Below are 144179 nucleotides of genomic sequence, written 5' to 3' on the forward strand. Positions count from 1 at the left end.
TATTTTATTATAAATTTTGTATTATTGTATTGAATATAGACATGAAGTCAGTATTAGCACTGAGTCTTTTGGTTTTGGTTGTGGTGGCCATAGTTGTGGCCGAAAAAGAGCCGCCGAGATTCTGTGGCGGTAATCCCGACTGTAAACACACCGATAAAGACAATCCGGCCGAATGTTGTATGCCATCGAAAAAGGTTGAACTCAATGGATATAATGAATGCCAGCCCAACCCCAACAAATCGGGACAGTGCCCGGAATGGCATCCCGTCAATCACTTTAAATAAAACCACTTGTCTAAGTCATATATATATATATAATGTAATGTAATTTGTTTATTTTTTATGTATTTACACGATTACTTGTTTTACTGTATATTTATTATTATTATTACCTTTCATTAATCTGTAACTATTAGTTTAAAAATAAAAATAATTTTAAAACAAACTTTAGTGAAGTTAATAAATTACTATAATTATTAAATAATAAGAATAATAATTTTTATTTTTATTGTGAAAAGTTGAACATAATTAATGCTAAAAATTATAGCCTATAATACATACATCTATATGAATGGTGAAAATTATTGTATTAACTATATTTATAATGTTATATTATATTAATATCGATATATAATATATATATAACTATTAATATCTAACATTAAGTAAAAATAATTATAAAACAAAATGATCAAAAATAATATTTTATTTGTATTATCAAAAATGATTAGACAATGTACTAGAAAATGGAAATTTTAAATTGTTTTTTTAATCTGGATATAAATCATAAAAAACKAATATAACTTTTAAAGTATTATACATTTTAAAATAAATACTTATACAGTATAATAMTGGTATAGAGTACATTAAATCATGCTTAATTATTCCATATCTAAAACGTACATGATCAATTTATAAATGGAAAATTTTGAACAAATATATTGACAATTGACATTAGTTGCTTTTTATGACAAACACAACTTTAAGCTAACTGATAATATAATAATATTATTATTATTATTTATATCTCATAGTCTAACCTATTGTATAGTAAATTTATTTATATAACAAAAATTATTTATAGTTTTTAAAACAAATCATTTGYATATATCACATAATATAAATAATTATTAATCAATTATTAGTATTATTTAAATAATTATAATATAAAATTAAATATAGTTTAGTATCAGTAAATAGAAGACAATGTTTATAAGTTATAAATTAGAGAATGTTTACTTGTATTTAACATACTGTACTTAATTTTAATAACTGAACTTTGCAACATGGTAAAATAACAAATTGTTGAAAAATTGATAATAGTAATTGTCTTTTAGTTTTATCATACAATACAATCAATTTTAATCACAAGAATATTTAATTTCTAACTGATTTTAAAGTATAAGTAAATAACTCTTTTATTATTTGTATGTAGTGTTGGTTTCAATTCTAGAAAGTTTCCAAAATTATGTTAATTTTTTCTAAATATTTCATATCTTTTAAAAATACATTATAATTATAAATAATAATTAAGCACTATTGTTAGTATTAGAATTAATGTATTAAAARTATACTTAAATTATAAATAAAATTTTACAAAAAAGTAAGTATAATTTGATAATTATCTTATTATATATATATATATATATATATAGGGATCCCATTTGTATAATAATGTAGTGTCTATTAACTATTACAATATMTATAAATATGGGGATCCCAATGTATAATAATTAAGTAAAATATTTATAAAATTTTATTACTGAGAAATTTTCTTAGAGAAATTTATTAGAAATTTCTATTTGCCCATCTCTAATAGATAAAATGATTTAACTATAATATTAAATCAATAAAATAATTATGAAATTTATTGGCACACAAAAACCCTAAGTTTTTAAACTAATTGTTATAAAAAAATATCCATAAAATAATGAATTTAATCATTTTTTTGTACGATAAATAAAATAATGTTTTGATAAACTTCAATTTTTATAACATTGACTTTACGGTAATTAATCTCATCATTTATAATGTGAAAAATTGTTTTTAAAAATATTTAATTGACAATTTATTATAAATATTACAGGTTAACAAACATATTTGTCTGAATCTTAAGCTTATTTATAGTATATATATATATATATATATATATATTGTATATTTTTATTAATATAATTTATTTCAAACAAAAAATTTAAAATAAAATTCAAGGTAATAGAGAGTCGTCGCCTACTTATAATCAATGAATTCTGTATATATTGTTTTATTTAGTGATGTTTACTATTATTACTCTTTGTGTATATAARTTTTTGGTTTATTTGTCAGCATATTTTGTAGTAGTTTTTATTTAAACTTTATTTACCTGAGCCAGCAATCAGTCAGTTGACTCTGTGATTATGTGAACAAAAAATTGTGATTTAATTAAATAATTTACAAATTAATTTAAATAACTATTGTTTTATTTTACATATTCTCTGTATTTATTGTATATTCGTGTATAATATTATAATGAAGTTAAAAWTTTCTGTAATTAAATATTATTTTCAATTAATTTTGTGTATATTCTGTTATGTAAGATATCTGTCCGCTGAAGCTTTACATGGATTCACAATAAGGGTATGACTTTAATAAAKCAAATTTATTAAATGTTTAAAAATAAAATTACAATCTTTTATACTATTTAATACTACATTTGACATTTTAATTTATTAAACAATTATTMTTATCTTAAAACTTATTTGATAAAATTTATATTTTATAAATAGTGATAAATTGAAAATAATATTATGAAACAATTGTTGATAGAAAATGTTGTATAAAGCAAATTTTTTATCAGCTATTAATTCAATATTTTTATAATTAGTATTACATATATTTTATTATGTTATCTATATAATTTATTACAGTAATACAGTATTACTAGTAATTATTTTAATATTAATAAAAATTATATATTAATATGTTAAAATACTTAAAAAATATCTGATAAAGATATTTTATAAATGAAATTAATAAAAAAAATAATTTACATAAATCTCATGTCTATATTAGATCTATTTTTTATATTTAATTATCTATTAAATTACAATATCTTGTATATAATTGCTTATCACTTTCATAAATCATACAACAATATGAATGAGTAGGTGAGTATCGGGACCTTCAATTTAAACATCAATTTCATTGAATGCTTGAAATTATAAATTACACGATATATAGTTTTAATAATAATAAAATCCACAATTAGTAATGTTATTTATAGTTGAAATAAAAATAATTGYTGACTTTTTAAAAAATTCAACATTAAATTATTTGTAAACTATATTGAAKGAAWAAATGCTAATGATAAAATGATTTATATAGAATTGGCCCTATGCTAACCAACTGGAAAACGGCCAGTTTGAGGGATTTGTAGTCGATATACTAAACGAGGTGGCACGGTTAGCTCATTTAACATATACATTGAAACTATCAAATGAGACGGACTACGGGGGCTGGTCTATCAATGGCTCTATAACTGGTGTTATCGGTCAGATCTATCATAATGTATGTAACATTTAAATAGTTGTACTAATTTTTTTCTAGAGTATATAAAACRATTTGTTTARTCATATTATAATTTATAATATGCTATAAATTTATATAAGGTAATTGTTATTATAGCATAATTTTTGTTTTAAATTATACAACAAAAATTGATTGATTCATGTTATCTGGGGTATTCTCCGAAACAGGCCGTTCCTCAATAGGGTTGTTTTCAAGTGACTACTGTCACCTTTTGAATTCACGTATCAATTTATTAAAATAACAAAATATTTGTAATTATTATTATACTTATAATAATAATAATAATGAAAATGCAAATCAAATGTATACAATGAAATTATGAAGAGTAATTATTAAAATAACAAAATATTTGTAATTATTATTATACTTATAATAATAATAATAATAAATGATAACCAATGAAATTATGACAAAACAAATTTTATMATTTTTAATAATTAGTATTAAACAAAGAAAAATGAAATTAAAAAAATAAAATTATCAAATTATAAATGCTATGTCAGYATAATGTCAACGATTAGTAACTATAGTAGTGTTGAAGTGTTTAACTTGTTTTTTGCATTCAAGATAATTGTGTGGTTCATAATACAGGTGTTGGTTATCCCACATAAAAATAATTTTCTAATAACATGACCTTAATTTCTAGTTAGTGCTCACATCCCAACCAAATATGGTTTTAATAAACACTATTTATATAATAAGTTAAATAAATTCATGATTTTTTTTGTTAAACTGGATTTCATTYATTATTAAACTATAATATTTAAGAATCAATACATATATAATATATATATTTATTTATTATACTCCTATCATAACTCATGTTTCCTTTATTTAGTTATTTATTTATTCAAAAAAAATATTTAAAAAAATACAAATCAAACAAATAATTTCTATTTATTATTGTATTTGATATTCAATTCATAGGAAATATAATACAGTAATTATGAAATATTAAAAACATAATAACAATAAAATAATTATAAACTATTTAAATAATAACTAAACAAACCATTTATAGTAAAAATCTATAGAAAACACTGTAAATAGTTTAGTAACTAATTGTGAAAAATAACTCATTGTTTATTATATTTTTTGAAAAATAATATTTTTATATTTAATATTAAAACAAACAATAAAACAATGAATATCTTTATATATGATCGTAAAGGAGGCSGACTTTGCCATCGGAGACATCACAAGACTGCGAACAAGAGACCGATACGTAGAGTTTAGTCACCCGTTCCTTAAGTTCGGCTTAAGTGCACTCATCCGTAAAGATCTGGTGGGAAGTATGTCGTCGTTCAAAGATCTGGCCGACCAGTCCTTCGTTGACTACGGAGTCAAGAAATTAGGAGCAAATTTACCGCTTTTTCACAGCAGTCCTGTGATTACCAAAATGTATAACTATATGGACGCCAATCCATCGACATTTGTKTCSGGAGAGAAAGAGGGTATACAACGGACCAAAACCAGTCGTTACGCATTCATAACAGAGTCGACATTCAACGAGTATATCGCACAACGAGAGTGTGACCTCACGGTTATCGACGACAGGCGCCAAAACTTTCAGTTTGAGTACGCAATAGCTATGAGAAGAGGTTTATCGCAAAGAAATGCTATCAATGATGCCATTAGAGAGATGCAAAAGTCTGGCAAATTGGAGGCATTGAAGGAAAAGTACTGGAAGTCCGACAAATGTGTCGAAAAGACTAATGTTGTTGAAGTGAATCCCAAGGTTGTCAGCGCCAGACTTGAAGATCATGAAAGAGAAGAACACGAAACTAGCGATGAAAATAGCAATCGAGAAGAAGGCAAAGTTGATGAACATCACGGAAAGGGAGGACGACATCATCGACATCATCACAGACACGGCGATCATCCGCATTGGTTTGATTTTGGACGGGCACATACAGCACATGTACATTATGCAGCACTGGCTATAGCTATATTAATTGTCATTTTAAATAGTTTTCATCATTAAAACCATTATATAATTAATTTTTTAGAAATCATATTAAATTTGTAATAAAAATAACATTATTTTCTTTTTGTTTTATAAAATTAAGCCATAAAATATAAATGCATCCAGTAAATWTTATCKTTAATTTAATGTAAWTTTAAGACTAATATTATTATTTAAATAAATATCAAATATAAGTATTTTTCAATTATAMAGTATTTTTCTASAAATTTCAATAAAACCTATTTAGCAAAACATTTTTAAAWATGAGATGAAGTAATGAACACTTATCAAAAAAACATCATTAACTTAAACATTGACTAAAACTTTTGAATTGACCGATCAAACCAATGAACTACAGTATATGAGGATATTTTTATCAACAATTTTTTTCAAACTCAAATAAACAGCTTTTATTGTAATGCATTGATTTAAATTGATAAATTTAACAAGGTTGTCTCTAAAACTAAATAAAACAAAATAAGAAAAGCAGTAAAAAACAATTTRTAAAAGTTAAAAATAATTGCAACTAATAGTTGCAAAAAAATTCAATGCTAAATAGTTTTTTCAAAAAATAGTATGTAAAATATGATAAAAATMTAATTATCTATATAATAACTATTCATAAAAATAAACTTAATAACATTTCATATAATTTAAATATTTGTTTTTAATAATAATTAATATGTTTACTGTATGTACAGTATCTTTTAAAACTATWACTACTAGTARTACTATAATAACTAACTTGTGATATATAATTTAATATAAATATAAAAATTAAAATATGGTTTAAAATATAAAAACTTAATTATGATGAAAGTMTTAAATGTTTTGCAATTGGTATAAAATTACCAAATATATTATTTTTATATTGAAATATAATATTTAAATTTAAATAAAATATCGTATTAATAATACACAGACGTTAAAGTTTTTATTATMTTATAATTTATAAATTAATTCATATTTATTGTTAATTCATAATTTTATGATATATAGTATATTATATACGATTTTGCTTTTTCATAATAAAAACATTATTATTATGAATATATAAAATAAATTATATTAATATTATTTATAATAAAAAATAATTTTGAATAAAAAAATTGGCAAAAATTGTGAATATTGTGAAAATTAATTAATTATTATTATTTTATATTTAATGTGTTTTCCTCATAAATATCCCCAATCTATGTCTTACTGTATGAAATACTATGTATACTGTAGATAGACTTTACTTAAAGGACGTCCACTTTTTAAAGTAAAAATTGTTACACTTTGTCGACAGATAAAAGGGCGTAACTCATTGATTGTAAAATGTATTGATTGTGACCTTTTTTATAAATATATTTGTTTGTGTACTGTATTATTCAAATACATTCAATATTAGAGTCCATATGTTTGGACATACATTAGTGATGACTCTCTCATAATAGCACTGATAGTTTTGACACGAGAGGCGCCAAACATAACATAACATATCATAAGTAAACACAACACACGACACGTGTTTCGACCTTCACCTGACCTCATGTCACGCAAACTGTTGGCCAAAGCGTGGGCCGATCTATCAGTAGGACTGCCGTTGGGGACACTGAAAGGGGTCAGTAGTGAAGTGATAGTTGTCTGATACGACCCGAAACCGAGTTTGCAATAAAAAATGAAAGTTTGTTTGTCTCGTAGGCCGTCCTCGCGTATGACATCATAACATATCCCGTGTATCTCGCGCTGCACCGGCCGTGGAATCGACTACAGCTAAGTTCTCGACCGAAGGCCCGATTGATTGACCGGCAACAGCCGAGTGGTCCGTGGATTCGCGCAATTGGCAGTGATTTGCCGAACGATCACTATGCCTACGATTGTCACACATTAGATCAGTTATTTTCGCGGGCCGTCAGTGTCTTTAAAGATCGCCAGTGTTTCGGCTGTCGCCAGATATTAGCCGACCAATTGGTGCCACAGAAAGGAGTTGCAAAGCCGTTCCGCAAATTACAACTTTCCGATTACAGGTTCTATACCTACGATGAAATCGATGCCCGCGTTCAGGCCGTTGCACGCGGTTTGCAGTCTCTGGGAGTCCGACATAATCAACGTGTAATACTTTTTGCCGAAACACGACTAGAATGGATGGTCACATGTCAGGCGCTGTTCCGATTGGGCGCAACACTGGCCACACTATACTCAACCCTTGGCATCGACGGTATAGTTCATGGACTTAATGAGACTGAAGTGACACATGTGATCACATCCGATGAATTGTTGCCAAATTTGGCCTTAATTGCCGATCGTGTGCCACACTTGAACACTGTTATATACTTTGAAGGCTTAAGGCCGCCGCCAATCAATACATTATTTCCTGAAACTCTACGCCAACGCATCCGTTTTGAGCCATTTTCAAGCGTTGAATCTCTCGGAAAGTCATCAACTAATACCCAACCTTTTGAATCACCGAAACCTGAATCGCCTGCAGTTCTTATGTATACTTCGGGTTCAACGGGTGTCCCGAAAGCTGTGATAATTTCCCACAAAAATATTGTTCACGCCGTCCGTTCATTTTATAGTATTTACAGCATATTAGCCTCTGATGACGTTTATTGTGCATTCTTACCGCTGGCCCACGTATTAGAACTGATAGCCGAAGTGGCGTTTATTACTATTGGTATGTCCGTCGGATACGCCACTACACTCACACTGACTGATAAGTCGACGGGACTTATGAATGGAGTTAAAGGTGACAGTACTTTGTTGAGACCAACCATTGTCTGTGCCGTACCTCTTGTTTTAGAGCGAATACGCAAAGAAATTGCCGACGAAATAAACTCAAAAGGACGGTTAGTTCGGGCGATATTTGATTTTATTATTCAATATAAGTTATATTGGACTCAAAAAGGATTTCAAACTGTAAGACCATTTTTTTAATGTTTAAAATATTTAAGTTAAGTAACACTTAATTTTATCTTTTTTTTAATAGCCACTTATTGATCATTTTGTTTGTCGACAAATCCGTCAAATATTAGGAGGAAATGTACGTCTTGTAGCCATTGGCTCCGCCCCGTTAGCACCTGAAACGCATGACTTTATACGTGCTTGTCTTAACGTGATTGTACTCCAAGGCTACGGTTTGACTGAAACAGCTGCTTCGGCCACACTTATGGATCCAATGGATTTAAGTACTGGAACTGTTGGTCCACCACTTGAAGGAATGTATATTAAACTGGTTGATTGGGCCGAAGGTAACTATCGTGTGACTGATGAACCGAACCCGAGAGGAGAATTGCTTATTGGCGGCAATTCGGTAACTGACGGCTACTACAAGAAACCAGAGTTGACGGCAAAGACATTTTTTGAGAAAGACGGCATTCGATGGATGCATACGGGAGATATCGGCGAAATACAATCCGATGGTAACATATTAATCATTGACCGCATGGAAGGTCTTATTAAATTACAACAGGGAGAATATGTGTCTCTGGGAAAGGTATGTCTATTATTTTAATTGAAATATACTTTATATTTATTGTTTTATTAATGTTAAGATTGAAACTGAACTCAAGTCGTGTTCGTTTGTCGACAATATCTGCATTTTCGCCTCTTCCCGTCACTCGCATGTTATGGCATTAGTAGTACCCAATCGTAAACGTATACAACGTTTAGCTAAAAAGTTGCAAAAACCTAATGACATGTCGTTTGTTGACTTATGTCGAGATACGGATATTGTTGAGAGTGTGTTGTCCTCATTACAATCTACCGGTGAACGCGCGGGTCTTACAAAATATGAGATACCGATGAAACTTAAACTTTGCGCCGAAGAATGGATTCCTGACAGCGGACTCGTGACGGCTGCTCTCAAACTGAAACGAAAACAGATTTATCACTTTTATAGCATTGAAATCGACAGAATGTACTCTAAATCTGCCACCAGATCCTGATTTTTAATATTTAATTATTGCTTTTTATTAATTGTTTGTTTTTATTTAATTTTATTTAAATTTATTATTTTATATACTTTTTAAAAATGTAGAAATTTTAATAAATTTTATATTTGCTATTTGCACTATTGGCACTGTTATATAATACAATAGTTTATATAGTAATTACAAATAGTCATTTTCTAATTCAATATAGACTTCAATTGTGATTACGGTATGTCTAACGTTTTTTTATACTAAATTTTAGTCATAAATTTAAATTTGTAAATAAATAATTTATGACATGATTTTTTAGTAAATTAATACCAATTGATTTAATTATTTTAAAATGCTTACATTTTAGCCAATAATTTTACCACCAGTACTCTTAAATCTCTTGGACCAACAATTTAATACAAAATATATTTATGTTAATTATGGGAACAGTATGTAAATTACCAGTATGTTAAACGTTTCGGGTGAGTGTATGTTGGCCTACAGGGCTTGAGAGTTAATGTTATTTTATTTATAAAATTCTAAAACAATTACCGCTACTCATCCAATACTATGTAATAATTATATTTTTTAATTTAATAGCAATTTTTGGGTAAGTTAAAATTCTAATATTATATATATATATATATTCTCTATAAATACAATAATATTAAATATTCTGTTATTATTAATAATATATAATTTAATGTACAATATATTATCAAATTTATAAATTGCTAAGTAATTGATAAAAAGAATTTTCTGAATTAATGTTTATATTAAATATGTATGCATTATATTATGATTTCAAATGAATATTTAAAAATTATTATTTTTCTTAATCTTTATAATGATTTGCTCTTATGTTTTGACCAAATATTTATATATTGAGTTCCTTTACGTAAAATCTATTACAAAATATAAATACATAAATGAAAATTAAAATAATTTTCAATATTAATATTATATATATTTTTATTAAGGTTATCATACCGTTTGTTTTTCAAGCCATTCACCTACTGTTTTCAAATTTTTCTGAATCCAATTGATATTTGAATCAATTGTCTCTAAGGCTCGCTGTCTTTCTTTTTGGGTGACCGTTACGTCGGCATTATTGGCCAAAAAGTCTCGGACCTGAAACATACACAAACATGCAATTACCCTAAATTTAAAAAAGTTTTGAATTAGTTATTGGCTAACCTCTTGTTTGCGGACGTCATCGTTAAAATAGATGCACATATTGTTTAAAACGGTTCCCAATTGAGCAGCACTAAGACGTTTGGTTAGTTGTGAATAATTGGTTCGGTAGTAATCCCACATCACTTGCAAACCATCGGGATTTGTGATCACATAATTCAATACTGAGAGGTAGTCTTGTTTGCGTACGTTTTTGTCGTCCATTGATAACTCTAAAAGTCTAATAATAGATATATTACCGGTTAATGCCGTATAAATATAAATCAAAATTATTGAAAAAGTTAGTTATTTTTAACAAACTTTTTTATTAGTTCAGCGTTTGAGGTAAATGCCAGTGCATTCAAGTATTGAAGTTTTAATACTGTTGAAGTCTTTTTTATATGTTTTCCACATCTCTTCCCAGTCTAAATCAACACCATTTCTGATGGCATACTTGAGTGATGGGGACAGTATGTTTGGCGGTACGCTTTTGTCGTCGACTGTCCACTTATAGTACTCAAGTCGAGCATTGGTGAGACAGTCATAATAATTGTTGGCACAGATAAACTCAATAATACTGGAGCGCAATCTTTTTTCCACATGAGTACCCGTGTCCAACCATCCCAATCTATCATAAGTAGGTTTAGCCAAATCAACCAAATAGTTTTGCCAGTCTTGTTTACTATCAGTTGATGATAGATATCTTGTAATCGGTGAAAATAAACTGATGGCTACACTCCACGGAGTTAAGTGTGTCTCCTGTTTAAGGTATTTGGATAACTCTAATGGTGTTAAATAGGTTAACAGTCCGGCTCTCGATAAATATAATGAGTCTATTATGAAATTTGCCCGATCACTGGGGGTCAACGTATTGGTAACATTGTGTTGATTTTCGGTCAACGCTTTGATCCACTTTTGCCAATCGCTTTGCGGGTAATTTACAAAATAATATCCGTCGCTATTGGTGTTGATTTTCAACAGACCATCAGTGGCCGTCTCTAATGATATCTCGATATCTAATTCTTTGTCTTCAATTAATTCAATTGTTCGCTTGTTTGTAGATAATTGTGAATAGTATGTGAAAGGGATAGTCCATACAATGCTGTTATTAATGTTAATAAATAAATAAATAAATTGCAAAATAATTAGATTAATTAAAGTCAATACTCGTCATCTGATTTCTGTCCATTTGCCAAAAACCTGTCTTGAATTATATGCAATTTATTTGGTATCAAATTATCGTCAGAATGGGTAACATTTATGTAGGGAAACCCAGATTTGGTTGTCCACGAGTCCATTAGGTCGGCAACAGTTATCTTATACTATTTGAATAAGTAATTGTCGGTATATATTGAATATTTGTTAAATAAAATTTATGAGATTAATGTTATTTGTTTACATTAGTAGGAAACTTAGTTTGCAGTTCATCCCAAAGATTTTTAGTCTCAACAGTTTTGTGTTCATATTTTTTGAGATATGACTTCAAAGCTGTCTCCCAATTGATACTTTCCATTACCGATTCAAGCATTCGCAAAACTGAAGCTCCCTATAAAACATAAATTAAATCAAATAAAAATTATCGGTAATTGTTTTATTATTTTATGAAAATATAATACTTTATTATAGACTATAGCACTGGTATAAGCCCTCTCTTCCGGTGAATTTACAGGTCTGACAATTGGATGAGAAGTGGCCGACGAATCAGCCGATAGAGCCGGCAATGTATCGGTCATTAGGAATAAGTCATTCTTTAAAAAAGAGACATAAATGTGACTAAATTATTGCAAATTTAATTTATTAAATATATCATTACATAACTCCAATCCTGTTTAAGCTTATTGATGGCTGTATACTCCAAATATGAAGCAAAAGCTTCGTTAAGCCATAGGTCAGACCACCACTTGCAGGTCAATAGGTTACCGAACCACTAATTAAATACAATTTTAATATATTTTGATTTTTATATAATTAGATATTAGTTATTATTTTAAGATACTGTCTTACCATATGAACAATTTCGTGTGTAATGGTCGCCAAAACACTCATTTTATTGGTCGAAGTTGACTCAGTTGGGCTCCAGAGCATAGCTGTCTCGCGGAAAGTTATTAGACCCCAGTTTTCCATAGCACCGGCAGAAAAGTCAGGTATGGCTATAAAATGTGCTTTTGATAATTGATAGGCTGAATCAAGATAGGTCTCAAAATACTTGAGCACTTGAGGTGCTTCTTTCAATGAAAAGTCCAATTTTCCCAAATCTTTCTCAACAGGAGAAGCACATACGTATACGGGATAAGAATTGTTATTGTCTTCAAGACATTCAAAATCACTGACTACCAGTGCAGCCAAGTAGGTAACCATTTCAGGCGTTTCTTTATATTTAATTGTTTGTTTATCACCTTCAATAACCGCATCTCCATCTTGTGCCTCATTAGATATTGTTGTCTTCATATTTTTATCCGATGTTATCTTTATTTTGAATGTCGACTTAAACGAAGGCTCATCAAAACTAGGGAACGCCTTTCTGGCACTTGTGGCCTGAAATTGTGTGGCTGCCAGTGGTATCGGTTTTTCATCTTTATAATACTGGCTTCGGTAAAGTCCGTCCATATTTTCGTTCAACTTTGAGTTGAACTGAAATGATAGCTGATATGTATCAGGATTTAGTTTTGTCTTCATTTGTATGACAAAGAACTCGTACGGCAGGTAACGGAAAGTTTTATCAATTTCTTGAACCACACCATTGAGTAAAACCTTTTGTGATGTGATATTCAATTCCTTAGACGCGTGTACTATAAAATAGTTGACATCTTCCTGAGCGTCCACATCAATAGTTGCCGTTCCCGTGAATTGACTGTTAATCAAATCGATGTCAAACCATAAGTCATAGCTTTTGGGTACTATTTTTTCGTTAAGTCTGTATGTAGTCCACAGACACGATTCAAGTCCACACTAATAGATCAATCAATTAATGAAAAATTAGTTTATTTTGTTTAAAAAAATATATTAAAATAAAATTGTGAAAAATTACTTCTAAAAAGTTTGCAATTTTTTGTTTATTAGCCGAAAGCCAATCAATATTTGATTGAATTGAATTCAAGGCCCGATTTTTGTCAAAAGAGGTTCCGACAAGTGATTGCTCACTACTAAAGAAGTTCTCGACCTATAATTAACGGTAAAAATATTATTTAATATATTTATTCATATAATAAAAATATTGTAAACAATACCTCTTGTTTTTTCGTTGTATTTGCAAATTGTTGACAAATGTTGTTCAATACAACTCCCATTTGAATGGTCGACAACTTTGAGGCAAACTTTTTATGATTTTGTTTGAAGAACTCCCAAGTAATCTGTAAGGCATCCCAATTGGCCCCTAAATTACCTATTAGTGTCGGTATGTCCGATGTCTTAATATCGGTCGAGTCGACAGCTCGTTGCAAAAGTCTGTCATACGTAAAGATAAGTAAATATTATTACATTAGGTATATATATATAACTACTGTATATCTTACGTATTAATAAGCATTGGATTGGTTGTAAAGGTTAGTGCATTCAGATAAGTCTGTTTTTCAATAACCGGTCTATTAGTGTTGATATATTTAGACCATAGAAAATCCCAATCGGATCTATCGGTGCTCTTTCTCATAGCGTATCTCAATATAGAAGTCTTGAGATTAGGTCTCAAAATGTCTACCAAACCGTTCTTCCATTTTGTGAACTCTTTGAGCGCCGAAGTCAGACAATTGTCATCATAGAGACCGCAAACAAAGTCAATGATTGTGGCTCTCAATCTTTTTTCAGTATCCGTTCCTTTATTGTCATCCCATTCCAGTTCATTATAAATATTTTTTGCCAATTCTTTTAGATAATCAATAAATTTTTGTCGATAATCAATAGTTGTTAACATATATTTTTTAATATTGTTTAATGCATCCAATGCTATAGTCCAGGGAGTCAAGTGTTTCTCATGTTTCAAATATTTAGCCAATTGTAGATTACGAACAATAGAGATTATGTTAGCTCTGGACAGGTAGTTGGCGTCCAACAATAGATTTGCTCTATCGCCTGGTGTTAGCTTATCCACTAAATTGTTTTCATTATTATCGAGTGCTTCAATCCATTTATCCCAATCTTCTGGCGGATAATTTACAAAATACATGCCTTTATAGTCGACATTAAATTTGATTAAATCTTTGACACTATCGTCCAATTCAACAGTTATTTCGTCATCTTTTTTAGTTATAAAGTAAAGTTTCGATGTTTTATCGGCAAATGATTTATAATAAGTTAGAGGTATATTCCAKACAGTGCTAATTCAAACATAATTAATATCATTTAATCAATTATTTAAAAAACAATTTTTAGTAATAATAATAATAATAAAGTTTGTATTTTCAAAAAACCTACTCATTTTCTGGTGTTTTGCCGTTAATTAGAAATCTTTGTTGTGATATCTTAAACTTGTTGTTATCAACGCGGGTAACATTAATATATGGAAAGCCAGCTTTTGTTGTCCAAACATCCATAAATGTGTGAATGTCAACCGATAGTTCCTTTAAAACACATTATTATATTATTAAAATAAATATACAGATAATCATAAAATATAAATAATGTGATACAAACCGACGGAAATGATGGTTTGAGAGCATCCAACAGGTTTTCGGTGATAACATTGCCATAACTATTGTTGTTTAAGTAGTTTCTGATACCAGCCTTGAAATTTGTTTCACCCATAACTGATTCTAACATACGAACCACTGTTGATCCCTAAAACACACACACATTAATTGTTAATAAAGATAAACATTTGGTTTAAATTAATAAATTAGATGAAAACAACCTTAGAGTAAACAATTAGACTACTGTAGGCCTGAACATCGTGAGCACTGTCCACTGTACGGACTAATGGATGCGATGTTTCCGATGAATCAGCTTTTACAGCAGCGGTCAAGTCTCTCATCACAAAAAGATCGGCCTATTTATTATAATGTTTAACAAAACAATTATTGTTTAAAAAAATTGAAATAAAACGCCCAAAAGTTTCCAAATAGACATACATATCCCCAATCGGGTTGACTACTGATAACTGCTTTGTACTCAAAAAATGTAGCGAAACCTTCATTGAGCCAAAAGTGTGACCACCACTGACAGGTCACTAGATTACCGAACCACTGAAACATCAAGTGATGGAAATTTAATATTTTTTTCAACAATTATTTTTAATTTAATTAATAACTAACAAAGTGTGCCAATTCGTGACCAATAACTGCAAGAATCGACATCTTAGTTGCCGACGTGTCCTCATTTATATCCCAGAGAAGTCCAGTCTCGCGAAATGTCACTAAACCCCAGTTTTCCATCGCTCCGTAATAGAAGTCAGGAATGGCTATCATATCGACTTTAGGCAATGGATACGATATGTTTGTGTACTCTTTGGCCAAATATGTTATACAATCTTTCGTTGATTTCATAGCAAACTCATGCTTATGCTCCCAAACATGTGCCGCACAGATACCCACTTTGGGTATATGTTTGTCATCATTAGAGCACACAAAGTCACTGACAGTCATAGCGACAAGATATGTTACCATTGGAACCGGTGTTTTTTCAAATTTAGTGGTCACCCAACCGTTTTCATCAGCTTCGCTACTCTTTCCCGGCATATTTGACAGTGTGGTCGACATATGTTTATCGTGAATAATAGTGATCTCAAATGTCGACTTAAACGATGGTTCATCAAAACAAGGGAACGCCTTTCGGGCGTCAGTAAACTCAAACTGAGTGGACGCCAGACCAACAGTTTCATTGTTTTTGTTGATATATTTGCTTCGGTAGAGTCCGGACAGTCCACCCAATAATAGATTACCTTCATATTGGTATTGTAATCGATAAATGCCTTTTTCTGTTTCTTTATCCAATTGAATGATCCAAAAGTCATTGGGTGTGTATTGGAAAGTCTTTACTATATTTAACTCCTTTTGCAATCTAGAAGTTTTGCTTTGGCTAACAGCAAATGCCTTACTATTGGTTACATTCAATATAGACGATGCGTGTAATATGAAATATAAAACGGGAACTTCCGTTTCGACATCAATGGTAACGATTCCTTTGTAGATATTAGTGGTAACATTGATCTGAATGTTGAGCTCATAGTTAAGTGGTTTTACTTTTGGATTGAGTCGGAATTCACTCCACGGACAGACAATGTCTCCACACTAATCAATAGATTAATTGATGTAAAAAATCAGTATTTTAATAATTTTAGTAATCAAAACTGACCGCATTAGAGGCCAACCACTGGCCAATGGTATCACTGTTTTGGGAAATCCATTCGTGATTTTGTCGGATCAGATTAAGACCGCTCTCGCGTGAATTGTTGGACAGACCGATGTTTGGATATTGTTTCAATAAGTTTTCGATCTATACATAAACTCTCATTAATTTATGGACAGTTAGGTTTATTTATAGAGCATACATACCTCACTCCTATGCGATATATCACCGAACTTATCGCATATACTTCTAAATAGACTAATGAGCTGACTCTCTGATAATTTTCTGCTAAGCATTGCATAATTTGTTTGAAAAAAATCCCAAACAACTGGAAGTCCTTCAGTATTTGACGCCATATTCTCCAATAAACTGGCAAAATCGGAAACCGGTACTTTACGATCATCCAGTGCTGTGTCAATCAATCTATTTTTAAATTGAACAAAAAAAATTAAATCAAATTAAACCATAATTTTTCTTTTAAAAAATGATTCAAAATATTGCCGACCCTTTCAATAAAATTTTATCCTTAGACTGTGTGAGTGCCGATAAATATACTGATTTCATGTCATCCTTAGTTTCGATATATTTATTGAAAACAAATTCAAAATCTGATGAATTATCACTTTGTCTGATACCATACTTGAGTACAGATGATCTCAGATTAGGTGACAGTTTAATGGTATTGTTGGCATTCTTCCATTTACTGAACTCTCTATAAGCATCCAAAAGACATTTTTGGTTATCATTACGACAACTCAAATCAACTATCAATGCTCTCAATCGTTTGTCAGGCATTTCCCCATTACTGTCATCCCATCCCAATCTATCGTACTGTTTGCTCGTTAAACGATTCAAATACAAATTCATGCTTTCCTTATATGGACTCATAGACAGTCTGTTGATTGCATTTTCGGCGCTAAACATAGTGTTAAACACAGACCACGGACTCCAATGCGGTTCATTCAGAAGATATTTAGTCAGATCCAGTGCTTTAAGTAGTGGTATAAAATTAGCCCTGGCCAAATAAAATACATCCAAAATAAAACCGGCCCTATCATTAGGTGTTAGTTTGTTAATAATGTTGTTGGTATTTTTGGTTAATGCATTGATCCATTTGGTCCAATCATCAATCGGATAATTGACAAAATAAAACCCGGTATTATCAACATTAAACTTAATCAGATTATCCACTGATAGGTCAGGCATTTCTATTGTAATGGGCTGTTCGTGCACTTTATCTTTGAAAACAAATAATTTTGATACTTTTTCAGTCATATTTGCATAATAGGACACTGGTATTGACCATATTGTACTAAATTTCAATGAATATTAAAAACAAAAATAATTGTAAAATAATTTTATATAATATTATATTTTCAAATAAATCTTTCTGTACTCTTCTTTAGGTTTTTGTCCATTTGCAAGAAAGCGTTGTTGTTTTATTTCAATTACATTTGGTCTCTGAGGATCAGGTCGAGTGATATTAATGTATGGAAAGCCTGCTTTTTGTACCCAATTACCCATCAATTCATGTATACTTTTAACATCTAAATTCTTTTATATATATATTAATAGAAATAATAATATATTTATTATCTAAAATCAAATTGTCTTTAATTATAATTACATCTGGAAATGTGGTATTCAATGCCGTCCATAAGTTATCAGTGACTACAGTTGAATATTGATAATCGGTTAGATATTTTTGAATGCCTTTCCAAAAGTTTTTCTCTTCCATAGCAAACTCCATCATCCGTATTATACATGAGCCCTAAAATAATAGTATTAAGGCTATTAAATGTAAAAAACAAAAATCTTTTTTACTAAATACCTTATTATAGACAATAGCACTCGAATACGACATATCTGCCGGTTTGTCTATTTTGCGTACTATGGGTGCCGAAGATTCTGTGACATCGGCAGCAATTGCACCCACCATATCAGTGCTTACAAATAAATCATTCTAATAGAGTGTATAAGCATATACACAAAAAAGACATTAAATTATTTAATTTATACATTAATGATAATACATACGTAATGCCATTTAGGTTCAGCGTATGCAGTGGACGGCCATTCCATATATGATGCGAAACCTTCATTAAGCCATAGGTCGCCCCAAAATTCACAGGTTAGCATATTTCCAAACCACTAATAAAATGTTATATTTAGTAATTAAAACAAATAGAAAATTAGATAATTTATACCATATGTGCCAATTCGTGTGCAATGATAGACGCGACACCCATTTGACTGGCACTGGTATCCTCATCCTTTGTCCACAATAGTGCGCTCTCTCTAAACTTAACGAGTCCCCAGTTTTCCATAGCTCCGGCAGCAAAGTGAGGTATGGCTACCAAATCGGATTTTGGCAATTGATAAGGAAATTCCAACAATTTTTCAAAAGATTTGAATATTTCAGGTGTTGTTTTCAATGCATAGTCCAGTTTGTATGACTTTGGAGGAGTAGAGCAAACACGGATAGTGTAGTTCAAAGGAGGAACTGGATTTGCTTTCTCACATGCAAAATTACTGACCAAAATGGCCACTAAATAGGTGACCATTGGTTTAGTTCTATCATATACTGTTGTTGTCCAGCCAGACATGGGATAGTCGACTTTTGGAGTATCTTTTATAGGCATATTAGTGATGGTTACATTGTTGAAGTTTTGATGAATGATTGTTATGTCAAACGTAGGCCTAAACGACGGTTCGTCAAATGATGGGAATGCCTTTCTGGCCGAAGTCGACTGGAACTGCGAGGCGGCAATACCTATGGTTTTGCCGTCTGATTCGTAAAAACTTCGGTAAAGTCCGGAAAGTCCGCCCAATTCGAGGTTTGAATTGTACTCAAATGTCAACTGATATTTAGCTTCTCTAGACTTCTGTTTTAATTGGATGACAAAGAACTGGAGCGGAGAGTATCGAAATGTCTGTTTTATGTCCAGTCCATTGAGTTTACTGTTTTTTGGCGTCAATTGTGTTGACATGAGTTGCCGTAATATTGAGTATATTCGCCGCGTGAACAATGAAATACTCAATTTCTTTGTTGTTTTTGATATCTACATCAATATTAACGCTTCCATTGAAAACATTGGTTTCGGTGTCCACTTGTAAGTTAAGATAATAGTGTTTGGGAACGACATCTCTATTTAAACGAAACACAATCCACGGACAAACTTCTTTGGGACAAAAGTTAGTCAACCATTCAGTGACAATGTCTTTATAACTATCTATCCATTTAATATTAGTATCCAAAACTTCTAATGCTTTTTCTCTGTCCAGTTTGCCGGCACCTGAGTTGGGATACTGTTTGAACAGTTCCAACACCTGTTCCTTTTGGTGCTGTTCTGTGAATTGAGTGCTTATTGTATAGACAATGCGTCCAAGATTTGAGTTATTTATTGTGAATCTATGAACAAAATTAATTGTTTTAAAATATATTAATTAATTATTCAAATAATCCAAATCTACGTACCGTTTCTCAATTTCCTGGTATTTATCTCTGAAGTAATCCCAAACCATTAGACAACCGGTACGACTGTTAAGTGCTATATTAGTAAGGAATGTGAAGAAGTCGTGTTTACGAACAAAAGTCTCATCCAATGCACTGTCCAATAGTCTGTATAAAACATTGACAACAATTATGTACTATAAATATAAGCAAATTATAACAATTATATGGTTTTACTGTTTAATAAGTTGGATGTCAACTGTTGATGTCAGCCCCTGTAGATAAAGTAGTCTCTCTTGAGGTGACTTACTGGTCATATATTTGTTCTTCAAAAAATCAAAATTACTTTTATCAGTGCTTTGTCTGATACCGTACTTTAAAACCAGAGACAAAAGGTTTGGTTCAATTGGCTGATCCAATAGCCAACCGGCAAACTTTTCAGATGCAGTCTTAAGGCAATCGGCCAATTGATAGCCACAAGCCATGTCTATTACAACTGTCCTTAATCTGCGTGTCTGTGCATCACCTACCGAGTCATCCCAACCAAAATCCTTGTAGTGTTTGCCAATTAAATCATTTATATAATAATTGAATGCAATCTCTGTGTCCGTATAGATCAATGTCTTGATGTACGCAAACATTGTCTGAGCTGTTGTCCACGGAATCAGTGATGTCTCGTATTTAAGAAATTTAGACAAATCCAGTGCTATATTATAGTCAAGACGTCCACTACGAGCCAAATAGAATGCATCGTTGATTAGTTCCGATTTGTCCACTGATGACAACTTTTTGCGGACATCACTTGTTTCTGTAGATAACTCTTTGGCCCAGTTTTTCCAGTCATCGCTCGGATAGTTAACTATATAAAGACCTGTTTGGTCGACATTAAACTTGATAAACTTGGCACTAGTTTTAAGCTCAAGTGACCGTTCCTTGTCCTCTAACCACTCGTTATAAACATTTTTATCTGCCGGTGCCTTATATGTAATTGGGATCTTCCAGACATAACTGTAATTCAAATACAGTATAGTGTAAACAATATGTTTTGAAAATAAACCACAAAAAAACAATTACTCTGTTTTTGACTCTTTTGTGTCTTTGAGAAACAATTCTTGTTTTATTTTGATCTTTTTGGCTGAAGTATTATCGCGAGAGATGGTTACCACTGGATAGCCTTTTCTTGTGACCCAAGTGTCCATTATTTGGGAAACATTTCGTTTCTAAAAATTGAAAAATTGATTAAATTTTCTGTTTAATAAAGTTATCTAATTTACCTCTGGATTTGCAGCTGTCAATTCCTCCCACAGTTCACCAGTAAGTGTATTGGTATATTTGTATTTGATCAGATAGTTTTTAATACCGGAGCGGAAGTAGTCCTCACCTAAGGCCGACTCTAACATTCTTAAGATTGAAGCTCCCTTTAAAAGTTTATATAAAAAAACAAATTTTATTATTAGAAAAGTGACATAAAATAAAATTATACGGTATTTAAAATTTAGACATACCTTTCCATAAGTGATGGCATCAAATACAGATGAGATATCGTCGGCATTTTGTACGGATGCCAGTATTGGATGAGTATTAGGAGTGGAGTCGGCCTCAAAAACTCGAGCCAACTCATCCAATACAAAGATATCGTCCTGTATTTGAACATTAGTTGATAAATAAATTGATAAAACAATAAAAACAATTAATATCTTACATAATGCCAGTCTTTCTCGACCTGACCCACGGCTTTATAAGACATAAACGTTGCGAAACCTTCATTGAGCCACAAGTCATCCCACCATTTAGTGGTCACCAGATTACCGAACCACTTGATATTTTTTAAATATAAAAATACATTTTTATTTTAATAATTATAGTATAAATTTATGTAACATTTTTAAAAACCAAAGTTAGCTATCAAAACATATTTTTATTATTTATTTTTAATATTTTAAAAATAATTTTGCTATTAACTATATTTCTATGTTTAGGGTTATATTATAATAACTATATTTATAAATTTATTATTATTTAGTTTTTAAAAACAAAATTATCAATGATTTGCTTACCATATGTGCCAATTCGTGAGCAATAATCATACAAATTCTCATCTGATCTTTAGTTGTCGACTCTTTTTCATCATAAAACAGATAAACCTCTCTATAAGTGACTAATCCCCAGTTTTCCATAGCACCGGCACTAAAATCTGGTATAGCTATATTGTCCAGTTTAGGTAAAGGGTATTGTATATCAAAGTATTGTTTTTCATAAAATTTCAAAATTTCTGGTGTTTTAATTTTTGCGTAATCAAGTTTATCCTTATTTCCCGGTGCACCGCATACCTGAACACGAATGTCACTATTGCTTGTAATGCATTCAAACTCGCTGACTACCAGTGCAACTAAATAAGTGACCATTTTTACCGATTTATCAAATTTGGTCACAGCTTTATCGCCATTAATAGTGGTTTGGCCGGGCATATTAGACAGGGCCATGTAGTTTTTATTGTGATTTACTGTTATCTCAAATGTTGATTTGAATTGTGGTTCATCAAAACAGGGGAACGCCTGTCGAGCGTATGTCGACTGGAACTGAGTTGTGGCCAATTTCTTTTGCTGATTAGTAGTGTCAGTATACAAACTCTTGTAAAGTCCGTATAGTCCAGTGCTTAGATTACCTTTGAACTCTAGTAGTAGACTATAGACACCCGGTCTTCTCGTTGAATCGATAGGTATGATCCAGAAGTCATTGGGTTTGTATTCAAACGAAATGCTATTTTTATTTAATTGATTACTTTTTGATGTGACCCCACTAACAGCACCGGTATATACTTCAGATTTTGTAATATTCAGTCCTTTTGAGTGCAATATAAATTTGTTGATTGATTTGTTGACGTCGACCACTATCTGGACAGTGCCACTGAATGTGTCGCTAATAAGATCTATGTCCCAGTTTAGTTTATAAGCAGAAGGCACCACCTTATCATCTAATCTCCAGTTAAGCCACGGATTAGCTAATTGTGTACTATTGTCGATACATTCAACTAAATGACTTTCATATGTCTTAAGCCAATCTAAATTATTTTTAACTCTTTCGATAGACTGTTCTCTGGCTTTTTGTGTGGCGCCGGCGTCRGGATATTTAGCAAAAAAGTCATACATTTCTTGTAACTGAATCTGAGTACTGAAACCACTGCATACCGACAATATGTATGTTCCGAGTCGACGATCGTTAAGCTTAAACCTGGACACCAAATACTCCCAGTTCTCTCTCATATAATTCCAGACCAATTGTTGGCCAACACTATTGGCGGCAATACTTTGTTGAATAGCGAAGAAATCCTGATCATTGGATGAATCATTGCTGTACGCAATCAGCTTAGAAAGTGACTGTCCGTTTTGGACATTTGTCAGTGCACTCAACAGTTTGCTTCGTTCGCTGGCAATGGTCTCTGTTCGCCATAAGCTAAACACCTGATCCCAGTCTTCATGATTGTTGCTTTGCTGCAAACCATACTTATAGCCGTATTCACGAATATCGGCAGCAATTTGTTGGCCATTATTTAAAAAGTCGTGAAAGAGGTTCGAAGCCTCTGCAAGACATTCCTGATTACCGCTAATACACGACAACGATATTATCTGACGTCTCAATAATCTATTAAATTAATTACATTTGCAATTATTAATTTTTAATTTTTAAAAATAAAATTAATGTTATTAATCACATATAYAATAGGCTAATATAGTGTTCAAATTAAAAATATTATGTCAATTAATAATTCAATATTAATCTACTGTATATAAAAATATTAATAAAAACATTAAATTTAATGTGCATTTTTTGACATATMTAWATTTASACATATATATATTTAATTATAAATTACTGAAACTAGATTTTTCAAGATAATAATTAAACTAATTTCTACTGTTATTGTATTATTGTCTASRTATATATATATAATATAAATAAGAAAATAATAGCAAATATGACTTATCATTATAACAGCAATAATAATAGCAATTATMATATGACTTAATAATTTGAATCATATAATTACTTATATTATGTAATATTGTACATTCATTGGTATAAATRATTTATTTCATATATTTTCTAACTTATAACAATCCAAAGGAATTAATTAATTTTAATTGACATAAAAAAATTTAGTAAATTCCGCATAAAATATATTATCTAAATAACTAATTTAATAATTAGATAAAATAACAATAACTTAATATTATATTAATAACTATAACTTACTTTTGTTGAAAATTTTGTTCAYTATTTCTAACATTTGATTGCCAACCGAGCGATGAGTATATTTTTTCAGTGGATTCCTTCATATATTGTTTTATCGATAATCCGCCGACAGTTGAGCTCAGTTTGCTTTTTAATCGGCTGAGCGCCGAGTTTGCGACCGTCCATGGGATCAGACTGTCCTCATTGCGTATATAGCTAATCAAMTCGAGAAACAAATCATAAGTAATGATYCCGCTTTCGGCAAGCATTGAGGCATCAAATATAAGGTTTGCCCGATTTGTTGGCGACAGTGCCTCGCGATTGTTCTTCAATAATGTGGCCAACATTTTCCAATCTCTTTCATCATAATTAACAATATAGTAACCATATTGTTGATCATTTAATTTAATCCACGATTCAATTGATATCTCTCTATCCAATGTTATATTTTGTTCATTTTGTTTCATTAGTAACGAACTGCTTATGCCATCACCTGAACTGTATGTTACATATATTTGCCACGGATTTGATTCGTCTTTAATCTTAAGTTTTTGTTTGTTTGAGTCTAACAGAAATGTTTGTTGTTTGAGCTCCAGTAGGTTTGGTGATAGTCTCTTAACGTTAATCACTGGATATCCTTTAACTGTTGTCCACTTATTCATAAAATCGGTTACACTTGTGATGAGTCCTGGTTTCTGCAAAAATATTATTATATATTAGTTTATAACTATTGAATATTAAAAAAATTTGATCAAAAACCTTATCGACCACTGTTTGTATGGCATCCCATAAGTTTTGTGTTTTTGCATTATCATAAATATTYAATTTAATATATTCAATCACACCTTCCCTAAAGGTATCGGTACCTATAGAGTGCTCAAGCATTCTCAGAACAGCTGATCCCTTATTATAACTAATGGAGTCAAATATCTCTGTAATTTGATCGGGATTTGTCACCGACTGTATGATGGGATGAGAGCTGTCCAGTGCATCGGTTCGCATAACTCCGTGCAGATCATCGGTCAGAAAAAATCATTTATATGCCAATCGGGATGAGTATCATTGACTCCTCGATATTCAATATATGAAGCAAAACCCTCGTTAAGCCACAAGTCATCCCACCATTTCATTGTCACTAAGTTTCCGAACCACTAATAATATTTATATTTATATATAATTATATTATAAATCAAAATCTTATTTGTTTATAAAAACTAATAGTAAATAATTTTAAAATAAAAATATCACACCATATGTGCCAATTCGTGTCCTATAACTGCGGCCACACTTTTTTGATCCTGAGTGCTGGACTTAGTTGTGTCATAAAGCAACCTGTCCTCTCTAAATGTAATAATACCCCAATTTTCCATAGCACCCGATACAAACACTGGCAGTGCTACTAAATCTATTTATTAAAAAATTATTATTTATTAAAAATATTAAATAAAGTGTCAAATGTTTTTATTTCAAATTTATAGTCTTTATTACCTAATTTTTCCATAGGATAGTCAATTTGAAAATATTTTTCATAGTATTCAAGTATATTTATAGCAGTATCCAGGGCATATTTGGTGTTTTCTAATTGTTCAGGTTGGCTAAATACACGAACCTAAAAGTAATTAATAAATAACAAAAATATTTTTAGTAATTAATTTCTAACAGTAATATAGTATTATTATCTAACTTTTAAACTAATAATAATAATAATAATAATAATAATAATATCTAATTATTAATTGTTAACCTGTTTGCCTCTTTGTGTTGAACTTTTAGTGTGTTYAAAGTCACTGATAACATAGGCCACCAAATAAGTGGACATTTTGACAGTTTTGTTGAATACTGTTTTATATTTGTTGCTRTCATAGGATAACTTATCAATTTGCTGACCATTGGATATAGCAGTTARTTTTTTGTCATGTATTATTGATATACTATAAGTGGCCTTAAAGTTTGGTTCATCAAAACAGGGAAACGCCTGTCTAGCATAGGTGGGCTCAAATTTTGTAGCGTAAAATTGTCTATAAAACATATATAAAACTTGTAAAATTAATAAATACAATTTATRTAGATGAATATAAATCTTAAAATAATTTCATTTTACACTAAATAGGTTATTACATAACATTATATAATATTAATTACATTGTGTTAATTATATTATAAGAATATTCTTATATTAAATAAATTTAATTAAATAGTTATAATGTTTGTTATACTGCAAAAAAATTATTGGAATAGCAAGTAATTAGTTTATTAAATATAACAAGCGTTTGTTTGCTGTAAATTAAATAATCCACTTAATCAATTAGCTTAGATAATTAGCTATAGCCTAACATAATTTAATTATTTACTAATAAAACAAATTGTAAGTACAGTACAGTATAATGCTATGTATTATAGTATATATGATGTTCACCTTTTTTGGTTATTACTATCGGTGTAATTGCTTTTATGAAATCCAATTAACTTTCCGACGAGTGAACCGCTAAATGACATCGTAATGATATATTGACCATCTTTGGCCAGTTGTCTGTCCAATTGAATGGTATGATACTGTCTATTCTCATCGTAAACTACACTCTTAACAGTTAGTTGATCGTTATTACTGTCGACTAGTTTATCAACTTTAACCTCTAACTTATAGGAGTGTATTTTAATGACATTGGTGGCCACATCGACCTTCAATGAGATGCTAACTGTGCCATTGAACCGGTCCGGCTCGTGGTCGGGCTCTACCATCAACTCATAATGTGTTGGTTTTACTGCATTTGGCAACAATAGGTTTGGATCATCAGTTGGTGTGGGCGTTGATGTGGGCGATGGTGTGGTAGTCTCTACACTCGACTCTATTATATAATTGTTTAGAAAACAAATTATATACTAATTATTATGTATGATGTATATGGACTTATGTAGCACTTATATGTGTAACATATATAATAAAAAAGTTTTACCGTAAGTATAATTTTGGAAATATATATATATATWTTTCATTGTTTGTACTCAATATGAAAATAATTTCATAAAACATAATTATCATTTTGTTTTTATAAATGAGATTAAGAGATTTTTTAAATAAAAAAATATGATTATGTGCTAAATATGTTGGTGACAGTACCTGTTGATGTCGATAGTTTAGGTTTGGTGGTAACGATTACATTAAACACTGATATGATTCACCACAAAAAACATACAAAAGTTAAAGCAATAGTAAACATACAAAAATTAAAACAAACATAAAATAAATTTTTTTAAATATTTAAAATTGTAATTTTTATGTACAAAATTTATAAAATTTGCAAACATAAATAATAAATCGATCAACATAAAAGATATTWGTTTCAATATAAAAAACTATAGAAAAATTAAATTTATAAATAAATAATATATAACAATAAATCTTAATTTTTRTARTAATTAATTTTTTTTAAAATAAATAGTATTACATACCATTGTCATCGTTTTTAGTTTTATTTCTTTCAACTAAAAAAGCGACAAAAAATCCAATGGTTAGGGCCAACAATATTATAATTGTTATTATATAACAAATGGTACACTTTTTGCTTGATTTTAATTTTCCCATTTTTATAATTTATTGGGACGTATGTGTGGCATATAAAACCACATAAATAATCTATAAATTATAATCTTTAGCACTTTTTGTTTATACAAAAATATATATATATATATACGGTATATGTATGCTTAATTTTAAATGTCTATTTACATAACATTAGCTTAATTGGAATAATTGTAAACTTTGGCGGTTTTGTTGTGTTTAATAATGAAAAATTGATGTTATTTTAAATGTGATATTATAATAAATTACATTAAATAAAATATAATATTATTTATATACATTAAACTTGATAATTATATATATATTTAAAAAATAMTATAAAATTATTAATAACAACTTTATGTAGTACACTTAAAAATTATATAAACAATAATTAATTATTAATTTTTTTAAAAAACAATAATAGTAATAATGACTATATTTGCAAAAATCACAATTTTTTATATATAAAAAATTTTACCTAAATAAATTTACAAGATAAATATATTTATCTATACAGGTATAAACTAATATAAACTAATATAATCTTTGATAATTATATAATTTCACTGTAATAAAAATCACACAACTTTTTTTAGTGCTATCATGAAAAGCACAGTTAGTTTATTAATAAGATGTTAGTTTAAGACATAGTTTTAAGTAAAATACATATTGTTGTACATATTGTTCACAAAAAAACAATAATTGTTATCAATGTATTCTAAAAATTAAAAGTCATCGATGAAAATTAATTTTTTACAAAAATGACAAATTTATATATATTTTTTAAAAAGTTTATGCCATATCAAGAGGCATATAATTGTCTCACATTTTATTTATTAATTATCATTTTTATAATCACATTTTTATAATTTACATTTAATTTTTTACTGACACAATAAACATTTTATAACTATAATATTATTAATATTGTCTTTTTCATTAATTATTATATTATTAATGATATTATTTAACAAATATTTGATGAGATTTATTGTACATTATATACAGTATGCTATCAATATGCGAAAGTACTGTATATTAAGCACTATTACTCTATAAGAAATTTAGGCCAAACTGTACCGGAGTGTTGAGTTTTACAGCACTTTCAGACTACTCTCCATGACATCCCAATCCCTCTATGCTATGTATCATAATGTATGTGCATTTGTATGTAAGTGTGTGTATGTATGTATGTGTGTGTGTGTGTGTGTGTGTGTGTGTGTGTGTGTGTGTGTGTGTGTGTGTGTGTGTGTGTGTGTGTGTGTGTGTGTGTGTGTGTGTGTSTGTTCTTACAATTTTGACAGWCAATTYTACTCCTGGTTTTATTATGTATATCTATTAATACAATTAAAATATTTCAGTATTTTTAATCACAATTTATTGCCCCAATCTATTAAAAAAATGATAATRTTTAATTTTTAAGTATACAATTTTAGTATTATATTTACTTCAAAAGCCGTTAAACGAAATTGTTATTATAATTACAATATAAAACAATTATTTTTTATTAATCTACCAAATAATGAGTGCATTTAGTATTAAAAAATAATTTCACTTTAATTGTACTTTTAGTTTAACAACGAAAAGATGAGCACAAAGTTTGTTTAGAGATAACATTATAGAAAACAAAACTTTCAATTGTATGAAAAATATAGTAAAAATAAAGGACATACAATTAAATTAGTGGTTTTTAGTCTTTTTTAATTGTTATGTATTTACCTAATTATATATAAAATTAATTTTCATTTCTATAATTTTCAAAGTCAACTTTAATTGTGRATTAGTTTTATACATAAAATTTTAATAATATATTAAATGTACAAAAAATACATTATGTTTATAAAACTATTACTCAGTAGTCATTAATTAGTTAGTGCTTATAAAAAATGCTTTCATATATAATTCAATATCACTAGAATACTAATAACTTTTTATTTTAATTAGTTAGCAGTAATTAAATTAAATTATTTTTTATAAATTCAAATAAAATTATTATATGATGATTAAATTAGTTGATCAAACTATTATTTGATAAAATTAAAAATCAATTAATTAATTATTTTATTATAATTATAGATATTTAATACACTAAACATCTATTAATAAAAAAATTAAACTAAATAATATAATTTAAATATATTTTATTATATATTTATATTGGACTTATTATCAAGTATTAATATAATATAATTTTTAAAATTATAGTTTTATTGTGTTATTATTTTTACTGATAAAAATTGCTATTAATATGACATTTATTATAATTATAAAACAAACTTATCATCAAAACAGTGGCACAAAATTATATTATTATTTTATTATGTTTAAATTATCAGTTTTTTATAAATATTAAACAAAATAATATATTTTTATTTAATATTATAAAAATCATAAACTATATTAATAAAACAATAATATTAACAAACATTTAAATATTAGTTATTTTTAATTAGTTATTATAATTATTAATAGTAATTTTAATTTTATTAAATCACGATTTGCAATTTATATTTTTTACAATTACAATATGGCACTGATTTTACAAAGATCATGATATGTCATTTTTAATTTTATATAGAAATTTTACAAATTAAAATATTAATATTTAAAAATAAAATAATTAATTTACATCACATAATTAAGTTTAGGTAATAACAAAAWATTTAAATAAGAATATTTTAATATTATAATAATATTTTTGCAAAATTATAAACTTACAATAACTACAACATATACTAAACTTGTTTTATGCTTTTAATTTAATTTAATAATAAAGTTTTAGCAAAATTCATACCCGTTTCGTCACAACACTTGAATTAACATAATAAGAGAGTTGTAATTCAATGAACACATACTTTGTGACAATCAAATGAGTTAATACTAAACTTTTAAAAATAAAAGTTTCATCAAAATTGGTTTTTTACTATTTTTTAAATATCTAATTAAATTTGAAAGATAAGAGGCTACTCTCTCTCTCTCTCTCTCTCTCTCTCTCTCTCTCTCTCTCTCACTCACTCACTCACTCACTCACTCACTCACTCACTCACTCACTCACTCACTCACTCACTCACTCACTCACTCACTCACTCACTCACTCACTCACTCACTCACTCACTCACTCACTCATATTAATAGACTAAATACAAATTCAATTTCTATGATCATAAATTGTTTCAATTATAAACATCTCATTATTAATTTTGACAACATTTTAACAATGTTTATGTCAAAAAATATAGTGTCATATTTTTATTAATTATTTTTAATAAATACAGTATCAGTGCTATTGTAGAGTACATAATAGCAATGTGTRTGTAATTCAAATGTACAGATTTGACATTTTTGTAATCTGCATATAATTGGCATTAATTTTATGCTATGATTTGTATGTTAGCCTAAAGTCAACTGTCAAACAAAACATCACTCACTTAACCTTTTTATCTTTATATGGCAGTGAAATTCATAGCTATTATTTAATAATTTTGTTAAAATGCCGTATAAATGATATTAATTTTTTTAAATTATTTATTTTCAACTTTGGTTGACTATATATTATATTCATAAAAAATTTACAACATATAATACACAAGCATATCACTATTGTATTATTTATTATATATTTTTAAATTATTGTATTATTTTTAAAAATTAATTATTTATTCAATGTGGATTCTGTTTTTTTTTAATTTTTTTTTKTTTTTTTTTTGTTTTCATTATTACAATAGTGTGGAAATTTTTAACCAACATTTTTAATTACTTGTATTCATATTGTTTTAAATATATTATTAAATGTTTTTATTTTTAAAAATGAGTTGTCCCTCATATATTGTTTGTATTTATCAAAATATTAATAAAATATTGTCAAATAATACTCTCTAATTTATTTTTCTTTTAAATATTTAAAATAACTTGCAATTATATTATAATTATTTTTAAAATAAAATTTTTATAATAAATTAGGTTTATCTGACAATAAAATTTAATATTATATAATTGCATTGATTGTAGACAAAAAAAAACAAATATTTTATATTTTGTATAATATAATCACATATTTCAAACCCATTAGTTTATAAATACATATCAACACCAATTATTAATTTTAAAAAATAAAATTTATAATTATTTTTATTTACAATGTTATATTTTAAATTTAAAATCAAGTTTCACAAAAAATTAATTACATTAAAAAAATAATTTTGGCACAAAACACAATAAAATTAATTCATTATACATTAATTTTAATGATTTATATGATTAATAAAATCACTTTTCGGATTCTATTATATTGTATTAAATTATAAAATATATTATAAAGTATCATAGTTTGCATAATACATACTATTCATAATATACTAAACTGTATATATAATGTAATTATTGCCAAATTGTTAATTAAATAATTAATACAATTTATAACAAAAGTATAACATTTTAGAAAAATGTGATTAATTTCTATCAAAATAATTTTTAAATAATATCAAATACTATTATAATTTTTTTTAATCAGTTTAGTTTATTAAGGAATTTTATTATTTTTGGCTAATAATTAYATTTTAATAATTAACTTAATTTAAAAAACAAAAATTTGCATTATTATCAAAACTTTTTCTTTATTATCATATTGATTAAAAATCACAATAATCTACACACAAAAAAACTAAATAATTTATCATGAATATTTCATTAGTTTAATGCCCATATAAAGCTATATTAATGTCATCGAAATGCTTTCATATTATATAAAGTTATATAAAAATTAAATATTATAAGTAATTTACATAATTAACAATTTGGTTTTTCATACTATTACTACTATATGTTAAATAATTGTCTCRRATWTAATAAATATAATATATTGTTAAATATATATACATATATATATATATATATAAACCAGTTTATCAAATGAAGCAATTTATTATGTAAAATCATTTATTAAATTATATAATAATCAAATCACTATACAGTCTAATAATAATATAAATATATAATTTAATTATACAATTATACATGTACAATTGACTACTGTATATACAGTACAATACCATAGTTGTATTGCCATCAATTGGTTGCTAAGAGCACTATAAAATAATAATATAAACTTCAAGGACTACTCTAATACTATTGGTTTGAGTTAAAGCATAACAATGTATATTACAATTTGTCAAAACATAAAATAGTTATTTGTTTGTTCTATATAATAGTGTAATTAGTTATACGTCCTTAACATTTAGTATAATGACTCATATGTTATGTTGAATGAGTGAATGCAATACAATGTTATGTAAAGTAATATACAGTATATTTAAAGCCATTTATGAAAACATTTAATGAATTGACGGTTCATTTATTGTTTATATTTGACTCAAACTGATTGTCATAACAAACCCAATGGTCATCACAACTGATATCAATAACAACGACAACAATAGACTATAAATTGTTATTTAATTGTTATTATAATTGACTGTAAATTATATGACAAGTGATGGGTTTGTTCGGCAAAGACCCGTCAAAGTCACCGAAAGAACAGGTATTGTGTTTGCAAAAGAAATAATACTAATTATTATAATTATTATTAATAATTGATGGTTAGGTACGCGAGTGGACATCGAAGTTACGTAAACAACAGTTCCTATTAGACCGACAGATACGGGGAATACAGCGGGAAGAAGAAAAGGTCAAACTCGAGCTCAAGAAAGCGGCCAAAAGGGGTGACAAAGACGTGTGTCTAGTATTGGCCAAAGAGATTGTCAACTCGAGAAAAGCGGTAATTAATGTCAATTCATTCATTCTCACTGTCTTTTATTGGATCCAATTGTGATCTTTTTCATTATGAATAAATTTCCGATTACCGGTATTTGTCTTTTTTTAATCATATGATATATCCTATCCTATGTCTGCCAATTAATCTACAGATCAATCGCATTCACACATCGAAAGCACAGCTAAACTCAGTGATGATGAATATGACACAACAGTTGTCGACATTACGAGTGGCCAACGCCATGGAAAAGTCGGGAGCAGTCATGAAATCGATGCAACAATTGGTAAGAGTTCAGGAAATATCACATGTCATGCAAGAGATGTCGCGTGAAATGATGAAAGCAGGCATTATTGAAGAGATGTTAGAAGAGACACTCGATGACCAGTTAGAGAGAGACGACAACCTTGAAGAGGAGGCACAAAAAGAAGTGGACAAAGTGTTGTGGGATTTGACAGCGGGTCAGTTGGGTGGAGCACCTGCTGCTGTATCCGACACATTACCTACAATTGGAGAGCCATCTACCAAAGTCCAGGCATCATCTGTATCCCCATTGGCCGATGATGACGACGATATCAGCGAAATGCAACAGAGATTGCAAGCTCTCAGGAGTTAGAAGTGAAATCATCTGATTGTTGGCACCTAATTGTTACCATCATTTGCATCGTTATATTTATAAACAGATTTTTTAAAGACATTATTGATATTACACTATAAAATCGGTATTTTGTTAAATGATTTATTATGTATTCTTTGAAGAAAATCTAGCTTTTGTTAAATTATTAGTTAAATTTTATTTAACTATTTGTTTTATATGTTTAATTAGCTAATTATTTTGTTATGCACTTAAAGTAATCTTCTTATTTAAATATTATCAAAAAAGTAATGTTAATTAATTCATTAGCAATTAACTATAATTTATTAATGCTATATAATTTATGTTGACGACTAACAATTAAATTAATGAAATTTATTTAATAATAATTAAAAAAATGATTAGCATTAATATAACTATAAAATATCTATTTTTATAATATGACAAAATATATTTATTAAGAATTTAAACGATTATCTGCTAATTAAATATCAACATATTTTTTGAAATTAATATTTGGTTTATTTATTATTACCGGTATATTATTTATTTAGTTATTATTGTATAATTTTCAAATTATTTTAGTAATAGCTATAGTCTATAGTATATAAGCTGTAAATTAAATTAAATAGTAATGCTAATATTTATATAATATAATAACTTATTGCTTACTAAACAAATTATGTAAATAACCAAAAATACAATATTATTTATTTTTATTAATTTAGTATATATTATAAAAATAAAAAATATTAATACCAGTATTTATAATATCGTATTTTAATAAACAATACATTATATATTGTTTATATTTTATATTTATGTTAAATTTTTTTATTTTATAAAATTAATATATATCTATAAATTTTTATTTTATTAACTTAATTAACTTAAAAAAATATTTATAAATTTATAAAACAAAATAGTTCACATAATAATTAGTTATGTTTTATAATAAAAACATTTATTGCATGTATGTGTTATATTGTTTTTTATTAATGTTGAGTAATTTTAAAATATGATGTTTATAAAAGTTTAACAACAAAAATGTTTGTAAGTATATCATTATAAAGTTATATTAATATTTAGTATAAATGAGTATTGCCTATAAAAGTTGGTACCTGTCTTAATTAATAAATATATTTTCAATAATAACAAAGTGACTCACTAAAAAAAGTAATATCTAATTATAAATATTAAATATATTGATTGAAAATAGATTTAAACATAATAGTTGTCAATAATAATCTCATATTAAATAATCCAAAACATGTTTAAATAGATTATTAGTTTTCATGTTTTAAAATATTAGTGATAATAATTATTATAGAAAAAGACATATTTTTAATTTCAATTAAATATTGTAAAAATTGTAAACATATTAACAATTATTGTAAATAACTAAGAAATGTCATATTTATGTGTAAACCAATTTGAAGATATGGACAATCAGTAATGGTATACAAAAGACGGCAACACCGCCGACCCATTCGTACATTGAATGAACCAAACCTCGGATTTCACGTTTGTCTTCGAGTTTAGCACTTCGTTGTTGTTTGCGTTCAATCACTTCTCTGGAAACCACTTTCCTATCGTAAGCCCAACCAATCATTGCAAAAAAGTCGATGAAAGCTGTGGCCGGATTGAACACATCGAAAGCACCCAATTCTGAGGCCGAGTAGTCCCACGGAAATCTAATATCAATTTTAATACTAGTAATATTAATCTAGAAATCTTAAACTAATAATTTAATTTAATATTCAATACTATTTTTCACAATTTAGAAACTATTATGAAATTTTCATAAATTTCTTACGTGTGATGATAGTTATGAAAGCCTTCGCCCATAAGCAGATGGCGTACGGTTGCCTCTCGGGCCTCAATGTTTTTGTCATAGGGTCGACTGCCCCACATATGGGCAGCACTGTTGACTAACCAGGTTAGGTTAAGAGTGAGACAATGTCGGAACATTACACACACAAACCAGGAGTTCCACAGACTTTCCGACCATAACATGTGTGGAATTACCGTTGGTATGACACCCCATATGAGCAACAGTAATGGTATGTAAAATTTGCGCTGAAATCTGACAACTGGATCTGCCATTAAGTCGCTTAGGTCTACATTTTTGCCTCTATTTTTTATGTCCGGATGTTTCTTAACCAATAGCCAGCCCACGTGCGAGAAAAAGAAACCGCGTTTAGCGTTATGCGGATCGGCATTAGTTTCCGTATACTTGTGGTGCACCCGATGGTCGCGACACCATTCATATATGTCATTTTGAAAGGCCATAATGTGGAAATAGGCCAGAATTAAACGTAAAGGCAGTTTTGCTTTGTATGCCCGATGCGACCACAGACGGTGAGCACCGGCCTATAAATATATTAAATAATCTAATAGTTGACTAATTATATAATATATTGAATAGTATACTAGAATACTGTAATAATGTATATACTATATAGTATAGTAAGAATTTAAAAACATAATAATATTTTTATAAAAAGATTAAAAAATAGTGAAAGTTTATAAAAAATAATTTTGTTAATCAAATTATAATGCGTGATATTAATGACTTACCTGAACACCCATTGAAGACATTATGGCAATGCAGTGGACAAACACAATAGTTGTCAATTTGGCTTTAAAAATGGCAATATTGATACCATAAAGTGCTGCCATATGAAGCAATGCCATTAGTATGACATTACGCCAAACTAACTCCACTTTGTACGGTCTGTCCACTGGTTTGTTGGCTTCGGATTTGCCATTAAGTGTGTGGACATTGCTTTCAATGCAATCCTTCGACATAGTGTTGGGAGCCATAGCCCTGTTTAAAAATTATGACATAAATCATAATTAAAAATAAAATAAAAAGTTTTATAAACAACTAGAAAAAAGTTTATAATTAGCAAGTTTTTGACACCAATTATTTATTTGTGAAAAATGTTGTAAAAACACTTAGTATTACTTACACAATAAGATTAAAAGCCTTTTTATGATTATTACTACTTATTATTTATTATCAAATACGGAATAAATTTAGAAAAAAATATAAATATTTTTTAAAACAATCAATAGAAAGGGACAATCGATAAATAAAATAATAATAATAATAAATTTAGTGTAAAATTTTGATAACACACATAAAAACAATTTGATAAAACACAAAACAAACAAATTATAATTACGATTTTCAAACCCAGTGAAGCATAGTTAGCATAACAGCTAACAATTGTTTACACATTGTTAGCAATTGGAGTTTAGTTAGCAATTAGGGGGCAGTGATAGAGACAATTAGACAAACAAACATAAAACAATCACAAGTAGTGATACTTACCTTATGATTATTAAATTATAAATTAATTAATTAAATACAATAAAATATTATTATTATTTTTTAAATAAATAAATTAAGTGGACATGAATTGATGGGGTGGTGATGATATTTCATAAAAAGTTTTTATGATCTTATGCTATGGCTATCTTAAACTATAAGATTTTAGTCATTGAGAAAATATAAAATAGTCAAAAAATATTTAGATAGTGTTTAGTCTGAGTGGTATCACTCAAACACTCGCTGCAGAGGTTGCGACTGACTTTAGATAAATGACTGACTGACCGTTAAGGGAAGTCATATTTAATATGGGTGTAAATGCATTATGTTTGGATAAAGTTTATTGAATAACAATTTTTGGTATTTGGGAACACAAAATGTGAGACTTATTTTGTTTGTTTTCGGGAAGAGATACAGTTCAACATGTATATCAACTTAGAGAGAGAGAGAGAGAGAGAGAGAGAGAGAGAGAGAGAGAGAGAGAGAGAGAGAGAGAGAGAGAGAGAGAGAGAGAAAAGGCGAAAGTAGAAAGTGAGAGTCAGTATTATGAAAATTGAAGGGAAAGGGAGGAGAGAGAGAGAGTCGGGGTCTCCGGTATTCTGCCTTTTTTGTCATGAACTAGATTATCACCCAATTTAATGGGCACAACTCTATTCACTATCATACTTATACATACAAATCCAATTGGCTTTACATAATATAAAACACATGCAAACATATAAAAACATTAGCCCTCCGGTTAATAATTAGTAATTTAAATCATATACTTTTTTTGAAAACAAGTATTACTAATACATACCGTATGTTTGTGTTATATAATAACTGTTCAATAATTATTCATGCAATTAGACGTACAACTTTTACTATTGTAGGTTAATTGAAACAAAAAACAAAATTTTATGTTAATAAATTTGGTATCAAATATTAAACATAATGAGAGAGAAATAGAGTGAAAGCGAAAAAAGTTATTTTTATATAAAAATTTTGGTATTTATATATTATTTTAATTTCAATGTTAATGTTATTATCAATACTGTATATAACATTGATTTTAAAATGTAAAATATTTAATAACTTAAATTACAAAGTTATAAACTTTAATACAATATTATATATATAATTATATAATTTATTATTTATAAAAATACAATTTTAAAATATAATAATATTAGTAATGATTTATACTTACTTATTAATAGCCATTAATATTTCAATTGTTTGGCCGTCTGGATTGAAAAATTTAGTTATTGTATCTCTAATTTCAAATAAAGTTTTCATCTTTTATGTAAAACTTTTTTTCTTAAATAAATTCAATGAAATAATTATTATGATAGCGAATATTTATTTTTTTATTTTGTAAATATTATAATTATTATATTTTAAAATAAAGTTGATTTTGTTAACGATTTGCAAATAGTAGGGGAAAAACAAACAACAAAAATCATATATAAATTATTATTATAAATAACTAAACTTACGATAAATAATAAAAAATAAATATATTTTTTTAATATACAGTACAATCACAATATTTAATCATAAAAACATAATTAATTGTATTGTGGCCAACATTAACAATAAAAAATAGCAATGATAAATTTATCACGAATATGTAAACATTTTTGACAATAATAATAATAATAATGAGAAAACTTTGTTAATTTAATAAAATTTAGATGAATAGCTGTCTATTGTCATAAAATTTTTTAAAAATAAATTGTTAGTTAACTTTCTACTACATTAACAACAAGGGTTTTACAATTTTATTTAACGCATACAACTCAATAGTTAGTAAATTAAATTTTGTAATCGATGTTATTATTATTATTAATGTTGTTGTTGTTGTAGTAGTTGCTGCCAATGAACAATAAAATTAGGTAAAAGTTAAAATTTTTTATTTCTAAATTTTTAATTTTTTTACTGTAAAAAACATCATAATAAACAAGAAAAATAAAAGTAAAGTAAACCTCAAAAAAATAAATAATTGCCTCCCTCTCYCTCTCTCTCTCTCTCTCTCTCTCTCTCTCTTCTATAACTATGCAACGCACCAACACTTAGGTGTAATAATCATAAAATCTAGTGAAATGCAAATATTATGTGCCATAGTATGAAACTTTGCAAATATGTATTAAAAAGTTATAGGTAATACACACACACACATACACACACACACACACACAGTCAGTCACATGTGTTTGACTTTCAGTTTTTTGGGCAGTCATTAGTAGTTTCCGTGTTTAGGGGTCAACACTTAAGAGGAAAAATCTATTGGATCGGTGGCTCTCATTGACAACTAGATTGCAAACATTTGTTTGATAGCACTTTAAAAAATTTAAGTTGTATAGTTTAAATGATTTAAAATTACAGAAAAAATTATTAAATATTAATAAATTTAAAATTAAATTTAAAAAACTAATTAATTTTTCTAATATTAATTAAATATATTTTGAAAAATGCATATACTATTTTAAATATAGAAACTATAAGATAATAGTTAATTTTATTGTTGTTATCTATAATTAGTTGTAAACAATGTAAAATAGATGTTATCTTTAATTATTGAATATTTTTCAGGGTTTAATAATATATTTTAATTATATACTATTGTCGGATAATTATTTTGTATTTTACAGATAAAAAAATAGACAAACAATTTAATTTGTAATATATACTATTATAAGCAAATCATATGTTAACTTTGATACGTTAACTAAGATTTATTGTAATACAATCAGACTAATTATTTAACATATATTTAGGTTAATTTGTCATCTATGATAATAATTTTACTGTAACAATTGAATAATTAGTTTAGTTATTAGTTTATTGCTATAATCAATAAATATTATAATAAAAATATAGGAAATGATTTAAAAACTAAAAAATGTAAATTTTGCTTAAATAGACACACAAAACACTTTAAAGTTGAATTATTTTTAAAATTGGTTTAATAAACTTAATGAAGTATATTATAAAAGTAAAAATAAATTAAGCGTAACTTTTAACAATAGATCAAATAGACTGCTAATTATGATATTATATAAACGTTGATATTGAAATAAAACATCAAATATAACATGTATATATATAATGTTTATATATATATTAATTCGTAATAACTTGTAATCACTTTTTCACTAATATATTAACTTATGAAAAATCGATAATAAATTATAAATAAATAATAAAATTAATCAACAAATAATTGTATAAACAGAATATAATATTATATTAATATAATTAAATTTTAAAATTATTTACTTTAATTATTGAATATATTTAATTTTGATATTTARTAATCTAAATATTTTATTTTATTTAAATAATATAATTGATCTAGTTAAAATAAATAGTCACCCTAGATTAGTGTGACATAAAATAAATATTATTACTAATAATCAATATCATATATGTTAATCAAATCAGTTGTCGGAAATAAACTTAAAATTAAGAATAATATAAATTAAAGAATTATATACTAATTAATTAAAAACAATTATATGACAAAAATAAAATTAATTTTAAAAGATTTATAAAATTTTATGTCAATATTATGTTTTATATAGTATTAAGAATAAATAAAATAAATAATATTTTTATAAAAAATACTAATTTGACAATAGGTTTATAAATAAATAAATTTTTAATTTAAAATAAATCTTGTTATTGTGAATTACTATTAATAATATTGTAGTATTAGACTGTATACTAACTTATGTATTACAATACTAATATACTATTTAATGTAATATCCTATATATTACAACAACTTTTGCTATTAGGTTTACAGTTTAAAATTACATATAATTAGTTATCTCTATGATTATCTTAATATCGATAAAAGTAATTTTGAGTAAAACATTAAAAACATAGATATTGTTTTGTTTAAGATTTAATCCATTTATCACACAAAGTAATAGATTTATATAAAAACAATTTGTTAGGTTTATCTCAATTTGTGAGTTTGATTGCATTTCCTGTAATTTTTAATTGAACTCTAAACTCGTTTTTTGCTCTCTCTCTCTCTCTCTCTCTCTCTCTCTCTCTCTCTCTCTTCTCAAATTGAGACTCAATAGTAAAATTATTATTTTAATGAACAATCTGTGATTTAATTTACTTTCATTTAAATAATTTGTTTTTTTCAAAACATTATCATTTTTATTGATATTGTTTTTAAGGTCACAATTAAATCTTATAACGTGATGTGTGTTTGTGTGTATGTTTGAGATATATAATGAAACCAAATCATTAAACTTAGCATTTCTATTATCTCATTATATGTGAAACTTAAACCTGAAATACAAATTAACACAAATTGTATTTTAACTTTAAGGCATAATAATTGTTTTTAAAAAATAATTTCAATAACCTTATAACCTATGGATTTGTTGGCTTATGTTTTAATTAAAAGTTTRATAGTTTTTTATTAAAATATAATTTTACTAATTTAAATATCTCATGTATTGTTTTTTTTTGTGTATATATCATAACATATTTTCCGGTAAWTTTTTTGTTATATTGATTTAGTACAGTATGTATATTGATATATAATTTATTAAAATTATTTATAAAAAATATATAAATTATACAATTTGAATTTGATTAAAATTTGATATAATATTATATAATTTATGTAACTTTATCATTGATATTTTATTATTTTTTATTAAAGTTATTAATGCATTTTTTAAAGCTATCATAATTTATTAGTTCAAATATTTACTAAATAATTAAATATATATTTTGTTATATTATAAAAATATGTTAAAGTATTTGATATATTTGCTATTTTATAGTCAATTAAAAAATATTGTTTAATTTAATTTTGTATTATTATACATTGTATAAAAATACATAATATATTACATAATAAATTAATTTAAGCTATGTTCAATATATTGTACAATTACAGATTAAAAATTTGTAAAAATTTATTTTAAAGTTTTATTATTGTAATTTATAATTATTTGATTAAAAATAAATTTTATAAACTATATTTTGAAATTATATTTTGAATTGTTTTTCTGAAACAATACAATTAGTAATATTAATATTAATAATGAATTTATAGATTTAATTATAATATTAATTTAATGACCAAATAATACTGTATAAGAATGGCCTGATTTATTGCTTCCCTATCGTCTCCTAACCTAATGATTATTGCTATCATATAAAACAGTAAATCTGGGAACTGTTGGCTTTACAATCTATACAATTATGATGAGCGCCGGGAGCTTAACGTAAACTTGAACTCAAATGTGTGTCAAACAAATCTGGAGTTATGAGTTCATATGAATATTTAAATATTTTATGTTTATATATATATTACTTTTATTTTCAATTTGGCATTTATTATTATTATTTGAAATTAAATTCAATCAAATTTGTAAAAAATTAAAAACATTAATTATTGTCTTCTTTAAGATAAAGTATTAATTAATAAAAAATATTTACATAGTATTGATAAATGTTTGTTATTTATAGAATTTATAAATATTATTTTCAAACATCAATATTAAAATACTATAGTAAATCGTAATTAAATATTATTTATGAAAATGAATTTAAACTTTTATTACTTGTTTAAATCTAATTTTTAAAATTTTTTAATTAAAAAATAATTATTTAATTATAAATTATTTAGACATTAATTATAATAATAGTCACTGAATAAATATAAATTATATTATTTTTAATGCTTGTTGTTTAATAAACTTCAAAAATATTTTTTTTAATCATAATTGTTTATATTGATGGAATAATAAATAATTTATTTATATTAATTTATTAATAAATTAATAAAAGTATTTATATAAAGTTTTTAAAAATATCATATAAAATATTCATAGTATACCGATAAATATGAATTTCGAGATTGAATTAATTAAATTATATATAAATGCATTGAAAAAATATTTTGTTATTAATAAATATGTCTATAAATTAGATTAAATAAACATAAATAAGTCATTCATAGCATTCAAATAGAGGGACAGGATTTAAACCGGTGGCAAAAAGTTAAATATCTCATTGGATGCGCTCAACGGTGACTTTGCTATCTTATTGATCCTAACTGTAGTGAACACCTCTTTGTATCGATTGATAAGATTATCACATCTATCGCTATTTTCTTGATAATCGCCGCAAAGATATTGTATGATATCGTACATTGAATCGTTGACATAGCCCTCCAGCTCTCTCACTGATTTACTATTGCATGGTTCAGCACCGTTGGATTTAGACCAGGCATCCACTGAACAGTCGTGAAATCGATGGTATGCACTATTAATATTTATTTTCAGATATAAAGATAAAATTATTAAAAATCATTACAAAAATAAAAGCATAAATCTCAAAAAAAAATTCTTTGTTAAATAGGACAGGTATGCCCTCTATCATACCAGCAAATCAATGGCAATAAGTGCTTATCATTTTTGATGATAGTTCCCTTTGCTTTATTCACTTGTTGTGTATCAATAATATACTTATTCCAGCACTTAATAGTGTCGTCTTTCAAAGAGTTGGCACACTTTCCTGCTTTGATAAACACGGCACGGGATGTCTCGGATCGACATCTCTTATTCATAACCTTTTTCATTGAAAACATCAATAGATTGGTTACGTGATGACTCATCTCCTCTTTTCTGTTGATGAGACAGGTTTTAGTGTAGTTTTTACCCCAAGATATCATAACACTGTCGGCTCTGTTATTGTAAATAAATTAATAATTATTAAAAAATATATTTTTAGTAATCAAAATTATAATAAATTCAATTGTATATCATAAGTTAGAATTTGCTATAAATACAATTAGATTATTTTTAAATATAACATTTTAAAAATATTAATAGTAATATAATTGTTATATATTAAATAAAGTATAATGTATTTTAATACACTAATAACAAAATGTAGATTTTAAACTTTATTAATTTAATTCAATAAACTGTAAATAAATTACTATCATTGTATGCTTTAGTTATTTAATAATTTACAGAATTTTTTTGAAGTATTTACTATACACTGTATATATTATAATATTGTTCATATAAATACGGAATTATAATTATTTTTTCTAATGTTAAATAATTTTTTAAATAATATATTCATGATAATAGATATGTATTATTTTATTATTATCTAATTAATAATTATTAACTAATTATTAATGTAATAAAATTGAAAACTTACTGGCAATGAGCCATAACATCCTTTTCATTGGGCAAATTTCTGTTGGGATCACCAAATGTTGTCAATTTTAATACATTATCATCGAGTTTGTCAATAGACTGTTGATTGCAAGGTATTTCAGCGCATTGTGATTGTAATATTAATGTCACAAACAATAGCAATGTAATTAATAATAACATTTTAAGCTATAATTTATAGTTATTTTTCCCTTAAAATTATAAGTTATTAACCGATTGCTCAGTTGTTACTATGAACTTGAAAAAGTGTTATCTAACACCGTATATATATATATATAAATATATATATAAAGCATATTCAGTACAATATTTTAATTAAACCGGACATTAATCTGAAGACAAGTTTCAATGCTATACTGGTTTCTCGTGTTTATTAATTTTTTTTCTTATTTTAGAAATATTTCTGGTTTATTAAAATTATTATTTATTAATATCATCATTATTTAATTGCATATTAATATCATATATATTATATTTTCCTTAAAAATGTCTACGAAGTTTATTACTACAGGTTTTATTAGAAAAAATTATATATATATTTATATCATAATTAATAATAATAATAATAAGATGATTTAAAGGTTAAGTATAATAATTCTGTAAATTTTTATTTTTTTTAAATATCATTATTATAATAATTTATTTATTTATTATTTATAATTGTATTATAGTAATGGAAAAATAATAATATTTATTAATAATTTATAATATTGTAATTTATATATAATAATATTTATAATTATTGTTAAATGTATGCTCAATGTTGTTGTTTAGTTTAAGATTTGATCTAATATTTAGCAAAATCATTAAATACTTTAATACAATAAATGAATTGTTAAAATCATTGTCAATAACTTAAATATTATGTATTTGACTCTAATATTTAATTCCAATAAATTTTTATTCACTGCACTATTAATAATAGCAGTCAAATAACTAGTCTATAAGTCAAACAGTCTATTATATATAAATTATTTTATACTATTTTATATTAAATATTAACTACTTTAGTAACTACTATACTTCTAACACTTTGATTGTCAAAAGTAGAAATATTATATTAAGATTATTAACATTTATTTTATGACAACTTTAATACTACATAAAACTATTAGTTAGAGATATTAGTTAATAATTATTGGCAGTTTCATAAAAATATTTTTTTATTAAAATATTTTATTGATTAAAATATTTTATTGATTGATAAAATAAAACGTATGTACTGTAATTTATAACTAAAATCTACAAGTTTATGAAAAAATGTTCAGTAAAAAATTTCATGGATTACATCATTTAATAAAAATTAGACAACATTTGTATTGTGTAAATGATAAATATAATAATTATATAAGTGATACTAATAATATAAATGTAAATTTATTACATTATATGAAAATAAACTATGATAGAGACTATTTGAAAATTGAAGATATTTTAGTTTCATATTCATATAATCAATTTGATAACTATTTTATTAAGAAAAATGTTTTATAATTTAAATAATAGTTAATTATAACAGTTTCAACAAAATGATTTACATAAGTTATAAAAATAATAATAATAATTTTTTATAGTCAATGTTGTTATTATTAATTTATAAATATTTTATATAAATTATACAATATTTTTATCACATTTTATCAAATTATTAATAATTATATTATTGCGACCATTTCGGTAAAATAACATTAAGAATACTGGAAATAACTTTATAGACAACACCTTTTCGTTCACATTTTCGATGGTCAACACAATTGCCATCTTTAGTGCGCATATATCCATCAATACAGAAACATCCCGGTTCACAACGAGTACACGACAACACCCGACCAAACGAATCCTTAACCGATGGACACATCTCTTTGCATCGATCGGAGCACTCTTCAAATACCTCACCAAATGGACATTGTTTTTGTTTTTTGATGTCATCAACCCATTTGTCTTTACTATCATATCCTTCACATTCTTGCATAAGAACACACTTTCCTTCTCTACTCCTGAGTCGTGATCCCTTACAAAAGCAGCCCTCATCGCACTTAATAGGACAGGCGATCGGATCTTTCTGTCTGTCGCAATGTTCAAGGCATCTGCTGGAACAGTTGTCGTATATTTCATTAACRGGACAAACAATCTCGGGATTGTTGGTTGGTATGCGAGAATTGGTAGCATTGGAATCATCTTGTTTTACGGGCACAACATTAGACTGACCCTTCAAACCCTGTCCGCACTCATCCGGGTTCACACACTTTAAGTCTTTGTTTCGATAGTAGCCTTCCTTACAGAAGCAGCCAATTGTGTTACGCCATTCCGGACATTCAATAACCTTATCTGTTTGTAGGTCAGCGCAAAATCTACCGCAATTGGTTCCTCTAACTTTCCACTCAGTGTTGGGTTCATTACACACTTATAATATGTATATAAAAATTAAAAATTATAATTCAATGTATTATTATTTTTTTGTAACTTACGGGAAATTGTATCAATCATATTAATCATATTAAAATATAATATGAATAATAATAATTGCAATAATTTTATCATTTTGTTTGTTTAACAATATAATAGTTATTGTTTATTTACAATATTTATTTTCCATATATATATATATATATATATATAAATTAAATTAATATTTTTTTTATAAATAAAGGCCATTTTATATGATTTTTAATTTGTTATTTAATACTAGTTTTAATTAAATAAGATATTTATAATATTATTTTTTAAATTTAAAATKTTATATAAATAATTAGATTGAGTTTAAATATATATACAATATATACAGTATATATAATTTATATAATATAATAAGTAATAATATATAAATTATATTAATATGCCATAAAATAATTTAAATAATAAATATTTATAAAATGCAAATCGTTATCAAAATATATTAATTAATTTACTTGTATTTATATATAGTATAAATTTATGTTGATATTAACATAAATTAAATTTAAAAATAACTATTTATCTTTCAATATTTAATTATATAAAAATATTATGATGTATTTACTTTAATTTTTTCTCTATATTGATTATTAATAATAACAATAAGCTTATGAAATTAAAAATTAAATACTGTGATAATATTGTAAATGTTTTACTATAAAAGTTTTATAAATGTTATATTCAATGTATTATAATAAAACATTAATATAAAAAATACATAATGTATAAAAATTTGTATTATTTTTGCTATACTTATAGTAATTAATAATTTATTATAATTTAAATAAATTAATTATAATAAATAACATTATCAATAATTAATTTTTTTTATATCTTTTATTAATAAAAGTTAATGATGTGTTTTATTAGTATTTTAATTCTCAACAAACAACAAAAAACAGTAATATTATGCTTATGAAACAGTTTTATTTAAAATAAAATTATTRTCATTATTATTATTAATGGTATAACATAATTTATAACAAAGCCAATAATTTAACTTAATATACGGTTTAAATGTGAAATATAAATCATTTTACCTATAATATAAAACAAGTATACAAAATACAAGTACATAAAAATGCTTTAAGTAAAAGTTAAAAATAAAAGTAAGTTTAAGTGTAAAATATGCAATTCATAAATAGAAATTTGTTATAATAGATAATGTTTATGATAAAAAAATAGTTWTATTTATAAATCTAATAGTTTAATATTAATATAAAATGTTGATAAATAAAAGTCGAATCAAATTATACACAGAAACTAATTTGAAATATTTAAAGAAATTATTGTATAGTTTTGGCATTTCATTTATCAGAGATGATAGCTATAAAAAGCGAAAACTGATATTTAATCCCAAATTAATATTTACAGTCAATATTGTTATAGTTGTCAAAGACTTCTTGTCGATGATCATCAATAAGGACTGGTTTTCATTATTAGTCGGCGATTATGCATTCAAATGGAAACTTAAGACTCAATTTAACTTATTAATGATCTTTACGTTTATATTACCAATTGGTACGCATTTGTTGCACTATTATTACTATCTTCAGCATCGGTATCAATATTGGCAAACATTGAACTTAAAAGATAACGGCAAACACAAAAATGATTTTATAGTTTTGGACAGATTATCAAAGTTTATATTTAACACATTTGAAGTTATCACTCACATTATGTTTCCTATTGGATTTGCATCCCTGTGCTTTGTATCGTTAGCCATGAGCTGTACAATACAACAATTAGTTGTTTATGGTCTGCCATGGAGTACGGTATACCTGTTTTACGGATTGTATGATCCGGGAATGTATTTATTTCAAATGTTATACTTTATTATATTGTCTTATGATTGCAAAATTGAATTCAAACAATTAAACAAAAGTTTTAATTATTTAGCCAAAAATAGAAAGTTAATGAATAAAAATGATGTCTACTTTAAGATTTATTTGACAAAATTACTCTCATGTCTACAGAAAAGTCACAGAGATTTTCAAGAGATTAATAACTTTTGGTCGAAATATATATTCTTCAATTGGATAGCAATGTCATCGGTTTTATCGGGATTTTTGTTGCAAATTATTTACGGAAATCTTGGTCTAACTGTTAATATCATGTTTGGCATCATTTTTATCATCGGAATCGCCTATTTATGGCTATTGATACTGTCGGCCACTAATGTCCACAACGAGGCTAACAAAACATACAAATTAATGCATAGATTATATTTTATCAATAAAGATCAAAGTCTATGGATTAAATTTAAAGTAATATATTTTAATTTTAGTTACTTTTGTAATTTTACTATATATATATATTTTTTAAACTAATTAATTTCTATAGTTAATGAATTTCACTGAAAAGTGTGGTCATTATAGTATTGGATTTTATTGTTGGAATATATTTCTCATAAATAGTATTCGTGTTAATCAGGTATTTATAATTTAGCGTTTTTCTATTATTTGACATTTAATTTATTTTTATTTATTTTAAATATTTTTTTTCTAGTTATTGGGAATAATTTTGACTGTATTTATTAAATTACTTGAATTAATAAAATAATTTTTATATAATTACAGCTTGGTGATTAATTAAATATTTAAATATACGATTTTTTAAGTAAAAATTATAAATTCTTAAATAAAAATAATAAATATTGTAATTAAATATTTTTATGTGATATCAATGTTATCAAAATACGGTATGATATTCAATAAGTCAATTGTAAATTATTTTCAATAATATATTATTAATATAAACATAATTTAGTTATGCTTAATTTATATCGTATAAATAAGTTTCAAATTTTATCAATTAATAAAAGTTTACAATGAATGTAATAATACTAATACTAATAATTTTATCGACAGTATTTTTAAAATATCACCATACTAAATTTTATCAACATTTCAATTTATCAACAAGTTAATTGTTATTATGTTAATTTTGTAAATAATTTATATATTGAGCTTTTAAGTTGTGATACAAATATTATTTATCAATTGATACTTAATTCAAACAATAGTGATCGGTATAAATATATTAAAATTTTAAATACAAAAGGCATATATGATGGACATATTGCTTATAACAATCAATTTATTGGTACAGCTATAGTATCCATGAGTACAGAATCCAAACAAATTGTAATCTTTTAATTAATTAATTAAAATAAAAATATTACTAATTTTACTTTTCATAGACATGTTTTCTCGAAATAAATGGCATAACTTATTCATTGATACCAAAGCTGAAACCCAGGTATTTATCTAACAGAAACTTAAGACGACATAAGCGGGATATAAGCACATATGAAATCAAACAAATTGACGCCAACGATGATGGCTATGATTTTTGTGCCAATATCTATAAAAGTATTTTCATAATTATGTCATAATATATGTTATACATACAAAAATTAAAATTAAAAAAAAAATTATATCAGAGAAACAAAATTCGGTACAATTATTTGAGTCACTATCGGATGAACCAAATGTTTTCTTTGGCCGGACATTGGTTAAAGTGGCTGTATATGTGGATCAGATGCTCGTTAGACACAAGTTTGATAATGACATCGATAGTGTTAAACAGTTTGTAGCCATACATATAGCTTACCTCAAGAAACGGATGTCAGTGCCAGAGATAGTCAAAAATATATTAATAGACTTTACAATTGTTTGGTTTGCTGTGGCGCCCTATTATGACACACATCACTGGGATATTAGCTATTATTTGGATAACTTTTGTGATTATACAAACAATAATAATATCAATGTGACAGTTGATGTCAACATTTTATTCACTGGGTATTTGTCTGTATTTTACTTTAAAACTAAAACTATAAAATATTATAACATTGAAAAATTTGCGTTTTCTCACTATATTACTTACAGCAACAAACTTTGGTGGTATAAAAATGGTATAATCAATACAAGAATTAAAGGACTGGCTTATGTCAAAGGGATGTGCAGTCATGACTCCGCGTGCATTATAGTCGAGGCCAGACACAGCTTCAGATCGGCTCATGTATTGGTCCATGAATTTGGCCACAGGTCAATAGATTTATATTGCATTTAAAACGTTTTTATTTTATTTTGTTATTTTGATCACTTACAAAACTAATTAGTATCGGTGCCGAACACGATGGGGACCGGGAGTCAGGCACCGAGTCGTGTGATGGCACAGAGTATATAATGTCGCCGCATATGATCGATGTGGTCAGCAATAAGTGGTCCGAATGTAGTCTAAAATCGATGCGACAGTATTTGTTGGAATTAAAAGAAAAGTAATTGATTATTACATTTATGAAAATATTAATTCAGAGCTCAGTTACCATAAAAAAATGTTATATATATTGTACTTTATATCAGTTCTTTAGACAATGATTGCCAAATCAAGTGTTTGTGTACTGATGTTAAGTCAATAAGCGAAGACTTAGATATACATTCAGAAAAATATAACAATCCGGGACGTGAGTTGACAGCTGACCAACAGTGCCGACTAGCATATGGGCCCACATTTATCAACAAATTTGATGTATTATGAAATATAATTAATTATAATAATTGGGTATTTTTATCAATTAATTCAAAATGTCTAAAAACAGGATATTTGTGAACGGCTTGAATGTCGAAACAATTTTTTTACAATTCGCGGCTTTGCGGCTCTGGACGGGACCCGATGTGACCAAAACAATCAGTGTCTCGACGGCAAGTGTCAGTCAGTGGTAGATTCAGCGGCACTGCGATCGGTTAGTGGACAACCACTTATGCTAAGAAATCGACACAATTTGTTTAAATATGACATCAAAAATAGTGTTTCATTGCTACCAACAATTAATTTTAAACCCAGCAAACCAATTAACTAGGTCATTCATTATAAACTTAAACAAATATTTATATAAAGTAGATGTCACTAATACTATACTGTATACATATTACAGTATTAATAATTAGTAATTTTAATTAATTTAATAATAAATGTTTGGAAATCTGCTGTTATTTAGAAAACAATATTTTACAACAACTGTTGGCTTAACTTATTAGATAAATTTATCGAATTGTTGAACTGTCAGACTTTAAAAATTGATTTATTTTTTTTTTAATTTCAAATTAAAGTTAACAAAAAATTTGTTTTTATGTTAACATTTAACAAATTTATCAAATAATATATATTATTAAGTGTTTATTATTATTATTATTATTATTAATTTATATGATATCATAAATAATTTTTGTTTTTTATTAAAAATATGTCATAAAATCCTTTATCTCATTATTGATGTCACAGTTATCTCAAGGCATACCTATCCCTCATTATTCTTCTGATTCAATATCTCCTTCAACTATATCTTGTTTTGATTTTCCGGGTTTTTTGGTATCGTTCGCATCGGTTGAATCATTTCCTTCGGTCGTCGTAGAGTCGGCCGCGTCATCGCCACTATCGTTAGCATCTGTGGTCTTTGGTGTGGATTTTCCTGATTTATTGTCGGTCGGAGTGTCGTCACTATTGGTTGAATCTCCGGCAGCTTTTGTAGTCGATTCTCCTTTTTTTATGTTATCAGAAGAGTCATCATTTTCTTCTGGCGCTTCTGTTGTGTTTTCTGGCCCTTCTGTTGTGTTTTCTTCTGTTTCCGGTTCTTCTGATATGTCATCACTTGGCGTTTGTTGGCCATCATTATCGTCGACTTTATAGTCTTCGTCGTCTTTTTCTGGTTTTCTTGTTGTCTTCTCTTTCATTTTCTTCTTGTCTTTCTTTTCCGAGCACTGTCTTTGTGGTACACAATCATCGTTGACATCTCTAAAAAAACCGGTCCGACAGAAGCACCCGGCGATACACATCCTCTTTCGCGGACACTTAACCCATGTCCCGATCTCATCGCAAGTTTCGCCACAATGAGTGCCACAATCGGTGAACACCTCATTTTCACCGCACGACTGAGGCTTTTGATTAACGGGAACTGATGGACACTTGGACTCCGGCACACAATCGCCCAATTCATTTCTATAGTAGCCGTGATCACAGAAACAACCCGATGCACACATACGGTTTTTAGGACATTCAATTGCATGGGATAAGTCCTCGCATCCCTGACCACATCGGGTGCCGCACTCAGAGTAATGCTCATTTTTACCACATTTTACCGAAGCGGGATCGAGTTCGGTGGATGGCCGTTTAGGACACTCTATAGAAATATTAGATGAATCAATTGATGGTTCACTAATTGGTCGCATGACTTACCTTTAACACAGACACCATTTTGGTCACGTCTATAGTTTCCCGTACAGAAACAACCCGAAACACACGCCTGTCTGCAAACAGTGTCATGTATTAGATATTGTTTTAAGTTAAATACAATTTTTTAATATATAAATTACTTTTTGGGACATTTATCAAGATTGTCGTCACACGACTGTCCGCATCTTTGACCGCATTCTCTGTACTGTTCATTAGCGTCACACGTGGGCGGCGGACGTTTCACTGGCGATATGTTTGGACAGTCAAGCATTGGTACACAGTTTCCTTCGTCATCTCTAAAATGTTAAATTATTATTATTTTATATTATATTAAATTACTGGTATTATATAGGACTGACCTAAAGAACCCATTTGTACAAAAACATCCACTAATGCCTTGATTTTTTGTAAAAAATGTACGTAATTATGATTTTTTAGAGAATATTGTGGACATGAATCTTACAAATTCTTCGTTGAGGACAAGTAACACCACGACCCAAGTCCTCGCATCCCTGTCCACAACGAGTGCCGCATTCATTATATTGTTCATTAGATCCACAATCTATTTTTCTTGGTAGACCTTCTGGTGGTCCAACAACGGGACAATCAGATTCTGGCACACAATCACCTAACAAACGGGGCATTAAAATAAATATGTTAGAAATATATATATATACTGAAATCTACACATATGATAACTATGATAACTAATCTAACCCTGTTCATTGCGAAAGTATCCCTCTTTACAGAAGCAACCACTTACACAATGTGAATCTTTAGGACAGTCAACTTTTCTGCCAATATCGTCACATCCCTGAGCGCATCGAGTATTGCATTTTGAATACTCTTCATTATCTTCACATTTTGGTGTCATTTTTGAATTTGTTTTAGGTTTAGGACAATCCTATAATAATAACAACAAAAATCAACAATATTTTAATATAAGTTTGTTTTTAGTTTAAAAACAATTGTGAAATATTGTGTTTGACATAAAAAAACACAAGTTTTCATTAATACTATACCATACCGTTGGTTGGATACACTTTCCATCGTTGTTACGTATGAGACCCTTTTTACAAAAGCACCCGGCTACACATGACCTGATCTTATTGCACTCAACCTTTTCATTCAATTCACGACATGTTTGACCGCATCGTTTGCCGCAATCAGTGAATATCTCATTATTATCGCAAGTAATTTTAAATGGTTTGCCAAAATCAAACGGTTTCGGACAGTCCTCTAACTTAACACAATTGCCAAACGAATCTTTGAAATAGCCGTCGACACAGAAACAGCCGGCACTGCATTTATTTGGTGGACAAGTAGTCTTTAGTGTTTGATGATCACATGACTGTTTACACCTATCACCGCATTTATTAAACACCTCATTATCGCTACATTTGGGCTCAACTGATGGCGGCGGCCTATCATCGGGACATTGACTGGGAAGTACACATTTACCTAGATTTAAAAAACAGATAAGCGTTTAACACTGGTTTTAAAAGAACTGGTAGTTTGTTTTTTTGTTACCTTTATTATTTCGATGCATTCCTATTTTACAATAACAACCGGTTACCTAAAAAAGGGTATTTAAAAAGATTAATCTAATTATAATTTTTTGGTGAGAAAAATGTTATTATAATAATTTATTAAAACAATGCTGACTAACACACAATCCCTTTTTAGGACAGGTAACCGATTTGAATAGATTATTACACGGTTCACCGCATCGGGTGCCGCACTCTTTATAGATCTCCCCGTCTTCACACTTGAATTTAATTTTAAATTTGATTACCGGACCATCATCTTCGGGTGGTTCATCAGAATTGGGACATTTCTATTGTAAACATGTAATACTACTATAATAACTAGATTTTTTCTGGGCACCGGTATGATAATAATAATGAAATAAACCTTTTCTGGTATACATGGACCCTTGGCCTTTGCCCTATAGAAGCCAGTGTCACAAAAACATCCTTTTTCTGAAAATAACTTCAGATAATTACTATAATGTTTTTTTTGATAATAACTATTAAATGTTAATTATGTTGTTGTCTGACGACTAACCGCATTGGTTTTCACATGAATCTGGTGGTTGGCATAATTCAATGCAATGGTCTCCACAGTCGTTGAAGTGTTCATTGGCCGGACATTTGTCATCGTCGTCATCATTCTTCGGTGTTGTAGATTTAGGCGACCATTTTGGCACTTTTGGCGTACATTTACCGATTGGGACGCATTTGTTTTTGTCATTTCTAAAGAAACCTCCCCTACAGAAACATCCGACTTCACATTTCTCTCTCATCGGACACATGACGTGTTCCGCCTGATCCGAGCACTTCTCTCCACAAGAAGAGCCACATTTCATGAATACTTCATTTTCTTTTTTGCATTCTTTTGGTTCTTTGTTTTTCGGTTCCGATAACTTATTCGGACATTTCTATCCAATTGTCAATAAGTAAATACTGGTACTTAAAAAATTAATAATAACTAATCAACTAATCAAGTCTTACATTTTCGGGAATACATTTTCCCTTTTTATTTCTCAAGAATCCTCGGGAACAGAAACAACCTTTTTTACACTTTCGCGGACACTTTGCCGGCGGATCACACAATTCAATACAATAGTCACCGCATGCAAAGTATTCTTCATTTTTGGAACAACTTTTAATAGGATCGTCGCCATCATTTGGTTTCTTGGAGTTTGGTTTGACGGGATCTGTTGGTTTTGGACACTTGTTAGCCGGCAAACATAAACCGGTTGATGACTTGAGCTCTCCATCTTCGCAAAAGCAGCCATTGAGGCAAACTTTTCTTCGGGGACATACCATCTTTTCGGTCAATTCATAACAATGTTGTATACAGTTTTTGCGACATTCGGAATATTTTTGTTTAGCCGGACACGTCTTCGGGCCATCACTTTCGGGTTCATCCAATTCGGGACACTCTATATTCATATGAAAAAACCCAATCAATTAATAATTTTAAAATTTTGATTAACATATCTCTTAACAATGAATTGGTATTACATACTGTTTAATGGCACACATTTCCCTTTTTTATTTCGATAATATTCTTTCTTACAATAACATCCCGATTCACATTCATACGGACAGATCTGTTAATTATATAAACAATTCAATTGAAAAAATACCCGAAATTTTATTTTAAAAAAGAAAAATATGGTTAAAAATATCCAAACAGTGGGAGGATTGCAGAGTTCAACACAAGGATTGCCACACTCTTTGTACTCTTCAGTCTTTTTACACTTTTTCGGCGACTTTTTAGGTTTTTTTTCATCGCATTCCGCCTCCGGTACGCACTTTCCCTTTGTATTACGATAATAACCCGGATTACAGAAACAGCCTCTAGTTTCACAGACACAACACTTTTCTTAATCATTTGAAGACTACTGTTATGTTTTGCAATAATATATTAATTGAGTTTTAATTGCATACCTGACACATATTTTTCTTCGCGGACAGACATATCCCCCCTCCATCTTCTGTGCGGCACAACTCTCACCACATTTGGTACCACATTGTTTGTAGTATTCATTTTTACTGCACTGATCTTTGGTCCGCGGTTTCGGTGTTGCAGATTTCGGTATTTCTGGACACTGTCGACCAAGTTTTTTGGTTATTAATTTGCCGATCTTTGACCAGTTCTCTTTGTTATCGACCACACATTTTTTGTTTTCAGTGTTCCGAAAGTAACCGGACTTACAATAGCAGCCCGGCTTACATACGACCGGACACTCTGATAGATAGATGATATGATTTAAATTATAGATCATTAAAATTACTAAACAACAACTAACCTCTTGGTGGTATACATAGGTCTACACAAGGATTGCCACAGATCTGAAAGCTTTCATGTTTGGTACAGGTGCCACCCACAGTCCGGCACTCTTTCTATACATTCAAACAGTTAGTATAGATATTACATAAACTTTACCGATAGACAGGTACTTACCGACGGAACACATGTGCCTTTTGAGTTGCGTTTGTATCCATTTTTGCAGAAACATCCGGAAACACATTTTTCTTTCTCACACTTGGATGTCGATGACTCTGATTTGTGACAATTTTCAGCACATCGACGATCACATTTGCGATACTTTTCACCGACCGGACAATCTTTGATTGTCGACGGAGTAGTGGCCGGAAATTTGACACCACATTTGCTAAATGGCACACAATCTCCCTCTTCATCTCTGAAATAGCTGTCTTTACAAACACATGTCTGTTCACATCTAAAATCAATGACAACATTAATGCATTCAATTTAAATAATTTGTATACTAATTAATTTTATTTACTATTTTATCTACTAATTTACTATTATTATTACTGAATGTCTAACTAAATATAACTATAAAACACATTATTAGCAAAACGTATTTTAATGAAAATCTCATTCCCTTTCATTCACTTTATTCTCAATTAAATATATTAAGTGACAAGAATTAGACAAACGAAACAGAGAGAGAGAGAGAGAGAGAGAGAGAGAGAGAGAGAGAGAGAGAGAGAGAGAGAGAGAGAGAGAGAGAGAGAGAGAGAGAGAGAGAAGCAGAGAAAGAATAAAACTGACTTATTCTGTGGACAGTTGTTTTTGCCGGCATTACGACACAGTTCTGTGCAACGGTTGCCACAATCAGCCCAAACCTCATTCTTCTGACACTTTCTTTTACTACTTTTTCCACCCTTTCGTTTCTTAGGCTTCTCCTGATCGTCCGTTTCTCCACCGAAGCACTGACTGCCACGAATACAATCCCACGACCAGCTCCTGAAATATCCGCTTTTACAGAAACAGCCCGTTGTTGTACCGATAGGACACCTCCAGCCCACCCCATGTTTCTTATAATCAGAACATTTACAGTCCTGACCCATGACTTGAAACTCAGTGTTCCTGAAGACCGTACATTCTTGTAATGTCATTATTAATGGGGTTTTTTAGATACGGGTTGTATGGAAAGCAAGTTATTAGTTTTGTGTATCAATTTTTTTATCTAATTTATATATATATATAATTACGTGAGTATATGCCGGTTATCTCCAAAATCGATGTCAATATAAATGAATATAAAAAATTCATTTTTTATTTCAAATATTTACACTAAATAACACTTATATTTATATTAATTATAGCAAAACATTATATTTATATAACAACCATTTTATTTAAATTGATTACTGTATAGTTATAATAGTAATTTTATATATTATTAGAGTTTAATAACTCCAAAGAAATTCCCTCTAATTTTCCCAAAAAATAGAAAGGACTTCCCTTCATCTTAAGAAAGGTTTTATATATATATATATATATATATATATATATATATATTATATTATTATAATAAATATTACCAAAAACTCCAATATTTGCAAAAAAATATTTAAAAATAAACATGAATTCAGTTAATTTAATGATAATGTTTGACAATATCAGTTAATATACATTTAGACATAACATGTGTTTTTTAAAAAAAATTATAATAAAATCTGTGGTTTAGGTATTACCAAATGGAAATATATTTCATGTGAATTCATAGGGAAAATATAGAATGGAAGGAATTTGCCCGAACCCTACATATTATAATTAAGTATTACATAAAAACAAAATTCCAAATACCATAGTGTTATTAAATACTATATAAATTTTTATATTTTACTGTTTTTATACACATATATTAATCAAAACATAAATATATAATTTTGATTAAATAACAATTAGTTATCTGTTATACAATTATTAATTATTAATTAATGTTTTCTAATTATTAAAATAATTTAATACAATGCAAATTAATAAAAATTATTACAATTATAATAACAATATCATTTTTTTTTTAAAAATCACATTTAAAATAATTTTGATACTTAACAATTTAAATAGTGATTTTATTAAATTATCATGTTAATTTATTATATTGAATGTCTAATAAATGTTTTATTAGTTTTGCGAGTTTGTTCAAAACACCGATTTCTGGTAACACATTTGCCGAACTGATCCCTTAGATATCCAAACTTACAGAAGCACCCGTGCCTACAGGCGCCACAGTCACGTGATTTGTCTATGTCTGTGCATAACTGTCCGCAATCATCGCCACAGTGAGTATAGTATTCATTTTCAGGACATTCAATGCATTGTAGAGCATCATTACATTTCGTATTTTCCACACAATTGCCCAAACGGTTCCTCAAAAAATCTTATATACAGTAAATATAAATTAGATAAATAAATATATTTAATTAGAAAATAATTAATGATATTTTAATGCAATTTTTTAGAGATAAGTACAGAAATAACTGATATTAAAATGAGTAAATTATGTTTTGTACAACAATTAAGAGTTGTGTACAATACTTAGGAATTTATTAAATAGTAAATGAAATTAATGTAATTTTTATAAAAATTATTATAATATTATCATAAATTTACTCATATTGTATAAAACAAATTTGTTATTTAAACAGATTCGATAAAGTTATTAAAAAAATACAGTTATTATATAGAAATGTTGTGTTTTATAACACATATCATACCTGGTTTGCAGAAACATCCCGTTTCGCAATCATTTTTACAGTCAGTTCTGTCTTCACACGATTCCTGGCATTTATTACCGCATTCTTTATAGTCTTCATTTGGTCCACATATGGGCGCCGGTGTTGTTGTGGACTGGAGTTCACATTCTTCTTTCTTGACACACATTCCACTTAAATCTCTGTAAAAACTTTCCAAACAAAAGCACCCTTTTTCGCATACTTCGGGACACGTGACGGGATTCTTGAGGTCTTCGCACGTCTCGCCGCACTGCGAACCGCATGTCTTGTACTCTTCGTTATCGTGACAATCAATGGGATCGGTGTCGCACTTGTTTCTGGTAACGCATGTGTTGTTTTTCAATCTATACAAACTCTTTTCACAGAAACAGCCGGACTCACATACCAGAGGACATCTGATATTTTTGCCGGGAATCAGATCATTACACCGACGGCCACAGTTGCTGCTACACTCAGAGTACACCTCATTTAAGGTGCAAACACTTTTGTCGTAACACATACTCTCTTTAACACACTTTCCTTCTGTAGTTCTCTTATAACCCTTACGACACACACATCCCTTATTGCAAGTGTAAGGACAGCCATCTTGTCGACCAAATATCTTAATTTTGGGACAATTTTCATCGCAAAAATTACCGCATTGGGTATATTCTTCACTTTCAGTATCGCATTCAGATCTACTCTTAGTCATACCAATGAGTCTGAAGTCACAGTTGTGTTTGCGAACACAGTCTCCTTTTGTGTTGCGATAATAATCCTTTTTACAGAAGCATCCGGACTGGCATTCATTGGCATTACACTTGATTTTACTGTCTTTAATTAGATCCAAACACCGATGTCCACAGTCTGAACCGCATTTGTGATATATTTCATTTTTCTTAAAACACTTCTTGTATACGCTTTGACCACAATCTTCTGGTTTAACACATTCTCCGTTGTCATCCCTAAAGAACTCTAATATTAATTAAAAAAAATTAAGAGATAAAATGATTACAAAATGATTACAAAATGATTATTTTAATCGATAAAAATCATTACAAACCATCGGCACAGAGACAACCGCGCGAACACTTGTCATTACATTTGGTGTTTGATTTGTCTGAAGCTGACGGACACCGTCTGCCGCACTCATTATAACAGAAAAAATATCGTTCGTTAGGATTCTTACATTTTTTAGGCTTCAAATTGGGACAAATGCACTGAAATAGCAAATGAAATGTAATGATTAAGACATAATGTTTGAGATAACTGATCACTAATAATGTGTATAATACCTGATCTTTCGGTAAACAAATACCGTCACTATTCTTGTAGAGTCCATCGTCGCAATAACAGCCGGGTTTGCATTCAGAAGCCGGACATGACTTGGTTTTTGTTGAATTATCGGCAAATTGTTGACACGATTTACGACAATGAGATCCACAACGATCGTAGTGTTCATTGAGTCCACATTTTTTTGAATTAGCTATAGATTTTGGGGTTGTGTTTAAACTGCTTCACATATAATCATTGTTTCAATTGTATTACCTGTTGGTTCTGTCGTTGACTCTTTGCCCGGATCATCAGTACCTCCATTCGGATCATCAGTACTAACATTTGGGTCTTTGGTGCTATCATTCGGGTCTTTGGTGCTGTCATTTGGGTCTTTGGTGCTATCATTCGGGTCTTTGGTGCTGTCATTTGGGTCTTTGGTGCTATCATTCGGGTCTTTGGTGCTGTCATTTGGGTCTTTGGTGCTATCATTCGGGTCTTTGGTGCTATCATTCGGGTCTTTGGTGCTGTCATTTGGGTCTTTAGTGGTGTCATCTGGATCTTTACTGCTCTCGTTTGGGTCTTTGGTGCTGTCATTAGGGTCTTTGGTGCTGTTATTTGGATCTTTGGTGCTGTCATTTGGATCTTTGGTGCTGTCATTTGGATCTTTGGTGCTGTCATTTGGTTCATCATTACTTTCATTACTTTCATTACTTTCATTACTTTCATTATCTTTATTCGGTTTATTTTTATTATGTTTATCTTTATTTGGTTTACGATTGGGTTTAGTGTTGACATTACTATCCTCTCGACACTCATATTTAAGAACACAATTTCCTATATAATTACAATTATTATTATTAGTAAAAAATAAAAATGTCTTAAATTGTCTAACCTTTACTATTCCTATAATAATCCTTCTCACAAAAACAACCATGCTTACAACTTTCAAATAAAACACCAAAAAAATGTATTAGACTTATTAAAAATTTATAATTTTTTGATATATTATAAATGTTATATGCAAACAGATAGACATGTTTGAATTTATACAATTTTTTAAATAAAAAATATATTTATATTAAATACAGTATTAGACATACGTTTGTTTGCATTTATGAGTTTTGCCAATATTTTTGCACATTTCTGTACAATGATTACCACATTTCTGGTATCTTTCATTTTCTTTGTCGCAATTCTTTTTCGGATCATTTTTGTCTGATTTAGCCTTATTATGGCATTCATGGGGTCGGACACAATCAAAAGCCCAGTTACGATAATAGCCTTTAATACAGAAGCATCCAATAGAGGAGTGGGCTTCTTCGCAAAATGGATTTGCGTGAATCAACTGATTTATGTCATACTTTTTCTGAAGATCACCGCACATACGGCCACAATCTGATCCAACGTATGTAAACTCTGTATTGCGAAATGTATCGCATACTAGATAAACAAATCAAAATTATACACAAATCAAATCAATTAATATCTAATATTTTATATATTAATTGTATACACAAAAAACACTTACTGCTAATGATTTGTCTAATTTGTATAACTAATATAAAACAAACTAATATAATAATAATAATGTTTTTCATTATTTATTTAGTTATCGTCCGATACTAACTTATATTTACATAATTATTTCATATTACATAAATGAGTACAGTATATACATGTTTAATGCATGTGTAATGCATATTTGCAGTCATATTGATTTTAAAAAAATAAAATTATGTAAATTAATTTTGTTATATATTTATAATAATTAAATCATTTGATTTAATTTACTACATATATAACGTTTTGACAATTTAATAACATATAATAGTTGATACACACATCTAGGAATAAAAATCTAAAACTAATTATTTTGAATTGAATCAATTAATAATTTATTAAAATTTGTTATCAATGACACAATTATTAATTGTTACACATTTTCCAAATCCATTCCTCCGGAACCCGTGTTTACAGAAACAGCCTTTTTTACAACTTTTTGTACACTCAGTCGTCCTATTGGTGTCCGCGACAACTGTCTTCAGTTCGTAACAATGTTTACCGCAATCACTGCCACAACTCGTATAGTATTCATTGGCGTCACACTCAAGACATTCGTTGACAACATTGCATTTGTCTTCAGGTACACAATGGCCAGACTTGTGTCTCAGATATCCTATATTTTTATTATAAATTTATAGATAAAATTTATTTAATTATATATCTATTAAATTGTTTGTTACAGACCTACCAACACTACAGAAGCAACCTTTTTGGCATTCATTAGTACAATGCATACTATCTTCACACAACTCAAGACATTTATTGCCACACTTGCGATACTCTTCATTTGTCTTACAATTAATCTGATCATCGATTTCTTGATTCTGTTCCAAATCGCACTGATCTTTGGTCAAACAATTGCCATCGATATCTCTATAGTATCCATGTTTACAGAAACATCCCTTTTCACACACTTTTGGACAGTGTATCGGATTTCGCAAGTCTTCACAGGTTTCGCCACAATGATTGCCACAATATAAATATTCTTCGTTAGTATTGCACAGAATGGGATCCGTATCGCATGTACTCTTTGTCACACACTTTCCCTTTTTGTTTCGATAGTAACCACTATTGCAAAAGCAACCGATATTGCAAACCAATGGACAGGGAATGTTATCTTTGAGAAGATCATTGCAGTGATGACCACAATCAGTGCCACATTTTGAAAATTCTTCGTTTTCATCGCACGCGCGACAGTCATCCTCAGCAACACATGTAAGAAGTTTGTTTCGTTTATAACCATCGCGACAAATACATCCCGGAGCGCATGTAAGGCTACAATTAAGTTGCAATTTATCTTTATTGAGAACTGTGCACAACTGGTCACAAAAGTTGCCACAATCGGTATATATTTCGTTAGAACTACACTTTTTGTTTGGTTTCTGAACAACACTTAGTGGACACTCAGCTTCGGTAACACATTGCCCACTATCCGATCGATAGTAGCCTTCAGCGCAATAACAGCCCATTTTACATGAAAAACACTCTAAATCTTTACCCGATTTGGACCTCTCGTGACAATGTCGTCCGCAATCGGATCCACAATCCATATGAATCTCATTTGATCCGCATTTCATCTGAACCGTCATATTACAGTCATCGGTTGGCAAACACATACCGTATTTGTTGCGCACAAAACCTATTGACAATAACTGTTATTAATGTTATTACAAATTTGTTGTTATTTTTACTAAAACCATACCATCTTTACAAAAGCAACCTCTGGAACACTTATCAGGACAGTTGGCGTTGATATCTGAGTGCATGTAATCAGCACACGTACGGCCGCACTCGTGATAACACCAGAAAAACATTTCATTGGGTCCGTCACATGAGGTCATTGATTTGCACTGACATTGATCCTTTGGGACACACGCGCCGTAACTATTCCTAAATAAGCCTTTATTGCAATAACATCCCGGTGTGCACTCAGGACCGCACGTAGGTTTGTCTATCCCGTTGGCAAATAATTTGCATGACTCACTACACTGCGATCCACAAGTATTGTAATATTGATTTAATCCACAATTTACTTCAGGTTTGTCAGTCACCGATACAGTAGTCGACTTCTTATCCGACTCTGTAGTCATTTCGGTAATTTCGGTATTTCCAGTGGTTTTTATTGTTGATAGCTTTGACAGACAATCAGACAGATTCACACAAATATGATCTGTATTTCTATAAAATCCTTGGAAAACAATAATATTCACAATTTAAATGAAAATTAATTTTTTTAAATTGTTTTTATGTTGTTTTTATTATTACATATTTAACTTTATATAAATAACTGTAATAACTTAATTTAATTTAATTTAATTTAACTTAATTAATAGTAATGTTTTTATTAGTAAAATAAAAAAAATTAATTAGAATTAAATTATTTATTATATAATTTATTAAATAATTTCTATGAGTTTGAAGGATAAATATTTAGAGATGTGACTATAAAAAACTGGATGTGAACCCCATTGTCGATCCATTTAATGATGAGAACCGATAGTTAGTTTTGCTATAACTGCGATGTTTAGGACCCATCAGCCGATTGGCTTGACTTACAATCCTCTGGCAATACACACATCCCGTTAACAGATCGTACATAACCTATCAAATAGAGAATATAATTTATATAATAATAATAATAATATGTTTTTTCAATATAAATGTCTTTCCCTTTCCCACTATAACTATTCAGCCAAAGGATTGAAGTCTATTATCAAATAAAAATGATGATTAAAGTACTATATGTTTTGAAACTATTTATTAATAGGTAACTATCTATTTATAAATAGTTAACAAATTATTAGCAAATTATTATACTTAAATATTAAGGTTTTTAAAAAATAATAATGCAAGTTTTGTTGCTAAGGTTTTACTATTAATAATATTATATTATGAATATACTGAATAAATATTATACATTAAACATTAAACTCTAATGATTACTATAGTAAAATACAGTATATTTAATAAATACATATTGAACCCATGTTATAAATGTTTATACGTTATGATTATAAATGAGATAATGAATATTGAGACAAAATCTATGAATTATAGACACAAAAAAATATATTCAAATATAATTATATTGTATTGTATTATCACTATATCATTGTAAGTATTTATTACTTTATTTGTAAAGTAAATTAAATTATGAATTAAAATTTTAAAACTAATACTAATAATAGTTGTAATATTGTATATTAATTAATGTGATTAAACATAGAGTATTAGGAAACTGTAGTCAATTCCTATGATCGCATATACCTTAACTGTTATACAGTTAGACATACCTTTATGACAGAAACATCCGGGTTTACATAGATTTTCATCGCATTTGTCGGCTGACTGATAGTCAGCGCAAGTTTTGCCACATTCAGTGCCGCACTCATTAAACTCTTCATTTTTTTGGCCGCAGTACTGGTCGTGTTTTTCACTGACAGTTGTGTCCTGAGTTGGTTCGGTAATCGGCGAATTGTGATCACTTTCGGTTGGTTTTTGACATTGATTTTCAGGGACACACTCGTCTTCACTGTTTCTTTTGAATCCTTTGTCACAGAAGCACCCGAACTCACACGAAGCACTTCCGGAGCACTTTTCATTTTCGGGTAGCTGTCCGGGACAGTACTCTACACAACGAACGGCGCAACTCTTGTAAATTTCGTTTCGACCACAAATCAGCTGAGGTTTAGGAGTGAGCACTGATTTAAAGCACTGACTCTGTGGTACGCAAACACCCCTGTCGTTCCTAAAGGTGCCTCTCTTACAGAAACATCCGGATTCACATTCATTGGGCGGACATACGTTTGGATCTTCACTATTGACACAGTATTCGGGACAACGATTCGCACATTCTCTGTATACTTCACTGTTAGGACATATGGGTTTGGCCGCCGGCGGACAGTCGGTGGTGGCTTCACAGGCGTGCGCCGGAACACAGAAACCTTCATCGTCTCTATAGAGGCCTTCTTCACAAAAGCACCCGACATCGCACCGATTGAGATCACACACATATGACTGTTCCCGGTTGACACACATTTCTCGACACCGACTGTCACATTGACTCCACTTTTCTCCCGATTTGCAGACATGTTCCTCTTCGGGACAGATATGTGGCACACATTTGCCTTTTTTGTTACGATAGAGACCATTCTTGCAAAAGCATCCAAACTCGCAGAGGTCTAGAGGACAAACCCATTGCTGTTCTTTATTTTCCAACGCTTCCAGACATCGATTGCCGCATTCAGTCATTTCTTCGTCAAGTTTACATTCTTGAGGTTTTTCAGTTGGCGCTTGAATTTCAACACATAATCCTTCATTATTTCTAAACATCGGCGGCAAACAAAAGCATCCGACGTCACATAGACTTTGGTCACACTCAACATCGTTTCTCTTGTTTTCCAACGATTCCATACATCGATTACCACAATCGCTGTACATTTCATTTAGAGGACACTTAGGTTTGTCCGCACACTTTTGCGGAATAAGACATATCCCGCTGTTATCCCTAAAATATCCATCTTTACAGAAACATCCCGATTCGCATTTATGTTTGCCTGACTCACAGACATCTGGATTGTCAATTGTGGCCATAGACTCGACACACCGATTACCACAAGCTTCGAACTCTTCATTTTCGCCACATTGAGGTCGCGGAGGTTTAATGCATTGACCCACTGATGTTCTGAAAGAGTCCGGTTCACAAAAACATCCCGAATCGCAGTGACTTTTATCGCATTGGTTTGGGTTATAAAAGTTTTTGATTGATTCCATACATCGATTGCCACAATCGCTATACATCTCACCCATTGGACATCTGGGCCGACACACACCCACTTCTGTTCTATACATTCCACGCTTGCAATAACATCCCGGTTCACAATTTCGTGGACAAGCTTTTGAATGTTTTATGTCTTGTATTGACTCAATACATCTGTTGCTACACTCAACGTATTCTTCATCATCAGCACATGGAGGTGGAGGCTCTACACACTCCTGCAGATTGTTTCTGAATTTGTCCGGCAGACAAAAACAGCCGACATCGCAGTGTTTATTATTGCAAATTTTGCGTTTATTCAATAATTTATTTTTTAATAATTCCAAACATCTGTTACCACAATCACTGTATGCCTCACCAGTTGGACAGATGCGCGGCTTTTCAATACATTTGCCGTCGACGTCACGAAAATATCCAGGAATACAGAAGCACCCGATATCACACTTATCTTGATTGCAACGTTTTTTAACGTAGATATTCTGTATAGACTCCATACATCTATTGCCACAATCGGAGTATTTTTCGTTATGTGGACAGAGAGGTGGGGGTTGAACACAGAATCCATTACGATTTCGATAGAGTCCGGACTCGCAGAAGCACCCGCTCTCACACGAGTTGTCACAACCTAACTGTTCTGTTAAAGTCTCAATCTTTTCCATACATTTACTTCCGCACTCTTTGTACATTTCATTTTGTGGACATATAGTACCAATTGGTAGACCAAACGATTCAACTTCACAGCTCTCAGGCGTTGGTGTATCGACTTCACAGGTCTCAGTTGTCGGTGTAGTCGCTTCACAATTGCCATCATAATCATCATCTTTGTCATCATCATCGTCGTCGTCATCGTCTTTCTCAGTCGGCTTTTCTTCTACGCACAGACCCTCTTCATTGCGAAAAAAGTTAGGCTTACAAAAGCACCCGATGTCGCACCACTTGATGTCACACTTAGAGTTGTTGTTTTTATTTTCCAACGATTCCATACAGCGATTACCGCATTCACTGTAGACCTCATTATCTGAACAATGAGTCGGTGTCGTCACCACTAGTGGTGATGTATCTGTTTTCTCTCTTTCTTTAGCCGCCGCTTCTTCATTTTCGGACAGTGTTGTTGTATCTGGTGTTCTGTCAATAGGAGCGCCCGATTCAGTACTCATTTCTGTTGTAAATTCTGTTGTCAAAAACGGTGGTCTTGTGTCGAGATCTAAGTCATGTTCACCTTTTGTGTGATCAAAATAAATGATTAATAAGTTTTTAAAAATTTGTCAATTATTTAATATGACTTACACTTTTCCTCTGAAACACATGTATTGTTTTCATTTTTATAGTACCCTTCCTTACAGTAACATCCCGGAGCATCACATCTATTTGGTCCAAACGTGACACAGAGTGTAGGACTGTCCATTGCATCGCACGATTCCATACATTTACTGCCGCAATCGTTGAACTCTTGGTTAACGGCAGTACATGTAGTGTTTTTGGATCTATCGAGAGCAGCATTATCTGCAAAATCGGTTAAACCTTTTTGATGCAAACCATCGCATTGATCTTCCGGTACACACTTTCCGTCTTTTCTAATATATAATTACAATTACCGGTAAATATTTGTTTATTGATGTATTATTATTAGTATGGGATATACCTAAAGAAACCGTTGATACAAAAACACTTATATGACTTTGCTATTGGAGGACATGAACTGATGTTATGTCTATTTTGGCAGAGTTCCCGACAATCACATCCACATTTCTTAAATTTCTCGAAAAGACCACATTTTCGAGACCCACCCGAACCACTCGGTTTTGCTGTTGTTTTTGGTATGTCGTCGTTAAGGGTTGTTATGTCGTCTAAATGGTTATTCAATGGATCATCAATTAAAATAAAGACTTGAGTAATAACTTACCGGTTAATACATAATTTAATGTCAATACTATCAATAAATTAGAAATTAAAGTGAAATATAAATATTTCATTATATTTTTGATGACAACTAAATGAGAATCTACTCATTAATTATTAATTTATTTATTATTATATTATATAAATATCTAATAATATAGTATAGTATAGTATATTGCAATATCAGATGTCTTTAAGTTTTAATGCAAATGTCTGATTTTTAATTTAGCATCCATTTTAGTAATAAGTTACTAAATAATAATTTTAAAATTAATATTTTATGAAAACTTTACAATAACTAACTATTAATACCGTATGATGCAAATTATATTATATTTAAAAATAAATATAATTGTCAAATAAGATTTTAAATAACTAAATTTTTATATTAATAATTTATTATAATAAGAATTTTTATATTTATTTACAAAGAAATATTATGATTGTGTTTATATTTTAATATGTAATTTATTTATAAAATTTTTATTTTAATTAAAATAATTTTTTAATTATAAAATATTATAGTAGTAATTATGAATTATATGTATCCTTTACAGTATAAATATAAAATATCTAAATGAAATTTATATTAATATATAAATATATAATATCGATAGCGCCGTTACATATCTTTAATTAAATAGATTTATTTAAAAATTTTAAAAATATACAATTAATACAATATATTTATATCAATTAATTAGCTTATCAGTACATTAATAATACAAATAAATAAACTTGTTTATTAAACAAAAAATAATGTGTGTGCAATATTGATAAAACTAATCGTTTTATTATTATATTATAGTGAAAACCAAATTATATTAATAAAGTAAATACATTAACTATTTATAAATTTCTAACTAATTATTACATGAATAATGTTTTAGTAATAGAAATAATAATAAAACTATAAAAAAAAGTGATAATAATAATAATAAGTTTTCAATTATCTAATTTATTTTTGTTGTTGATGTTTCCACGACCTTGAGAAACATTAATGACAATAATGATAAAATCTGTAACAAAATAATTCATATTATAAAATATTTTATTTATCTTATTATTTCAAAAAATATAAACAATTACTTCATAACAGCGAAAGTAGTTTATTATAAAAAGTTTCCAACAATAGAAACCAATTGACTGTAAACTTAGTCTCTCAATAAAAGACATTAGCTATTAATAGATGAAATTAAATTAAAAATAATATTAAGTATAAAAACAATTAATTACTACTAATTAAACATAATTACCATTAAGTTGGCTATTAATTCATTTTTATAACGATTTTTAGGTAGTTTTGATAATATTTTGTGTCTAATATTAGCTAATATTACAGAATTTAATATCTTATATGACTTGTTAGCTGTCGTATTGACCGAACTGGCGGTAAATATCATAAATAAGAAGATGAAGAAAAATGTGAGAAAAGCATAAATATATATTAACAGAAATAACCAATAATTTGCACTAAAAAATATTGTATACAATATGAATACAGAGAGAGAGCCCAAACATAACCAAATTATTAGAAAATAATTGCACCAAAAACTAGTATTATAATCGGTTATCAAAGCGTACTGTTTATTCAATTCATTGATTATCTGCAAACAATTGATACGTGATTTCATCTTAATCTGTGTCAAACAGTTTTGATTTAATTTTTTAATTTTCAATTTAATGTGATCACAGATCACATGAAAAAATACTCCGTGTATTAGTATTGTGTTGAAAACATGGTATGCAAATAAAGTAAAATGTATATAATTTGGTATACAAAACAACAGTGTATCGGCCAGTGATGTCATTGTGAGAAACGGTACGAAATGTATGACTAGTGAGGCTATGGGCAGTATTCTGCTGTTATTTGTAGTGACAAATGTTATCATTAACTTTGTTTTGTTAATAAGTTTTATTATATCAGTTTTATCAGTCAGTCCGACACTGTTAGGCGATACCTGACCAGACATCATGTTAAATACGTCCAAAAATGTGGGATCAATATGTTTTCGGTAATTTCTATACCACAATAATTGTGACCACAAAGATAATATGCCAACATATAAAAACACGATATTTATATGTAATCTAACATTTAATAATGTGGACCAATCACCCAAATATATCGATAACCGATAGTCGCCAACATAGAGATTAATTGATGACTTAATCAATTGCAATATATTTACAATTAATATAAACACCGGTCGATGAATGAGTGATCTCTTTGACTTAAACTTTTCATATTCATAAATAATACCTAAATTGTATAATAAATTGTTTACTGATTTTATTATAAGATAATCTGGTAAAACTTGATTTGCATCAAATGAATCCATACTCAAATATAACAGATAATAATATAATATTTTTTGTTGCATTAGTTTATTATCAAATTGTTTAATTGATTTTAGACTACATATGTATTAAAAATTTTGCATAAATTAATAAATCATACTAATTAGCATACTTTATTTTATTATTAGTAATTATCATAGTAATTATTTTAATATGTTTACTTTACATCAATATAAACAATTTAAGTATCAAACCAAACAAATTAGAAAAAATAGTATTTAATTGAAGTTTTTTATTTTATTTCTTAATATTTTTTCAAAATTAAATCCATGTAATTTAATATAAAAACATTTTATAATAAATATAACTTATATTAATTATTTAATATAATTTTTAGTTATATGTAATAAATAAAATACTAAATAAAATCCTAAATGAACACTAAGTTATAGTCTATAGCTGTTTTAATTAAAATATTAATAAATTATTATGTCTAGACTCTAGACATACAGTACTAAATTAAATAGATAACAAAATTGATAGATATAAAGTACAGTCACAGGATTTTCACACCTATTGATATTTGTTTTATTAAATAAAATTTTTATTTTGGCGCGAAATCCGGTCTTAGGATATAAAGATTATAAATTATAATTATATAAATTAATATAAACTACTTTTACATAATGCACAATATGTAGTATAATATTATTTACTTTTAAATAATCTAAGATTATATTAAAAAGACGTTTTTATGGAAAACCAGCTGTTGTTGAATATGATATACAGTATGTATAAATAAAAACATTAATATTGTTATTTAAAAAATAATAAAATTAATTGTATAGTTTATTACATTGAAAGTGTCTGTGAGTCTGTGTGTCTGTGTGTCTGTGTGTCTGTGTGTCTGTGTGTCTGTGTGTCTGTGTGTCTGTGTGTCTGTGTGTCTGTGTGTCTGTGTGTCTGTGTGTCTGTGTGTCTGTGTGTCTGTGTGTCTGTGTGTCTGTGTGTCTGTGTGTCTGTGTGTCTGTGTGTCTGTGTGTCTGTGTGTCTGTGTGTCTGTGTGTCTGTGTGTCTGTGTGTCTGTGTGTCTGTGTGTCTGTGTGTCTGTGTGTGTGTGTCTGTGTGTCTGTGTGTCTGTGTGTCTGTGTGTCTGTGTGTCTGTGTGTCTGTGTGTCTGTGTGTCTGTGTGTCTGTGTGTCTGTGTGTCTGTGTGTCTGTGTGTCTGTGTGTCTGTGTGTCTGTGTGTCTGTGTGTCTGTGTGTCTGTGTGTCTGTGTGTCTGTGTGTCTGTGTGTAACATTTCATTTTCGGAATTTTGAAATTCTGATTTAAGATTCGGTTAAAATTAAAGGTATATGCGATCAGTATTAAAAATTGCTTCTTCAGAGTCATCAACAAAATGTCGACCAAAATATTAAAAATAAGAATACTTTGAATTCATAGTTTTAAAATGTAGAATAGGATAGTCTTAAGAAGTATTTCCCCAATTTTGCAATAAAAATATTCGAAAGATGATTGATTTATTTTCTAAAATTTTGATTTATGTATAATATATTTAGTAATGCATTTGTGGTATAATTGGTATAATATGTAAATAATATGACTAAATATAAATAAACTCATATTTAAATTATATTATTGACTCATATAGACTAGTGATTCTCAACAATGAATATTTTATTTATATTTATAAGAAATGTGTTTTTCTATTAAATATCTTTGATGTTATAACCATAGATACAGACAATAAAATTTTAGTAATTCTTATGTGGAGTATTATAATATGTATAAGAAGTAATTTACGCTATTAAAGTTTGTTTATATGCAATGCTTTCTAGCATTCTCAACTGGTTTATTATTCAATTATATTAAATTTAATGTTAAAATGTGTCTAAAAGAAACATTAATATTAAATAGTTTTCCATTGAAAATAAAATAACATTTTGTATAATTTAATTAATAATTATATTGTTTTATTACATATTGTTAAAATAAATCCTGTTTAATATAATTAATATATAAAATATTTAATATTATCAATTTTGCGTCAAAACATCATAATATATAAAGTTGATATATAAATCATTATTTTTAATATTTCATGAGTTAAATATATAAAATATAATATTTAATAACTTTAGGAATTAATCAGATTTTTTAGGAAAATGTTTTTTAAACCAATAAACAAAATCATTCATTTTTGATCGTTTTTTCTGTGACTTATGTTTGCATAGCTTTTCCTTAACACACTGTCCTTTTGCACCGTTATCTCTATAATAACCTTCTCTACAATAACAATCCGTTTCACATGTATTGTCACAAATAACTGACCGATTGATATCAGCGCAAGTTTGGCCACAATTAGAGCCGCACCGGTACTCCTCATTGTCGGCGCATATATTCTTTAAGAGCGAGCCTTTAATTATATATTTTCGCTTAAGTGTAGAGCAATCATATGAGCGAACGCATCGACTCTTAAGTTTGTCGTCTCTATAAAAGCCAGGCCTACAAAAACAACCTTTTTTACAGGTCTGGTCACAGATCATACCTAACAGATAAAACAAATACTTATATTAATATAATACAACCATTTTTAGAAAATCCGACGATGACTACTATAACTACAACCGAACCAACCATTACTACAACTGAACCAATTTTATTATTAAACTAAAATGGCAAATGTACCAACTATTACTTCAACTGATCCAACTATTACTACAACAATACCTACCAGTATTAGTACTACTGAAGAGACTATAATAACAACCGATACAACCACTAGTCCGACGATGACTACTATAACTACAACCGAACCAACCATTACTACAATAATTACTATTATAACTGAACCAACTATTATTCAACTGATCCAACTATTACTACAACAATAAACCAGTATTAGTACTACTGAAGAGACTATAATAACAACCAATACAACCACTAGTCCGACGATGACTACTATAACTACAACCGAACCAACCATTACTACAACTGATCCAACTATTACTACAACATTATACCTGTAATAAATATTATACAACTGAACCAGACTATTAATAAAATTACCGATATTATGATAATAAATTACAAACTAGTCCGACGATTGAATTAGTTAATTACTACTAATAATAACTAACAACCGAACCAACCATTACTACAACTGAACCAACTATTACTGAACCAACAAAAAATGAACCAACCATTACTACAACTGAACCAACTATTACTTCAACTGATCCAACTATTACTACAACAATACCTACCAGTATTAGTACTACTGAAGAGACTATAATAACAACCGATACAACCACTAGTCCGACGATGACTACTATAACTACAACCGAACCAACCATTACTACAACTGAACCAACTATTACTTCAACTGATCCAACTATTACTACAACAATACCTACCAGTATTAGTACTACTGAAGAGACTATAATAACAACCGATACAACCACTAGTCCGACGATGACTACTATAACTACAACCGAACCAACCATTACTACAACTGAACCAACCATTACTACAACTGAACCAACTATTACTTCAACTGATCCAACTATTACTACAACAATACCTACCAGTATTAGTACTACTGAAGAGACTATAATAATACAACCAAGTCCGACGATGACTACTATAACTACAACCACTAGAACGACAATGAACAACTATAACTACAACCGAACCAACCATTACTACAACTGAACCAACCATTACTACAACTGAACCAACTATTACTTCAACTGATCCAACTATTACTACAACAATACCTACCAGTATTAGTACTACTGAAGAGACTATAATAACAACCGATACAACCACTAGTCCGACGATGACTACTATAACTACAACCGAACCAACCATTACTACAACTGAACCAACTATTACTACAACCGAACCAACCATTACTACAACTGAACCAACTATTACTTCAACTGATCCAACTATTACTACAACAATACCTACCAGTATTAGTACTACTGAAGAGACTATAATAACAACCGATACAACCACTAGTCCGACGATGACTACTATAACTACCATTACTACAACTGAACCAACYATTACTACAACTGAACCAACCATTACTACAACTGAACCAACCATTACTACAACTGAACCAACTATTACTTCAACTGATCCAACTATTACTACAACAATACCTACCAGTATTAGTACTACTGAAGAGACTATAATAACAACCGATACAACCACTAGTCCGACGATGACTACTATAACTACAACCGAACCAACCATTACTACAACTGAACCAACTATTACTACAACCGAACCAACCATTACTACAACTGAACCAACTGAACCAACTATTACTTCAACTGATCCAACTATTACTACAACAATACCTACCAGTATTAGTACTACTGAAGAGACTATAATAACAACCGATACAACCACTAGTCCGACGATGACTACTATAACTACAACCGAACCAACCATTACTACAACTGAACCAACCATTACTACAACTGAACCAACTATTACTTCAACTGATCCAACTATTACTACAACAAACCTACCACTATTACTACAACTGAACCAACTATAATAACAACCGATACAACCATAGTACCAACTATTACTACAACCGATACAACCACAATTATAACTACTACCAACCATTACTACAACTGAACCAACTATTATAATAACTATTTTTACAACGATACAACCACTAGTCCTACAACAGTATGACTACTATACTATACTACAACCGAACCAACCATTACTACAACGTCAAACCAACATTTGACTACAACAACCAAAATTACTACAACTGAACCAACCATTACTACAACTGAACCAACTATTACTTCAACTGATCCAACTATTACTACAACAATACCTACCAGTATTAGTACTACTGAAGAGACTATAATAACAACCGATACAACCACTAGTCCGACGATGACTACTATAACTAATTATGATTTACTTAACCATTAATATACAACTATTTTACTTCAACTGATCCAACTAATTTTAATTGATTATTAACCTATAATTTTAATAATCAATTTAATGAACCAACCATTACTACAACTGAACCAACTATTACTTTAAATTAAAATATAATATTTGTATATAATTTTATGGCAGAGATTTAATGAGACGGTTAGCAAACATCACAAATGTTTTTTTAAATACAATTGTTTTTTCAAATTCAATGTTTATGTTTATCAATTAAAAATTGTTATATCACTCATTACTAATTATCTACTTATAACTAATCAATGAATATATTATAGTTATTAATGAATGTTAATACATGTAAAATCATAATAATAATAATAATTTGTAAATATGTTTACTTAATTTATTATAACTTTTAGTATGTCTGCATTTTTTTTGTTAACTATTTATTATGTGGACAAATGTGTGGACAAAAATTGACAAAAATGTGAGCAAAAATTTGTATCGTTATATGCATTCATTGTTTTTGTAATTTATTTAATTAAAATAAAATATTTTATATACTTTAATTAAGTTGTTTTTTTGTGATAAATACATATATGATATATAAAATATAATAAAATTTATCAATTTTCAAAAGTACAATAATTAAAACAATCAATGTTTTTTTAAACTTGATTATATAATAATTTTAAAACTATAAACTATAAAATAATAATAATTATAGAAACATAAATTGTGACTAAAAAAATTATGATGCAATTTAAATATACTATTTTTCAATAACTGTATTATATATTATAATATAATATAATATATTATAAAATAGCAAAATAAGTGGTAAATAATTATTAAAATGTTTCACTAAATGATTGGACAGACAATAATATTGTAAAATTTCAATACTATATATAAATACTATATATATATTAGTGAAGCTCTCAATAGTATGTTTCCATTTCAACCCAACCGCCCGGATTGCGCCGTAAGATAAATCTACGGATTTCGTCGTACAAGAAGATTAAGACTGAGAAAGGCATCGCCGGAACCCACCAACGAAGCTTCAGAGGATACATACGTAAGCCCTTATCCAGTCCGGGACAGTAGCACATGAAAGCAGCCATTGCTGTCTCAAAACAGAGACCAAAGTTAAGGATGTGATTAGTCATCCCCTGGTGTATGATTGAGTTGCGACGGGTCTTGCAGATGATTAGATCAGCCCATTGGACAACAACAATGGCCACGAAAAAAGCCGTATGACATGTGAACTCAAGTGTTTTGCGTTGTTTGTATGTCCACTCCTGTCCGTACGAATCGGTCACATCATTGATGGCTTTCGAGTCCCAATCCTTTCTGATGCCCAGAAGTGTGTCGAAGAGGAAACCATTTTCACCCAATATAACAAAATAGGTGAAGAAGCCGGCGGCCGCCTGCATCATACCGATCTGACCGTACGCTATCGATATGAGCCGTTCGTTAACCAGTTTATCGGTTTTCGGGTCTCGCGGTTTGCGTTTCATTATATCGCTTTCGGGTTTTTCATAAGCTAACGAAATGGCCGGAACCATATCGGTGCCCAAATCGATACACAAAATAGTAACCGTTCCCAACGGTAGCGGCACATCAGCCAATATAAACAAAAGAAATGGCGAAATCTCTGGTATGTTACTCGTGAGTGTGTATGCGATAGACTTCTTTAAGTTATCAAATATGAGTCGTCCCTCTTCAACACCGGTTACTATCGAAGCAAAGTTGTCGTCCAATAGTATCATATCTGCCGCCTGTTTAGATACATCGGAACCGGCGATACCCATCGCCACTCCAATGTCTGCCTTTTTGAGCGCCGGTGAGTCATTGACGCCATCACCAGTTACGGCAACGATAGCTCCCTGTCTTTGACAGCCTTCAACAATGATTAGCTTCTGTTGCGGTGACGTCCGGGCGAACACAATCTCCGGATGATTTCGTAGTAAGTCGTCTAACTGTTCTGAGCTTAATTCCCGCAGATTTTGGCCGTGAATGACCGCTGCTTTGGCCATTCGCGGATCTACGTCTTCAATGGGAATGTTAAGTCTATTTGCAATATCTTCAACCGTTTCGTTGCCTTCAGATATAATACCAACGGAACGTGCGATAGCTTTAGCCGTAATGGGATGATCGCCGGTAACCATAATTACTTTAATACCGGCGCTGCGGCACTTGGCTACTGCGTCGGGAACAGCAGCTCTGGGCGGATCAATCATCGAAACGAGTCCAATAAATTTCATACCACTGAGAGGAAAGTTGCATTCGTCGGAATCAAATGGGAATCCTTGCGGGTATTTTTCGGGATTCAATCGTTGTTCACAAAATCCAATAACCCGTTCGCCGAGTCCACCCAACTCAAGGTATGCCGTATTGAAGGCGTCTTTCATGTCCTGATCTAATGGCAGTTCTTTGCCATTGATATTAATGGTTGAACTCCTTTCGAGTATCCTTTCGGGCGCTCCTTTCATACACAATAAATACGACGGATCGTCGTCTTCAGTCTCATGAATAGTGACGTGAAATTTATTCGTTGAATTGAATGGCAGTTCACATACTTTTCGATTTCTAGCTCTAAATTGCATAACATTCCCGACCGACAGTTCCATACACTTCAAAATGGCCGACTCCGAGGCATCTCCGGCTACATCTCTCTTAAGAATTGGCACCGATTCCTGGGCAGCTTTGAACTCGGCTCGCGAACACAGACACGCATTTCTTGCTAATGCTGTCCAACCGGGAGATGACTTATTAAACTGAGCACCACTTTGGTCTTCGGTAGTGTCGGCCTCAATAATCTGATTGTCGAACCACATGTGGGCGACAGTCATCCGGTTTTGTGTCAAAGTTCCCGTTTTGTCTGAACATATCGTCGATGTCGAGCCCAAAGTTTCGACGGCTTCCAAATTTTTTACTAAACAGTTTTTACTGGCCATACGTTTGGCTGTTAGTGTCAGACATACGGTAACTGTTGCTAACAATCCTTCGGGAACATTGGCTACAATAATACCAATTAAAAAGATAACGGCATCCAACCAATGATAGCCTAACACAAATGCCACTACAAAGAAAGTGATGCCTAAAAACACGGCCACTCCTGTAATAATATGAATGAAATGTTCAATCTCTCGGGCAATCGGAGTTTCGCCCATTTCCAAACCCGACGCTAGATTTGCTATACGACCCATAATAGTGCGATCGCCGGTATTGATGACAATCCCGCGGGCCGTTCCTTCCACACAATTGGTTGAGAAAAAGGCTAAATTCTTGGACTCCAATGGATTGTCACTTGAATTATCGGCTGACCGCGACTGTGCCTCAGACTCTCCAGTCAAACACGAGTTGTCGACTTTGCATCCCTGAGCCATAATTACACGCAAATCAGCCGGTATTCTATCACCGCCTTTGACTTCAACTAAATCGCCGACAACCAGTTCTTCGGCCGGAAACGTATACTTCTGACCACCCCTTATGACAGTTGCATACTATTCAATAATAAACATATTTATAGCAGAAATAATTAATAATAGATTAAAATTGAATATTATTTCTAAATTAATAGTATTGTTTGAAGTATCTGATTGCATACCTGTGGCACCATATTTTTGAATGACTCCATAATTTTGGAGCTCTTTGCCTCCTGATAGTAGGAAAACACACCCGTCACCACTACCACTGCCACCAATACTACACCTAAATATAACTAATTTTATACACAAAAAAACAATAATTATTTTTCCAAAAAAACTGAATAATCTATTATTATTATTATTTTTGGCAATACATTGTCATCGGGAGGCTCTTCAAAAGTGCCGGCTTGTATAGAGTAGGCCACAAAACACAATACACCGCCGATCCATAAAAGCATAGCAAATCCGCCGAACAGGTTCTTACAAAACTTGATCCATTCGGGAGTTGTCTTGGGAGGGGTCAGTGCGTTAGGACCGTCGCGGGCCAAGTACTCCTTGGCCTTCTCTGGGGTCAAACCCTAAATCACAAATAATTATGAAAAATATATATTAATAAATCAATAAATATATATAAGATTATATACTTTGCATATGAAAAATGTTATAATAGTTTATATTTAATAGTAAACAATATAATCAATCAATACTTACTGTCTTAACACTGGTGCGGATTCGCGTACAAAGCTCTTCAATACTGATCTGGTGTTCATCCTATTCATACAAATTAATATTTTTGTAATAATAATTTGTTAAAAATATTTTCAATTACTTATACTTAAAGTACATATTCAAAAATACACTTTTAATTTTTAAAAATTACTTGTTTTATATTATAATATTGCAAAAATACTATCCTAGTTATAATAGATTGATTTAAAAGATTTATTGAAAACATAATAATTAATGAAAAAAAGTAAAAATCAAACTAATGTATAACAAACAAACAAACTAACTAACCATGCTGACTTCCTGCTTGAGGTCATCCATTTTGCTGTTGTTTTGTTTTTTGGCCATTTTTGGTAATCCCGATACTGTCCTAAAATCATCGGGTGCTCGATTAGGGATTGCTGACCGATAACTATCGGCACGTTTTTGGATCTTTATTTATAATTTTATGAAATAAAATGCTATATTTAATTCAAATTCATTTGATTAATTTTTCATATAAATATTTAGCAATGCCATAATATATTTTCAGTTATAAATATAATGATGATATTTTATATTAGATAAAAAAAATTAAATTTTATTTTTATTTTATTGATTTGTAAATAAACTTTTCTTTTGTTTTCTTACTCAAAAAAATATATACAACCTTTATGCTTACTGTTTTATAATACTGTACTTATTTTTATTATATAAAAATTGTTGTTAAATTAAATAAAAATAAGTTTTAAATTGTCATATAAATAAAATGTTTATCTTGTATAATATATAAATAATATAATCTATTATAATAGAGATGCAGTAGTATATTTTAATGATTTAAATATTCATAAGTAATTAAATTTATACTGAAATAAAAATTATATTTTATACATTAACATATTTATATAATAAATAAATATGTGTACTATTGATATATATATATATGAAAAGGACAACATAAAAATAGTCATTATTATTATAATTATGTCATACTTTTTTATTTTGTTTTCTATCTTTGTATGATAATAATTATAGTATTGTATAATTTGTTTTATAATATTATTTTATCATTTATAAGATTTGGTAAAAAGACAACTTTCTTGAAAATTTCTGAAAAAATCTATTAATTTTATTTATTTTCTTAATTTGTTTTCCTGTAATAGACTATCTTTAATAATACTGATTAATATTTATTATTATTATATTACTATAAAAAGTTGTTAAAATCAATACGTTTTCTCACATTTTCTCATATATTTTCTACGTTTGTCTTTTATTTATAATTTTACATTTTTACCTTATCTATAGAGAAATATACATCAATTTTTGTTGTCATAAAACTTACATTATTATTAATATCTTTTATATTAATATTTTAATATATTGCAAACATGGAGTATATTATAATGTTCATAATGAATTTATAGTATATTATTTACAATATTAATAGAAATTTTAATTATAATATTGTAATTGAAAAAATATAGAGAACCCATATTATAGTCTAGTAATAAATTAGTTTTTTTAATCAAATTTACTACTGAAAAAATTTGTAGTTTTATAGATAATTTTCTATTTGCTTATTTATATATATATATATATCTTTATTGTAATATAATATATATTTCAAATAATGTTTTAAATATTTAATTAGTTTTATATAAAATATTATATTTATTCTAAAATTTTAATATCAAAACATAAAAGTCTTAACGTATTTTTATAGTATATAAATAAAATTTTATTTATTAGAAAACCACAATTTTTTAAATATATGGTATATTTTAAGATCAAATTATAATACATCATATTAGTAATTAGTACAATATTAACAGTAAATTATAAATACCATTAAAATTATATTTAATAATTAATGTATTTTTTAAACTGCTAATTGACCCATAAATTACTATCAATCAATTTTGTATTGCAAAATAACTTTAAGTTCAATAAGTTATGAAAATAGAATTTTTTAAAAATTTATTTAAAAAATGCTTTAGCATTAAATTAATGTATTTAAAAAAAATTGAATTGACAAGAATATATTTTTCTATATTAAGTTATTTTAATAAAATATATGTCAAAATTTTGCTCAATTTAAACAAATGAACAAAATATTATAAATAATGTTTACGCAAGTTATTAATAATATTAGTATTATTATTATTATCATTAATAAGCATTAAAATATGGATGCATTGTATTAAGTTATACATAAAAAATTATAGATTAAATTCAATAAATGATAGTTAAAAAAGTTTTAATGTACAGTATTATTACTGTAAGGTATATAAAAAAATTAATGCATAGACAGTCATAGCATTTATATTCATATATCTATGTGTTATCATTATGTGTGTAAAATTAATTTTAAATGATATGTTTAGAGCAATTAATTAATTATTATAGTCTCTTAAACACGAATAAACAACTCAATTGAATCAATAAATTAGTTTTAAAAATATATATTAAGCAGTTAGTTGTTATTGAATATATGTTTTACATTGTAATGCCATAAACGTGTGCTTGAATTTAATAATAATTAAAATTATTATAGATATTAATCAATTTTTTATAATTAAAAAAATACTTTTATATATAATTATTTTTAAGCAATATTAAAATAACAATTTTACAAAATTTATAAATAAAATTTTATGAATATTGTATAATTTTTTTTAATAAATAGTTTTCAAACAATTTATTGATTTTTAGAAATAGTATACAAAAAATATAATCCATTTATAAAAATAAATTATGCGTAAGAGGTGTTTCTTTAATGTTTTTGTTAGTTAAGAAAATATTATTTTTTAAATAATAAAAATACAAAAATATTTTCATAATAAATTGTTTTTCTATTTAAATAAAATAAATAATTATAAATATATATAAAATTTGTTATTTAATAATTATTTATAATTTTTATATTATGTATATTTATAAACAATATAAACAAATTATTATTTTTATAAGAAAATATTTATATATTTTAGTTATTAGCATTAAAAAAATTTAAACTAATATAACTTTGTATTTTAAATAATAATTTATTTTAAAATCAGTTAATTAACTAATTATTTTAATTAGTTATGTCATCTAAAATCTATAATAATTTAATATCAAAATCATTAATTATTAAAAATCATTTTAAAAATTAAAATATTATAATTATTACAGAGTATATAATATACACAATTAAACATTAATTGTATACATTAAAAACATTTACAAATAATTGTAAATTATATATGTTTATATTTATAAATTTAATATAATGTATAATATAAAAGATATCAAGTAAAATATCATTTTTGAATTTAGAAAAAATAATAATTTTTACTTAATATCTATATATTAAAGAAAACAATTAAATTGTATCATACAATATAGCTTTAGGCAATATATATATAGATTATATCTATCTTTATAATAATAATAATAAATATACTGACCGGTATTTTTTTAAATTGAAGCGATTGACTACACAATTGTTATTACTTAATGTCAAATACACTGACAGAATCGGTAGGTTATACTCCGAGTGCTGGCAAGTGCTCAGTGTTTGAGAGCAATCGCACTGATAACTCGGAAAACCGATGTTATCGTACAGAATATATCATATATGATATAACTATTAAACAATATGCTGAGTATTGCTATTGAATTTAAGTCGATATATAAATGTTAAATGTAAGAGAGAGAGAGAGAGAGAGAGAGAGAGAGAGAGAGAGAGAGAGAGAGAGAGAGAGAGAGAGAGAGAGAGAGAGARAGAGAGAGAGAGAGAGAGAGATAGAGAGAGAGAGAGAGAAAGAAAGAGAGAGAGAGAGAGAGAATTAGAGAGAATGGGAGAGAGAAAGACTACATGTGTAACTCTTAAACTATATTATGCTTATAATATTTTAAGGGAATAGTAGCAGTAGTATTGGGCACATGGAGATTGTGTGTTATAAAATGTATACACATTATATAGAAACGAAAAATTTCTTAGCCATTGCCCAAATCAATAAGTTTTTGTAGAGTAATTCAGATATAAACACACTATCTATGTATGTGTGCACTACTGTACTATACTTATGGGTCTACTGTTTGTCAACATTTATGTTTGACATTTCAAATGCCAAATAGTCAATATATAACTATAAAGTATATAAATTTATTTATCTAAATAATATTTAAATACTGTGACATTTACTATTTAAAAGATATTTCTATTTTATTAATTGATAATTTATTATTTATTATAAACATCTTTTTTCTAGTAATGAATTTCTAATTGAACAATGAATTATTAAATTAAAAATTTCACAAAAAAAAACTATCAATTTGAGTGAACATTTAAAAATTAAAGTTTAGTCCAAATATACAGTATTATAATTTATAAATATTTGATTAAATAATCTAATAAATTGTTTATTTAATGTGCCCACAAAATAAACTAGACATCTATTCCATCTATTGAATAATTAAAAAAGTATCAACAAATTTATTTAATGTAATTTACTATAAATATATACCTGTTTATACCTAACTTCAAATTGATTTTTTTTATAAACATAGACTTCTATCAAATATGTTATTTAAATAAATGTTTTCATAAGTATAGTATTGTAACTCTAGAAATCACACAACATTTTTTAAATTCCAGTTAAAATTAAAAATTAAACGTATAATACACTGTAATATATTGATTTTTTGAACATTTTCCACTTATTAATAATTTCTGATAAAATATATTAAATAAAACTCACGACAAACGATATAAATAAAAGTTTGAATATAAATTCATAATATATTTATTTAATAGAAAATTACATATTTGTATACAGATTGATATTTTATTTAAATTATAATATTTAAAAATATATTTCTAATAATATTTTTTTATTAAATACCAAAATAAATTCAAAAATTTATGGCAATTATCTAACACAACACCTGTGCGATAGGAAAATACATTAATTTTTACAGTATTACAATCATTAGTCAATTGTTGTGTATTTCACTAAAAAACATTAACTTAATACATAAAAATAACGATTGATATAAAAAACAAGTAATACATAACAAATAATAACATAAACATCACAAACAACAACCTGTGAATATAATTTTAACTTATAATTATATGTAGGCTATTGACTTGTTTTATAAAAATATGAATCATATGTAATTAAATAGTTTTGTAATATATATATATATCTTATAATTTATATAAAATATTATATTTACTCTGTATATTAAACATTTAAATATAGTAAATATATTACAGTTTAAATTCAAAATGATAATAAATATTTAGAAAATAAAAAATATGTATTTAAAAATATAATAATATAGTAATATTTGAAATTATCTTTAAAGTTTATTTGCAATAAATAGAAAATTTTATAATATTTTATATTTATATATTTAGAGTAATACTGTACTTTTATTACAATAAACTTAAATGTAAATAATTAGCTATAATATAATAAATTCTTTCATATTAATAATACAAGTTAATACTGTATTATTACTGTTAAAATTAAAGTAAAAGTTGAGAAATTACCTGAATATTAGGTGTCATTATTTTTGCAACAAATGTAATCGCAATGAATTTATTTGATGTGTATGTAAATTGTCACAAATGCTTATCATAGAAAATAGGAAATGTAAATTAGTTTTATGCTAATGTGATATTTATTATATGCTGTATAATTTTAACTACAACATAGAAAAATGTTATATTCAATAGTTTTAGTAATTAAAAAAATATATATAATTATATTATAAATGTTTGATAAATATTATATACTTTATTATAAAAAAAATCAGCATGCTAATATCTAATTATACAATACAAAACTTTAATATTACACAAAATCTGGAATTTAAATTAAATATTAAAACATATACAGTATTTAATACATTTATTAAACAACACAATATATTGCATAAAATATTGCACTTTAATGTCTTTTACAATTCAGGTGTAAAATTGTTGTCCAATACATTGGGTGTGGACTCTATGTCGATATGTTTTGTCTCAAAAAATTTATGAATCATTAGAGTTGCAAAATAAACTAAAGTACCGTTTAATACAGCGCTATACTACCGGTGCTCTCCACCAGTCACTTATATGAATCATGTATTGAATATATTGTCAAAACATTTTATGCAATATAAATACTATATATAAATGATAAATGAAATATGTATTGAATTTAATGATGGAGTGAAACATTCATGACATAAACTAAATGTGTGTTTACAGACAATATTATTATTATTTAAATAGATTTCTATGGAAACCACTATTAAGTATACAATTAATTCTCTAATGTGTATTAAATTTTATTTAAAAAGCCTGGTATAGCAACTTATGATAGACTTTATGATATTATAAATCATGTTTAGATAGATATATTCAAATATATCTCAATCATAAATTTGAGGTTAATTTATATTTAGTTATAAAAGTATTATGCAACTGATAATGTTCAATTTTATCATCCATTATATACATAAACAGTTTATTTTTTATATAAAGTAAATAATGTAATGTATTTTTTAATAATATAATACAATAGTTTTATTTGTTTAAATAAAATAAGCAAAACACATAATAAGCATATTTGTACATTTAAAATATCTTATATCAGATAATTCAATATATACTGTATATATATTTAATATATAATATATTATTAAAATTACACTCATAAACGCAAACTATTAAAAATAAATAAAAATTAAAAAAGATAAATAATAAAAATATACAGTTTTATTAATACTGTACATTGTACCATATAATTAATAAGTATATTTATAACTTATAAAAATAACAATTATCTATAACATAAAAAGTTACAGAAAATATACATAAATATAGTTTTTGAATATTAATAAAATAAATGTTAAGCAAATAGCAGAAAATGATATTATATATTATATGACATATAATATATCCGATGACTATAGTACTAYCACTACTACTACTAATTTTCAAGATTAATGATTTTAAGCAATAACATCGACAAGAGTGATAAAATCTGTTAATAAAATAAATTAAAAATTGAAAAATGATTTGTTTAACAAAAAACTGATACTTACTTCATAACAGCGAAAATTATTAATAGTAAACAATTTCCAACACGAAAAACCAACATTACGTTTAGCTGTCCTCTCAATTAACATTAGTAACTGAAATAAAAAGATAATTAATTAATTAAATACTTTATACATAATCTAATAAAAAACAAACTTTAATTGTATCACTAATACTAATAACATCTTTATTTAAAACAACAAAACGATTCATCATTTCATACAATTTGTTGGCCTCTGAATTAACCGACGATGCAGTAAATATGACAAACAAAAAGATAGCTATAAATAAAATGTTGACATAATTATAGATAATAGTCGATACGATATCCATCGACACGAAGATTGAATTGTAGAGGAAGAGTATTGTCGCCGAACTCATTGTCACCCAAAAGAATAGCAAAAACTTTGACCAATAGGTTGTGTTGTATTCATTCAATTCTTTATAGAGATTATCCATGGATTTGATTATATGTTGAATAAGTTGGATATGTTGTTGTTGTTGTTGTTGCTGTCGACGACTCTTTAAAACTATTAACTTATGATAATTTGCTTTAAATTTATATCTTAAATAATAACATATAAGATAAAAGTAAATGATTTGAAATAGTATGACATTCCAGTAGTGATGGCACCAAATCATGAATAATACAACATTAGGAATGCCATAAATAAGTGCATCGATAGGATTGAGACTAATGGCATAACTGACCAAAATAATAAAGAATCCACAATTTTGAATTAAAAATTTATTATTTATTTCTGCAAAAGAGCACAAAACTCTCATTTGTTTAATTAATTTTAAAATTAAATTATAATCTTTAAGACCTATACTATTAGGTCTTATCAAACCTGACATCATTTGAAACAATTGAAGAAATGTCGGCTTAATGTCCAGTCGATAGTTATAATAATAGAGAGCTTGTGATAAAATGGCTATACTTGAGATCAATATGAAAAAAATGTTGTTTAAGGTACGGATGCCTAAAAAGTAACCGAAATCACCCAACAGTGCAAATAGTAATTTATTATCGAGACTTAAAAACAAACAAACTGTTCGCTGAAATAATAAAATTAAATATATAGATAACAACATTAATGGATTGTAAAACCAATTTCTCTGATAGTTGTCATCCATATTATGCAAACATAAGCCAATTCTGTATAAGTGATAGACAGCTGGCTTATAGATAACATTTTGAGGTAATACTTTACCATGGTCTAGTACCATGGTTAAATGTATTTACTATCATTTATTTAATATGAAACTACAGTATTTTGATAATATTTTTGTTAAGTTACTAACATTTTTTTCTTATAATTCTATTGAAAATTATTTAGCAAATAATTGATATTTTTATTATTATTGTTATATTATTATTAAATAACTGTTTTTTAATTCGGAAACAATAAAACAATTATGAAATGAAACAAATATTTACATAAGTGTAATTATAGTTTTATTAATTATTTCATTGATATCAAAATTAATTATATTTTTCATATATTTGTAGAAATAATATTTTGTAATGTATTAATATTAAAGTCTTTTTATTATTATTATTATTATTATTATTATTAGTTTTCTTATTTAAATAAAATTACGAGTATTAAAGTTAATAATTTTAGTAAAATATTTGTATAATAATAATATAATAATAATAACAATTATCATTTGTATTATTTAATATCTCATATATCTTTATTTTGAGAAAATTATAATTTAATTTATTTTTATCTTTTGATTGTTAAACTATTAAATATATTATAATTTATATTTTGTATATAAGATTAGGAATTGAAAATTCAAACCATTATATGTCATAAAAAACAAAATTTATTGAATATATGAATATATGATAGATTATATTATGCTGTATACAGTGTATATTGTGACATTTATGACAATACTGTATATATATATTAATATATTACTAATACATTTTAAATTTAGTTTAACTATTCTAATACAATGTATAAAATCGATGAGTAAAATGTTAAATTTTTAAAAAAAGAAATGTGTTTGACAAAGTTGAAAATGTTAAAAAATAGCATTACCCAAACTAAAGTCTAGAAAAAATACCAAAATTTGATGATCAAATTGTTTTGTCTGAACTCTTACGTAAATTCACACTTATGCACACAGACAGACACACACACACATAGATTTCATAAAAACATGTTTCGAAGTTTGCTTAGAATATGTTTGTATATTTCATGAATAACAGAAAATTATTAAAGTTTTATATAAATTAAAAAAAATAATAATTCTTAATTTAAATTTTATTTAAGTTTACTGTAGACTCTAATGAATGTAATTTGAATATCTGTATTACTCTACACTGTAGAGTCTACAGTGTAGAGTAATACAAATATTCAAATTACATTCATTAATATAACATATTGCTATCTATTGATGATCAGTTTAAACAGATATTCAATAAATTTAAACTATTTTTGAATTCAAAACACTAATGATTAACAATATGATATGTATAAAAATAAAATATGTTTTTAAGATAATTAAATTTATTATAACAAAATTTTCATTTTACCCATGCGTTTGATTTTATGAAAAATTGCAGTTTAAATATGAAATAATAGTCTATACCCATACCCCAAGATTTTTGACATTTAACCCTCTCTATACCCCTTCTAAAATCGATAACATTGCTTAATCATGTAAGCTATTTATTATTATAAGTATTATAAATGTTTTTCTATAACATATAAATTATAATAATTTTTATTATAAATATAATTTTGAATGTTTTTTACATTTACAAATAACATTTTAGTTTTATTTGTAAATATTATTATATAACATAAATTAAATAATATAAATAATAATAATTTTTATCATTTTTATAATTTGTTTAGTTTTGTATTGACCAATCTTTTATTTGAGTTTATTTTTAAATAATGCCTATAAATATAATGCAATAAATTAAATGTTATCAATCATGTAAATCACAGATAAAAACTAGAAAGCATTTTCAGAAAAAAAACTTGAATAGCATTGAAAACCATTAGTTTGTATAATTATAGCGGCTATATAGTAACATATAAAAATTTAAAAACTGGTCAAATATACATAATATAAATATTGTCATGTATGATATCAAATGATTCAGTATGACAAAATATTCTCAATTTTAGTCATGCAAGTTATCAAATGACTCAATATGACAAAATGAACACAACTTTAGTCATGTAGAGTATTAATTGACTCGGCATGACAAAATAAACTCAACTATAGTCATGTGGGGTATCAAATGACTCGGTATGACAAAATAAACAACTACTCATGTGTGTTATAAAATGATTTAGTATAACAAAATAATCATCTATAATTATACTTTTGCCGCTTATACTTATTCTTTGTTCCCGTAGATATAAAAATTTTAATGCATATTTTTTATTCTTGTTTCTGATGCTTTATTAAAATCTATAATTTAAAAAAAAATTCTAAAAATTTCTTATACTTTTGCCGCCATTTTAAAAAAAATATGCTGATGTATTATATCATATTTTTGATGCTCTTTACAATTAACTAAACGTTTTTACCTAATTTTTTTTTACTTTGGCCGCCATTTTCTTTATGTTCCCGATGAGATATCAAAATTTTAATGCATATTTTTATGCTTGTTTTTGACACTTTATTCAAATCTATACTTAAAAAAAATTTTCTTAAAATTTTTTTTTACTTTGGCCGCCATTTTGTCTATGTTCCCGAAGAGATATCAAAATTTTAATGCAACTTTTCAATACATTATTAGTAGTCCTCTAACCGAATCTGAAGTCAGAATTTCAAAATTCGCAAAATGAAATGCTACACACAGACAGACACACACACAGACTCAAAAAGCCATTATAGATTTCAGTAAACAAAACTTTTCAAGTTTTTTTTTTGAAAATATTAAAATATAAAACACTTTAATTATCCAATAAATAAATAAATGAACAATCAGTAAATGACAAAATTGTAAAATAAAAATTTAAAATGACATCAAAAATTGACTAAATAAAAATAATATTAAGTGTTTAATTAATACTTATAAATAATACAAAAATGAAAATACACCTCAAATTACATATTTTTTAATACAATGCAAAAAAAATCAATGACTGTATTATATAATTATATTATTAAGTTATTATAAAAATTTAATTTATTAGGTTTATTAGTTAACATACCATAATTTGTATATAAAACATTGCTTTTGTATAAATAGTTAAATTATTTATTTTAAATTACTGTTTATTAAATTTTAAATCAAAAGTCTTTAACAATAGTACTGTTAAAAGAGATAGTATCTGAAAAATAATAATAAATTAAATGTTAAAGTATTGGATGTAAAATATCTTATAATTAATTTTAATAAATAATTGTATACTTCATAACATCTGAAATAATTAATTGTAAATAATTTCCAACACGAAAATCCCACACTTTGTTCAGCCATTCTTTCAATTAATATATTTATCTAATTAGACATAAAATTATAATTAATAATATTAATAAATACATTATTTTTATTATTTTAATTACAATTAAATTATATATACTTTTATTTTTTTTCGAATTATCAAATGATTTGCATTTCTCACATAAAAACGATTCAAAATTTTGTACGATTTGTTAGCCTCCGAGTTGACCGACGATGCGGTAAATATGACAAACAAAAATATCTGCCAAAACAATAGCATTACATAAATGTAGACAAATTTGATTAAAATATTCATTGGTATGAATATGGCGTTAAACAACAGCAATACTGATGCCGATCCAAATGTCAACCAAATTAGTAACAAATACTTTGACCAATAAGTAGTATTATAGTTATCTATTTCACTATAAAGTGAATTAAATGTTTTAATCATATTTATCACAAAATGATTTGTGTATCGTTTGAATTTCAACAATATGTTAGAGTGTTGGCGCCGGACCTTTAGTTTAAGATATAGACATAGTATGTAAAAGTATACCATTTTATAAAATATTAAGTTCCAGAATATGTGTCCCCAATATGTGAAATACAAAGCACTGGGAATTGCATACAATATGGTCTCAATCAGTGATAGTTTAAGTGATTCAGGTATTAGTACACAGAAAAAGGCACAAATGAGAATCACACAGTTATTATTTGCTTTAACTAAGCGACACATGAATACCATTTTTGTGATAAGAGAGCGGATCTCTAATTGATTGCTAAGACCGACCTCTACGGGTGCAACAAAACCTGACATAACTTCAAATACCTGAAGGAATGTCGGTTTTATATCTAATTTATAATTATAATAGTATACCAATTGTAAACTGGTTGACAATGAAGATAGCAATGTTAAGAATATGCCGTTTATGGTACGGATACCCAAAAAGTAGCCAAAATCACCAAACAATGCAAATATGATATAATAGTTGGTATTTGCAAACAAACATATTATACGCATCATTAAATAGCATACAAAAGTTATAAACTGAAGCAACGGATGATAAATTAGTTTGATTTTGATAGCAATAAACGGATTTTTATGTAATAATATACCAGTTTTATAGAAATAAAGAGCCGCTGATCGGTAGGCAATGTTTTTTGGCAATGGTTTTGTTAAATCTAAAGTCTCCATATTTTTACTATTTATTTATTTTTATTATATTAAATATTTTTAATAATTCTGTATTATAATTTATATATACAATTTATAAATCTTATTAAGTCATCTGTATTCTAATAACTAAATTAAAATTTGTGTTTTAAGTAATTTTATCACTTATATATAAATGTAATTAATTTTATATCACAAATAATAAAACTTTAGAACAATAAGTATATTATTGATAGTATATAAGTACAGTATGTTTAAATAGCTTCTACATTAATATTATAGTAAGTAAACAATTAAAAATATAATGTATCTACAGGTATTATAAATTAGCAAAATGTTCAATGACAATTGTTTTAATGATTATTTATATTAAATTATTTTATTATTATTTACAATTTATAAAATAAAGTTAAAAAATAATTCTATAATAGTTAAGACAAATTAATTACTTTCTAATAATATAATTTGATAATTAAGAATATTATATGATATATGATAGTAGTTATATAATAATCTTAAAGTCATAAAATCAATTAATAGTACTAATTTATAATATTATAAGTTATAAATAATATAAATAAAATTAAAAAAATAATATATATATATATGTTAATTAAAAATAGAACTTTAATATTTTGCAGTTAAATAAATAAATTTTTTTATTAAAAGTTTGTTTTTAGAATTTTACAGAAAAAGATGTTTTGTTTGTGTTTGTGTTTTGATTGTACAGATATTGTAAAAAATATTTTTATTTACATAAATTACAGTAAATATAATACATTAAATTTTAAAAATAATTATATGTACTTAAGTAGATATTAAGTACATATTTTGTTAAATATTTAATTTATTAATATAAAACATTTAATTAAAGTGATACACAAATCAGCTTTTGTTAGAATAAATGTTTTAAAAAATTCAGTTAATTAATTGATAATTATTATAATTTTGTTTTTCTAATAGATAAGCTTAATTAGATATTAGTTAATGAAATATATATAACATTATTTGATTATTTAAATCAGTATAATTTATAAAAACATTTATTACGTATTTATATGAATTTTATAGAAATTTGTTTTTTTTTATTTTAAATTGTGTATCATATAAATATTTTATAATATAGCCTACAGTATATAGAAATACTTTATATTGTAGTCTTAATTATTTTATTTTTCTTAATTATTTGCTAAAAATATAAATAAAATCAATATTTTATACTATTTGTTGAAATGTTTTCCGATTTTGATTTCAATAAACTGTCTTAAGTTTATAAACTAGTTTTTATAACAGTCTTCTAACAATAAACACATAAATTTATGTATATTTTATTTCAGTTTATTTTTAAATAATTTACATAAAAATAGTGAATCAAATAAAATGTTAACAGAATAATATCATTATTGAAATATGAAATTGTTAAAAGATTATAATTTTATAATTAATGCTAATTACCTTAAGTAAAAGTGATATTAAATAATTATATGTTAAATGATTTGGATATAAACTTGAAAAATAAAATTTTTACAATATTTTATGATATCTTATTATAAATACTTAAATATTAAATCATTTCATAAAATCAAAAATAATTAATTGTAAACAATTTCCAACATTAAAAAATAATTTTGTTTGTTTGACAATTGTCTCGATTAACACGATTAACTGATTAGTACTAATATTACATAATAGTTGCATTAAATAAAATAATTTGATAATTATAAATATTATTTGAGTAAATATTATCTATCAGATACTAATATAAGTTATGCATATTTAGTTATAAATTAAACTTTATTAATTTATAATTAAATTAATTAATTATCAAGGCTGATTAATTTTAATAACAATGAAGCCAAAAGTGCAATAATCTATAGAAACAACAAACAAAAACAAATTTTTAAATATAATAAATATATTTTAATACTAACTAAAGATTACTTACTTCATAACATCTAAAATTATTTATAGTAAACATTGCCCAACAGGAAAATCCAACTTTACATTTGGCTGTCCTCTCAATTAATGTCAATAACTTAATTGTATTTAAATATTAATAAAATAAAAATTAATATATACGTATATTTATAAATTTAAATAAATTACAAACTTTAATTTTATCATTGACGTTCAAAAAATTTGAGTTTGTAATTACAAACTGATTCAATATTTTATATGATTTGTTGGCCACTGCAGTGACCGACGATGCCGTGAATATGACAAACAAGAAAAGTACTGTTAATAAAATGTTTATATAATTATAGATAATTCGCGGCAATATATCCATTGAAGTGAATACTGAGTTATAGAGGAATAGTACAGTCGCTGAGCTAAGAGTCATCCAAAAGAAAAACAAAAATTTCGACCAATAAGTTGTGTTATATTCATTCAATTCTGTGTACAAATTGACCATTAAATTGATTGAATGATTAATACGTGACGATTGAATTTGACTTCGTTTTAAAGTCGAAAATTTTCGACAAATTGTCTTAATTTTGTATTTCAAATACTGGCATAATATATAAAAGTATATAATCTGATACAATAAGACATTCCAGTAGCTATAGATCCAATACATGAACAATAAGATATTAGGTATACCATAAATTAAAGCATCAATTAGATCCAGGTTTACAGGATAGGTGATTACAATAATGAAGCAAGCACAGTTATGTACCATAAACTGGTTGTTCACTTTAGCAAAAGCGCATAATAATCGCATTTGTTTTATTAGTTTGCAAACCTCGTTGTAATCATTTAGTCCAACACTACTGGGTTTTATCAAACCTGAAATCATTTCAAATACTCGAAGAAAAGTTGGTTTATTGTCTTTACGATAGTTATAATAATATACAACTTGCGATGCAAACGGTATGACAGAAACCAACACAAAAAACGTGTCATTTAATGTACGAATGCCTAAAAAGTAGCCGAAGTCACCCAACAGTGCAAATGTTAACTTATTTTTTAGATCAATGTTTAAGCAAACAATTCGCTGAAATACAAAAATTAAAAATATTAATAATAATAGCAAGGGATGGTTAAACCATTTTCTCTTATAGTTTTCATCCACACTATGCAAACATAAGCCAACTCTATATAATTGATGGACAGCCGGCTTATAGACAATATGTTGTGGAAGAATCTCATTTGTATTAATAATTTTGGTCGAATTTTTTCGAAATTTCGGTAATTTTTTTTTAATCATTTTTCAATTATTATTATATTTTACTAAATTATATTTATTTATTAACATATAAAATTAAATAATGTAAATAATAAACAATGTATATAATTTTTATATTAAAATATGCAATATTATAATTATTGTAAACTTAAAATTAATGATTAGTGTAAACAATATTGTAAGCAATAAACAAAAATAAAAATATTATTTTATATGTTTTATTATTAAGAAATATTATTCAACTATGAACACGATTATTTTACATTATTTATATACTAAAATAAAAATAAAAATTAAGCAATTTATAAAAAAAATCTGTATGTACTTGTAAATTCTCATATTAATTTAGAATTTTTTGAGTTGAGATTTTCAATAGTTGAAAGTTGTTTAGCAAATTTCTGGAAAAGTTTAAAAATAAAATAAAATATAAAAAATTGAGTTTTGAATTTACAAAAATAAAAATGATTATAAGTATGTTTGTATCTGTGCTTTGGAATGCTCTCTGTAAGAGAGAGAGAGAGAGAGAGAGAGAGAGAGAGAGAGAGAGAGATTAAAAAAATAATATAATTAATTATCAGATGACAAAATTTACTATTACAAAAATTTTTATTATATATTTTTGTATAATTTATATATATATATATTAAGTATACTAATAATACTAACGGTATATATATATATTTAATTATAATTTATTTATATAAATTTTCTAGAAATATTGTAAACAAAACTTTTAATTATAATTCTTTAAAACAAGAATAAAATTTTATAAAGTATTAATAATTTATTAATGCACTTTAACAACATATAAATCATAATTATAAATATAATTATCTAAATAACTTTTTTTGTTTAATTACAATATTAGTCATTAAAATTATTATAATTTCTTTATTATTGTATTCTAAAAATTTATAGTTCTAGACATTAGATATAATTTTGAATGCTTTTACAATAATGTTCTAAAAATAATGTTATTTATGACAGATTATTTTTATTATATAAAATAATTTAAATATTATAAATGATGTTATTTATAATTTTAATGATAATTATTCATATAATTAGATAAATACATATTAAGAATTTTTAATATTTTAATAATTTCTATAATAAATATTGGTCTCTTCTAAAGGAAAAAAAACCTAATATTTAATACCAAAAATAGTTTAATTTGAAAATAATGTTGATTAGTACTAATTACAGTATAATGATCAATTTATTTATGATTAGTTATAAATTGTTGATAATTTTAAAAATAATTAATATAATAAATTATATATTTTTTTATTTATTTTAGACATGAATATCTACAGTATAATAATATAAAATAAATATTTTATAATTTATGATTTATTTGTTATTTCTTTAAATAACATTATTGTTTAAAAACACACAAAATCTACATTTTATATTATTTGTTGAGTCTTGTGTTAACCGATGATATCGTGAATATTGCAAATGAAAACAATTTAAAATGAATTTTAATATGATTAGCAAAAAATATTTAGTTATATAATATCAAAATATTTACAAATTCAACTTATAATCATAAGTAGAGTTGTTAGACGGTGGTGACTGATCCGCAGACCTTTCGCAGACCCCATTTATCTCGAGAACCGATGGTCTGACGACAAAATGATCAAAAGTAATCTTGTAGATATTAGTAAAACTAAGTTGCACATTATGGTCCCGATCGGATCGGATCACCCGTTCCCGATATATAGCCGAAAAACAGGTTATTTTTAACAAATTTTTTCTGCAGACCCCTATTATTTCGAGAACCGATAACAGGACAACAAAATGGTCAACACATGATTTGTAGATATTAGTAAAACTAAGTTGCACATCATGGTCCCGACCGGATCAGTTGTCCCGTTCTCGAGATATACCCGAAAAACGGGTTATTTTTAACAAATTATGTCCGCAGACCCCTATTATTTCGGGAACCAATGACTATACAAAAAAATGACTAATAGTAAAAATGTAGAAAATAATTAAATAAAGTTGCTCGTATTAGTTTCGGTCTGATAGCTATAGCCGTTTCCGAGATATATCCGATTAAGTTTTTAATATATTAAAATATATATTTATATAAGCTATGTCCGCAGACCCCTATTATTTCAGGAACCAATGACTGGACAAAAAAATGACCAATAGATAACTTGTACATATTAACAATATAAAGTTGCACATGTTGACTTTGGTCGGATCCGACTACCCGTTCTCGAGTTATACCCGAAAAACGGGTTTTTTAAACAAATTAAGACCGCAGACCCCTATTATTTCGGGAACCTGTCATTTTACAACAAAATGGCCAACAGTAAACATGTAAAAAATAAAAATTTAAAGTTGCACGTATTAGTTCCGGTCGGATCTGTCTACACGTTTCCGAGATATACCCGAAAAATGTTTTAAAAAACCCCGGTTTTTCGGGTATATCTCGGGAACAGGATTACCGATACGGCCGGGACAAAGATGTGCAAGTTTATATTTTAAAAATCTACAAGTCTACTGTTGGTTATTTTGTTGTCCATTCATCGATTGCCGAAATAATAGGGGTCTGCGGACTTAATTTGTTTAAAAAAACCAGTTTTTCGGGTATATCTTGGGAACGGGTTAACCGATCCGACCGGGACTATGATGTGCAACTTAGTTTTACTAATATCTACAAAATATATGTTGGCCATTTTGTTGTCCAATTATCGGTTACCGAAATAATAGGTCTGCAGAGAAAATTTGTTAAAAATAACCCGTTTTTCGGCTATATATCGGGAACGGGTGATCCGATCCGATCGGGACCATAATGTGCAACTTAGTTTTACTAATATCTACAAAATATATGTTGGCCATTTTGTTGTCCAATTATCGGTTACCGAAATAATAGGTCTGCAGAGAAAATTTGTTAAAAATAACCCGTTTTTCGGCTATATATCGGGAACGGGTGATCCGATCCGATCGGGACCATAATGTGCAACTTAGTTTTACTAATATCTACAAAATATATGTTGGCCATTTTGTTGTCCAATTATCGGTTACCGAAATAATAGGTCTGCAGAGAAAATTTGTTAAAAATAACCCGTTTTTCGGCTATATATCGGGAACGGGTGATCCGATCCGATCGGGACCATAATGTGCAACTTAGTTTTACTAATATCTACAAAATATATGTTGGCCATTTTGTTGTCCAATTATCGGTTACCGAAATAATAGGTCTGCAGAGAAAATTTGTTAAAAATAACCCGTTTTTCGGCTATATATCGGGAACGGGTGATCCGATCCGATCGGGACCATAATGTGCAACTTAGTTTTACTAATATCTACAAGATTACTTTTGATCATTTTGTCGTCAGACCATCGGTTCTCGAGATAAATGGGGTCTGCGAAAGGTCTGCGGATCAGTCACCACCTTGTTAGACATTCATTTGTTTGAATTTGCTTTAAATACACTGTTCATTGATTACAAAATAATATTAATGCTACTATGATATTGATTTTTTTATTTATTGAAATTTTTAATAATAAATTGTTAAAAGTTTAAATTTTACAATACTTAATAATTTACATTTAAAATTATAAATTTTAAAATAAAGCAATTATCAAATAAAATTTATTGAATATACAACTCTCAATTCTAATTAATAAATAAACTAAAATTGTTTATTATATTATTTATTTATTTAAAAATTTTAATAAGAGAAATGATAAATAATGTGTATTAGATAGAGGAGATAATTCAAAAATTAGCAAAAAGTTGTTTTTTTTATCGTCCACTTGTATAGTAAAATGTTAGAAATAATTGCATTATAAATAATCAAATGTTAACTAACTTCATAGTATGGAAAATAAATAATTGTAAACAATTTCCAACAAAAAAATCCAATTTTTTTGTTTGACAATCCTCTCGATTAACACAATTAACAGATAAATAGCAATATTTAAATTAAAAAACATATTATCTAATAATGCTTTCTTTTATTTTGTCGTAACTGTTAATAAAATTACATTTTGAAACATAAAATTTATTTAATAATTTATATGATTTGTTAACATCTTCTGTGACCGACGACACAGTGAATATGACAAACAAACAAAATATATAAAATAACAGTTTCATGAAATTAACAAAAAAAAAAAATCTATTTAATAATATTTGTTTCAATTATTTTGGGACAATTCAATAATTTTGAGAAACAATACGGCTAACAATGAGATAATCTATTTATATAAACAAAACAATAATTTTGTGATTAATTTTTAATAGTAAATATAATATTCAAAAATTAAAAAAAATACTAATACTTCATAGCATCGGAAGTAATTGATTGTAAACAACTTCCAACACGAAAAGCCAACATTTTTCTCTCCCATCCTTTCAATCATACACATCAACTGTCAAAATAAAGTTATTTAAATACATTTTTAAGTATATTTAAAAAATACTAATAAAACCTTAATTTTTGTGTGAATAATATCTCGTTTTGATTTTCTCTGAGCATTATAGCTGTTGTTGTCCATCGATGGCAAATAATTTTCAGTTGTAAAGTCAGTCAAACAAATACTAGTTTTCAACTCAAATACAGTACATTTACTTCAATAGTAGAATTAATTTTGTAAAATTATTTATTATTTATAGCCATAAATAATACAGTAATTAATCTGAATATTGTATAAAGTAAAACAATAATTATAAAACATTATATACAGTTATATACTGTAAGTTATATTATATTGATTCTACATTAGCTGATTGCTAATAAAATTAAATGTACAGAATCTAAAGTATAAATTTTATTTTAAGTTAATAAAGATGACAGTTTCATGCAATTAAATCATAAATTATTTTTTAAATATTTATAATATTACCTCAAATATTCTTAATAATATTATTTTTGTCATTTTTATATATGTATGGATATATAATACTACATGTACTAAACATATACTAAATAATGTATATATAAATATTTAAATAAAATTATAAATAAACAAATATTTTATATTTTTAGTTAGACATAGTTTTAGTTTAATTGATTACATCGTAGATGAATATTCCACATAAATATTTTATTTATTTATTTTGACAAAATTAAAAAATATATTATAATATGATTTCTATAAATTATTATAGAAGAATAAATCAAGTATAGAGCATAAAATTAATTACATAATTAAATGATAATTATAATTAGGGTTGTTATGCATAAAGTTTACAACTGTCTCAATGTTTTTTCATTTTGATTTCAATAAAATTTTTAAAATCATCTCTACAGTAGATATTTTATAACAGTCCTCTAATCCTAATTACACCCAAATACGTAATTTTATTTTAAAATAATGCACATAAAAATAGTGTAGTAAATAAAATATTAACAAAAATAATGCAATAAAATATACTGTAATAATAAATTGTAAATTGCTTAAATTTTGTAATCATAAGTAATTACTTGTCACTAACATTATGTTAACAGTGATATCAACAAAGCAATTATCTGTAAATTAATCAATTATATGTAAAATAGTTTACAAATAAACTTTTTAAAAATAAAATTACAATATATATATATATATACCTGTACTGTATTATAAATAAATAACTATTAACTCACTTCATAATTAATTGTAAACAATTTCCAACACAAAAAAACCAATTGTTTTTCTGCTAACCCTCTCGATTAAAACCATTAATTGAGTTATACAAAGGGTTAAAATTACAAACAATTAACTCAAATAATTTATAGAATTGTATAAAATACTTATTTTAATTAACATTTACATTAAAATTACATTTTAAAACATAATATTTATTTAATAATTTATATGAATTGTTGACATTTGCGATCACCGACGACACTGTGAATATGATTAACAAAATAAGTAGAATATATAAGATGTTAACATAATTATCGATAAAAGTTAGTGTCATATTCATAGACACATACATCCAGTTATTGACTAATAGTTAGATTCAAGTACTGAATGTCTACCAAAATATAAGCAAAAATTTTGACAAAAAAGTTATATTCTATAAATTGTTTCAATTCATTAACGCGCTGACAACAAACGTGTGCCATCGGCACAAATCGACGTTTTCCTTTGGTGACAAAACAGTGCCATTGGCACAGAGCCAATTGACCAATCAAAATGAATCGAACAAAAAATTAAATATTATTGAATTTTAATTTTATCTTTAAGTTATTAAGAATTAAATTTATGTATGTCTTATAATAAGTGATGCTCACATATAGTGGTTTTTATCATCTAATGGTAAAAATAGTTGAAGATAGTGATAATTAGATCCAATTATCATCTAATGGTAAAAATGGCTGAAGATTGTGATAATTAGATCCAATTATCATCTAATGGTAAAAATGGCTGAAGATTGTGATAATTAGATCCAATTATCATCTAATGGTAAAAATGGCTGAAGATTGTGATAATTAGATCCAATTATCATCTAATGGTAAAAATGGCTGAAGATTGTGATAATTAGATCCAATTATCATCTAATGGTAAAAATGGCTGAAGATTGTGATAATTAGATCCAATTATCATCTAATGGTAAAAATGGCTGAAGATTGTGATAATTAGATCCAATTATCATCTAATGGTAAAAATGGCTGAAGACTGTGATAATTAGATCCAATTATCATCTAATGGTAAAAATGACTGAAGATAGTGATAATTAGATCCAATTATCATCTAATGGTAAAAATAACTGAAGATTGTGATAATTAGATCCAATTATCATCTAATGGTAAAAATGACTGAAAAATAAATGAAATATTTGACATATTCCTCAACTTCTTCAGTAAATATTACCATTATATGATAATATGACCTATTCCTCAACTTCTTCAGTAAATATTACCATTATATGATAATATGACCTATTCCTCAACTTCTTCAGTAAATATTACCATTATATGATAATATGACCTATTCCTCAACTTCTTCAGTAAATATTACCATTATATGATAATATGACCTATTCCTCAACTTCTTCAGTAAATATTACCATTATATGATAATATGACCTATTCCTCAACTTCTTCAGTAAATATTACCATTATATGATAATATGACCTATTCCTCAACTTCTTCAGTAAATATTACCATTATATGATAATATGACCTATTCCTCAACTTCTTCAGTAAATATTACCATTATATGATAATATGACCTATTCCTCAACTTCTTCAGTAAATATTACCATTATATGATAATATGACCTATTCCTCAACTTCTTCAGTAAATATTACCATTATATGATAATATGACCTATTCCTCAACTTCTTCAGTAAATATTACCATTATATGATAATATGACCTATTCCTCAACTTCTTCAGTAAATATTACCATTATATGATAATATGACCTATTTCTCAACTTCTTCAGTAAATATTACCATTATATGATAATATGACCTATTCCTCAACTTCTTCAGTAAATATTACCATTATATGATAATATGACCTATTCCTCAACTTCTTCAGTAAATATTACCATTATATGATAATATGACCTATTCCTCAACTTCTTCAGTAAATATTACCATTATATGATAATATGACCTATTCCTCAACTTCTTCAGTAAATATTACCATTATATGATAATATGACCTATTCCTCAACTTCTTCAGTAAATATTACCATTATATGATAATATGACCTATTCCTCAACTTCTTCAGTAAATATTACCATTATATGATAATATGACCTATTCCTCAACTTCTTCAGTAAATATTACCATTATATGATAATATGACCTATTCCTCAACTTCTTCAGTAAATATTACCATTATATGATAATATGACCTATTCCTCAACTTCTTCAGTAAATATTACCATTATATGATAATATGACCTATTTCTCAACTTCTTCAGTAAATATTACCATTATATGATAATATGACCTATTCCTCAACTTCTTCAGTAAATATTACCATTATATGATAATATGACCTATTCCTCAACTTCTTCAGTAAATATTACCATTATATGATAATATGACCTATTCCTCAACTTCTTCAGTAAATATTACCATTATATGATAATATGACCTATTCCTCAACTTCTTCAGTAAATATTACCATTATATGATAATATGACCTATTCCTCAACTTCTTCAGTAAATATTACCATTATACGATAATATGACCTATTCCTCAACTTCTTCAGTAAATATTACCATTATACGATATAATCATACATTTATAGGTTTAGCTAGTATATGTTAAAATATTTGTAATTATTCTAAAACCGTTGAAAACTTAATAATAGATTAAATTCTGATTGGTCTAAAATTAATTTAATAACACGCGCCATAACAATCTGGTCACTTAAGGTAAAAATAGCTAAATTTGAATGACTTCAGAGCGTTAAACAATTTGTTCATTGATTTTATTGTATTTCTAATTCCTATAACTTTTCGTTGTTTGTTTGCTTTCAATGTCTTGAATTTTGCTTAAATTGTCTTAAACTTGAAACTTAAATAATGACATAAATAAAACTAATTATAACTAACTAATTAAATGAATATATGATTTGATAAATAATAATATTCCAGTTATAATGAATTCAATACATAGATATTAAACTATTAAATGTGCCATAGATTAACTGGAAATGAATAATATATGGCATCAAAGTAACAATCCATCCAAACATTGGTATCACATATTTGTTATTTATTTCTACAATAATACACATATATTACATACGTTTGATTAATTTACAAATATCATTATAATCTGTAAAATCCACACTTATTTGGTGTAAACAAATCGGATATCATTTGAAACTCTCAAAGAAAAGTTGGTCTAACATCCAGTCGATAGTTATAATAGAAAATTGATTGATAAGTCATTGATGCAAATCACCCAACAGTTCAAACTTATTGTTTCCATTAATCGATAGACACGTCAATCGTTTAATAAATTTTATTAACAATAATATCTTAATTACTAATAGACTATAAAACAAATTTATTTTATAGTTGTCATCCATATTAGGCAAACATTAACCAAGTAATTGACAATTGGCTTATAGACAACATATTTTGGTAATAACTTGTTTGGATTATATTTAGTGTTTTTGGGTTTAACTTTTATATTTATAGTATTATATCTTTTCATTTTTATAATGTTCTGTTACATATGTATAACATTATATGTAAAATTATTATACATATTAAAAATTCTTAGATATTCTGTATTTTACACAATAACTAATAAGTATTTTCTAATAAATAATACATAATTTCTTATAAATAGCATATAATTTTCAATATTTAAATTAATCGTTATTTATTTTACAAATAATAGTCTTATTTCACACAATCACGTAAATATACAATATACCTGTAATGTATTATTTATTTTTATATAATTTTAGACATATAAACTTATACAGTATATTTTTTCTGCAATATTTCATACCATATGATTCATAAATAAATTAATAATGAATAAAATAATCTTTAAATAATTATCAATTGTTCAAAGTTTATATTAAATAAACTATTGCAGTAATTTAAAATATAAATTTATGTACATGATAATTTAATATTAAATAGTTTTCATTATATATTTTCAGTATTACTGAATATAGCATATTAAGAATATACCCTAATAATTTTTGCAATTATATACTAATAAATACAAGTGCCGTTAATTTAGCTAAACAGTAAAAATTAATTTACTCTTTTAGTAGTAAATATAAATCATATTATTAATATTGGATATAATTTATAAGTTTAACCAAAATACTATTTTAGAAACAAATCACAAACTGAAATAATATTACAGATAAATGAAATAAATAAATTACAAATTTTTTTTCATGAGATTATTGCCGATATCTTAAAAATTAAATTTTAAAATTTTAATATTATTAGAAATTATAAGTTATAATATTATAACAAAGTTATTACCGGTAAGTATAAGTAAAATAATGATTTAATAGAATTCAATGATTGAAAATAAGAGATATCAATAATAATATTTTTATTTAAAAATATATAGTTATTTGATTTAAATAAAGTTAATCAAATACAGTTTATATTTGTTTTAATTTTATCCAGGTTCATTCAATTATAATAAATATTATTAATTTTTATATATCTAATTTAATAGAATAATGATAAGAATAACTTTAAAAATATATATTTTATATATTATCAATAGTAAACAATTAACAAAACAATAATATATTACTAATAAAAATCTAACAAAAATTTAAATATATTTTACAATAATTCACAAAATAATAATAATATAAATAAAAGACAATATTTTCATAAAACCCAATCAAACAATCATTTTTTGTCCCCGTCTTCAGTATTTCGTTTAAGAAATGACTTCATTATGTCTTCGGGCATATTGTGAGCCCAATCGGGAATGTTGTCCACCGGTAGATCAAAACCGGACATTAATGTCTTGATTTGTTGGATGAGATCTATTAAAGAGTCAATAATTATCAGGTAATCAATAATTTGTTTCTTACGGTAAAATAAATTCATTAATATATTATAATTAATACAAACCGTCGTTTAAAGTGATTGTTTGATCCCTTGATGTCTCATTGATCGTCAAATTAGTCTCAACTGTACTGACAGTTACATCAAATAAATATTAAATATAATAATATTAATAGAAATTGACATAATTTCTAATGGAAGGGAAGTTTCCAAATTAAATTTATTCAATTTTCCCGTTAAATTAATAAAAATTTAATTAATTAAATTTAAAAAATTAAAAATACAATTATAACATACAGCATATGTGTATGTTTTCAAAAATTTTAATAAAATGTGTGGAAATTATCTTGATATTATCATATTGAAAAGATTAAATATTTATAAAAATAAATTAGAGATGAAATTTTCCAAAATTTTTGTTTTCAATATTACAATAATTTTATTTTGAAATTTTTTATATTTTTGTATTAAATAATTAATAAATTGATAATTTTCATAACAAAAAATTAATAAATATTAGTAAACTTGAATAAATAATATTTGCATTAATTTTGTAAATAAATAAATAAAATTTAAAATATATGTTTATAACTATTAATAACTAGTATTTAGCCTAATATTATCTTATCATGTACAATCTGTCAATTATATTATAATGATTTTACGTAAAATTATTTATAATATAATTAAATATAAAGAATCTATACTTAGATTATATATAAATTTTATTTTAGATTAATAAAAATGACAGTCTTTCATGCATTTAACAAATTTATTTTTTTAATTAAAATAAATCTTTAAATAATTAATACAGGTAACAATTTAGTTTATTATTTGAGCAATATTTAATTAATCAAAAATAATAACTTATATTTAACTACTTATCACTAAATAAATATATTTAAGCTAACATTTGCAACAAATAGCTAACAATAGTTATTACAGTAAAATGCAATAATAGAAATCTATTGAATCCCATAATATTGTCGATTCATTTAATTTCGGGACAATTCAATGATTTTGAGGAACAATAGGGCCAACAATGAGATAATCTATAAATTATATAAACAAAACAATAATTTTGTAATTAATTTTTTAATAGTAAATACAATATTCAAAAAATATATAAATATAATACTTCATAGCATCGGAAGTAATTGATTGTAAATAACTTCCAACACGAGAAGCCAACCTTTTTCTCTCCCATCCTCTCAATCATACACATCAACTGTCAAAATGAAAATATTTATATAAAGTTTTTAAGTATATTTTTATTTTTTAAATAATAATAATAATAAATAATTAAATTTGTTTATTAAAACCTTAATTTTTGTGTGAATAATATCTCGTCTTTGCTTTCTCTGAGCGATTGCATTATAGCTGTTGTTTTCCATCGCTGGCGAGTTATCTTCAGTCGTGAAAGTCATTCAAACAACTAAAATGTTTTCAACTCAAACACATTAACTTAAATATTGAACTTCAAAAAAGCAATTTTCAAAACATAATTGCTATCGATATTGTTTTGCAATAAATTCATTTAAAGCTATATTTGTATACTTGAAAAAAACTATTAATTTCAAAATTGTCATTAAAATAAAAAAATGTTATTATCATATAATATAACAATACTGTATAATGTAAATGTAAATAAAGTTATTATAAAAACAATTATCAAAAAAGTTATCATTTTTTTTAATTTTATATTGTTTTTGCTGAAAATTTAATGATCATTTCTATGGTGACATTAGTCTTAAATAATAATCAACAGAGTCATCATGAGTGCCAACTCATAATTATAAACAACTGTTTACCATATCTTACCATAAGTTACCACTATATAACTAGTTTTAACTAAAATTAGACTTGAATTAGATAATTATTAGTTAAATAAATTTTAATAAAGTTTAAAAATTATCTTTAAATATTACTAATTTTATTTATAAAATTTGTTAAAGTAACAAATGTGTGCATAAAAATTGTAGAAATATTTTTTTAAAAACTTGATCATCACATCACAATTTAGACCTTTTTTAAATAATTATTCTATTATTTATAAATATCATAAAATCGATTTTATTTAATGAGATAATAAACTTTAATATACTTATTTATTTTAATGATATATTTTTATATTAAATAAATATTATAATTATTATTGTCAAATGAATTTAACAAATTATTTTTTAAACATGTTTCAAACATATTTTATATCTATATAATACTATTTATGCTGAATAAATTTAATTATAAAACTTATAATAATTATAATAATTATTAATATATACATTTGTATATGTATAATACTGTAATAAGATATGCAGTAATTAATGCATGACATTGTTTTATAAATAAAAAATTTTATACAATTATATGAGTTTTTTTTGCCTAAATAGTGGACAGTTATTATATGATTTTATTTGAACATCAATTGTCTTTATTTTTTCATCAGTCTTTGAGTACTTCTTGTAGAGATAGATAGATAGATAGATAGATAGATAGATAGATAGATAGATAGATAGATAGATAGATAGATAGATAGATAGATAGATAGATAGATAGATAGATAGATAGATAGATAGATAGATAGATAGATAGATAGATAGATAGATAGATAGATAGATAGATAGATAGATAGATAGATAGATAGATAGATAGATAGATAGATAGATAGATAGATAGATAGATAGATAGATAGATAGATAGATAGATAGATAGATAGATAGATAGATAGATAGATAGATAGATAGATAGATAGATAGATAGATAGATAGATAGATAGATAGATAGATAGATAGATAGATAGATAGATAGATAGATAGATAGATAGATAGATAGATAGATAGATAGATAGATAGATAGATAGATAGATAGATAGATAGATAGATAGATAGATAGATAGATAGATAGATAGATAGATAGATAGATAGATAGATAGATAGATAGATAGATAGATAGATAGATAGATAGATAGATAGATAGATAGATAGATAGATAGATAGATAGATAGATAGATAGATAGATAGATAGATAGATAGATAGATAGATAGATAGATAGATAGATAGATAGATAGATAGAGAGAGAGAGAGAGAGAGAGAGAGATTAATATCATAATAATTATTGATAAATTGTTTTTATGTCATAAAATTTAGTTTTTAGATATAAATCTTTTCTGTAATTATTTAAATATTTAAAAATGTTGATGACTAAATTGTTTTTTAAATTGTTTAATATTACAATAAAATAATTATAATGAACAAGTAAATTGATGCCGTAGTTAAAATTTAATGAGTAATGAGTTAAGTATTTTTACAAATTTTCATCACTAAATTAAACTTCATTTCTATATTTATCGTTATCTTAGAATAAATTGTGTTTTTTAATTAATCATAAAATTTTATTAATATGTTTATATAAATATATTATTTTTTAGAAATTATAAAATTCTTTGTTAATTGTTAATAAATATTATAAATAATAGTATATTTTATAACTTAAATATTATATATTATATGCTTTTACCAATAATAATAATGTTAAAAATTAAATATAGATCAAATTTATCTTATTATATAATATTTATTTGTGCGACGACTCTAGCATTTAAATGAACAATCTAAATATTAAAAAATAATTTAGCCTAAACAATATTTTTTTTATCTCAATTGCGTAATAATATTTACTTACTTTTTTAAAATTGTTAAAAAATACTTTAACATTCAAATAGTCATTGTAACTAAAAAGTTTCTAAAAATATATATATAGTATATTGTGTATTGTTATCATAGATTACAAATGAATTAATTAAACTACTATTTGCTTATAGTTTTCTGAGTTGTTTGAGATCTATGAAAAAAATAAAATAATTATTAAATCAGACAATAATTGACAATATTGATAAAACTTATTTGCTAATTTCTAATAATTATCTAAATTAGATTGCATAATATTTTTATATATACATTATATATATTATTTTGTTAGTATTAAAGTATATAAAATAATAGTAAAATATAGGCTCTTTAAATGTATTATATAATAGATTAGAAAAGTATAATGCAGTGCTCAGATGCGAAATATTGTACTTTATATCAATTTATTTATTTATTATAATTATATACTACTATATTTAATATTAAAAAATAATTTTACATATGATTATTATTTCATTAAATAAAATATTAACTATTTTATCACAAATTCTAAGAAAACAACTGTTATATTGTAAATATATGATATATCCTCTTAAAAATAAACTAAATATATTTAGACTAAACTAATTAGAAAAAAATTCAAAAAATGTTCTCACAATTATAGTTTTATTTTTAAACTTATAAACATCCATAAGTTTCAAATAGCACTAAATATTTTGTCAAATATTTTATGATAGGTTTGTGAAATTTGAGTGATTTAATAATAATTACAAAACTTAATTTCATGTACTTTGAGCTGATCTTAATAGACGTTTTATCCGGTGTTTATAAAAAATAGTTTAACTATATTTATTAAATTTGATTATATAAACAATTGTGACAACATCTACAAAATATTCAGTCAAACTCTTTATGGTATATAAATTGAATAAATTATTCCTACAAAACAATAGTAAATTTCGTTTAACTCTAATATAGTATTCATAAGTTAGCATAGCTTTCATAGAATTGAATTTGTAGTTCAATCAGAAATGTTAGCGATTACTAAATTAATCATTATTTTTAGTTTTACAGCAATCACTGTATGCAATGGTTTACAATCGGATCCATTTATACATCACGTCAAACGACAGGTCAACTCATGGACACAATTACAAAACGATGGACCGGTAGTTCAGCCAATAATGAGACAGCAGATGGTGCCGCCATGTGATCCTCATTCAATGGGTTAGAGATAATTAAGTGATGAGATAACTAATTGCTGAACATTTTTTTCTTATATCACAGGATCGGTATTTAAGAGGTCAGCCCTAACGCCTCAAACATCTAACGCTTTCCCGGGTCTTGAAAAATATTATCTCAGCGAAGATCAAAGTGATGTCACATTTGTTGGCATAAATGGTACTAAACTGCCGGCACATAAGTTTGTTTTGGCGGCCAAGAGTTCAACTTTTGACCAGTTCTTCAAAGAGACTCCTAATAAAAATCAACACAACTTACAGGACATGGGTTACGAAGACAATGTGTTTAAGGTATTACTTCATTATCTTTACACAGAACAGCTAAAGTTAGATGAAAGTGAAAATCGGTATGAGTTGGCACGTGATGTCTACAAGATTGCTCGCAAGTTTAATGTCGATGGACTCATGAAACTGGTAGAGCTTATGTTCGGTCAGACCATAACAATGGATAACTATCTGGAAGTGCTTAAGTATGCCCAACACAATCAAATGCACGATTTGATGAGACACTGGACTGGATTTGTTTTTCAACACTCGCCGCAAATTATATCAGACGAGGCTTTCATGAATGAGACGGTCGATACGGCCAAACAGGTCCTAATGGCGCTCAACGCTCAACCAAATTATATATTATCAAAGATCAAGAAAATACTGGCGGATAATCCGACACTTCGTGTCCAACAATTGCAATCTATAGTTCCCGTCGATCGTTGCAATATTGATGACTTGTTGACGTTGAATGAGATCCAGATGTATGACCAGACATTTTTGCTCAATGAATCCGTCAAACGATTCAAGATTTTGCGCGACATTGAGTGTCATCGCATACCGTTTCCCAGATTTCATATGAATGATCCGATGGCACACAAACAAAATATGGAGTCTATGATGTATAAGCCAAATATGGTCAGTAATGGTCAACCTAATCAACCAAATACTTTGAATACCCAAACAGTTGAAGAAAATTAATTAATTAACTAATGATTATTAATTAATGATGTTTTATGACTATCTATATTGGATTTAATGTTAAATTAATCACATTAATATTATTAGATAATTTATATAAATGTATTTTCAGTAAATAAATAAATATTAAAATAAATTTAATTATGTATTAGTAATGTTACAAAATGATATAATTATTAATAAATATATTTTACAAATTTAATTTTATAAGTTAATTACATTATAAATATAAAATTAATATATTTTCTAAAATGTTTGTATTCACATATTGTTTAAGTCAAATATTGTAGTTGTATTTATAAAACTAGAACAAATGTATTTTATATATTTAATAAATTATGTTTAATTAGGTTATAATATTATAAATTAATATATGTTTTTAAACAAATAAAATAAAGAGAAAATAAAAACTATGTTAAAAAATATTAGTAAAACTTTGCTATTATATTATTATCTATTATTTTTAAGTTTTGTCATTATTAGTATAAAATGTGATCAAATATTATTGAAATTATATGCCGGATGTTCATCGCAGGGTTGTTGGAAATCATGCAATTATAGTGGAAGTAATAGACATATAAACTATTTTACTTTAAAATAACATAAATTTTAAAAATTAATTGCTATTAAATGTAAATTAATGAATAGACTCGACTGTAGAGAATGGGAAAGGTCTGTACAAAGCCGGTTGGTGTCTAACCCGACCCCTCACTCACAACTGTAATCCATATAACGCCAAAAACCTGTGTCTTTCACATCTTAAATGCATTACATATTGTGAGTCATTTGGACGGCTATTCAAGAAACGGGTGGAAACACCACATTCAGCCACCGATTCATTTCAGTTTGGTTACAGTGGACAACAAATTGACGAGGATCAATTTAAATAAATATGATTTTATTAAATATTATCATTAGTATTAATAATCTAATAAAAAGTATTTATAAATATAATATTATCCTTTAACATTATACATTATTTTTATCATAATTATTTAAGGATTTTATTAATAAATATAAATATTGCAAAATATAAGCTATAATATAATTATTTAATTGTATTAAACAATAAAAATATTAATAATTAAGTTATATCAATATGATTTTTCCTATTAATATCAGAAAATTGTTCATATTATAACTTAATATAACTTATATTTACAATAATAATTGCGATAGTACTGTACAATACCTTGAAATAAAATAATCGATACATTAATGTACTGTTTGTGTGTAACTTAAGTGTTATTGAATAGATAGCAAACCGGCACAAAATGTAGTTTTATCTCATGTATTTAGATAATGTTTAAAAAAACGATTATATTTAATTTTATCAATTATTATTATTTGTAATATAAGGTATAATATTTCAGATAAAATAATAGTATATAAAGTGTGAGAATCTACACTAAAATATTAATAAATAAAAATTATTATTTTTTAAATAATACATTAATTAATAAATACTATAATAGTTAAAAATGATAAAAGAAATAGTTATTACACTTATGATTGGATATTTATGCCAACCATCCAATGCTTATCTGGAAGTTAAGGGTAAAGAGTTTTATTTTGAGGGCAAAAAGGTATTCTTGTCCGGCGCTAACATAGCTTGGAATGAGTTGGGCTCAGACTGGGGTAATGGCAAGTATTGGCAGCACAGGGACAAAATGAACGAATGGTTGGCCGGTATTAAAGCTCACGGAGGGAATGTGGCCCGGGTTTGGCTACACTTTTGGGGATCAGTATCGCCTAAGTTTGACTCAAAAGGCTATGTTGTTGGCACTGATAGCCAAAACGATTTGATTAAAGAAATGCAGGCACTGTTGGACGACGCGGCCAAACATAATGTCTTTATTATGTTCACCATATTTTGCAGTTTGTATTAAACACGGTTTTAAATATATATATATAACTGTATTTTAAATAACTATTTTGCATAAATAGCTTCAATATTTAAAACTGATGATGGATTTATTACTGATGAATCTAAAATACAATCATATATTGAAAAAGCATTGAAACCAATGGTTGAAGGAGTTAAAGGTATGTTTACTAATATTTATATTAAATAATTAGATAATTAATAGCAATTATAATAATATGTTTATATTATAATATTTTTTAAAAATTAATTTTATTTTCTGTTTAATTTTGTGGACAAATATTTATGCACTTAATTTTATTTATATTTTAATAGGTAAGAAAGCACTGTTTGCTTGGGAACTGATGAATGAACCGGAAGGAGGAATGGATATCTGGCACCCGGACAGTGACAAACATACCTGTTTTGATATATATCGGTGGCAAAGAAGCAATAAAAACATGGGTTTCGAGTTGAAACATCCTATTAAGAGGTAATACATGTCATATTCTATATACAAATAATAATAAAAAATATTTATAAAGTTTCTAAACTTATAATAACTAATACATTATATTATTATTACAGTATTTTTATTTTAATGTACATTATTTTAATAAATTTATGTTAATTGTGTTACTATTTTACAGAGTATTGCGATTTTTCAATTGGTTGACAGCAGCCATCCATACCTATGACCCGAAATCACTGGTAACTGTTGGCACATGGAATCCCAAGACATGTACTAAACAATGCACCGATTGTTTCAATTTATATGACAACGAGTGTATGGTCAGAGCCGGTGGTAAAGCAAACGGAACGTTAGATTTCTATCAAATTCATTCCTATGAGTGTGGATCAGAACACCCGATCAAAAGGACAGCCCAACAATATGGTCTGGAGAAGCCGCTAATTGTAGGCGAGTTCTCAACCAAGAGATCGTGTGTGTCGGACTCGGCACAGGTGTACAAACATTACTATTTTAGCGGATACAACGGTGCCCTTGCCTGGCAGTATAATGACCATCACGATAATGATAGGGATAGTAGGGATGTCATCAATCATGGAATGGAAGCCATCAGACATGAAACAAGTAATGGTGTCATTGATATCAAAATTGATGGTTAATTGATAGTTAAAATTTGATTTCAAAATAGTTTGTAAATAATTTTCAATTTTAAATAAGTTTAATTAATAATAAGTGTTTTGTTTACTTTAGTAATATTAAAAATAATAACAATTATAATAATACAAAATATAAATTTATTATCAATTGAAAAATGTTATTTTATGACTACCAATTTAAACTAGTATAATTGATAACTTAACAAACTAGTATAATTATATATAATATATAAAATATTTTAAATAAACGTACAAAATAATTTACAAATTACAAATAAAAAACATTTTAATTATTTAATCTAGAATAACAAAATACATATGCTAACACAATTTGTTATTTTTATATTATAAATAAATTATAACTAATTTTGTTTAAATTATTTACTGTACATTCTTTAATAAAATAAAAAATAAAAATTTATTATGAAAAATTTTTTTAATAAACATTTTTTTACTATTAAATTATTTTCAAACAAAATGACATCAATAATTAAGTTTAGGCAAAATATAGTAATATTATTGATATTTATAAACCAAAGTACATCTATATTAAATTCAAGTTTTATTAATTATACGAGTAAGTCAAGTAATTTTTATAATATATTTTTTCATATTATTAAGCAGAAAATATTTAAAATAATTTTTTTTATCAAATTTATTTTTATTATAATTAGTTCAACGCTTAGCTCCCTATGAGTTACAAACAGATGACTATGAGTTATGCAGAAATAATCTCTGTTTTACTTATTGTGCACTTAATGTAAGTGATCCGCGATTTCAAGAGTTTGGACGTATACTAAACTACCGGTGCTTTACTACAAGAGGTGAGCCAAATGATGGCCAGTTTATTGAGTGTACAAATTCAATATTTACGAGTCATTGTTATCCTGACTACAACTGTGCCCATCCATGTGGTAGTATTAACTCATTGAAGCCCACGCTCTGGAATTATGTCCATTAATATTATAACTATAAAACCAATTAGTATTATAATTAGTAAATTATTGTACAGTTTTATTATAGATTATAAAATTTAATTCTTTAAGTTATAAATAAAAGTAATTTAAATAAATTTTTAATATAAATAATTTTAATAAAAAATTGTTTATTGGAATCAATTTGAAGACAAAATTTGTAAATTACTTTATTGATTATTTTTATCAAATAGAAAATAATTTAAATAATTTATTTGTAATATTGATATAAATACAGTATATATACTAATATTATAATATTATAGCTTTATTAAAAATTTATTAGATATACTATTATTACCATACTATCAATATTTTATTACAACCACATATTATAACAGTATTACTACACTAATTAAAATTAAGATAATAATTAAAATAAATTACATAATAATTAATTGTCTCAATTTAAAATTTCAGAGACATATTTTTAAGTTAAAAATAAAACATTTAAATTTTAATTGATTTTTTTAAATAGTGTTTTAATGAACATCGAATAAATTATATTTATATGTTTTACATTAATATTATAAATATAAAACGACTAAATGTTAGGTATGTTTAAAATTGATAAACTTGAAAAATGCAATTATTATTATTAATTATTATATTGATAATTAATAGTAACTTTAGATATATGTGACTAAAATTAGTGTTTTATTGAATGAAATATTTGCTTAAAAGCATGAAAATATGTGATTATATTTTGTTAAAATAGTCAAAATATGTGGTTATATTTAATAACAATTTAAAAATTGTGTTACAATTAATGATAAATTAATATTTTTTTTTCTTATCAATACTTAAATTCTCATAAATTAAAATTATACAACTTTTAAATTCAGTATAAATTAAAATCAATACAAATAAATCTTTAAATCTTATTTTCTTTTAGTAGACATTAGAAATTAGTAGAATTTTAGAAAACATAAATATTATGATACAGTATTTGTCTGAAATTATGAAATAGTAATAATGTATAATACATTGCATAAAAATAAAATGCTTGTTATTTATTTTAAAATATTGAAAACAATAATACATATACTAAATAAACATAAGAAAAATGTATTTTAACTATTATTTTCCATTATATTATAGTTATTTGCAAAATATGTGCTTATATTTGATAATATTTGACTACCTTTTAAAATATGTTGTTATATGTGTTTATGTGACTAAAACTTTTGCCATAATAATCAGTTTTCAATCAATTGCTTATATATCTAATTATTTTGTTAATATCTTTAATCACTAAAAATATAAGTTATATGTGAAATAAATGCTCTAATAATTAACTAAACAGATAGCACGCAAATAATTACACAATTAATTGCATAATATTTCATAATTATATTTTTGTTTTGTTATAATGTGTTAAAAACAAAAATACATATAAGAACTAAAAACTAAATAATATTTTATTTCTTATTATTATTTTACTAATTTTAGAAATGTCTGTCTATTTAATAATTTATGTAATTTGTTATCTACTTTATTAACAGATGAAGCATTAAATATGATAAATAAAAATATAGTAATAATAATAATATAAAGAAAAAATAAAAATAAAAATAATTTTGATTAATGTAACAGTTATTTGAAAAATAGAGACAAATAGTAATAAAACTAACCGAAGAATCCAAATGTTAAACAAATTATTAATAAAAACTTTAAGCAATAAGTGCTGTTATATTCATTGATTTAAATATACATACAGTTTATTAATTTCATAGTTTTTCGAAGAAAATTACAATTATTTGCAAATTTTTTATATTTTTATTTTGAGATATAAACATAATTTATAAAAATAGATTACTTGATGGCCAATTAAATAAAAAAAAATAAAAATAAAAAATAAAACAAGTTTGATAATAAACTTTTCCACACTTTCCATGTCATGTATGGAAACTGTTGGGCAAAAAGGAGATCCATTGGAAAAGCATTTGTCACAAATGGGTCCAAATTACAGGAACCGTTGATTCGTCAAAACCATTAACATTTGATTCAACATATATTGCAGACATTTATTGTCTTTCGACTAATTGAAACAATCGAAAAGCCTTTTAATTCAACAGTCAATCAAACAATTCAATCGACAGATATCTCGAAAACAGTTGGACTCACTTAACATCAATGACAAGACTCCGATTGACTTCACTGATTGATCGTTCAAATCGATGGCAAAAAAGTGAAAACATTCCTTGATTTTGGATCAATATTTAAATAGTATTACTAAACAATATATTTAAAAATATTTATTGCATTACAATTAGTTTTTATTTAACTAAATATTACAAAATTACATTATAATTAAAGTACTGGAAATTAATTTTTTAATTAAAAACATTGATAGAAAATTATTTTACAACACTAGTAAAAAAACAAGCTAACTATATATGAAGGCATAATACAAATACAAATATAAAATATCATTGATAACATATTTTTAAGTGAAACAAATTGTAGTAACAAATAGATTACTAATAGTAATATATCGATTATATCCAATAATATATCTTCAATCATATCGAAAACAATTTATAGACAATATATCATAATTAAAATTTTAAAAATTGAAATAATGATTATATAGTAAATGATTAGATAAGTGAATCAAAGTACAGTATTATAATTATTTTACAAAATACTAAAATCAATTTTTAAAAAAAACATAAAATGAAATAAAATTATTGTTTTTTATTGTTGTTGTTATTGTTGTCAAACAACTCGTCAGTGTATCGTTTGGGTCTCTTTGACACACGTCTGGACCGTTCACGCGATAGTAGTTCCTGTTTAATGACTGAATCGTTGTCAATGTTAACCGATCGGTGGCTAAATTGCAAACAAATTGTATATATATAAAGGCAAACAAAATGTCTAACCGTTCGGTCGAAACAATTATGTGTCCGTTTGTGGCCGTAATCTCGTCTATAGCCGCGTCGTCGACAGCCGTATGAATTGGCGACAAATCGGGCCAATAATATCTACAGACAAAAACAATAAAATATATAAAATTAAATGTTTTATATTAAACTAAATATAAATGTCAGAACCTATTGGTAGGCCAATAGGCCAGAAGTGGACAGTTGTCTATCGGGTATAAAGTTTTATCGCAAATGATTATCAGTTCATCATTATTGATGACTTTGATCTTTGATTTATCTTTTAGTAGTGCATTGTTAAGCACGAGATACATGTCATCGACGGTCGGAGTCTTGATGTCCATATAATGAACTAAATATCTTTTGAGATCAGCAATGGTTACAATCGTTTGATGTCCATCACCGGATCCGCCGCTGCCGTCAACATCAGTGGCTTCAATGTGAACCCATTGTTGAGGATTGGGTGACGTATCCGATGTCTCAAAGAGTTTGGCGCGAATTCGTTTGATTGTTGTTGTCGTCGACGATACAGACATCACATCTGAACAACAGCTGATCCTAACAATAGTTGTGAAGAGACTAAACAATTGACGACAAAAAAAATTAATTCAAAAAAACAAAACTTTTTATTTTGTCATTTGTTTCAATAGATTTGTCAACTCATGTGTCAAAAGATTTATAACATTTGATTCACAAACAATGTTACGAATTAAATGAAAGTAAAGTTTTTTAGAGTTAAATAATTCAAAGTAAAAATACATTTAGTGTTTTCGGCAATTTTTCCCCATTTTATTCTCCATAAGTACCCTATTTTCCCTGCTCTCTGGGAATTCCTAGGAATCCATTTCTTTGTGTTAACACAACTATTGAACCCTAAACAACAAATTTAATTATAAAGTTTACAAAATAATTGTTATATTAAACTCTATTTTAAATGGTATTCTTAAATAGTATGATTAAATTTATTGATTTCAAATTGATTTTTAAAAAAATATTTCACTGAAATTTTATTTTTAATATTTAAGTTTTGGTACTATTTATTGCAATAATTTAGACATATTTTCCTTTCTAATGATTAAAAAAGGGAAATAAAATATTTTCCGGAAAAATTAGAGATATTTTATTAGGGAATTCTCTCATTTGTAATTTTATCCGAACTCTAATTATATTACATAAAAAAAACATTTTTAGGAAAAGGTTTTGCAAATTATGTTAATATTAAGTAACGTTATATTTGGCGACAATTTATACGACACATGACTTACTGTCCAAATGATTGATACAAATGTTTAATCATTTGGTTTGTCTCTCAATAATTCAATTGTCGGCCAATTGTTGCGGACATTAGGTGTTATCGGATGTCTGTTACAAAACATCGGTCATTAACGCCGAACCATAAGATGTGCGTAAAGTCAACGCAAGTTATGGACACTGTCCAGAGCGGTGAAGTCAATTCATCGGTCGGCGACGATTCGGACACTTCTTCATCATCGGATGCAAGTCCTCATCATCGGGAATGGTTTGACCGATTGCTGGACTCGATTCCCGAGACACCTATTGGCGACCGATTACTGAAAGATTTAGTCGCTTTCTACGGATTGTTCATTCAAATCGGTAAACAAATGAATGACACGATGTATCAGATGAAGTCCTTAGAGGACTCGGTTCGCAAACAGCGGTCGATTGAATCGCTTTTCGCCCGACAGTTGCGATCATTGCGTACGGCTATTGCCGGACATAAGTGTCGGTCGATGAATGACACTAAAGCTATGGCTAATCTGAAGTCAACTATTAAACGATTAGATGAAAAGCTAGATTTGGTTGACCTATATATTGAACAATCGGAAAGAGAGATACATCTTCTGGATCTGCATTTGACAGCAATGCGGACACTTCTTCATAAACTTAAAGAGTTTACCAACAATAGTGTGGTAACCGTAGGTATCCATAACAATATCGGCGATCGGATTATAAGCGCCAATAGATTATTGGCCAGAAAACAGTCTATGAGAGACCGAAGAAAGATATGAGATTACCGATCAATTTATTGGCCATTACTCGCACTAACGGCTCAAATATATATATAAAAACCAAATTATTATTATTACTATTTATGATTTGTTAATTGAAAAAATTTATTATTAGTTGATCTATATTTTTAATTTTATTAATAAAAAATATTTACTTTTTATTTCTAATTACTAATTAATTGTATTATAAAAAATTATGCAATTTATATAATCCGTATTACAATTACGGTATTTAAAAAATATATTATTTTTTATTTATAAAGTTTATACTTACAAAATACAGTATAATTACAAACATTTAGATAAATAAATTTATAATTATATTAGATTATAATTTTACATAAGTATATTACATAATTATTTAAATAAATATAGAGATGTACTGTAATAATTTATTTGAAAAATATTTTTTAAAATTTATATTTGACACTTGATTACCATTTATAAGCTATTATTATAATAAAGCTTAATACAAATTAATGAGTTTTAGATTTATATTTTGTTTAATAATTTAAATAACTTATTTAAAATTATATTAATACAAAACAATAGTTAAATATATCACTTATTTTAAAATAAATTACTTATATTTACAATTTTTTTATTTACATACAAAATATTTAGTTAGCCATAAGTTATAAATTGTATTATAATTAATTGTTGTTAGTTTATAAAAATATTTTATAACATTGTCTCTAATGGATTATTTTTAGTGCAATTGTTGTTATCATTTTTAATAATAATATTATTCAATCCATTAGTGGCCACTGAATATCGGCGACTTCCGGCAACCAGTTTGGTCTCACCGTCGCCGTTCACATAAGTAGTATATTTGGTGGACCATTGAGTGCGATCAGTTGATCCCAAATGAAAGAGGTCACGGAATGTCTCACGAAAGAGTCGACTCATTCCACAATAGATGGCAAAGTTGACCGGATAGGACAGTATGATCACGAAGTTGCTGAACACAATAGTTGTGTTCAATATCTTGTAGCTGACTATCTCTAAGTCCAATGCGTTTTGCATGACATGTAACAGTGTTGTGATGGCCAACGGGATTTCGACCACCAAAAACACGGACACCACTACTATCAACATTATGGTTGTCGAGTTGGAGTCTCGGATCTTTCGGTTATCACTACTGGTTGGCGCACTTTTACCCAATAGTTTGTTGCGATTATTGGCCGCTTTGCGCAATGCTATGAATAGTAGGACATTGAAGACGACGAGTGCAGCGCACGGACCAATGTGTACGAAGATTATACGGAACGTGTAGTACGAGGTATAGTAATAGTCTTCAATGTTCTCCACCCACGGACTCGAACTGATCTGACATCCCGTCACTTCTTTGTCGTCCAGAATAAAGGTCACGGAATTGTATTGTCGATCAAAAAATCTGGTGATTTGATGGAGAAATGCCAACAAATATATGGCACAAATGGCTCGTATGACTCGTGGTGTTGTACACCAGTTACGGGCCGCACAGGGATGACATATATAAATATATCTAAATTATAATAATAGGAAAATAGTTAAGTGAGTTAAGTTAAGTGATTACAGATATCTATTAACTAATATGCTGTATACCTCTGACAGGCTAACAATAAGGTGAACCAAATGGATGCCGTGTGGAAAAACATGGGAATTACTTCTATCATATAATAGTAGGCATAACACGCGTATGTCGGGTACAGTAACTTCCAGTGGTTGCTCAATGTGTACATATAAAAGTACCATGGTGCCGGGAACAGTAGGGTCAATAAGTCTGCCACAGCCATCGATAGTAAAAGAATATTAGTCGGTGTTCTCATGTGACGGCGCGACAACACCAACACTATCAATATGTTGGCCACAATCGTTATGACCAACAGGAACGGCATTATGTAGCCGAACATTACCAGTGCGTACTCCAGTGGCATATCACCCGTTACGTTAAGTAGATTAAATGGCACCTGTATCTACATTTGACATATCATATTTGACATTAGTATAAATAACAATAAATTATACTAATATGTGCTTATATAATATGTATAATTACTTTTTATATACATGTGCATTTTTAGTACTGTGAATATTATTGCATTTTTATAGTGTATATAAATTTATATATTTTATTTTATATATTAAATATTATATAATGTTATTTTTTGAAGCTGACAGTAAAATAATTATTTTAGTGCAATACAATAGTATAAGAAAATAAATTTATTTCAAGCATAAAATTGCAATACTCTTGTAATTATAATCATAAAATGTTTTATACAGTTATTATAATAATTAGGATAATTGTTTTTTGGCTATATTGAACATAAATTATTTTTTTAATAATAAAAATAAAAAATAAGAAACATAATAATAATAATAATAACATCAAATATCGTTAATGTGTTTTATCGAGAAAATGTGTGACAATAGACATAACGGATAATAAAAACAATAAACCATTAAAACATAGAAAAATGATTTATACCTCAATATCGTCTACAATATTGACTGCCGTATGAGAGTCGTTCATATGAGAGGAACCGTATCTAATGATTGTGTCGACAGTTGACTGTATCGTAGTCGTCGTCATATTGTTTAATGTTTTGACATTATAGTAGCGACCATTGTCCACATAAATGGTCTCTTGAGTTGCTTTAACATCCATTATGTCACATATATTCAAAATATTTTATCAATGTCTTGAACGTCGAGTATTTTTTGTGTAGTCGTGTCCACTCTCTTTCTTTCTCTCTCTCTCTTTCTTTCTTTCTCTCTCTCTCTCTCTCTCTCTCTCTCTCTCTTTCTCTCTCTCTCTTTCTCTCTCTCTCTCTCTCTCTCTCTCTCTCTCTCTCTCTCTTTAGCCGATAAGGGAAAACCTTTTTTAAAAGCTTTATTTTCACAGTTTTTTTCTTTCAACAGCAATGTATGTGTTTCTTGTTTCGAAAACAAAACTTTTTGTTTTATGCCAAAAATATATAAAAAATTGTTTGATATCTGTATATAAATACAAAATACAACAAAAATAAAAACATATAGCAATATATTATTACTGATAAAAATGTTAAAAACATTATTATGTGATACTATAGGTTGTGTGGCATTTGGCTTTTGATAAATACAATACTGTATATATAGTGTGTATAGAAAGAGAGCAGAGATTTAATAAGAAACAATAAAAAATGAATATAATTTTCTATATGTATAACATTTTCTGCAAAAAGTGATTTTTAGACTAAAATTAATTCGACTTTTTTTATATGTAATATAAAAATGTAATATAAAATTTTTTCCATACAAACTTGAATTTTAAATCACCTTTTTGATCAAAATAATATTTAAGACTATTAGTATAATATAGAGTGATATATTAAATGGGATAAAAACTTACATAAAAGTATTATGTTATCGCTATTATTATTTGTGAATTTTCTAACAAGTAATTCACATTTGAATTTTATTTTTTATTCTTTAACTGTTATCGAAATGGTTAAAACTGGTTTTTATAACAATAAAGTTATTAAATATTAAGTTAAAAACATATTTTTTATTAATGAAATTATTTTTATGTTAAAAAATGTTATGGTAATAATACAATAGAAATAATATACCGTATTTATTTTGAATAATATATATTTTGCATATTTTATTCTTAAAATGTTTTAATTGATAGCTTAGTATTTTAGAATAATTGTATCTTTTTGTTAAATAAAAATTATATAAAACTTTTAAATATTCTTTTTAATTTAGATAATAATAATCATGTAATAATTTAACATTATATCAGTATATTCAATAGTTTTAAAAACATGATAACATCAATGTTAGTACTGTACATAACTATATTGAGTTATTTCATTATTAATAATATACAGTAGTATTATTATATTATGACAAAAAATCATATATAAATACCTTTTTTTATTTAGAAAAGCCTGTGTCAACCATTTTTCAAAATCAATATTATTTATTAAAACCCATTTACAGTATATTGACAGAAATAATATAAATGTTTTATATTTAGTAAATAGTCAAACACTTTCTAATAATAAAAGCATTTATAGTAATCTATAAATTTATAGAATTTACTTAAAATTTTAAATTTTTAGACATAAATTCAATATTTTAACAATGAGTTTTTCCTGTACTTAAAAGGTTTTAAAATAAAATTATCCGGTTTTTTAGTGCTAAGGTATATCTATAAAATATAAACTTTTAAATATAAAAGACATTACATTAAAAATTAAAATATATTTTTTTGCATTTTTGATACATTAAAGAAATAACTCATGTGTTTTAAATAATTGTATTATTTTATTAAACTTAACTATAATTTTATTGTCAAACAAATATTATAGAATAAAAATTTTAATTATATATGTAAATATTAATAAATTATTTGGTGTGGCATTGATTATTTTATTTGTTATTATGTTAATATATTATAAATTATTTGTTACCATGTAAATAAATGATTATGCATCATTAAAACTAAATTATATACCAGGTATTATGAAAAACAAAATTATAACCTAATATGTGATGATAACAAAATATAGTAAAAGTTATTATAATAAGATAAATAAAATAAATTTTAATTAACTATGGATAATTGTTAAATATTTATTTGATATAATTAATAATAGTATCAAATGTTTTTTTATGATAAAAGTAGTACAGATATACATTGACATTATAAATCTTAAATAAATACATTTGATTAAATCTAGAAATATTTCTATTACTATTATAATAACTTTTTTATATTATATTTAAAATGTTTATAATAATAAATAATAATAATAAATACAAAACTTAGAATTTTAGATTTTTTACAATAAAGATATTTACTATCTATTAAATAAAATTTGTTGAGTTTTTTTTATAAATATCTTCAAAAGATAATCTAATGTCAAATCATTTATAAGTGAAAAAAATTTTGTAAGAATATTCTCTAATGACTACAATGAATGTCAAAGAATATGCTATTTGTATGACAGACACCAACTTATCAGTAATGATCTCAATAACAGAGAAATAGTAAATAGTATGCCAACAAAACACATAATAAACACATTATTTTCACAACACGTTTCTAAGTAATGTAAACGTGAGATATAAATAGATAGAGAGACAGATAGATAAGAGAGAGAGAGAGAGAGAGAGAGAGAGAGAGAGAGAGAGAGAGAGAGAGAGAGAGAGAGAGAGAGAGAGCATACAACTAATTGCTATAATATCTCACAAACACATAATTTTCTAATCGTTAGTATTCACTAACATTTGTTATTTCTATTGTTATAATATATCATAATTTTGTACACAAAAATAACATAAAATTTAAAAGTATTCAATAGTTTAGTCAAAAATTACATATTTTATTGACTAAATAATATTTGGGTTAACTATTTTGCATTGTGTTTGCATAAAAATGTTGCGTAAATACAATATAACTTAATTAATGTTATTAGTGTCGTGTAGTGACTATCTCTTGAAAGTTTATATTTACTAAAACTATACAAACATTAAGCTTTTGAGTATTTATGTAGTGTTTGTGAGTCACAAGTTATGTCATAAACTATAGTAATAATAACTCATATTATATGATATTTATTATAATCTATAGCTTGCATGACATATGGATATTTGCATAAAATATTTATAATTAAAATCAAATAAATAATAATAATAGTACTAATAATAATGTAACTTTAGAAACAAACAAATTATTATATGCATAATATAGTTAATACAAGTTAATGTAATTTTAGAGTTTAATTATACAGTTGTTAAATTAGTAAAATTTAATTATTAAAAAAAAATATTATTAAATAAAAATTTGTAATTTATTTTTAAAATTAGCTTCAAATTGGTTATAAAAGTAAAATTTTATGATGACATATTTACTTTTTTTTGTAATAATAAGTTTATAGAAAAATGTTTTACAAAAATAAGATCTAATACTGATTTTAAAACTTTTATTTAAAGCTTATTAATAAAAAATAAAATTCTTTCAATATTTCTAATAACAATAATCTACTTATATATTAGTATTTTGGTCGCAAACCTTTTAAAATTTAAAAAACCTAAGAGATATTTAATCTAAATAAGATAAAAATATATAAAACAAAAAATAATGAATAATATTTATTTAAGAAATAAACATTAAATATCTAAATAAATTATTGATCTATAAATATATGATTAGTATGTTTTTCTTGTTATGTTATGTATTATATGTTATTTAGTATTTTAATAAACTATAAGTAAATATAAACCTTATTTCTAAAAACTAAACACTGATATTACGAATAACAAATTTATTAAAACTTTATATTTTATAATAATTAATTTTTTTAAATAAAAATTTATATTTTATAAAAAAATAATAAACATAGAATACATAAATTTATATATAAATAGAAAGTAAATTAAAAAATTATTATTATTATTTTAGTTCAATTATTTGACATTAGTTTAAAAAAAATATTAAAATATTTTTAATATTTATACTTTATAAAAAATTTATTTTTTTAAAAATATAACAAAAGACAATTTACTTGAAATAAATTCAAACATTTGACACTCAACTTTATAGACACTTTACTTGCATTTGTTAAAAATTGCAGATAAAATAACAAAGTGTTATATAATATGCTTTTATAATATAGACAGTCAATTTGGTTTACAATAACAACTAATATTAATATTACTACTACAACAACTACTACTACTACTATTACTACTACTTTAAATACTACCAACATTTGTGTCCAACTTTATTACGATAGGAAAATAAATCAATAAAATTCTAATACTTTTTTATAAAAATAAATTGTGTTTATAAAGTTAGTACATATTTGTTTAACTTTGTGACACATCACAAGATTTTATATATGCAATACTAGATAAATAAAAAAATAGATTTTTACAAAAAATATTCGAAATATAAATTATTTACATCTGAATTGAAGTGAAAAATCAATATAAAGTTTTCTAAACTTATATATAAATATATATATATATACAGTATATATATATAGTATACACATATATATATGTTATTTACGCCTATCTTTATAATTTAAATTGTATCTACATTTTAGTGTATATTTTAAATATATTTATTTAGTTACTATTTTGTTTAAACTTTAGTATCATTTAATGAAAATCTTATATACAATATAATAGTTTTTTCTGTATTGACTTCAATAAAGTTTTTTTCGGCATTCATTCATTTCATTCATACTAATAGTCATTCATTCATATAAAAGATTTAAAATAAAAAGAAAAATAAATAACTGTTTTTGTATTAGTCTTAATGAAACACTTAGTGATTAAATTCAATACAATGAATAGATTTTGCTAACCATTGAGTTGTAAATATACTAATAATATTTTTTATGAATCTTATTGACAATAATAATACGGTATTCACAATAATACCATTTAATAAAATATAGTATAAATTATATTGTAAAATAAATTATATTACATATTTTATAATACATTTATAATATATCACACATTTATAATAAGCTTTAATTTTTATAAAGATTTTAATATTTTGACAATTATACTAAAATTATAGTAAAACTAATGTAAATTATTATTCCACTATATATTATACAAATTGAGTTTTAAGAGTTGAGTATTGTTTACGTATTAAGTGTATTGTAAATTATACTAAAAAACAAATTTTTACAATTTCTAAAATCACATTTAAGTTGTATAATACATAAACATATATTGTGTTAATATTTATAACAATTACTGTATATATATATGTTTAATTTTTTTAAATATATTAATTTGTGTGAAAATTTATAAAATATCCAAATATTTTCTCCTAATATGATACTTTAATTTAAATATAGTACAATATTTAAATTATAGTATATTATTTAAAGTATATACTGTATATACAATATATGCAATAATTACTCTAATAATTACAATATTATAAAAATACTGTAAAACTCAAGTTATAAAAGACAATAGAAAGAAAAAGTGAAAAAAGGATTAATAATTTATAAATACGACAAATGTTGGCCAAAAATTGTCAAAATGTGTCATTTTTGTAATAAAACTATAAAACGTGACAATAAACTCAATTTTTTTCTCTTAATGTAATATTATAGACTCAACTAATAATACTTAAAAATAATGTATCATCATACATACACACAAAATTATTAAATATAATAGATGTGTGCAAAACGTGTAAATTTTATTATTATTTTTTTATTTTCAAAAAAATGTCTATTAAGTAAAAATTGATAACATTGGTTCTATATTTTTGATGCATATTTTACTATAATAATAATAACTAACATTTTACTGTTTAATATAGTATTTAAAAAAATCAAATAATAAATGAGTTGTAATATTCACGTAATTTTTCAAACAATTCAAAATATAATTATTTACAATATATTATTTCTAATAAATATTTAATAAACGTTAACATTTAAACACACATCTAACTACAATATGTTAAAAATTTTCCAATTTTTAATAAATGTCTAAATAAAATAAAATTTGTTTAAAATTATAATATTTTAATAAATGCTTGTTAATTATTAGTATTGCGCAAAATTTGACGAATATATAATAATTTTATTTAGCCATATTATAAAATATTGTATAATTTATTTAAATTTTATTATATATATATTGTTATATTAAAATAGTAATTATTAGTTTAACATTTGCATCAAAATATATCAAATTTATATTGCAGCTTCAAAATACAACTTAATTTTATTGTATCTAGAAATTCATTAAATATAAATTTTTGTTTAATAAATAAAATGTTATTTTTGTTTAGTAATATATCAATTAGACAATTAGACAAAGAGAGAGAGAGAGAGAGAGAGAGAGAGAGAGAGAGAGAGAGAGAGAGTCTTAAACAGCGGTGGCGGCGATGCTATAATTTTTAAATGGATAAAATTATAATTGGTCATTTTTTAATTAATTTTAATTAAATAAGCCAGATAAATGATAGTTGACTGCAATTATCTGGCCAATCATACAATTAATTAAAAAATGACCAATTACAATTTTATCCAGTTTAAAATTATCTATAACATTGCCATTGGTTACTTTTAAATCAAATTTATTGTTGACCAGATAATTGTAATTAATAGCATCTCCGCCGTCGCTATTTAACTCTCTATTAGACAAACGAATTTTAATATAAATTTTTATTGTTATATCAAATGTGATTTATTCATCAATAAATATATTAATAATTAAATCTTAGTCTTTATTACACAATACAAGTTATTTTGATATTTATTAAATTCATACGAATAATGCCTAAAATTTAAGATTAATATTATAGATTCATTTATCTTAATAGACAGTCATTATAATAAATTGTATTATATTTTTAATATATATATATATAATTTATGTAAATTTGTTAATTAAAAATGCTTAATTTCTACTAAAAAGTGATTACGATAATTATAAATAGAATTAATATAAGATTAAATTATTTGTAAAAATATAATTAGCATTTAATACAGTATTTATTTAATTAATATCAAGTTAACAAGTAATGGTTTTTAATTTATACAAGCAATTACTTAATGAGATACTAATTAAAACTGATTTATTTGATTCAAATATAATTTATTTTATTAAAATAATATTCATTATTTATTTTATTTTTATTAAAGAATTTATTTATACAAATAATATAATAATATTTTTCAAAACTAATAATCATATTGTTTGAAGGATATGATACATAAATAAGATATTACTTTTTTCTATGAAAAATATAAATATAAAAACATTTGTTTTTAGTTATAGATATTGCATATAAAATATTAAATATAATATTTAGATATTTATGATAATCCAAGAAAAGTGTTTATATCATTACTATTATACTGTACGGTATTTATAATTTATTTATACAAATATATTACAACACACAACAAAGTATAGCATACTTTATAGCATTTAAATTGCAAAATATGTTGTTATAATGTAAGAAAAAAGTAAATAAATAATAAAAGTTTTAAAAAACATTGTAATTTAAAAGATACTTTAAGTGAAGTATACATTATTTGCATTACAATGCTATATAATATTAAACTTGTTTTTTAAAGTAATATAAAAATATGTGATATATATGTGATGGGAATAATTTAACAAATATTTAACGCAATAAACATAATATATTAAAATATATCAACTATTCAAGCAATGCAAACACTATTCACAAGTAGTTTATTAAAGATAAATACTATAATTATCAATATTCACTGATTTAATAAAAAATATAATTTAATTTTTAATCTAATGTTGTATAGAATCTATAGATTAGTGAATGTAATTGACTCTAATTAATTGTTTCATCAATTTTTAAATAAACATTTGTTTTAAACTATTGATTTATTGTAGAATCTATTTCATCATTTTTTAATAATATTTATAATATATATATATATATTGATTTCTGTTTTATACATTATTTAGTATAATATAAACTAAAATCTTGAATAATACTTGAATAAACAAATAAATAATTTAATAGTTTTAAATGTAAAATATTACAGATTATGAATAAAGATTTACTTATTATATATATATATATATTAAAAATTTTATAGAATAATAATAATAAATGTTTTTAAATTTTATAAATTATCAATAAAAAAAATATTAATACTTTTGTTATTTAAAAAACAATGTCTTAATCTCAGTTCACGTGAATTCAGTTTCCATGGATAAGTCGGTACATTAGAAACATCCCTTTCCCCTATGGGAACACATCTATTCATAGATGTATTTAGCTTTTAATGGATAATTATATTATACAGTCAGCTAATTCTCCAACAAATTAAAGTTATATAAATATATATATATATATATATATATATATATATATATATATAAAGTATATAACACTAAACATAAAAATATATAAACCATATATATTTTCAATTAATGAATAACAAGAATAATGTTTAATGTAATTGTTTTGACAAATCAAATGTAATTTTTATTGTTATATATATCTCATCATTTGAATGAATTTTTACGGATATTTTCTATTTATATGTTTATTAAGGAATAGATTTCGTTAATAAAGAAAAATACTGCAAATAGTGGTAAATAGGATGCAATCGAAAGCACATCACATATCGATGCCATTCATGTGAAAGTCAATCACACAATCACATTGACATCACTCTCGACATTCAATTCAATGTTATTGAGACTAGACTTTGCATTTTGTCAACAATTTTGCACTCAAATGAACACAAATCTATAAATCACACGAAAAAAATTATTTATAAAATACAAAAAACTTTTCACACAAACACAACCAAAAAATGTTTACTGATTTTTGAAAAATGATTTAAAATTTTTGTATATTTGATTCAAATGAATATTTTTAAAATTTACATTTCTCAATATCATTGAATTACCAATCAAATTTTAGTAAATTCATAGAAATAATATTATCTATTATTAAATAAAAATTTAAGTAAATATATTACAAAAAATTGATAGTAATTTTAGATATTTATTAGATTAATCTAGATTTTTAAAAATAAACTAATTATCTTTTTAAATTTGTTAATTGTAAATATTAATTTTATACTTAATATAACATATTTTATATTTATTACTAAAAAGTATTACCAATATTATTTTTATTTATAATTTGTTAATACTTCAATCAATTATTATTTTATTTATTTATTGTTATATTTTGAAAATACTGTATAAAATTAGATACACTTGACTTCAAATAAATAGAGTATTTTATTTTATATATTTTTTTCTATTCGAAATGTTATTAATAACTTAAATATTTTATACATAATGTAAATAATTATAATAATTAAACATAAAATTTTAAATTATATACAAATTATTCAAAGTTTACAATAAGTTGAAAACCCAGATTTACATAATAATAATATTATTATGAACACTACAAAAATAATAATAAAACAAACAACATTATAAAAAAAATATTTATATGAATTTATTTAGTATATTATAATACGTATAATAAATATAAATAAATATAAAAAATGTGACCAAATGACAACATAGAAGTAAATTATATAAAAGCTAATATTCTTATACTAAAACATAACTCTAATATAAAAAATAATAATAATATGTGTTTTAATAAAAACTTTATTAAAGTGATCACTCATTTTTGATTGACACTTAATGACTGTTTTTATACATAGATAATACTATTTACAGTAAAATCATAATTATTGTTATTGTATTATTCAGTACTGTATGTTATTGTAATAAATAAATGTATGAAATAATATGATTTAAGTCAAAAACTATTGTTATTGTCTTTTGTTGTGTGTGTGAGTGCTTGTGTTAACATAAAATATAAGTATAAAATCAGTAAATTGAAATCATATAATATAACGATTATTGTTAAACCTTAAAAAGCGTATGTGTTTTTTATATGTTTACAAAAATAAAAATTACATTATAAATTTAATATAAATAACAATAAAAATAGCAATAATTTTATTATAAATAAAAAATATAATACATTAGTATTATGATTATCATATAATATATCATAGAACTCATATAAAACTATATCATAAATATAAATTTTATACCAGAAAAAAGCTTAAAAGTATATATGAAGTGTACAACTATAGTAATAAATATTTGCAATAAAAGTATTTTTTTACAGATTTAATAAAAAATGATCAGTAACTATTTATATAATATTATTTAATAAATATTATATGTGATAACAATAGAAATTTCAGTGTTAAAAAATAACGATTTTTATCGATATATATTTAATGAGAAATTTTCTGTGATTAAATATTTTTAAAAAAAATATAAACTAGTAGTAATAAATTAAGTTTTTACTTGAAATTAAAATTTACATAAAAATATAATAAATTATATAATATAACTTAAAAAAGATTTTCTAACAAATCATACAAATAATAGCTTTTTGATGTTACTTTGCAACAATAAGGCTCAATGACATTTAAATACTGTATATTAATTAACATATATTTAAGGTATATAATAACACATTTGTTATTATACACACATATTTAAATATCTCACTAATAAGTAAATCTCACAAATAATATAAACTTAAAAATACAATATATTTAATCTACAAAACAAATTATTAATAACAATATACGTTTGTAAACCAATTAGTCAAATTTATAAGATTTTAAACAATTCAAAAACATTAATTATATATTTACATATACATCATATTTATAATATACAATTAGTATAATATACTGTACAATACAATATAAAATATATACTTATAATACAGTATACTGTATAAAATACATCTATTTTATGTATATTTGAAATAAAGTTTTATAATTGTTTAAAATCTCTTAAAACAGTAATTGATCTAAAAATTTATTTTGTTATATATTGTATTTCAAGTATACTTAAATTTATGTAATAATACTAATATATAAATGTATTGTTTTTTGCTTTTATATATATTAATAGTACAGTAAATTATATTAAATTTAACAATTCTATGATAATCTGTAAGTTGTCTTTAAAATGGAAATTTCGATTTTATATCTAGGATTTAGTTATTTAAAAATCTATTTTATTCAATATAAGCCAAATTCAATATAAAACATTAATTAAAATTTTTATTATGTCTGGATTAGGTAGTCGTCTAATAAACATATAAAACAAAACTATGTAAATCATTACTACAACTATTGTCTCATTATTTGACAGTTCATTATAAATAGCGTTATGACAGCAATAAAAAAATATTAATTAACATCATTATAATAAATAATTTTACTGCGAGTCTTAAATTATATAATTCAATAGATATATAATAGATGTTTGCTATAAATATAATATTTTTATTATTTTGCTTTTGCTATATATCTATTATATAATGAGATGAGATTTAGTTTTTAAAATATTTTTTTGTGATTATTATGTCTTTGTTTTATATAAAACTATATATTTTTTCAATTTAATAAATATAAAAATTATTATTAAAAAACACATTTATAAAAAAATCAATGAAAAATATTTTTATTAAATTATTTTGATATTTAGTTAAACTAAAGTATGTAAAAAATCGTTGCAGTTTAAAAAAATATTATTTTTAATTATAAAATTTTAAATATCTTAAGTATATTTTCCTCTTATATTAGCTTAATTACATTAGATATGTACACTACATGTGCTCAACACGTCTAGTTTAAACTTTAAACTCATTGTTACTTTAATATAATACTATTAGATATTATAATATATAATATAATAGTAAAAACTCCCTTAAAGAGTACTTCACGGCATAATTTAATTAAAAATATAAACATGCAAATAATGTACAACAATAGTGAACTTGGTGAGTATTTTATATACTGTATATATTTTTTAATTTTAAAAATTATAGTAAGTAATAATTATTTATATTAAAGTACATTACAAACTATAACAATTTATATTTTGGCAAAAATGTAAACTATAATTTAAATCAGTGAAAATCTAGTAGAAGAGAAAATAATTTTTTTAATTACTATTAGGGTTATCCCCTCTATCTATTATTATTAATATTATTTCTAATACTATGATTACAACTATTTTTTTTTATCAAATTAATATTTAATTTAAATTTAATTTGAAAATTATTTCAAACTTTGATTTATCTAAATAATAAAATTTGATTTTGTTAAATTTTTAGTATAGAAATTTAGTTAACTTTTAATATATATTAATATTGCAATTTCATTTTATAAGTAAAAAAACAAATAATTTTCAAACATTTTGTATTTACAATAAATGTCATGTCATTAAAAATTTAATTTATAGCACAAAAATATTTTTTATATTTCAAATATTACGGTTCAGTTAGACTGACACTTAACTTTCAAAATGATGTTCAATGTTATTACACGACACAACTATTATATATATAGTCATTATTATTATACATACTGTATATAAAATAAGATTTAATTTTGTGTCACTTGATTAATAATAGACATCATATTTGATTAATATTAGTGTCGCATGAAAATACATTATGAAATCTATTTTATATAAAGACAATGTATTTATTATTATTATTTTTACATAAAATTTATACTGTACATATATATATATATAATACATAGTAATAGATGTAAAGTTTAGTTTGTTTGTAGTGCATAAAAGGTTAATATTTTTTTGGCAAATAATAAAAACAAACAAAAAAATTTTATCTAAAAATTCTGATTTTTTTGTTATACTATATATTATAAAATGTTAGGTCATATATCTTGACATAGACTGTTAGCCAGTTTTGATTCATATAAGTGCAAAATTCACAAACTTTTTAATATAAATCATGTGAAATATAAAAACAACTTATGGTCTATATATACAGTATATATATAACTAGAAATAAATATATTACTAGATTTATACTAAATAAAAATTTATGTTTATAATAAACTGCACTTCATATTTGATGGATGTATACTAAGTATTTAATAAAAAAAAATTTTATTACTTGTATGGATAAAAAAACATGTGCTTTAAATATACTGTAGATATTGCATATAAAGTAGCGACCAATGACTGACCAAATTATCAAATAATCCTTTATAAGACATACTTATAATTTATAATAATAAGAGTATTAAAAGTTGAATAACTTTTTTCTCAGTATTAACAGATATACTGTAATATTTATTTTATTGACCAAATAATATAGTGAATCAGTTTTAATAATAAACACATATATTTATATAATGTTTATATAAATAATCTAACATTAATATACTTTCTATTGAGAAATAAAAAAATAATTTATTGATTTTGTTAAATAATACTACTATATTGCACTGATTTAAAAATTAATAAGTATTTCTATAGTATTATTATTATTATTACTTATATAATGTATGTCTGGTCTTAAGATCGTTAATCTCTCTCAAGATTTTCATGTCATATAACTATTCACTAATATTTTTAATAAATCAATTTTTTAATATATTTAATTTATTATTCATAAAATAAACAAAATAAAAATTTAAATATAACTAAAAAATATTAATTTAAAAATATATTTCTATAAAATTTAATGGTAAAATTTAGTCAAAAATAAATTATAAACACAAGTTCTAAATTATATTTTTTTATTTTGCTTAAAATTATTAATTTTTTGCTATTTTTATGTCAATAATATTGCTTTTATTAATAACCATTAAGTAAAATAGCAGTTAAATAATTAATCGCCAGTGCTTTTGAAAACAAATAATAAAATAATGTTTTTTTTGCAGTTTTTACATAATTAAAGAACCAGTATTTGTAAGCTATTATATGATATAAAATATAATAAAATCAATAACTAATTATCTATATATTTAGGGTTTCTAATTATACCAAATAGTGTAACAATAATTTCATATAATACTATACAATTTGTTACACTATTGGCTACAAACTATAGTATAGTTAATTTTTTCTTTGCTGAGGGGTACACACAATATATTATTGTGTCAAATAAAGACAGCAAAACATGTAATTAATGTCAATATAGAGTATTAATTTTATTCATACCTTTTAATGTACAAAATATTAGATGAAAAGTGTGAGTGAAAAACAACAACAAAAATAGACCATTTATTTTAGTTGAGTCACAAAAATAATTACAATATTGTCATTTAATTTATAGATTATAATTTATTAAAAACTTAATTTTATTAATAATATTTTTTATAGATGTTATAGGATGTCATTTAATTTAAAAGCAAAAATAAATAAATTATTAGCTTTTTTCTATATAAGTTAAAAACAAGAAATTTATAAACTATAAAATATTGAGAAAAAGTTGTTTAATTGAGAAAGTCTTTCATATATCAAGTGATGTAAATTTATTTATATATATATAATGAATTGGTTGATGACTCTCTCTCTCTCTCTCTCTCTCTCTATCTTTCAAAACACAACTACAGTATATACTATATACTGTACTATATATTCAAACTATTAGATAAAACCAATTGATGTCTAAAGTGTTAGTGTCGGCAAACAAAATGTGTGTTTTTGAAAAATTGTTGCACAAACTCAATGAAGGACTTACTTCTAGCCAGTAGTGTGAGTGTCGTTGGGATAAGTGTGCAGACAGTTAAGGAATTACTCATTTGAACTCCAACTCTCTCTCTCTCTCTCTCTCTCTCTCTCTCTCTCTCTCTCTCTCTCTCTTTCCTAATTACACTTTACTATTATCTCTAAATTTTATTTTTATTTTCATAGTGTGTTTGAAATGTCTGATTATTTTATCACTGAAAACAATGACATATATTTCATTTGGCATCAAATGTGAGTCCATATTACTGACCAAAAAATACAACAACACCATCAATACTTATGACACAAACCAGTGGTAAAAGCAGTAAATTGTTGTATAAAAAACAAAAATAAAAGTTCTTTTTTCTCTCTCTCTCTCTCACTATTTCTCACTCACTTACCATCTCTTTCTCTCTCTCTCTCACACACACATACATACATACATATATACAGTATATATATATATATATATATMTACATTTCTTTGTCTATCTCTTATCAGTTCTTATATCAGTTCAAATGGATAACAGAAAAGAAAGAGAAATTTAAGAACAAAACATGAATTGAAGCGAAAAATTGTATTTTCTTTTGTTGGACTCATTCTCTATAGTATATAACACAAGAATAATGAGTGTATGAGTGGGTGAGTGAGGGGGAGGACAGAAACTCTTAGAAAAGGGAGACATAGACAGCGGTTATGTATGACCACAGAGAGAGGCATACATACAAACAAAGCAAATATGTATTGACAGGTCAGACACTCAAACATTTTGTATAACCCATACATTTATTAGTGAATGTTTTGTTTGTGGTTAACATTACACGTATATCTCATTCATAATATCTCCCTTAAGAATAATATATAATATATTTATTTTATTTGAATTATTGTTATTGTTTATCAAAAGTTACTTTTGTTTTCAATAAACATAAAAAATTGATTTTAAATCAAACCTCAATAATTAAAACAAATTAAACACAAGTGAATTAACCTAAAATGTAAAAGTAATTGCAATTACACCAATTAAGTACACATTTATCAAACAAAAAAAGCTTTAATTTAATTATTTCTTGTCTATTATTTTGTAAATTAAAACTAAGTTTTGTATCAACATTAATGATCAAACTATTTTTATATCAATTAATTTATTTACACATTAGTTTTTATATAATGTTGTTGTTTATAAATACTGTAAATATCTACAATAGACTTAGATTACATCAATTGTTAAAATGTTTTAATTGAGTTAAGCCACGTATAGTAGGGGTCAATGATGTGGTAAACACCGTTGTTTTAGTCCCGACTGAGACTATTGTATTACTTTGCCTAATGTATAGTAAAGTAAATATTGAATTACACAACAAACTAGAAATATAAATAATAAATAAAGTCTATATTTATTTTAAATATCTAAAGAGAAAATTATTTTTATATTAAACTTTTATGTATTGAAAATTTATAATTATTTTAGTTAACTTTTGCACAGTAATACGTAACACAGATAATTAAAAATAATTAATTGATTAAAAACATTTACTGTTTTAAAAATATAATGATTACATATCTTTTCACTTATGTTTTCAATAAGCATTTAGAAATATCAAATAAAATTCTAGACATAATGTAATATATAGTAAATATCTAATAAATAAATATATTTGTGTAATAATCACTGTAATTGCATAATAAAGTATTATATATAATAAGATTATTTCAGTATTTTATTTTAGAAGACTCTTGAGTTTTGTATATAAATTAATAGAAACTTTTGTTTAATTAAATTTTTGGCAAACATTTTCTGTGTTTGTGTGTTATATTTAAGCAAAACTACACAATTAACTGTCCAAATAAATTGTATGTCCGCCACAATAATTGCCTGCTTGAAAAAAATAATTTAATTTAATTAAAATTTAGCACAAATAATATTTTTCAGCTCTTAATAGCAGAAAACTTGAACTAATTAAATAAATTTATATTTATTCAAATACATAGATATATAGTAAATGTTTATTGTTTGACATTTTGTATATTATATACATTTAATGATTTTTCTTTTATTAAATAAATTTTTAACAAAATAATTATTTAAATAAAATTGTTTAATCAAAATGCTTATAAAATACTTTTTAATATTAATTTAATTATTATTTTTGTTTATTTATACTGTATATATTTTATATGTTTGTTTTATCTTAATTTATTTATACTTATATTAAAAATAAGTGGCAATTATACATTAGTAAATTAATAAAACATATTTTACACACATATTTGTAGACTATTATAATTATATAAGTTTATTTTTAAGTTTTAACTCTATTTATTATTAATAAAAATTTTTAATTGAGTAAACTAAAATAATTAGTAGTCATGTATAATAAAATTATAATTAATTTATAAGTATATAAATATCAATCTAATAAATGAACATATGTTATAGATAATAATAATAATTTTTATTTCTAAAAACCCTTAAAATATAATTAGAGTAAAATACAGTACAATATATCAAATCAAAAAAAATTATTCTCCAAATATTAATTATTTGGAAAATTATATCTATTTCAGACAATAACTAGTTTGTTAAAAATACATAAATAATAGCTTGAAATTGTTTTTTCAAAATTTTTGTTCACATATAAAATAGGATCGGAAATCAGCTCAAAGAAAACGGGATTTACATTACATTAGCTTTTCATTTGGTGCAAAAAAACTTTTAAAAATACAGTTTTCATTAAATGAATGAATCCATTGGGAAGTTTTCTTCGTAGTTATAAAAAATATATTATTTTAAATATAATTTAAACTAAAGTAAACAATTTTTGTCTTTATTTATTTTTAAAGATTTCTATTTTATTATAATTGGGTTATTGATTTCTAATCATTAATTAGTTTAGTTTACTTAAAAATTAAGTTATTATAAATAATCATATTTTATTTTATTTCAATATAAATATTTTTCAAAATAAAACACTTGAAGTACAAGTCAAACATTAAACAACTGAATATACAGTATATAGTATGTGATATTTTGTTACTAATGTTTTTTGTATTTTAAATAATAATAAGAATAATTCAATTATAAGCACATGAATTAATATCAGATTTATGTAATATAGTACTTGTAGTTTTTAAAGTGATAAAATTTAATATGCATTATATAGAAAAATATAAAAAATAATAAACTTTTTATTTAAAACTTACAAATGAAGACAGTTTTCGGTGACAATATGTCAGACTTTGCGGAACATTCGTATGTTTTGGATCTGAATCCGAGACCATTATTAACACCGACTCTCACATCACTACTGTATTATTGTTAAACATATTTTAAATATTTATATCTCTATCTGAGATCTTAATATTAATACAATATACTGTATATATATATAGTATATTTATTGCAAATAAATAATATTTATTTAATGTAACTGCAATAGAAAATTTTTAAAAATATGTTTATTTTTAATTATTATTTTATTTTAAATTCAATATATTGTTTTACAAATATTCTCATATTTTAATTATAATACTATAATATTATATATTATTGTCTATATCTCTTCCATCCATTGGTTCAAAAGTGATCAAAAAACTGATATCACTGTTACTCTAACAATAATACAGTAGTGATATGAGAGTCGGTGTTGATAATGGTCTCGGATTCAGATCCAAAACATACGAGTGTTCCCACATATTGTCACCGAAAACTGTCTTCATTTGTAAGTTTTAAATAATTTTTTTTTATTATAATGTGTTTTGAAGACAACATAAAACTTAATAATATAATATAAAAACTTATTATTTAATATTAGTAATTACAATAATATAATTGTAGTATGAAATATGAAATTAAAATTTTGTAAAAAAAAATATTATAACAATAGTCTACAGTTTGTTATAGAAATAAAAATTATAATTATAGACTTTCCGAGAATACCTGAAATTACATTATAATTATTTTTATGATAAATTGGATCAAAAAATTATAGCTATTTGTAAAACCACTTATTTATTATTAATTTCAATAATGGAAATTCAATTTTTTTGTTATTATTATTATTTTTTGTTATTTTTATCTTATTTTCATATTTTGAGTTTTATTTATTGTTATTATACTCATTATTTTGCTTTCGGTGTACTTTCATTCACATGAAGTGTTGTGTCAAATAAGTGTCTCGTTTTGAATAACAAATACTAAATCTATTTTTTGCAAACAGTTTTGTTTTTAAAAGGTTACCGAGTTTTCACTATTGAATAACTATTGTATGAAATGCAAAATATCCGATTATTTTTATTATTATTTTGCTTAAAACAATTTTTTATTGCAGTTTTTTCAATAATATTAATATAATAATTACACATTTCATATATTAATATTTTATTTTTTTTGATGGCATATGAATATGTAATGTTAATTCAATCACGTTTTACACATGACTTTCCACTAACAGTGATAATTTATATATAGATGAGAGTTGAACATAATTTCTAAAATAAAGGAAATTTATAGAAAATTTCTAAATTAATGATATTCTCAGCTAAATATAATATAATACTATAAAATTTGTCAAATTGTGAATTTAACAAAAAATATTTTATATAAAGTAATAATACAAATAATAAATTATTATTATTGTTTAAAAGATTTATATTATTTTGTATTAAATAAATTATTGTTAATTTTCACTACTTATGTCAAATTACTGTATTTATTTTAGAAATTGCTGTAAATGTATAAATAATTATTATTAATAATAATTTAATTATTAAAATTAACTTTGATTCATATTTATATTATAAATACTAATTTTAA

The 144179-nt window shown here is 25.7% G+C and overlaps 16 protein-coding genes across 17 annotated transcripts; 6 read left to right on the forward strand and 10 right to left on the reverse strand.

Moving 5' to 3' along the window:
• The first annotated feature begins 2380 nt into the window (after positions 1–2380).
• LOC128958681 (glutamate receptor ionotropic, kainate 5-like) lies at positions 2381–5643 on the forward strand. Its single transcript, XM_054304587.1, has 3 exons — positions 2381–2615; positions 3363–3545; positions 4738–5643. The coding sequence occupies exons 1-3, from the start codon at positions 2508–2510 to the stop codon at positions 5548–5550; spliced, it is 1104 nt and encodes a 367-aa protein (XP_054160562.1). The 5' UTR covers positions 2381–2507; the 3' UTR covers positions 5551–5643.
• Positions 5644–6809: 1166 nt separating this feature from the next.
• LOC128960948 (fatty acid CoA ligase Acsl3-like) lies at positions 6810–9533 on the forward strand. Its single transcript, XM_054307124.1, has 4 exons — positions 6810–7138; positions 7219–8436; positions 8507–9013; positions 9072–9533. The coding sequence occupies exons 1-4, from the start codon at positions 7067–7069 to the stop codon at positions 9462–9464; spliced, it is 2190 nt and encodes a 729-aa protein (XP_054163099.1). The 5' UTR covers positions 6810–7066; the 3' UTR covers positions 9465–9533.
• Positions 9534–10940: 1407 nt separating this feature from the next.
• On the reverse strand, positions 10941–28221 carry LOC128958881 (uncharacterized). Its single transcript, XM_054304844.1, is given in 38 exon segments — positions 10941–11715; positions 11781–11935; positions 12013–12159; positions 12230–12361; positions 12427–12540; positions 12618–13562; positions 13642–13773; positions 13841–14057; positions 14126–14923; positions 15021–15166; positions 15240–15383; positions 15457–15591; positions 15674–15787; positions 15857–16831; positions 16896–17036; positions 17096–17312; positions 17395–18201; positions 18286–18443; positions 18517–18660; positions 18721–18852; positions 18927–19040; positions 19097–19820; positions 19822–20301; positions 20368–20511; positions 20581–21351; positions 21418–21563; positions 21618–21761; positions 21849–21983; positions 22046–22159; positions 22401–23985; positions 24598–25271; positions 25336–25607; positions 25610–25727; positions 25827–25981; positions 26065–26185; positions 26321–26594; positions 26993–27422; positions 28027–28221. Coding segments are annotated over 38 exon segments (13056 nt in total). The 5' UTR covers positions 28160–28221; the 3' UTR covers positions 10941–10946.
• Positions 28222–33431: 5210 nt separating this feature from the next.
• On the forward strand, positions 33432–34620 carry LOC128957423 (charged multivesicular body protein 3-like). Its single transcript, XM_054303182.1, has 3 exons — positions 33432–33674; positions 33738–33911; positions 34060–34620. Exons 1-3 carry the CDS (start codon positions 33630–33632, stop codon positions 34519–34521), a joined length of 681 nt encoding a protein of 226 aa, XP_054159157.1. The 5' UTR covers positions 33432–33629; the 3' UTR covers positions 34522–34620.
• Positions 34621–35917: 1297 nt separating this feature from the next.
• On the reverse strand, positions 35918–37326 carry LOC128959705 (stearoyl-CoA desaturase 5-like). Its single transcript, XM_054305713.1, has 3 exons — positions 37081–37326; positions 36317–36873; positions 35918–36194 (listed from the first exon to the last, which is right to left on the reverse strand). The coding sequence occupies exons 1-3, from the start codon at positions 37324–37326 to the stop codon at positions 35918–35920; spliced, it is 1080 nt and encodes a 359-aa protein (XP_054161688.1).
• A 6513-nt stretch (positions 37327–43839) lies between these two features.
• LOC128959716 (uncharacterized) lies at positions 43840–45210 on the reverse strand. Its single transcript, XM_054305724.1, has 3 exons — positions 45032–45210; positions 44242–44544; positions 43840–44122 (listed from the first exon to the last, which is right to left on the reverse strand). Exons 1-3 carry the CDS (start codon positions 45208–45210, stop codon positions 43840–43842), a joined length of 765 nt encoding a protein of 254 aa, XP_054161699.1.
• A 1476-nt stretch (positions 45211–46686) lies between these two features.
• Positions 46687–47635, reverse strand: LOC128958778 (mucin-6-like). The gene is made up of 2 exons (XM_054304711.1): positions 47517–47635; positions 46687–47451 (listed from the first exon to the last, which is right to left on the reverse strand). The coding sequence occupies exons 1-2, from the start codon at positions 47587–47589 to the stop codon at positions 46709–46711; spliced, it is 816 nt and encodes a 271-aa protein (XP_054160686.1). The 5' UTR covers positions 47590–47635; the 3' UTR covers positions 46687–46708.
• Positions 47636–52712: 5077 nt separating this feature from the next.
• Positions 52713–58870, reverse strand: LOC128960801 (zonadhesin-like). Its single transcript, XM_054306940.1, has 19 exons — positions 58776–58870; positions 58333–58666; positions 57715–57994; positions 57560–57653; positions 57198–57498; positions 56942–57107; positions 56773–56857; positions 56253–56686; positions 55807–56179; positions 55654–55721; positions 55409–55576; positions 55270–55315; positions 54767–55200; positions 54457–54643; positions 54203–54367; positions 54099–54135; positions 53880–54035; positions 53743–53813; positions 52713–53686 (listed from the first exon to the last, which is right to left on the reverse strand). Exons 1-19 carry the CDS (start codon positions 58834–58836, stop codon positions 52818–52820), a joined length of 4329 nt encoding a protein of 1442 aa, XP_054162915.1. The 5' UTR covers positions 58837–58870; the 3' UTR covers positions 52713–52817.
• Positions 58871–59658: 788 nt separating this feature from the next.
• LOC128957728 (zonadhesin-like) lies at positions 59659–63242 on the reverse strand. The gene is made up of 8 exons (XM_054303543.1): positions 63088–63242; positions 62660–62999; positions 62452–62501; positions 61833–62393; positions 61580–61770; positions 61348–61504; positions 60288–61259; positions 59659–59950 (listed from the first exon to the last, which is right to left on the reverse strand). The coding sequence occupies exons 1-8, from the start codon at positions 63155–63157 to the stop codon at positions 59667–59669; spliced, it is 2625 nt and encodes an 874-aa protein (XP_054159518.1). The 5' UTR covers positions 63158–63242; the 3' UTR covers positions 59659–59666.
• A 175-nt stretch (positions 63243–63417) lies between these two features.
• Positions 63418–65256, reverse strand: LOC128959727 (zonadhesin-like). Its single transcript, XM_054305735.1, has 4 exons — positions 64825–65256; positions 63811–64761; positions 63497–63735; positions 63418–63423 (listed from the first exon to the last, which is right to left on the reverse strand). Exons 1-4 carry the CDS (start codon positions 65210–65212, stop codon positions 63418–63420), a joined length of 1584 nt encoding a protein of 527 aa, XP_054161710.1. The 5' UTR covers positions 65213–65256.
• Positions 65257–65505: 249 nt separating this feature from the next.
• On the reverse strand, positions 65506–69908 carry LOC128960955 (zonadhesin-like). The gene is made up of 5 exons (XM_054307138.1): positions 69803–69908; positions 69542–69746; positions 69187–69473; positions 66416–69118; positions 65506–65723 (listed from the first exon to the last, which is right to left on the reverse strand). Exons 1-5 carry the CDS (start codon positions 69870–69872, stop codon positions 65647–65649), a joined length of 3342 nt encoding a protein of 1113 aa, XP_054163113.1. The 5' UTR covers positions 69873–69908; the 3' UTR covers positions 65506–65646.
• A 6034-nt stretch (positions 69909–75942) lies between these two features.
• LOC128959758 (integumentary mucin C.1-like) lies at positions 75943–76677 on the forward strand. The gene has a single exon (XM_054305769.1). It carries the CDS (start codon positions 75943–75945, stop codon positions 76675–76677), a length of 735 nt encoding a protein of 244 aa, XP_054161744.1.
• A 1273-nt stretch (positions 76678–77950) lies between these two features.
• Positions 77951–86806, reverse strand: LOC128958664 (sodium/potassium-transporting ATPase subunit alpha-like). 2 transcript variants are annotated; one of them, XM_054304568.1, is made up of 6 exons: positions 86733–86806; positions 81494–81634; positions 81188–81247; positions 80851–81054; positions 80656–80769; positions 77951–80551 (listed from the first exon to the last, which is right to left on the reverse strand). In XM_054304568.1, the coding sequence occupies exons 1-6, from the start codon at positions 86748–86750 to the stop codon at positions 77984–77986; spliced, it is 3105 nt and encodes a 1034-aa protein (XP_054160543.1). In that variant the 5' UTR covers positions 86751–86806; the 3' UTR covers positions 77951–77983. The 2 variants fall into 2 exon arrangements, with proteins under 2 accessions (XP_054160543.1, XP_054160551.1); XM_054304576.1 differs by lacking the exon at positions 86733–86806 and adding an exon at positions 84637–84737.
• A 25341-nt stretch (positions 86807–112147) lies between these two features.
• LOC128958549 (kelch-like protein 40b) lies at positions 112148–113471 on the forward strand. Its single transcript, XM_054304432.1, has 2 exons — positions 112148–112425; positions 112486–113471. The coding sequence occupies exons 1-2, from the start codon at positions 112230–112232 to the stop codon at positions 113406–113408; spliced, it is 1119 nt and encodes a 372-aa protein (XP_054160407.1). The 5' UTR covers positions 112148–112229; the 3' UTR covers positions 113409–113471.
• Positions 113472–114901: 1430 nt separating this feature from the next.
• Positions 114902–117358, forward strand: LOC128959767 (mannan endo-1,4-beta-mannosidase-like). The gene is made up of 5 exons (XM_054305782.1): positions 114902–115286; positions 115356–115454; positions 115609–115765; positions 115923–116395; positions 117072–117358. Exons 1-5 carry the CDS (start codon positions 114917–114919, stop codon positions 117356–117358), a joined length of 1386 nt encoding a protein of 461 aa, XP_054161757.1. The 5' UTR covers positions 114902–114916.
• A 5609-nt stretch (positions 117359–122967) lies between these two features.
• On the reverse strand, positions 122968–125073 carry LOC128959776 (sex peptide receptor-like). The gene is made up of 3 exons (XM_054305793.1): positions 124760–125073; positions 123874–124244; positions 122968–123793 (listed from the first exon to the last, which is right to left on the reverse strand). Exons 1-3 carry the CDS (start codon positions 124937–124939, stop codon positions 122968–122970), a joined length of 1377 nt encoding a protein of 458 aa, XP_054161768.1. The 5' UTR covers positions 124940–125073.
• Positions 125074–144179: the final 19106 nt, after the last annotated feature.

This window comes from Oppia nitens, unplaced genomic scaffold, assembly GCF_028296485.1.
Source record: "Oppia nitens isolate AA-2021 unplaced genomic scaffold, nextdenovo-longstitch-racon4-pilon3 scaffold13_pilon_pilon_pilon, whole genome shotgun sequence".
In the NCBI taxonomy this organism is placed as follows: Eukaryota; Metazoa; Arthropoda; class Arachnida; order Sarcoptiformes; family Oppiidae; genus Oppia; species Oppia nitens.

What these genes read in the sequence shown, in the direction of transcription:
- LOC128960948 (XM_054307124.1), top strand. Translation starts at nt 7,067, where the DNA reads ATGTCACGCAAACTGTTGGCCAAAGCGTGGGCCGATCTATCAGTAGGA. An exon ending in CTCAAAAAGGATTTCAAACT is followed by an intron (nt 8,437 to 8,506) that starts GTAAGACCATTT and finishes TTTTTTTAATAG; the next exon opens with CCACTTATTGATCATTTTGT. An exon ending in AATATGTGTCTCTGGGAAAG is followed by an intron (nt 9,014 to 9,071) that starts GTATGTCTATTA and finishes ATTAATGTTAAG; the next exon opens with ATTGAAACTGAACTCAAGTC.
- LOC128959716 (XM_054305724.1), bottom strand. Translation starts at nt 45,210, where the DNA reads ATGTTATTATTAATTACATTGCTATTGTTTGTGACATTAATATTACAA. An exon ending in GATGTTATGGCTCATTGCCA is followed by an intron (nt 44,545 to 45,031) that starts GTAAGTTTTCAA and finishes TTACAATAACAG; the next exon opens with AGCCGACAGTGTTATGATAT. An exon ending in TTATTGCCATTGATTTGCTG is followed by an intron (nt 44,123 to 44,241) that starts GTATGATAGAGG and finishes AAATATTAATAG; the next exon opens with TGCATACCATCGATTTCACG.
- LOC128960955 (XM_054307138.1), bottom strand. Translation starts at nt 69,872, where the DNA reads ATGAAATATTTATATTTCACTTTAATTTCTAATTTATTGATAGTATTG. An exon ending in ATGTGTTTCAGAGGAAAAGT is followed by an intron (nt 69,119 to 69,186) that starts GTAAGTCATATT and finishes ATCACACAAAAG; the next exon opens with GTGAACATGACTTAGATCTC. An exon ending in CGGATGTTTCTGTCATAAAG is followed by an intron (nt 65,724 to 66,415) that starts GTATGTCTAACT and finishes TCTATTTGATAG; the next exon opens with GTTATGTACGATCTGTTAAC.
- LOC128959767 (XM_054305782.1), top strand. Translation starts at nt 114,917, where the DNA reads ATGATTGGATATTTATGCCAACCATCCAATGCTTATCTGGAAGTTAAG. An exon ending in AATGGTTGAAGGAGTTAAAG is followed by an intron (nt 115,455 to 115,608) that starts GTATGTTTACTA and finishes ATATTTTAATAG; the next exon opens with GTAAGAAAGCACTGTTTGCT. An exon ending in TTGAAACATCCTATTAAGAG is followed by an intron (nt 115,766 to 115,922) that starts GTAATACATGTC and finishes ACTATTTTACAG; the next exon opens with AGTATTGCGATTTTTCAATT.
- LOC128957728 (XM_054303543.1), bottom strand. Translation starts at nt 63,157, where the DNA reads ATGAAAAACATTATTATTATTATATTAGTTTGTTTTATATTAGTTATA. An exon ending in ACTCATAAATGCAAACAAAC is followed by an intron (nt 62,502 to 62,659) that starts GTATGTCTAATA and finishes TTTATTTGAAAG; the next exon opens with TTGTAAGCATGGTTGTTTTT. An exon ending in TTATTATAGGAATAGTAAAG is followed by an intron (nt 62,394 to 62,451) that starts GTTAGACAATTT and finishes GTAATTATATAG; the next exon opens with GAAATTGTGTTCTTAAATAT.
- LOC128959727 (XM_054305735.1), bottom strand. Translation starts at nt 65,212, where the DNA reads ATGACTACAGAGTCGGATAAGAAGTCGACTACTGTATCGGTGACTGAC. An exon ending in AGGTTGCTTTTGTAAAGATG is followed by an intron (nt 64,762 to 64,824) that starts GTATGGTTTTAG and finishes TATTGTCAATAG; the next exon opens with GTTTTGTGCGCAACAAATAC. An exon ending in AGGTTGCTTCTGTAGTGTTG is followed by an intron (nt 63,736 to 63,810) that starts GTAGGTCTGTAA and finishes ATAAAAATATAG; the next exon opens with GATATCTGAGACACAAGTCT.
- LOC128959776 (XM_054305793.1), bottom strand. Translation starts at nt 124,939, where the DNA reads ATGGATGTTAAAGCAACTCAAGAGACCATTTATGTGGACAATGGTCGC. An exon ending in ATATTGTAGACGATATTGAG is followed by an intron (nt 124,245 to 124,759) that starts GTATAAATCATT and finishes TGTCAAATGTAG; the next exon opens with ATACAGGTGCCATTTAATCT. An exon ending in TTATTGTTAGCCTGTCAGAG is followed by an intron (nt 123,794 to 123,873) that starts GTATACAGCATA and finishes ATTATAATTTAG; the next exon opens with ATATATTTATATATGTCATC.
- LOC128958549 (XM_054304432.1), top strand. Translation starts at nt 112,230, where the DNA reads ATGTTAGCGATTACTAAATTAATCATTATTTTTAGTTTTACAGCAATC. An exon ending in ATGTGATCCTCATTCAATGG is followed by an intron (nt 112,426 to 112,485) that starts GTTAGAGATAAT and finishes CTTATATCACAG; the next exon opens with GATCGGTATTTAAGAGGTCA.
- LOC128959705 (XM_054305713.1), bottom strand. Translation starts at nt 37,326, where the DNA reads ATGGCTCCCAACACTATGTCGAAGGATTGCATTGAAAGCAATGTCCAC. An exon ending in TGTCTTCAATGGGTGTTCAG is followed by an intron (nt 36,874 to 37,080) that starts GTAAGTCATTAA and finishes ATATATTTATAG; the next exon opens with GCCGGTGCTCACCGTCTGTG. An exon ending in TTTCATAACTATCATCACAC is followed by an intron (nt 36,195 to 36,316) that starts GTAAGAAATTTA and finishes AATTGATATTAG; the next exon opens with ATTTCCGTGGGACTACTCGG.
- LOC128960801 (XM_054306940.1), bottom strand. Translation starts at nt 58,836, where the DNA reads ATGAATTTTTTATATTCATTTATATTGACATCGATTTTGGAGATAACC. An exon ending in GTCCATGTATACCAGAAAAG is followed by an intron (nt 55,577 to 55,653) that starts GTTTATTTCATT and finishes TGTTTACAATAG; the next exon opens with AAATGTCCCAATTCTGATGA. An exon ending in AATGCATCGAAATAATAAAG is followed by an intron (nt 55,201 to 55,269) that starts GTAACAAAAAAA and finishes TTTTAAATCTAG; the next exon opens with GTAAATGTGTACTTCCCAGT.
- LOC128958664 (XM_054304568.1), bottom strand. An exon ending in TCAAGCAGGAAGTCAGCATG is followed by an intron (nt 81,248 to 81,493) that starts GTTAGTTAGTTT and finishes TTGTATGAATAG; the next exon opens with GATGAACACCAGATCAGTAT. An exon ending in TCCGCACCAGTGTTAAGACA is followed by an intron (nt 81,055 to 81,187) that starts GTAAGTATTGAT and finishes TTTGTGATTTAG; the next exon opens with GGTTTGACCCCAGAGAAGGC.
- LOC128957423 (XM_054303182.1), top strand. Translation starts at nt 33,630, where the DNA reads ATGGGTTTGTTCGGCAAAGACCCGTCAAAGTCACCGAAAGAACAG. An exon ending in CAAAGTCACCGAAAGAACAG is followed by an intron (nt 33,675 to 33,737) that starts GTATTGTGTTTG and finishes ATTGATGGTTAG; the next exon opens with GTACGCGAGTGGACATCGAA. An exon ending in TTGTCAACTCGAGAAAAGCG is followed by an intron (nt 33,912 to 34,059) that starts GTAATTAATGTC and finishes ATTAATCTACAG; the next exon opens with ATCAATCGCATTCACACATC.